Below are 101,765 nucleotides of genomic sequence, written 5' to 3'. Positions count from 1 at the left end.
TTTTGTGGGATAGGGATCTATCTCTTCAAGTTCCAGGGCTGCTGCTGGGCTCTGGGCCAAGCTATTACTGGTACCTTTCCTGCTACCTGCTCAGGTAGGGTTTCTGGGAGTGGTATGGTGGGAATCTTGATGGCTGGAGGAGAGCCTGCTGGCCCCCACGAACAACGAACAATGAACATGTTCGTGACAGGATCATGTTCGTCAATGTTCGTTGTTCGTTGATGGCAACGAACAACGAACACCATCTTATTTTTTCTGTTCGTGCCCATGTCTAGTAATGACTCAGTGCTTGCACAGGGGACTACCTTTACCTTTTAAATAAATAAATAAATCTGATATGAATGACTTCACATTACCCCAGCATCACTGCTGGAGAAGCAAGTTAATTCAACTGTGAAAATGCTTTCTTCCATTTAAATTTTGCCCTGAGCATGCTTCCCATGGATCAATGACACAGTAACCTTGAGGCTAGGCTATCTACGTGAGACTGGACATAACTTCGAAACTTCCATATGCTCAAGTCTCGTAATCATTTTAGTCATCATATTCAGTAGCAGCTGTTTGATACCAATTTTGAAATGTTGTTACCAAGAGTATACAACAGTAATGAGGCTAAAGTTTGCAACTGGAGTGCTTAGAGTATAAACATTCTTAATTTGGAACATCCATGCTAATTATGAACCAAGGCCAAACTTCATGGAGGTTGGGCTCAGATTCTAATTAGCTAAGCTACAGCTCAGTGTTCATGCCCACCACTGTTCTTTCCCTCTGAAAGTGCTTCCAGTTTCCCAGTATAATAACAAAGACTATTGCTGAAGCCTTTATTTGAAAGCAGTAGCACTGAGGTCTTCCACAGCTTCTAGTTAGTCAGTAGAGATTCAGAAATTCTGAGAAACTACAGTGTTGCGAATGAGGTCACCCCCACACTACAGGGTCCCTTATATTTGCTCACCCCCAAAGTCTGACTTCTTAAAATATGTTGTTTAATATTTATTTATTTACAATATAAAACAGAAACAAACATAGAAATAGATCAAAAATTCAGTTAAAAAAACAGTACTTTAAAACAAACTGATGTTCTTTGTATGATGGGACAATCAGGAGGGTCTATCCCTGTGATTTTAACTCCCAGGCAGGAATGTATGGGTGAAGATGGTCCTTCAGATACCCTGGTCCCAAGCTATGTAGGACTTGAAAGGATAGAACTAACACTTTAACTGGTAGCCAGTGTAATTGCTGTAATATCCCGATATGTTCCTGATAGGTGGCCCTGACCAGCAGCCTAGCCACAGCCAAGCCTCAACTACAGCACATTGTAATAGTCCAGTCAAGATGCAACTAAGGCATGGATCACTGTGAAATAATATGAACTAGCAGGAATATCCCTGGATGCTCTCACATAGAAGTAACCCATCTCCTGAGATTCTCCTAAAAGCTCATTGATGAAAGGCCTTTCATGTACAGCCTCCAGAAGTCCTTTGGTACAATTTATGCAATTCAATAAATTGAACACACACATTACCAGCCTCACGGTTGAGGCAAGAGATCCTCCACTCCCAGCATCCTCCCTTCTCCACCTCTCACTTGTCTGACAGAGGGGAAGGAGTAGGAACAGGCCAAGAAACCCCCAGAACATGCTCCCATGAGCACTGAAATGCTTCCACGTCACACTGAGAAAGACGTAATTTCCAGGGTGACATAGAAGTGTAAGCAGTCGGCCCTGGCCTTTGCCATATTTGATATACCTTTAATACAGGCCTGTGATATAAAGGTCACAGGGTCCCTGAATTAATGCAGCGTGGTCTGCATCAGGGGGAAATTCCAAGCTGGCTAGGCAGAATGTTGCTGGACCCAGCCCAAGAGATTCAGGTATGCCTGGAATGTGCATGTGAATGCAAAGGACTAGGGTGATTGGATTTATCATCTTCCCAGCAACTGGCTTGAGATCACGACAATAGCAGGCTGCACTGTGTCACCCCATTAGCACATTCCAATGCCCTCTTCCATGATTACATTTCCCACCCCAAGCTTGGGAACAATCAATCAGAAACCATAAGTTAATTTCTTTCTCTGAGAACCTATATTTTCTCATATTTAAATTCATCAACTCAGCTCCGGTAGATTCATTAACAAACTGCCCTTTTTGTGCAGTTCCAGGTAAGATTTTGCATTTCCTTTTACACACCCCAGCAGCAAGTAATCAAAGTAATCAAACTTTGTAGAGACGGACCTTTACAGTCTTTATCCCAATGGCTGAAGGGACTCCTACCACCTCAGGGCATGTTTTGCCCTATAAGAGCCGGTGCTCTAGCCCCATTCAAACTGTGCATGGTGCACCTCCAGATCCGAGTGTCATTGCCTTGAGGATACTTCCCTGAGCCTCTCTCTCTTTTCTGGAAGAGAACACTGGACTTTGAAGCTCTCTTCCTCCACAGACTACTCTCCTCTCCAGGATCGGTAAATCTACTTCCCCTCCCTCACTCTATTCCACCTTCTGCCTAGCTTCATAGGACTCTGTGAGCGTGCAGCCATTTTATTATTTACTCCTGTGTGCATGTGTTTTCCTCTTTTAATAAAAGATTGCTCTTTGAACCCAAAAGCACCAGTCTCGTTTGCTATCTTGGGGAAAGGACCTCGTAAACACTGGTGGAGATTTCCCACCGTTACCCCTCTCATATAGCCATTTTCCTTGCCCTTAATTCCACCACATTCTCTTGCTTGCAAGGAGACCAATTCAGGTAACAGAAGCACTGGGGTCAATTTGATAAAAATTGGCCCTGAACACTAAATCGAGGGATGATTTTTACCAAATTGGCCCCTGCTGTCATCCATCACTTCCATGTCACACTGGGAATGATATCATTCCCAGTGTGATGCAGAGGCATTCCAGGGCACACACGGAGTGTGTAAGGTTGATGCCCCTATCACCCCCACCACAAACCCTCGCTTTGAATTCTGCAGGACCTGACAACCCTCTCACACACACACTAAATTATATAAAAAAACATGAAAGAAGAAATCTGAGCTGACTTGTTAATGACAATACATTTTAATCTTCATTCTAACTGGCTGAGAAGATGTATTTTCTCATGTCAAAATTGCACCAGAATAGCAGCTTCTAGCAAACTAACAGCATTTCACCAAATAATAGCATCTGGTATGTTGTAGCAGAGCTTAGCATTAGCATGCTCAAAACAATTCATCACAATTAATATGCATGACTAATATACTGCTCACCAGGGAATGATTTGATGCTACAATTCAACTTGGCATTGAACAGATATGTTCCATGAAAATCTTTTTTTGCATAAATCCCCCCACCATGCAGAACTTAATTAACATCTGTGTAGGAAACTGCACAAAATCAGCACACAGAAGCTGTATGTTAGCAGTATTCCATTGATATTAAGCTATACTTTGCTGTCCTGTCATTGAAAAGCTATTGCAACCATTACATGAGACAGAAGCATTCCAAATCTGTCCATTTGCAGAGAATCCAAGTGCTAGAGTCTGAAGTTCTACTTAATTTTTTGGGGGGGGGGGGGTTACCTTTCAACAAGACTGAAGCTGAAAATCTGCTTCTTACAGAAACTCACAATATTGCTTGTAATGTCAGTTTTATTGTTTTTCTATTGTATTCTATGCATATTTTGTGTTTTTGTATATACAATAACAGCACATGCCTTTGTATTATATTAGAGCCTCAAAAAGTCTCTGGCTCATGCAGTAGAGTAAGAGCAAGGGACAGAATCTTTTACATTTAATTCAGTTTATATCAGAGAAAATAATACACACGGTCTCTCAGTAAAGTTTGTATTTCGGTTTCAACACTGAAAAAAAGAGTTGAACGTAAACAAAAAAACTGCTATATTTGCATTAAGAACTGGAATGTTGAAATTGGACTCAGAAATAGACACTGGCATTTTGAAGGAGAGAAAAATTGGACATTGAGATGCAGTTATTTTTGCTTTTTAAGAGTCCAGTGAAATCAGTATCAAATGTACCGAATAATGCCTGTCACATAGGATCATACACTGACTGCTAGTGCATGTTAGCTATGAGATGCTTCCACATCTTGGCTGCTGCTGCATATAATATAGTCATATATAGTCAGATATTCATTATTTCATGGCAGCAGTGGATACTGTTAAATGACTGCTATAGCAAGCCAGACACCATCATATGTTGCCACTGCTTTAAATATGTATAATATCCACTAACCCAGAGAATATTCACCATCAACATTTGCAAATGATTCACCCGCTTTTGTGCAATGCTTTAGTGAGAGTGGTACTGTTAAGTTTCTAATGTCTTTACTTAATTTTGAAAATAATAACCAGCATTTATAGTGTTCAAAGTGCTTCACATATGTTATTACAGTAACAGTAGCCATCTAAGGCAGATCAGGGTTACTATCCCCATACACAGATAGGAGGGCTGAGAAAGACCAGGTTGTCTAAGGCCATCAGAGTTTGTGGCAGAGGTAAGATCTGAAGGAGCCTCCATCCAGATGACAGCTCATCCTCTTAGTTGCTATACTATACCAGCTCTCATTGTTTCTATTATTACCTGCCCTTCAATTTGACTGTCTTTCCAAAGCCTAACTATGGTAATAAAGCTCACACTCTTAAGCAGTGCCATCTAAACTTAACTTACCATAACAAAACAGAACTGCCTGTTGCATTCTGATAACATTGTTGCTGGTTTCTCAACGTTCTGGAAGGGAGCAATGATTGAACAATGTTTAATACTTGCAAAGAGAAACACTACAATCCACGACAACAGGATAATATAGCATAAATAAAAATAACTGAGGAAAGAATAATGATTTTTGGAAACTTTGAGTTCAGGAATTTATCGAAACAGAGTTGCAATATTTCCTTCTGGAGCATATTGAGATAACAAATAAATAGCAGCAAATGCCAAATTTGCTACAGTGTATGGTCTGAGAGGTTTTTTAGAAGTGCTGCTTATACAGGGTGTACTAACACGTGATGGGTACACAGCATCTTTAGAATCTGATGACGAATTTTAGATCGCTGAGGCTCAGATCTTGCAGCTCCTGTCATTTGTGGCCAAGGTCTTCTGACAACTTGCTTTATAGGTTGAAGCCAGAACACTGAGCACAGAGTAGTAAAACATAATTCTAAAGATACATATTTCAATACTTATAAAGCATCTTTTATGTTCAGTCAGGATCTGGTATAAGCAAGTAGTTCAATAAACTGCAATGAGTATGCCATCCCAGACATTAGATTTATAGTTTGGCATGGGCCAAAATCAGAATGGAACTGTGCAGTCTTCAATATAAAATATCATGGTTTTGAAGCAGCTTCCCATTTTAACCACACTGTGAATCCCTTCATTTTTGTATGCTTAACAGTAGGATTTGAGTCCAGTAGCACCTTAGAGACCAACAAGATTTTCAGAATGTAAGCTTTCAAGAGTCAGCATTCCCTTCTTCAGATATGAGTAGGAATGGAAATTCCTGAGCCTTTATATCCCAACCAAAGATGGGTTGGGTGTTACACGAGAGGGCATCAAAATGCAAAGGTACACTGAGGTGATTAGAACATAAATTAGCATCTGTAGTAAGATAAGAATCCTAAGGGCCAAGCTACACATGACGAATGACACTTGAACGGCAAGTGGATTGAGTGGAGGGCAAGTGAACAGGGAGAAATACACTTGCTGTTCAAGTGTCATTCGTCACTTGTAGCTTGGCCCTGAGTCTCTGTTCAGCCCCAGAGGGTCCATCATTCTGAATTTGTGAATAAACGCCATTTCTGCAATCTCATGTAATCCCTCCTTGAAGTTTCTCTGTTTGAGGATAGCCACTTTTCAGTCAGCAATGGAATAGCCTAGAAGATTGAAATGTTCTCTCACAGGTTTTTGAGTGTTGTGATTTCTAATATCAGATTTATATCCATTTATTCTTTTGAGTAGGGACTGATCTGTTTGTCCAATGTAGAGAGTAGAAGGGCATTTCTGTCACTTGATAGTATATATAATGTTGGAAGATGAACAAGTTAATGAACCTGAGATGGTATAGCTGGTGCTGTTAGGTCCAGTGATTGTGCTGTCAGAGTAAATATGGGGACAGAATTGACATCTTGATTTATTGCAGGCTCTGGTCCCCGAGTCCATGTCAATGTTGAGAAGTACATTATTATGAGTGAGAAGTTAACGTTAGAGGTTGTCTGTGTGCAAGAAAGCGTTTGCCTCCCTATGCATGCGAGAGAAGTGTGTCATTGTCCAGCATAGTCATCAGTGATGCATTGAACTGGTTTGAGCTGAGTTGTGACCACCAGTTGTGTTCGTTTGGGCCTGTCTTATAGCAGGTAATCCTTTGGTACCATTCCGGCTGCCAATCTGTTTCCTTACTATGTCAGGTGGATACTGTAGTTCCAAAAAGTTTTGTATGCTTAAAATCACCACGCCCTGATAAGGAGCCATTTCACACCATTGGTTTCCCATATGAAAAGAAGTGTGTGTGAAGCATAGTCAAGTCACAGGTGACTTATTGCTACCCCCACTGGGGTTTTCAAGGTAAGAGACTAAGGGCCACACTACGACGGGTTCTCTAGTTTTAAACCTGTGTCTGTTGACTTCATTTTGAGAGCTGCAAACTGACAGCCAGTTTGGTGTAGTGGTTAAGAGCAGCAGGACTCTAATCTGGAGAACCGGGTTTGATTCCCCACTCCTCTGCTTGAAGCCAGCTGGGTGACCTTGAGTCAATCACAGCTCTCTGGAGCTCTCTCATCCCCACCCACCTCACAGGTGATTGTTGTGGGGATAATAACAACATAATTTGTACAGCACTCTAAGTGAGTATTAAGTTGTCCTGAAGGGTGGTATATAAATCAAATGTTATTATTACTATTATTAATTTATAGTTTTTTGACACAGAGCGACAAGGCCCCCTCCAGAACAGGCGTGCAGCAGGGCAGCCCTAGTTGAGTGCGCTTTCTGACCAGCCAGCTCACCTAAGGAAGATGTCGGAGGAAGACTGCAACCCAACTGGCTGCCCCTTTCCATGCCTCTCTGATCATAAGGCTGACGAGTGCTTGCTGTCTGCCTCCCCTTGTTCAGCCTAGCATTGAATCCACATGCAGAGAGGGGATGGCTTGGACTCTGCTTCAGTGGCGCTTATTCGCAAAGGGGCCAGGGAGAGGGAGAGCAGGACAGGTGTGCTGGGTTTCTATGGGCACAAAGAAACTGGAGCTCTTTCCAGTTTGGAAAGTTCCTTGAATACATTGTTGTTAACATTCACAGGACCCTGCGCAGGGTCTGTAAGGTGGGTAGAATCTGTGCTTTCATTTGGGCACTTTCTCAATGCACTCCCTGCTTCCAGGACGGTTAAGTGCTCATGATGAATCACTCTGCACTATTCCAGAGGAACACTTTGACCTTGCTTTACAGAAGAAAAGCAGCTCATAGTAAAAAATCTGTCCATTTTTATACACAATGAGGATTGCCAAGTGACACCTCCAGGCATCATGAAGAGCTTAGTAGTCTCTTGTGTATATTGTCGAAGGCTTTCACAGCCAGAGAACAATGGTTGCTGTGGATTTTCTGGGCTGTATCGCCGTGGTCTTGGCAGTGTAGTTCCTGACGTTTTGCCAGCAGCTGTGACTGGCATCTTCAGAGGTGTAGCACCAAAAGACAGAGATCTCTCAGTGTCAAACTGTGGAGATGTTAGCAGGTAATTTATATCTACTCAGGAAGGTGGGTTTGGTTTGTGTCATCCTGTACGAGTTTCCCAGGGTGTGGAATGCTAATGCAGGGAGGCTTCACTGTATTCTGAGGTTCTTTTGAATATGGACTGCTGCTTGATATGCTAATCTTATCTGCAGGGCTATTGTAAGATGTAGAGTATTTTGTTAGCCTGGTGTTTTTCAAGACTGGAAACCATGCTCTATGCAGAGATGCTTTAGGCTGATCCTGCACTGGGCAGGGGGTTGGACTAGATGGTCTGTATGGCCCCTTCCAACTCTATGTTTCTATGATTCATTCTTAACCTCCTGCTCTATTTATTCTTAACCTCCTGCAAGAAAGCCTGCAAGACCAGGGCTGCCCTGCTGCACTCCAGTTCTGGAGGGGGGCTTGCAGCTCTGTCTTAAACTACAAATCAATTAAAAATGGAGTCAGCAGACATGGGTTTAAAACTAGGCAACCCGTCACTTGTAGGTTGGCCCTACCTGGTTTGCAATTTCTAGGCTCTGCATAGCAACTCATTGTCTTCCTTGGCGGTCTCCCTTCCAATCAGTTCCAATCCTATGTAGCTTCCAAGTTTTGATGAGATCAAGCTAGCCTGTGCCATCCAGGTCAGGTTCCTGGTTTTTAACCATTACCATGCCATAAATATATCTAACACAGGCTTAGAGTTAATGTGAGGTTGAGGTTACATAGTTCCTGTACCACATTTTTACACAGGTATTAATCAATTTGAAAGCAACATGTGAAATATGGCTTTTAAATTTTTTGCTTAATGAGAATGTTTTCCACATGGGGCACTTATATATGGATTACTCCCTGCATGAAAACAAAATTGAAGTCTCAGATTTACTCTTGAAATAAAATGCAAAAATTACATTCATGTTCCATGTTAGAATACAGGAACGGAGAACCATCCATATTGCACCCATACCATAAAAACGATAGAGTTCATTTGCTTTAATGTCAGAAAGATTAGGTTTGTGGACAGTAAAATGAAACTCCCTTAGTTATCTATTACTTCAAGATTGTTTCGTTGTTATGGCCCATATGCCTTCTGGACTGCTGCCCCTACTTTTAAAAGAAAGGCTGGGTTTCTTAAGCATTTTTCAAGGCTCAATTAGAAGATTCCCTGAATGGTAGCTCCTCCATTGCTACTGATGTTTTCCTTTGTAATGCATACCTTCAATGTAACATTAGGCAACGCAGAGACCTAAGTCACGGTTAATGATTTGTTTTCAGAAACAGTGTCAGCAGCACTACCAATACCAAGTGTTTATGTCTGTTTGTTTGTGTTTCTAATTGTGCCCTGCTGTTATATAAGGCAATCCAGACTACAATGTCTTGGAAGAATTATCATGGTTGCTGATCTCCTGGCCTTTAGCATTGGCATCCATCCACTCTACCTCTCTGTCTACTGCCTTTTCTACTACACATCCTCTGCTGGGGTCAGTGACACAAAGCCATATCAGGGCCTCTTATTGTTCCAGTCCCTGCAATCACTTCAGTGACGTGAGGGCAGCGTCTCAAGAGCTGTGATTTCGTCTGGACAAAATTCCTTATGGAATTCCATATCTACCACAGAATCTAGATTCCCAGAATCCAACTTTCAGCATTAAGCACATTAATATTGGCAGCCATGGAGCGTAACTGAAAATATTAGTAGCAACCTGATTCCATTTAGCCATGCATGCTTCATGGTACAAGCTATGGTTTGCACTGCCATAGCTTTCCATACCTGCCATCACAACATCTGGGGTTACCAGCCTCAAGGTGATAGCTGGAGATCTCCCGGAATTGCAACTGATCTCCAGGCCACAGAGATCAGTTCACCTGGAGAAAATGGCTGCTTTGATGGGTGAACTCTATGGAATTATGCCATGCCAAGGTCCTTTCCCTCCACAAACCCTGCCTTCTCCTGGTTTCATCCCCCAAATCTCCAGGAATTTTCCAACTTGGAGCTGGCAACCCTAACAACATCCCACATTCAATCATCTCTCATCATCTATCAATGATTTAATTTTTTCAAAAAATAGTTTCATCAGCATTGGTTAAATTCTTCCCCCCCACGCAGAGCATTTTCTAAAGAAAGACTTACTATTGTAGAATTCTTATCCTACCAATTCACCCTAATGCTTCTCTGAAGTGATCCAGAGACATCTTGTGGTAGAACTATATAACAGATGCTATTTAGCATTATACAGAACCTTTTGAGATTCTGCAGCTGGGACAGTTGATCACAAGAAGCTAAGATTCAGTTAAGACTCAGTTCATAAATAGTATTATCTTTGCGTTCTTTGACTGTGTGACACCATACAGGGGGATCCAATTGTAATCCTGTAGGCAAAAGCTACTGAAGATTTATGGCTGTTGTATGTGACAGATACCAAAAGGAGAAAAGATTCCACTGCAGTATTGAAAAGATAGCTGAAAAGTCCCATTTCCACCAATCCCTCCCTTAGCTTACCTTCTTGGGAAGATTACTTTTGAGACAGGATTTTAAACACTTTTTTTTTTGCCGAAGAGTCATGTCAGTCACAGCAGAGATGTGTACAAGATCAGTGTTGTATAAGCCTCTTTCCAAATAGCTTCTACAGGAATGTTATGAGTAGCTTTTAGTTACATTAATTTATTCCACAGAAATCTACTGAAAACAAAATCTAAATCCTTGAACCTTTCATCATATAACTAGCTACCGGTTTTGCAGCTAGTACCGCCTAATTCAACAAAGCCTGCAGCTCAACCCATATTCTATCTTAAGTGCCTCGAAGCAGCAGACTTGTGGCCCTGCCGCAATGCCCTGAAAGATCATTCTCCCCTCCCCCACTCTGCCCCTGTTTGTTTGTTTTTTTAACTGAAGATCCTATCTGATGAAGAGTTCTGGAGAATTTGAGGTATTCCGGTTGGTTCTAATAATACTGTTACTCCTGGCATTTTTTCTGCGGCCTGACACAATTGCCTATTCATTTGGCCAGCATGGTGTCTTATTGTGCATTATAGCAAATGGCTTCCTTCATCTCTCAAACTGAAAAGCACTGCTAATATTTTTGTTTTGCATGAATAGCATCTGGGAGAGAGAACCACCCTGCTCCACACTGTCCTATGAGTGAAGCCTTGCACATCATCCGGAGAATTCTGAAGTCTTTGATTTTAGTAAAATCCTGCAAGTGACTGTAAAAAGCAAACAACTGGGAGTAGCTGTGCTGGTTGGCAGCCGAATGCAATCCTTGTGTCACATGACTGAGCAGCAGCACTTTCCTGGGTAGTCTTTGGCATATACTTTCTTCTCATTGCCAAGCACATAGAAGGAACGGAGCTTCCCTTTCCATTCATATTCCACCTTTGTAACAGGCACCATCTCAACTGTTTGTTTCTGAAAAATGAAAAAAAAGCCACTCTAAAATATAATCTGATTCCTTCACCAATGGTAGGGGGTGTGGTAGGGAATTTGTTTTGCATGCAGGAGGGTCTCTGGTTCAATTTCTGGCATGTTCAGTTAAAAGGATTGGGTAGTGGGTGACATGAGAGACCATTACCTGAGATTTTGGACAGCTGTGACCCGTCAGACAAACCTTGACAGACCAATGGTCTGACTTAATGTAAGAACAAAATCTAGTATGTTCATTCATGTTGTGAACCTGTTGCTTCTCTAGTAGTTCCATTCTTTTTCTTGTTCTGATAGAGTCAATATCTGCCATGTCAACTTCCTGGTGGTTCATCTGATTGTCTAGGTGCATCTTGTAGCTCAGTACTGCTGTCAAATTTAGTGTGTGGCTTACCAAAGTAATTGCAGGCACTGACTACATCTTGTGGCCTGTCGTCACTGTTTGTGCAATGGCAGGCAGGCAGCAGACATTGCAGGTTTATCAAGCTCACAGCAGGCTGCCTTGACTGAGTTGTGGGCTGTGGTCAGCTTGCTGAGTTAGAAGATGAATCAGTGACAGAACTATGGAGCAGCTACGGGAGGATCTATCCCTATTGTTCAACCTCTTGGCTGGCCATCAATCATAACTCCTAAGAATGTCAGAAGGATGAAGTTGCATTCCTGTCCTGACCTGCCTGGTGTGCACTTGTTAATGGGTATAACCTCTACCAACTTTGCATTATCATTTGTTGGTTTTTAACCTCTAAAAAAACATATCACATAGCATTAAATCTAAACAAGTACATCATTTGAAAAACTACTTGCTCTTATTTCAGAACATGTTTATTAATACTTACAGGTCCACCCCTTTCCATTTCTCCCCAGTTCTTTTCTTGCTTGAAACAGGCAGAGTAAATCTGTTTCTGTTATCTACCTATAAATTACAGTTCCGGTAAACTTTGAAAACATTTATTTTCTGAAGGGTCTTTCAAATTAACTGGTGGTTTATTAAACTGGAATCTTTAGAAATTTCAGATGACTGCTACCATTTGTATTAGATTATTGTTAAACTCTTTAATCTGGTCCCATGGAATATTTTCATCTGCTATTTTTGAGCTCCTAGTGTTTTTATTATAGATCTACTCCCTGTCATATTTATTTTAAAAATGTATTTATTTGAGTTATTGTATGTTATACAAATCGCCTTATTATTATTAACAGCAACAAATTCTCTAACAGATCCCCTAAGAATCTTGCAGAGTCAAGCTCTATTCAGAACCATACTGAAGTCTACTCAGTGGAGTTTACTTCTAATAAATTGTTCTTGGGATTGCACTGTACAAAAGGGAACACACGTGCTTGAATATTTTTGAGCATTTACCTCTTTCAGGTGTTCCATAATTCTTTAAACTCCTCAAAAATCCCAAACTCCAGGCATTTCATGTGACTTTTGTTAAGGTGGAGGGCCAAAATAAAAAACAGCATATGCATGCATATCAGTATAATTATTCTTTTAAGAAGCTCTTCTATAAAGTAATGAATTTTAACAGTTTGAGCTTCTGTGATGTGGAATAGTTGACAGAGCTGCAAGAAGAATTCCATGTGAACTGTGTGGTTGGAAACCATGGGCCCTTCCCTGAGTTCCCTGAAGTTCTTAAAGACAAGACAAAATCAAAATGTCATAGTGATAACCAATAAATAAATTACACAAATGGATTCTTGCCTTTATGCTTCTTGTCTAATGAAAAATCGAAATTGAAAACAAAATAGAAGTTTTAAATCAGGAAGCTGGCTATAATTTACAGCATCCAATAATTTGAAAGGTTTTGAAGCAGGAACTTGTCTTAAAAAATTCAACTCAATAAAAACTAATAGTTAATTCAAACGTTCAGACCTTGATGAGGTACTGGCCCTATCTATCACACTATATAAAGAGGTCATTTGTTAGAAAGTTCACTCCCTCAAAGACATGTTGCATATCTACAGAGAGAACTATTTAGAGAGAACAGTAGATTAAAACATCTTGGCTCTTCTGTAGCACACATTTTTACCACTGCCAGTTTCATATGTCATGATGAGTATGTGTGAGCACTGGCATTATCCCTAAAAATGATCTGACTGCAACATAGTCTGCATAAGCCAGAGATATGTGGAAGACTGGTAGATTGGGCATATTTTTAGTTTTCTTTTATTCAAACCATGAAACCTAGACTAGTGTGCAAGAACAGTTTTGCATGAAATATTCCCAGCCAAGTTCTTTATTTTATTTTTGTGCTCAGTTCTTTATTTTTGTTCTGCTCACCTGTCTTAAGATGCGACTTTCTGATTCACATTGTATTCTGTGTTGTTCAATGCATGCTCGTGAACCCTCATCAATCGATGGCTCAGGGAAATTGACTATAGGGTATACCTGGAGAACAAAGAGACTGTTTCAAATCCTTTTGCAATATGTCTTTACACATCTTAGAGTAATCAAAGTGTGACGGTAACATTCTTTTGTTTTAAGTGACTGATAGCAACAGGTGACAGAAGGAATGAATGTCTCAATAAGGATTAGTTTTCTCTCACATTACAGGAGCTGAGAATCATATTATTTTTGCAATCTTGACTTCCCCTTGCATAAATCTTAGTGACATGAGTGGATTCTTGGAAGAGGTAAAATCCTTTTCTCTCTTAACCTGCCACCCCCTTTCCTGAGCTGGCTCTATTCCTTGCCTTTTCTGTCTCATGCTTTCCCCCATCCTCACACTTGCCAGCCCCAAGTCCACCCCCCCACAGCACTGCTGCTGTCTCTACCTCCCTTCCTTCACCACTTCCTTCCTCTACCACCCCCCAATCACTGCTTGCTGCTTTTTCTTTCCCCTCCCTCCTCCCCACATCTTGCACCCTCAGTGGTGGTCTATCCCATCTTCTCCTTGCTTCAGATCTTCCAACACTCACTTCCTTCTGGTAGGAGCCATTGTTTTGACTTGCTACAATATAAAATGCTACCTGAAGTCCCCCCCACCCAATATCTGCACATGCATATGTCAATGTTTCCATCTCCTGTACGTGTGTGTGTGTATATATAAAAACTGACACACATAGACCTGAATCACTAACAGTGCAGAGTTTATGCCCTTATGAATTGATTGAGATCATTTGGTTTACAAGCATGTAACTTTCTTCAGGGTTGTACTGTAAATCTAATTTGAGTCGGTAATAATAATGAGTATGGCTGCTGTGCTGTATATAAACTGTTTTAAAAAAAAAAACTTTTGAGTTCCCCTGGATTTGTAGAAAACTATATCATAATGATGTGAGTCCCTTTCTGACATGCACGGGGTCCACACCTGGTTGGTTAATGTTCCTTTAAGAATTCTTGCACATGGAGATTTTAGGTGAGATCCAGCCTAACATTATGTACCCAGGTACCCCAGGTTGATCGTGCTACGTATTTAAAATGGGCAACATTATGCGAAGACAAGGCAACCATTGATTGAGAGATCTAATTATTAATCCTGCAGCCAGAATAAAATTGGTAAAATTGTGAAAGGATACAGTTTCTCCATAAATGCAGAAGAGGAAATAGTACCTAACAATATAGGAAGAGACTGTTATGAGAAGGAATGCAGGATGTCTTGATTCATACACAAGAGGCACTGGCCTCAGATAGGTCACCCTCTTTCTGAGGAATGAAGACAAGCTCCTTGGATCTCAAGCTGAGAGGAGATGGTTTCTTTTTATGGACACAAATGGGCAGAGTAGAGATGACCATTTGCTCACTTGCCAGGAAGAAGCACAATATGTTGCTGTTTTGGACATCCTGAGTTAGGGCCACAAAAGTTGAGGATGTGTGCCTTAGTTATGACTTGGGGAAAGTGCAGGGCACTACAAGTGGGAGCTCAACCATCAAGGATAGAAAGAAACCCTCCTGGTGGGAAGATAAAGAATTAAAAGGTTTAGCACACTTTGTGAAAGGCATACAAGCCAAGGACTGGGGGAAGAGGAAAGATGGAGTGAAGTTTGCCTAGACCAACCTCTGTCTCAAAGTCCTGGCTTTTTGTGTGTTCATTTCTGGGAACAGAATGCCAAGGTAAATCTAGTGACTTGTACAATTAGTTAGCCTCACTTTGTTTCTTTTTATTAGCTCTGCAACACATCTGTAATGTTCTGATCCAGTTTTCCAGTGTTTGTGTGCTCTTAGTGAATAGGATGTACAAGTGGGGAATGAGAAAGGCCCTCCAGGGAACATTTCATTTCCCCCTCCCTCTTTCTCTTCCATGCCTCCCATAGCCTCTCTGCCATTTCCTGCTTCCTTCTTTCTTTCCCGCCCAACCTTTTCCTGCCCCCTGCCTCCACCATCCCCCACAGCAGCCTGTCCCCTGTGGCCTAGTTGTATAGTGGGAAACCTGCAAGGACTTGTGGAAAGGTATTTTACTTTTCCCTGTATCGTCTTCCCCACACTATTTCCTCCTTCCCTTCTCTTGACAACTTCTATATGCTCATCTTTCCCTATGTCCTTCTTTCCTTCAAAACCACTAGCCTTTTATCTGCCCCCTGTCCTCTATATTATCCTCTATATTTCTTCATTTACTTCATTTAATGAGTGCCTTTCTCCATGATGGGAACCCAAAGCAGCTTACAGCATTCTCCTGGCCTCCATTTTATCCCCACAGCAACCCTGAGAGGTAGATTAGGCTGTGAGTGTGTAACTGTATCAAAGTCAGCCAGTGAGTTTCCACAACAGAGTAGGAATTTGAACCTGGGTCTCTCAGATCCTACTCTGAAACTCTAACCACTACACTACACTGGCTTTTATGTATTGGGGTGGTGGTGGCTGCCATTGAACAATAGCAAGCAGCCAGGCCTGCAAGTCTTGTGGTATCAAGTTACCTGGTGGTGGCTTCTTGGCTTGGCTCCAATAAGTCCTCTCTCAAAAGCCAAAACAGCCTTGGAAAGGGCCCTGCCCCTGCCCCCTACCTTTTACTGACAGGAATGGGCAGGTAGAGGCACTGTGATGCTTCCTGGGGCCTTTGTGGGTTCTACTCCACTCCCCATCTTGGTACTGCTGTGGCTGCTTTCCCACTGGCCCAGTCTGACCTGAGCTGTGCTGCTGTGGAGGCTGTGGTGTCTCAGCTGCTTCCCCCCAACAGCCACTTTTATCTAAAGTGCCCTTCACACCACGATTTTTCCCTTTGCCTCCTTGACACTTCCCACCAATGATAAAGACAACAAAAGGGGAGTGTAGTGTATCTCTGCCATATGCACAGAAAATGCTGTCCATTTATGTGTGTGTACACACACACACGGTTTTACTGTGTTTAATTTTTTGTGCAACCCTGGGAAGTGCTCCAAAGTTGCACAAACAGCTGTTGTGTTTCAAAGTGTCCTTGATTGGTGGGTTTAAGTATCTGTAGATTGGGGCCACTTGACTATTACTATATAGGATACCAGTGAATAAAGGTTTTTTTCCCCTTCTAATTATCTCAGACTGTGTTCAGAAGACCTCACTCAAGGCACCAGATTGTTTTCCACACAAAGACCAAAATTCTTGACTGGGCTAAAGTCAGTTAGTAAGCAGGGGATGAGGATGTATATAGTAGCTCACATGCACCCACACAGAGAGATGGGGAAGGGGGCCTCTTGGGAAAAGAGAGGTGGAGAAGGGGGCATAGCAGAAACAACCATGGAAAAGCTCACTGTCTAGATCCCTTATCAAAAGGAAGTATAAAACCAAATACATATGTATATTCCCCAATAACCTCTGATAGGTACTGAAACCTATATTGTTATAACATTGTAAGCTTCTGTATGAACATGGTTTTATCCCCTGCCCTCACTGTTTGTGGTCCATATTCCTCTGATCTCATTATATATTGGAAACAACTATTCCAATATAAAACTAAACTTAAAAACTTGTGTAGAAGAGGCTGATTCATCTGCCATAGTATGTTGAGGATGAGGAAATGCTGCTGCTAAAATAAATGTTGCCGATGTCTGTATGAGAATGGTGAAGTGCACCAGACAACTTGTGATTTTTTTTGTCCTATTCATTTGAAAAGGCAGCATACAACTTATACCTATACCACCAGCGATTTTTAACACCTCCCCATGTTATTTTAATGTGTTACCAATGAGTGCTCATCCATAAATATTTCTTTCCCAGTCACTTTCTGTAAATGGTAAATGGGAAAGCCTGAGTTCCTGTCTACGACATGTTCTGATACGTTGTTCTTCCTGTAGAGAAAAGAGGAGAAATAAAATACGGTTTTCTTGTTATGATATATATTTGAGAATGAGCAAATTTGTTCAGTGCTGACTCAAAGTCAGCCCCTACCATCCCTCTACCAACTGCATTAAAAAAATTATAATAAATCTTGGCTCAGGTTGTATCTAGTTTCCAGCTATCAGTTGGATGACTTATAGTGCCATCCTAAACAGAGTTACACTCTTCTAAGTTCACTGACTTAATTGGAATTAGGCAGGCGTAACTCTGTTTAGGACTCCAATGTTAGCAGAAGCATTCTATTCATATTCTGGATCCAAATATCTGAGGTTAGCCAGTTACTTCTAGTCAGATTAGCCCGTTACTGAGGAGGCTCCTAAGCCACAAAGATTTGCTTGCCAAAATTGAAATACGGAGGAATCTACTTTGTAACATCACATCAGATTCTTCATTGATGGATGGTACACTGGCTTAGGTGTTCCCAGATCAACATTTAATGTATGGGCAAACATGAGCAAGATAATGCTTTGTACTGATCTGTACTGGTACTATGCCAGAATATCATTTCATAATGTTTAAGAGTTATATCAAAACCTATTAAAATATTCTTCTTTACCGATTTTGACTTACCACGTTATTGTTAGTTCCGTATGAAATAGCAAGACTCCACTCCCATTGCAACGATAACACTTCAGCCATCCATTGCTATGACACTTGAAACAACTGTGGAGGGAAAAAAATATTTAATACTTGTATCTTGTGATTCCCTGCTGCTAAGTTGGTTCCCATAATTCTCTTTTGCTAAGACATCCTTCAAAGGAGAAAGACTTCCTCCAATGCAGAATAATGTTTTCTCATGGGTTAAAGCCTGATGAAGAAAAAAACCTTCCTTTGTTGAAGGAAGTCTTTCTGTAGGATGACGTCTTGATGGATCCAGCTCCAAAACTTTCATGTAAACACTGCCCCTCTATGTCAATATATTTTAAAACTTTATGGCACTAGAATTTTCTTTTAATAATTTATTTGATAAAATACAACAATCTAAGATCTTCCATATAATTCCTCAGTCTCAATGTCACTTTTGTAAAATAGGAATATTGAAACAGAAATCTACTTTTACAGGGGGCGAATAAGGTAAATAGTGCAGAGGATTTTAAACTATATGCTAGAGGATTCTAAATTATTACATAGATGTCTTAACAAATGACAGCAACAAATTCTCCTTGTTGAAATAACCAAAGATGCAAACAAGTGATAACCTCCTGTTGTGCAGGTTGCTACAGACAGAAAGTATCAGGGGGTATAACTTACCACTTACTCACTTACCGAACCATTCCTGAACCTGCACAGGATGAGCAGATATTGCTGTCTTCCTGAAAGTTGAATCCACTCCCATTACAAAAACAGCATGTTTTCTAATGTGAAGAAGACAGCAAAACAGAACAATTTCTCCCTGAAAATTCATTCTTTAAATTCAGTAAGATGGATACAAATGTTTCATTCTGTAACATTCAGTGAAGGAACAGATAGAACCAGCGTTAGCTCTGCCACTTTCAAGTGCTTAGCATACTTACAGCTCTGGACACACTCTGTAGAGCAAGACATTACACTGCAATTGCAGGCATTTTAATGACAACATTACAAGGATAATTTTAGGGATAACAGTGTTCATTTTGCATAAATAAATTAAGGGACTAGATAGACGAGCAAATCTTTCTATACGTTGCACAACAATTTATCATGCAAAATACTAGGGAAGGGGGGATGCAGGGGGGGAAAAAAAGAGGCTCTGGACATCTATCAGCTGAATGGGTGGTAGCAACGGCAATGTAAAGAGGTTGGGGTGCTTGCCACTATGGAAGGGGGTAGGAGGTGAATGCCCATAAATCATGAACAAAAATCTCTAGGATAAAAAGTGAGCAGAGAACTCAGCAATAAAGAAAATGTAGAGGAAACATGCATCGTTGGTATTAAAAGCGATCTATGACTGAGCAGTCACCTCTACCTTGGCATATTTTCCTCCAAATATATTTTTGTTCCCTCCAAAAATCAGCCCTTTCTGGTTGGAGCCTGGAGGTTACTCTGAATTAATCACTGGCCACTCTGGAACTCAGCTCCCAGAACATTTAAATTATTCCCCCTCCGTTTTCAGAATGACTGTTCACTGACATCTCCTTCCTGACTTTGTCTTATGCAGTGAGAGATCATTTGCCAAGGTAGCAGCAACTGCAGAGTGGTTATTCAGATTTAATACCAGAGGTGCACGTGCTTCCTCTGTACTTCCTTCATGGCTGACTTACCTGCTCACTTCATCTGCGTGGAAGAATACTAAAGGACGCAGCCAACTGGATTCATCTCCTGAGCATGAGAACGATTCTCACGTGATTTTTTTTCCAGTTGCTTGCTTATAATGGAAGGGGAATGGCCGTGCCATTTTTGTCTATTTTTCAACCCATCGTTCTTCTCATCATGTGTTACAAGGCTTTTAAAACCACGTATCTCACCAAATGAATCTTAGGTAGAATGAATCCTAAGAAAAAGAACAAATTGGCACTGAGAACAGTTACAGACAATTGAGGTTTATAGGTGAGTTTACTACGTAATTTCTAATTGGGAACAAACAAATTTTGACTCTCCAAAACTCATATCCTGAAAATATAATTGGTGTTTAAGGTGCTGGACTCAAACCTTACTTTTCTACTACAGACCAACATGGCTACCCACCTATAACATTTATATTGTAACTCACCACAGCTATCATGTATTAAACTGTTCTTTGGAACTAGGTTATTCTAAAGCTACTGTCTCACCCTGCTGATTAAACTATCCTACTATATAAAAGGCAAACCATATTGGCAATGACTCATTTTTTTATCCTGGCGCCATCACACTCCTCCCAGCACCTCCCCTCAGCGCCCTCCTGCTCTCACTTTTAATTCTGGCGCAAGTGCACTCTGCTTCGTGCCTCCCCTCAGTACCCTCTCACTCTGGCCTCCAGACTGCTGCAAAGCACCTGCTTGCCACTGGGAGGCTCAGGCTGTCAATTCTTCAGGCCTCCTTGCAGCGGCAAGCAGGTGCTTCACAGCAGCCCCCGTGCCAGAGTGTGAGGACACTAAGGGGAAGAAGAGCAGGCCACTGCTCCTGGGAGGGGCGCAGGGGCCCGCCAAATCAGTTTTCTAGAGCCTGTTGTATTTTTCACACAACGGGCATTGTTACTAGTTGGTGAAATAATTTACTGCTGGTTATCTTCTTCACAATCTGACTTGCATTTTAAACTTATCTTACCTTGTGGGCAAATTATTCTGTCTTCTAATTTCTGTCTAAAGTTCAAATGATTGCATTCACTTTATGAAATGCTGGTCCCCCAAAAGGGTATCACCTACCAGGTTCCCCCCACCCCCAATTTACAATTTCTCAAAAACAAAACAATGCAAAAACCTCTATATAGACACATATACAAGCAACCTATTTTACTCTCACCTGTTACCAATAATCAAGTATGTCCATTTAAGCTATTCATCTAGTATCAATCCAGTTTCTGTTTCTTTATAAACAATGGGCAGGATCCTATGACTCCCTTTAACTTAGTAGTGCCCATCGTACAGCATAATTCCTGAATTGGCAGAAGGCAGTCATACAGCCCAGTCCATTGTGCTTCGTGATTTCCAGCTGATGGGCAGATTTCCAGTTTTGCATTCTCTTGTTAATTCTTCCATCAAATTTTCTATTAGATTTACATGATTAGTTCTTACATTGCCTCTCATCAACCATAATAAACATAACACTATTATTTGCAGGGAACTGTATCCTATTAACAGGGCCGGCGTGCCCATTGAGGCCAGGTAGGTGGTGGCCTCAGGCATGGGGTGCCGGAGGGAGTGCTGGAGGAGGTGCAGGGGGTAGGAGTGCACGCCACAGAGCTCTCCTATCCCCCCCGCCCCACGCCGTCCCCTTCCAACTCCGTCTCTCTTTTTTCCAACCGTGGTGGAGGTGGACGGAGCCCCGCTGAGGCTGCAGCTCTGCGACACCGCGGGGCAGGTAAAGGGGGGATATGTGTGTGTTGGGGGGACCGGGGGGGCCGTCGGCTGCCCTTGCCCTTTGCTTCGCCTGCAGGAGGAGTTAGATGGGCTGCGCTGGCTGTGCTACCCGCGCGCCATCAGAGCTGCCCACCGCAGCGATCGGGCTGGCGGCGGCGTGCGTGCTTCCGTGATGACGTCACACGTGACATCATCATGCAGGGTGGAGTGCGCGCACAAGCGCGCACGGGGGGGGGGGGTGCCTGGCCAGCCGGCTGCAAGCGCCAAAAAACCTTGCGCCGCACCTGCCTATTAACTTCACCATACTCTCTATGACAGCTTTCTGCTAGCTTTTATCATCCTGCAGTTTCACCTAACATATATCATGCTTGGTTTTGCCTAGCCAAATTTCAAAGTAATGAATTAAAATTGTATTGTACTTTTTAAAAATAATTGTCCAGTTTATCAAGCCATCTACACAGAATTGTACAGACATTTATTTAAAACTTATTGGATTTCATGAAGACATTTCAATTGCCCTTCTAAATGCACATTTAGTTTTTATTCTATGGAAATGAGATCACTCTGTCAAGCAGTTTATTTTATAAACCACTAGAGATTTGCACAGAGAGAAGGGATTTCCATCTGCACAGCAGGATTTCCCCACTTCCTACTCCAAAACAGTTTCTGCAGGAAAGGGGAACAGCATGAAGAAGTTGGAAGTCCCCAGTGGGATAGGGGAAATCTGCAGACGTCCTACACATAGGATCCAAGCCATTATGTGCCAATTTTCTATAGATTAAAATTATGCACAGAAAACGACAGATATGTGACAGGAATTTTGTAATGTTTTCATCATACAATACCTTGCCAGTTCCTCCACAAGATAAGCATACAGTTGCACCACGTCCTTTGCAGTTCGGACAGCTCTAAAATCAGAGCAAAGAATGCAGCATAACTGAACCATAGAATCAGAAATACTAGACTTCCCTTTCCTGGCTTCCAGTTTGATTTAGGAAATCTGCCTGCTGGGTGTGGCTGGCCCTGTTTCAAGCAGCAAAGGGGGCAGCACAAGTGGGTGATGGCTGCAATTGGAGATTGACATGACTGGTGGTGCATGATGTAATCTTGGCAGTATAATGGTACTGCCATGCATTATTGATACCATGCCTATGTAAGACACAATTCATACACTTAATTTCCAGGGAAATCAATGGAAAAGAAGCATTTCAGTGTGCTTTAAGATCCATTGATTTCAATGGGACTTAAGTATGTTTAATTTCTCTTACCAGAAGTTTCTTCAGATACTCTATTAGCATATAAGGCCATTTAAGTTAGCTTTTGTTAAAAACAAAACAAAGGAATATCTTGCATAAAAATCATCCCAGCTTCCCCCCGCCCCATGTATCCTGCCTATATGAAATGCAAACACCACACTTTGCAAAGCAGTAAAACAACTCCTTGCTAAAACCCCATATGAATGAATTGTAGCTCTTTAAGAAAATACTATTTCATAAACCATGGAAACAATATTCTCCGCCAGGATTAGAAACTGAACAATGAAATAATTGATACAGAACAGGTAGGGATTGTGAGCTGGTTTGGAAAAAATTTAAATGAACTAGTTTCCAAACTAGTATAATATATGTTAATATGTCATTTATCTTTAATGTATAATCCATCTTAATGTCTTATGACAGGATGTTAGATGAAAAAAAAGGTTTCCTTTCACTAGATGAAGGATTGTTCTCTAGATTAGGCATCATAAAAGTCCCTTTGAGTTGTTACATTTCCATCAGTACTCTCACACATACTGGCAGAGCATGCTATATGCAATCATCTCAGTATGTACCATCATCATTTTGTGTAAACTGAGTGAGCAAGGCATATATATTCCAGCTTTCATAAGGGCATATATTTACATGTGATCACATGTACCAAAGCCAGAATATACACCTGTTGCCCAATTCAGGCAAAATAACAGCTGTGAGTACTGAAACAATCTTGTCTACACACAGTAGGAGTGCTGGCATATAATGAATGAAAGAGGTTATTATATACTCAAAAAGTTTATGTGTCATTCCCAATTCAACTACTGCACTGATGTGATACATATCTTTGATTTCTAAAATCTTGTAAGGTAGAAAGGTGATGTGTACCTGTTCTAAACATAATAAATACGTAAACCCATCAGGGAAAAATCACTTAAACCTGCATCTGCACAGGAATATCAATGCTAAAATCCTATATACAGAAGGTGATGTTTAATGATTTTACCTCCACTGAATATGTATGGGGTACTGGGATATGCATTTCACAGTCTGTGAACAAAGGAGGAGGATCCACTACTATTTCCCAAGGAGCAGGAGGGGGTGCAACAGCGCGAGAGTCTATGAATCCACCTGGAACAATTTTTTTAAAAGATTACTTAAAAAATTATGCACATTAAGATAAATGGCAACCATATCCCCAGATATCCTGCCTTCTACCTTGCTACCGCACCCATACATCTGGCATTCTTCAATCAGAATCTTAGCTGTCCCTAACAGTGCAATCCTAAGCAGTTACTCCAGTCTAAGTCCATTGAAGTCAATGAGCTTAGACCAGAGTAACTCTGCTTAGGATTGTACTGCAAATCACAGGTGTCACACAAATTGCTTAGGTCCTATTTTCCCCTTTTCATGACCACTGCTTGTACAACAAGCTATTTATAAAAGCATTTAATGATTCTGTCACAGTTTAAGGGAGAAAGTGTCAAGCATCTGGCCAACTTTACCTGAACCTCTGAAACAATTTCTTCCATTGATTCACTGAATTGCTAAGAGATTTTACAAGTTTTCAAGATTGGATCTCCTTTACTGATGAATATTCTCAGAAGTAGATTTATATAGGATATTTGCTTGTACAATTTGGCACTCTTCAGCTATCATCGAAAGAGGAAGGTCTCTATATACTTTCAGTAGCAAAAGTACAAAGGGATCAAGAATGATCATGGGAAGGCATCTGCAGCACATGACTTCCTTTGAAGGCAGTTAATACATATTTAATTTATTCGGTGTTATAGAAAACCATTTGCTCTCAACCCCCTGGCTCCTCTCTTTCCTGAAAGGAAGGATATCCAAAATCCCATGCTCTGAGCACAGAGTAAACTTTCATTGTACAGGAACTGATAGGAAATGAGTTGTATATGAGGAAACAGAACTCCACAGCCATTCATGAGGTCACATCTGCTACTGGAAAGACAAGACAATGTTGCTTTCTGAACTGGAAGATGCTTAAGAAATACATTAGCTCCATTGGTAGACTGAAGACCTGAAAGCTGGAACCCCTCCTCAGAAAACAAGGCTTGACCTGGCTTCCTTCTTTCTCCTGTGTAACTCACCATCATAAAGCTCGCTGGCCAAGTACGTTTCTCGAGTTTCCGTGAAGGATTCCAGACGATACTGTGAACGCAAAAGAGCAAATATGTACATAACCTATAGTGGAAGTGATTTAATGCAAAACAAAAAATGGAAATGACTGCCTTGAGGGGCAAAGACAGAGTGGTGTGCAAAACTGTTTCTCTCAGTGTGCTCTTAACTGGAGCCAAAGTCCAACTGAATTCAGGTTTTTAAATTCACCTTTGGAACACATGAAGCTAAGATGAGCAGAGTTTTTTGAGCTTGTACAAACTGCTTTCCCTCATTAATAAATATATCTAAAGGCCCAACTAAGCATGATGGTGTCCTTGTGGTTGCCACAAGGACACCATTGCCATTTTAAAAATGCTGTAGGTGCTCTTGTTCCCCCTGCCCCCGGCATGGCCTTTCAAATGCAGCCATTTTGGCATTGATAAGGGGGTGGGCAAAAGTGCTTCAGCTGGCTGCACTGTGCGCCTAATCAGGATCAGACCCTCATCACATTTTTAAATGGCTTTAAAACTGAGGCAGTATCCTCATGGCAGACACAACAAAGCTGTAACATCTAGTTTGGCCCTAACACAATACTTAATAGAGAACTGTGGCCATTTTATCAATTATAATAATATAACATAATAATAACCTTTGATTTATAAATCACCCTTTAGGACAACTTAACGCCAACTCAGAGCAGTTTACAAAGTATATTATTATTATCCCCACAACAATCACCTTGTGAAGTGAGTGGGGCCGAGAGAGCTCTGAGAGAGCTGTGATTGAGCCAAGGTCACCCAGCTGGCTTCAAGTGGAGAGTGGGGAATCAAACCCAGCTCTCCGGATTAGAGACCCACCACTCTTAATCACTACACCAAAGTGGCTTTCAATTAAATAACCAATTAATGGATTCATCTGTATGTCTCAGCATCTCAGCCAGAAACTGGTTGTCAAGCTGTCTTACAAATAAATGAAAACTCACAATAACAATCACTTTAATCATCACTGTCTGGAATAACAGCAAATATATAAAAGGGCATTGGGTATAAAATGACCAATTTCTTTAAATAAAGTCAATGACAAAATCAAATTAGCAAAATGCCTGTGAAAATAAATGGGTCTTATACAGCACTGAAATCTTAAAAGGTCCAGCACCAGGTTAGCAGTTAAAGGGAGAGTGGTCAACAATCATTGCCATAGCCAAAAGGGCCCTGTTTTTGTCACTCCCGCCTCCCTTCTGAAAGAATAAAGAGACGAAGCAGGATCTCCAAAGAGACCCTAAACTGACAGGTAGCTTTGTATTTTGGCTGAGTCTCCAGAACAAGGCTTGAGTACAGTCAAGATAAACTGCAGTGCAAAACTTGATAGAGTTTGGAGTTTTTAAAGAAAACATCCGTTAACTTTATGCAGCCGTGATACATACTCGGTATGTGTTGAGAGATTTGATATTCTGGACTTTCATATGCTTTGCAGGGGCAGTCCTATAGAAATGCTTGCTGGATACATACTGCAGAAGTGCTTCTTTAACATCCTGTTCAGAAACAGAGAGGGTGCTGGGAAATGAAACAAAGAGATTGGTAGCTGCTGGATAATTTTATATTCCTCATTTTTAACATCTGTGTGGGACAGTATATAATGTAACACACATTACACATTTCCTCTCATGAAACTCTCATGCACACTGGCACATTTAAAGATCTCGCTTATGCCCATGTAAAGGCATACAGGGTTGACATACCCTGGGCAGCTTCAACAGATGCAGGGACACATCAGGCCTCTTCAGACAACTTACCCAAAAAGACAAGCTGTGATGACAGGGAGCTGGAATGAGCATACTAGCCCCACACCAACTCTTGATGGAACATGCTGATCCCATCTAGACATGGGCACAAACTACGAAAAACCAAACTGTGCGGTTCGTGGTTCATGGCGTTTTCACGAACCAGGAACCAGGAACTCCCATGAACTGGGGCAAGTTCATGAACCAGTTGGATATCCCCGACCAGCAGCTTGTCAGAGATCCCTGACAAGCAGCTGATCATTTAAACAGCAGGGCTGTTTAAATGGCCTCTCCCAGCAGCAGGGAAATGGCCATTTAAACTGCAGGTGGGGCTTGGCTGGTCAGACAGGAACTCCTGGCTGGCCAGCCAAGCCCCACTGTTTAAATGATCAGCTGCTTGTCAGGGATATCCGCAACAAGCAGCTGACCTGTGGATTTAAATGCCCCTTTCCCTGCCACTTTGCAGTGGCAGGGAAAGGGCCATTGCTGTTTATAATGAACCAAACAAACCAGTAGACTAGTTTGTGGAAGTTTGTGGAAACGAGCTTCCATGAACCACTGGTTCGCAAACCACAAACTGGGCTGGTTCGTGGGGTTTTTTTGGTTTGTATTCCGGTTCGTGCCCATCTCTAATCCCATCTCCACCTATGCACAATTACTGGAGCACAAGGATGGTGCCTACAGCTTGTCAAACTGTGCATGGTTAGGCTCCATTCCTATGATCAGGAACTTTCAAAAACTGAGTGTGTAGATGGAGGGTGTCTCCAACGTGCTCATTCTTGCTCCACATTTATGCACACTGTCTTGCTATGCCCTCTAAGGAGGGCTAGTATTATAGATGCATACACAGTTATCACATGGGATGAACCATGCTTGGGATTTATTTTCTTTAGATATTTATATCACATTCTCCTCCCCAATGGGGATCCAAGATGGCTTACAACAGCAGTTCCCAAACAAGGCTTTCCAGTTTTTGTTTTAAATTGGCTACTGGGTATCATTCTAATGTTATAACAATGTGTCTATCAGGTTCTCTGAATTCCCAGCTTTCATCTTAAAAAATTAAATGTCTAGTCCCTTTTGTTGTGGAGATATAACAGAAAAGGCATCACAGCAAAGCAAGCTTGGGAAAGATCACGGGAAAGATAGGAAAATCTCAGAAGGTACATGGAAACACCACAATGTTGTGGAGAAGCAGGGGGGAAATATACTTCTTAACAGCATCCAAGCCATGGCAAATAATCCATATGCAAATGACCAAGATTATGTTCCATGGTTGTAAATATGATAAAAGTTTAATCCTGTCAGCACTAATTAAAACCAGAAGCAGGTAAGAGAATTCTTACTGCAGATCTCTGTGGTGGGGACCAAATTCTTCATGTTCCTCATGGGTCAACTGAACAGCTGGGCCAGGTTTGTCTCCTGCAATAGTATTGATAAAACATAATAAGACAGATAGGTTAATAATTCCTTTTATTTCTAGTTTAAAGACAGAGGAGATGCAGACATTAGTGATCAGCAATGAACAATATGAAGGCTGTGATCCCATATAAGAATAACTGGTTTTCCATTTTCCCTCTTTTCTTGAGCATCCAACCGGAAGAGGAGTTCTCTGTGACTGAAAAAATTGCATCCTGCTTTTTAAATACTAATTGGACCGCATAAAGGCAGTTTCTTCCTAGCCACTGATAGGAAAATCTGTCCTGTATGCCTAGCCAGTCTGTTGCCAACTGGCTGGCTGGGTGTTTTTACAGAAGATCATCACACTACCCCATCTAGAGGCTGCTGGGAGTTGCCGGGACCTGGCAATGGAGGCCACCCTGCCATATACCCCTCTACCCCCTGCGGGCTGCGAACTGTGGCTACAGGTGAGTCTTGGTCCAAGGCTTATTTTGAGAAACATAGAGTTCAAAATATACCATAAACTACCCTTCCCTAATCCTATCAATAACACCTCCCTTTCCTAACTGCCTCATTTTATTAAAACCCTCCCTACCTAACATAGCCCTCCCTGAAAAGATCTAAAACCAACTGTCCTTATTTCTTAACACCCATCCCCTCTCTGTCACATCCTCTCATCTAGTCTTTTCACTCCCAGCTCTTTATCTCATTAGTTCTTCCTCTCTGTCTCATTCTGTCACTCAACAGTGCTCCTCCCCACCACCCAGTCAACACTCTTACCTTTTGAACTTATATACACAATTACAGCATTTTATGGCATTATATCAGCTCCCATCCCCAGCGGTTTGGGAGCTACTTTTGCCTCATCTCTTTTCCAAATAAGGAAGACACTCAGCTTGATTGAGGAAGCACACTGGGAGGCTGGGCTCCCTGCCAATCAAGGGCAAAGAGCAAGCAAACCTTACAAACAGGCTTCTCCCCTGTAACAGCACTTGCCATTCCACACTGCCCGCCTGTTCAGCCTGGTATTTTGGCAAAGTGGAAGTAGCTGGTCAAGCAATTTTTTTTTTAGGTTCTTTCAGATTGGCTGAGAAAGGGTTCTTTTTCACTGACTTTGCTTTGCCACTTTGCTGGGGGTGCAGTGTTTCCAATTAGACCTGGTTAAGAGTTATTAGGCCTTACTGGAACTGGCTAAAATAGTGCAAGCTTTTGTTTAAGTAAAGGGACTATGGCGAGCACCCTAAGGCATCTTATGATGGGGAGTGGGTGGGAACGCTTCCCAAGCTAGCCTGTCATGGTTTACCAATCAGGATTGTTGGGATGAGCTCACCTCAGGGCTGAGGTTCACCTATTCAGGTGAACAAAGCTCAGGTGAACAAAGTTTCAAGCTTCTGAAGGTGGAAGGAAATTTTAAATCAATGTGGTTTGAAGTCAGATATTGTAATATGTTTCCAGATTTCTTGATTCAGGATTTATTTGTGTGCATTTTCAGCCAGTTTTACACACAGAGAGTTGACAATGACAGGGCTTTAGCAGCTGTTCATCAACAATCACCTACATCCATCCAATTTATGAACTCTGACAGTCCATGTATGGATAGCTAAAGAGTAAAACTGCAGGGTCAGGCAAGGCTAGGTTTGCCAGGTGCCTGGTTTCCCCCAAACAGTCCAGGTTTTTTGGGTCTGTCCAGGGGAAAGAGTTAAAATACCAGACACCTGGACACTGGACACCCACCTGGCCTCCTGGGCACTGAGGAAGCAGCCACCCATCCCAGCCTCTTGTGTACCAGGGAAGTGGCCGGCCTGCTCACCCAGCCTCCTGCATACCAGGGAAGTGGCTGACTCGCCCACCCAACTGGCCTCCTAGGTGCCGGGTAAGCAGCTGGCTCACCCACTCACCTGGCCTCCTGCATGCCAGTGATGACATCTCTTCTGGAAGTGATGTCATCATGATGGGGCCAGGTGAGCTTGAGTGCAAAGACATTAAAAAAAATACATTGCAGGACCTCCTGTCCAGTTTTTTTGGAGGAAGCCATCTGGCAGCCCTAGGCAGGGCAAGAGGGCTCTCTACTGAAGGCAATTATATTGCTAAAGGGCTAAATTGAAACTCTACTTAATGTCATTGATTTCAGCAAAAAGTGGACTCGGATATTTTAAAAATGTATGACTTCTAAATAAACAGCTACAGTTTCTATGAAATTATAGACAGCTTCAAAATTCAGATCAATTTCCAAAACCATTTTGTTTTTACTCTGTTTAGGATTGCATGCTCACAGACGGAGATTATACCTACCAGTATCATTCAATCTTTTCTTTTCATCGGTAGAACTATTGTCCAACATCTCAAAGGGAGGGGCAGAGGCTCCTTCATAGGCAGAACATGGATCTGATGCACCTATAACACAGAAAGTTTAAGTGTTGCAGAAAGAAACAATTCACAAACTCCAGGGACTGCTCTTCCCCTTGCTGGGCTGCTCCCCTTGTTGAGAGGGCACAGTAGAATCATCCACTTCCTAGTTCACTGTAAGTGTATCTTACCAACATGCTATTCTTATAACTTTGAACTTGCTAGATCTATGACTCATACAGAGATCAAGCATGGCCCAGAGGATGGAGCATTAAATGTGAAGTGGTAAAGACAAGTGGTCAGATACCACAGCAACAAGGAAATCACTTCCTTTCAGCCACACGCACTCATTTATAAAAGAAAGAAACATCATTACCTAAACTCACAGCTGAAAGAGATTAGGAAATTTGTTTCCAAATTCAAAGTCAAAGAGATTATCCAAGCTCATAAGTATTGTTGTAATGATAAATGGTAATAGGTCAGATTACACTGATCTGTCGAATAACTGTTGTTTTTATACGTGATGAAACTTCTCGGGATCATTTCCTACTTTGAGCAGACAACAGAGCCCTGAACTGGTTCTGACCAGGAAAGTTACTCTGAAACAGTTTTTAAATTATTTCCTGAATGATGCCTCTGGAAGAATTAAGATATGGAGGGGATAAAAATCAATTTAGCTCATCATATGCTTAATTCACCCTGATTTCAGGGTTTAATTCAATCCAGGACTCATCATGAAACCTCTCTAAAAATGAAGAAGCTGAGCCCTGGACTATCTTGAGCATTTGCCGAGTACCTTCTATTCACTACTGAAGAAAAGAAGTAGGACCTGTGGATTTCACATTTCCTGGGCTTTCTCTGCAGTCTTAGTTGGCATCTTCTTCATCAGAGATCAAGAACATAATGTGAGGGTTTCTCATGCCAGCACTTCCAGCTAAAGGTTTGGAATTAGAAGGATTCCACTCTAGACTATAATGAAAGGGGGCAGCATAGCATAGCAATAGAGCACGTATGCAAAAAGTCCCAGGTTCAGTCCCTGCAATCTCCAGCTAAATAGATTAGGTAGTAGATGATATGAAAGATCTCAGCCTGAGACCCTGGAAAGCCTCTTCCCATCAGAGTAGACTATATTGACCTTGGCAGTCTAGTGGTCTCGCTCAAGTCAGTATATGTGATGAAGTTGAATCAGAATCCCCTGTTTTTTTATGAACATTCAATTGCGAATCCCAGAAAGTAGGGGGGGGGCAGGGAGAAGACTTAAAATTAAAACACTTGCAGTGGAACATTACTCTGTCTTAATTACATCATCTCCTATTCTCCGGAGCCTCTTGTATGACACCGAGCCAGCAAATAATCATAAAGCCATTTTTTTAAAACTTTGAACCGATTGTTGTTGTTCAAAGATGACCTATGAGGATGTTAGCACTTAGCAGCTCCTTTTGAATTTTTATTCCCAGTGGAAGATTTAAATTTCATCTGTTCTGCAGCTCTCCTCCTTGTGAGGAGAATTTGCAAGCAGCACTTCCAAACAGTCCTGGCACACTAAGTGCCGCTGCTGAACTTAGCTCTACAAATGAACAAAGTAAGTAAGAAGACTGTGTTCAAGCTTCCATTTCACATACCTGGCATGCCCATTAGGTCACCGCTGTCTCATATAGAAGAATTTGAAAATATTCTTGTTTCTAGAGCAGCCCAGAAAATCTCAGTACCTGATCTTGTTACTGTAGCCAAACTGATTTTCACTGGGTCTGAGTATGTGTAAATATTTAAGCATAACTCCACCCCCCTTTATGTGCTTGGATTGGGGAAGGTATGCAAGGAACTTTCTAAACAGGAACCAATCTTAAGTATGTGGAATTTCACAACTCATGTCATAACTGCAGTGAAGGATGTGTTTGAGCAAGAGGAAGGCATCCAGTGCTTTAAGGAGGAGCTGTTTGGTGCACACGTGATGTGGATTTGACACTGCTGCAACAATAGGGGTCTTCTGAACTGGGAGGCCAAGAAGTTTGCCTCAGTAAATCAATAAAGGCAGACTTTTGCAACATCCCACAAATTTCATTTTGAAGGAATTAAGATTCTTTGGGAATGCAGAATTCCAAAATGTCCTTAAATTCTGCTGGATTTTTACAAGTATACAGTAACACTGCAGCACTGCAATAAACAAGTAAATCCAATATACCCGTTACAATACTAGAATAGAGGACAAAATGCATAGAGCAGGATATATCCAGAACAAATTTTCTAATATTTTGGATTTTTCTTAGGAAGAAAACATTGAGCTTTTATTTAAAATATGATACATATTTTTAAAAAGGCAGCATTTTTACATTTATCATAGTGTTAGAGCAAGGAGTTAATGCGTTTCTTTTCTAGTAAGATTACAGTCAAAACTAAAAATTGAGATTACTGTGACTGCCTGGAATCTCTTTTTCTAATTGATAGTATTTGATGGCTGAGACAAAATGAGGGAACCGAAATCAAACAAGAGTCATTAACTGTAACCTATTCCTTAAAAGAAAGGCCATGCAATCAAAGCAGGGTTACAACCCCTCTAAACTCATTAGGTTAGATCCAGGCAGTTTTTTTATTGTCTCACCTAATTCTCTCTTTATGGAAGCACCAGTACCACATGACCTTTGTCCGTGCAGGTTCCATGATATCATGGCAGCTTTCCTTGTCAGTGGTGAACCCCTTATTCCTTTCTCACCAAAGGAAAAGCCAACAGAATCAAAAATATTCACTTCAATGGACTAAGAATGGTGTAGCTTCGCTTAGGATTTCACTGCAGGGTTTTTCCACTGTTGAAGTCAGCGTATGCCAGAATAATGATGAATCTTTTCTCTCTCCCCATCTCCAGTCTTCCTTCCGTCCCCATCTCTACTGGCTGACAACAAACCAACTGGCTGACCAACATCGAGACTGCGAATTCTCTAACCATCTGGCCAACCTTGCTTGAAAACAGCTTTCAGATCTTATCATAGCCTAAGGCTTGGCTGACTGCCATACCTTGTGCAATCCTTGTGGAGAGGTGATCACTTCCATACCTTACACAGCTTTTGTCTCTGTTGAGAAGAATGCAAACAAAGAGTGTCATGGACCATCTGGATTAAGATGTGGATAAGCATGATTCACTGTGTCAGTGGAAGACCTTGACTTAATGATCTCTGAGGTCAAAAGGTGGGACATTTGAATGTTCAAAGGATATTTCTGTCCTGTAACTGTCTGGGTTGTACTTCTTGAATGCGCAGATAATGAATGTTGGCTTTTTCCACGGTAAAAACAATGTTTTTCACATTGTACAGTTGCATATTTCCGGAATCCTTTGCTGACAAAGTGGATGGAAATCTACATGTGGTGGTAGAGGAGGGGACTGGTATTTTACCTGCTTGAATTGCCTTGACCCCATACATTGACCGCAGCCTGTACAGGGCCTAGGTTGTACGTCCAATTGTCCAGGGTCCGAGGCTCAGCCCCCAGACTTGCCAGGAGAAGAGGATGGGAGGCAGCCGGGAGACAGCTACCCAGCCACCCTAAACGGACACCCAGGTCCAGAACCCGCCGGCAACAGAGGGAGGGAAAAAGGCACCCAAGCCTCAGAGGGTCAGGCAGGGCAGGTGGAAGCCAGCTAGCCCCACCTTCCAGTGGGAGCCTTGGAGCCCAGACAGGGAGAGTGAGGACGACCAGGAGAGGACCCAAACAGAGGGAGAGGCCACAAGAAGCAGGGACGGCAAGCCAGCCGGCAACCTTACCAGCAGTGGAGGAAAGGCAGCACAGGGCCGTGCCCCAACCTGCAGGTAGGCTAGAATTAGCAAGGACCAGATTAGGCTGGGAGCAAAGCAACCACAGGTGGGGCTTCCTGAGGCAATTAGCAGAGAAAGCCTGACAGCCAGCAAAGCAACCACAGGTGTGGCTGCCTAGGACAACCAGGGGCATGGCTAGAGGGCTGGGGGCGTGGTTGAGAGGTGGAGCCGGGAATGGGTGAAGGGAAATAAAGGAAGTTCACCCACAAGGTGGGGGTGGTGAGTTAGGAGCAGGAAGTGGGTTGTGTAGGAGTGAGGAGAGTGAGAGCAAGGATGGGAGGGAGAAGAACTAGAGAGAGGAGGGAGAGAAGGAAGAGCCAGCAAGGAGGAGGTGAGGAGGGTGGAAGCTGTGGAAGGCTGGAAGTAGGAGGAGGCCACAGGGACTCTGACAGGTTGAGCAGGCCTACGAGTGGTAGAGAGGGAGCAAGGGTGATGTATACCTCCCCTTCTTCCACAGAGCAGAACCTGTGCAGTCCCTGTCCGCGGCCAAGTGTTGCAGTTCAGGCATGCCAGTGCTGCCATGTCAGGCCAAAGGCTGACACCAATACACATGTTCTAAATGCATGATCTGTATCTTGCAACACTGACCATGATTTCATGGCCTTGTGCACTGAGGTAAATGTTTACAGGCTTTGTAGCTCAGTGGTTAAGTGCACATCATGATGAATGTTAGTAGTAGAGAAGGTTCAAAAAAGAATTCAGCGCAGAAGTTTGAAATATTTATCAAGAACAGCCTAAATGAGAAGGCAGACCAATGGTCATAGGGAACTTTATTCCTCAAACGTGGCACAGATCTCACCTACTAATTCAGATAATTAACAAAAGGACAAATTGGCTGCACAACTCTATAACTAGCTTGGATGACAACCATGGTGTTACCCAAATGAGGCGGTGGCTTTGTGAGTTGGGGGAATTAGCATTCATGAAGATGCAGCAAGAGGGGGGTAACTAGGATCTCCACCAGTGTATACTAGGATTTTTCCCTTAGAGAACTCTCAAATAAACAGGAAGATATTCTAAAGGAAAAGTTTCTTTATTAGAAGAGCAATAAACAGGCAAACACACAGCATACACACAGAGCTAGTTAAGAAAACAGGGAGGAAAATGGGAGAGAGTAATTGGGATCAGGTGATATTTACCAGTCTTAGGGAGAAGAAGAAGGTCTGTCGGAGAAGCAGCAAAATGACCAGTGTTTCACAGAGAGAAGGAGGCTCAAGCAAACTTGAGGGCTTGTGGATGGGTACCAAGGCACATATACACCAAGCACATGTCTGGATAGCCCAGTTATAGTGCAAAATGTACCTTGGAGCAAAGCTGACGTCTTTACCCCAAAACAATGGTTTAATGGCTTGTCCAGAGATAGGATAATAAGTTGGGAAAGGTGTGATATGACTATCTGGGCTGGAGTATAAGTAAAAATATAGCTTGATGACCTGGTAAGTGTTGGACAGGAAAGCTATCAGATGCACTGAATAGCCCAGTTTAGGTAAGTGGGAGAGGAAAGACGTTGATGAGATTATGCAGGGAAGTGTTTCTTAGGAAGGCTTGTTACCTCTGCTGCTCTCCAGGGCATGGGGACCATTCAGTCAGACATTCCCCTATGACTCATGTCTTGGTAACATTCCATTGTTCTGGTTACTTGGTATCTGTGCTGTCCTGATAGGCAGTATCTGGGACTGCTGGCCAGGGGTTTATGATATTTCATATCCATAACTTTCCCTTTTAGTATGAGAGAGGGGTCTGACTGCTAACAATGGAAGTTGTCATGGTATTCTCTAACATATATCACGGCACAGTTAAATCAGGTTTCTGGGATATGCCTTAATTTCTCTGTGAATGTCTTATAGTTCTTAGCTTCTCACAGCAGAGACAGGTGCATTCAAAATAGGGTTACCTGGGGCCCCAAGAACCAAAGAGGGTGTGCTGGGGGTGGGGGATGGGGGAGCTACAGGTAACATAGAAGCTCAGTTCATTAAATATCACCTAAATTGGCAATTTTTAATAAAATATAGCTCCCTTATCATGTTGGAAAATGACATCTTTTCCGCTCATAACACGGGAGTGCGGAAGCACATGAACATGCTTCGCCTCCCTCCTGTGCCTTTCCTTCCCTGCTGGCTAGATAAGCAGGACTGGGGGTGGCAGGTGAGGTGGAGATTCCCCCGCCCCAGTTGGGAGTGGTGATGGCAAGCCTAATTCAAAACAACATCCATTTATTAGTAAGAAGATAACAGGGATTGAAGTGACTGGTTTCAGGCCAAGGGAGCTCACACAGTCTGCAATTCAACCCAATAAACAGGAGCAAGGACTATGAGACTAAACTGAGAGCCACTTTGGTGTAGTGGTTAAGAGTGGTGGGACTCTAATCTGGAGAACTGGGTTTGATTCTCCACTCCTCCAGTTGAAGCCAGCTGGGTGACTTTGCGTCAGTCACAGCTCTCTAGAGCTCTCTTGGCCCCACCCACCTCACAGGATGATTGTTGTGGGGATAATAATAACATAATTTTAAACCGCTCTGAGTGGATGTTAAGTTGTCCTGAAGGGTGGTATATATATCAAATGTTGTTGTTGTTGTTGTTGTTAAACTAACACATGCAAATATCAGTGGGGGGAACAGACTATTCCATTGTAATGCGCACAAATGCACCACAATCCCAAAGCAGCTTACCTAATTGTCTTACAGTTCCTAGTCTTACATTCCAGCCACTATGCCAAACTGGCTATCTGTCATAAGCTGGCAAATGTAGGAGCATGGATGTTTGTTATATCCTTTTATATTCATCTTATACATGACAGTAAAGGTTTGTGATCTCCAGACCTAGCTGTCCAGTTCCAACTGGGAAGCTTACTCTTGCCTTTTAGAAGATCATCTATAGAAAGCATTCCTTAGGAAGTATATTTCTTTTTCTTTTTTTTACTCTTTTAAGATAAGCTCACCATGGGCTTAGGGTGGGGTATCTCTGCTTAGGATTTCACTGTTAGTTGTAAAATGCCATGCCTTTCCTAAGGCCCACTCCTTTGTGAGAGTACACAAGGTAGAAATGCACATATGGCTTTTGGTTCACTGTCATAGAATTATATTTTTAACCAGAAATGATCCAGAAGTTCCATAAGCCTTCATTAATCCATCCTTCATTGAGCCTTCTTTTAAAAAATATATATGAATGGAGCTATCTGTCCCTGTGCACCACATTTGTTACATAGTGTGTGGAAGTGTTACCCAAATGGGGTACATATATAGAGCCCTTGACATTTGAAACACCCCCTTATTTGTCAGGTCCAACATGTGCACTTCTGGGCAACCTTTGTTTAGGGTCACTGTCTGGTATATACCAGGTTCCCAATGTGGGTAGTGCTTCATATACAAGTAGAGGAGAATTAACGAGAACCAGGCAGAAAAACGGTACAACTCACCTTCATTGGAAAAACAGAAAAATTATAAGACACTTAGAGAATATTAAATGCAATGTACACACACACAGCTGATACATATTACCTAAGCTAAGATACCTGAGTTCTAGAAGAAAATTGCAAAGGGGTAAAAAGGGATAAAGAAATTATATGATCCTGATGGGAGGAAGAGTCTGGGAAGTCCAATGGAGGAAGATGAAGGACATGCAGCAATGTGAAGTGTTAGTGATCCCGGGAAGTGACTGGAGGTTCAAAGGCTGAAGAAAGGAAAGTATTAATGAGGAGACCAAGGTGTGTTCAAAGTCTCTTTGAGGATTCTGAGCAGTATCACAATGGTAGACGGTAGGATGATCCTGCTACAAGATTATTGGAGGGATCAGAACTATATTTTTGGACAGATAATCCTATTATCTGGGGGGTTTCAGCCCCCTTGGATCATGATTGGACAAGGAGAAAAACTCTGAATCTTATAGATAGTGCAAAATTAACTGCTTTCAAATTCAGGTAGGAAAGTCTGAGGAATATTTCAGGAATCTGGGTGATCTCGCTGAGTCAGAAGAGATTGCACTGGCTATGTCAGTGGGCAAAGGACTAGGTGGAATGAGTGAGTTGATTCAGAATGGTTGAAAAGATTATGTTCTAGGTAAGAGGTTATTTATTTCAGGATTAAAATTAAATATTATATAATATTAAATATTAAAATTAAATATATGTAATAGTACATTATTATATATACACTTTACCCAGATGTGGAGCAAATCAAAGCTACAATGATATTTTCATATTTTGAAAGTATGTAATTAAAAGGAAAGTTGAAGAATATCTTTAATAAACAGATCTATCTATTCATAAAACTGGCATAGGTGGATTCTAAGGACACCATAACATCTATTAAAACCATAACAAGTTTTTGCCTTATTAACTAGAACTCCATAACAGACACTTACTCAGATGGTCCATGTTGCAATGGATCCTGTCTTGGCAGAATGGTTGAGCTGGATGAGACAGAGAGTTGTCTCTCTCTCTTCCACAGCAGTTTTTTTCTTAAAGAAAAAGCAGCCTTGAATGCTGCAACTAAGAGAAGGAAAATGGTGGTGGAAGAGGATGCATAATCATTTCCTCTCATGACTTTTGTGAGATTAAAATTGTTACTTTTGTCTTATGGTAGCAAAGATATTTTGCTTATAACAACTCATAGCATGGAGAGAGTTTGGACACACAGCAAAGTGGTTCTGTGATTGTTTTGTTCAATCTCCATTTCACTCTGCTACCACTGATACAGGTATTGGAGGAGCCTGTCCTTGAGGGAAACAAGTGAGCAGTCAGGAGGACAATGGTAACTGTTCCTAGCTGACAACACTGCTCCACCATCTGCTTCACCACCCAGGTGAAGAAGCAAGCTACAGTGGCATCTAGAAGTAGCCGTTACCACCACACACTCACCTGTCCATTCAGAGTGAGAGCAGCAGTAGTGGCTCCTACCTGCCACTTTGACTTCAATGGCGCCAAGAGCCAGTCACTTTCTCCCTCTGTCCTATAGCAGAGGGAGGAATAGGGTGGGCATGTGTCACTGCTGCCAGTGTACACAAACAAACATGCCGTACACAGAGAGTGTACACGCACACACACAAAAGGGAGATCCCATCACTTCAGGGACACTGCCATAGCATTGGCTGGATTTGACTTTCCTCCTGTCTAAGAGCCAAGTACAAGTGATGAATGACACTTGCCTGGAAAACGAACAGACTCACGTGTATTCCTCCCTGTTCACTTGCCATTCTCTTGCGCTCCACTTGATCAAGTGGAGAGCAAGTGAATGGCAAGTGAACAGGGAGGATGTGCATATGCTGTCAAGTTGCAACCAACTTATGACAACCCCAGCAAGGGGCTTTCGAAGCAAGTGAGAAGAAGAAGTGGTTTGCCATTCCCTTCCTCTGCAGAATCTTCCTTGGTGGTTGCCCATCCAAGTACTGATCCTGCTTCTCTTCCAAGATCTGCCAAGACTGGGCTATACCATGCTGTCTTCTCTCTGGGGAGCATGTGTGCATGCACATTATGGCAGCAGTGATATGTGCTCCACTTGAGTATTCCTTGCCACTGCTGGAGGGCTGTTGGTGGTGAGCCAGAAGTCAGCAGCAGGGTTAGGCCCCATCAGTTGTGCAATGAGGCTGCCCATTAATGCCAGCAACTGACTTCTGCAGTGGAATAGCATGACATCAGGGTATGGCTAAAAACTTGAACTGGTAGTGAAGGAATTACAGACCAGCCTTCTGATGTGCAACCAAGCTAAGCCACATTTCAGGGCATATGAATCAAAGATTACATTTACAACTGTTAAACTCCTGGAACTGAGAACTTTTTTCTCAGATGAGAATATATGACATAACTGTGTAGTTTAGTTTTATTTGCAACCCCCCCTACTTTAAAAAACTTCCTCTCTGCCCTTTTGAAAAGCATTCCAATTTTAAAATCCTTTAAAATGTTTTTAAATGTTTTTTTTAATCCTGCTTTTCCACTAGCATTTGGAAAAAAAGAGTGCTATTACTTTGGCCAAATATCCTTTAAGGTCCAGCCAGAATGCTTTAGAGGCAGATGGTGAAAATCCTAGCATTTGTCCAGGTGGATGCTGATGTACCCAATCCTGCCAAAAATGCTGAGCCTTGTTAATATCAGTAAAGGAATGCATATATAATTTCAGCATGGAACGTTCCTAGGCTGTGAAAGACAGCTCTGAATACTCAAACTGTTCAAGTAAGCCAATGACAGAAGAAACAACTCTGCATTCATTATTCTGTGTTAAAATTCCAGTAATATAAATTACACAAAGGCTGGACATTGTATTGCACCTTTTTGGAAGTCAGTTATACTAAAAGCAGTGGAAATTGATCAAAGTGGGCGAATTTAGTATTTGGGGCATCACACAAACTGCGAATGAGAAGCTAGACCTGTTTTTAAACTTGACCATTTCCTTTAAAAATAATACTGGAAAGAATATAGGCATACTTGACCCTGAAACTTTCTGAATACAGTGCTCTACTATTGATCCATGGGTATTCCCCCTGCCAGGAGTGGACTTTGAAGTCCTCTCTCTCTTTGAAGACCAGAACACCCAAGGAATAGCAAAGAGGTGCCTTGAGTCTGGTGTCTTAGACGATTCTGACACATGAAGACACAAGAAAATTCCCTAGAATAGGCCATTTCCCTTTCAAACTGCAACGTACATTTGTCCTGCCTACCCAAGCAGTAGGAAATTTTTAGGAGATAGAGTAGGAAAGTATGATGCAAATAGACATAGCAGAAAACATGCGCATTGTTATATTGAGAAGAAAAGATTCTCTTGCACCGCTATACTCAGCATATCACTCAGTCACTAATAAGCACTGGAAATCTCTGAGATTCCCTCACAGGCAGCTTTATATGGTTAAATGAAATCATTGTTTTTAAATAACACTCACCCAAGAAGCGATTCTTTCTCCATTGCTGTTTTGGCTTGAGGGAGGCAGTGGAAAGAAAGAGAAAGGAGGTTCCTGCTTCCCAGAAGGCCTTGGTATGTTTGGGGGAAGTGTACGCATAAACCCTGGAGAATTGCCGCGTGCTGTTCAGCTGGTAGATTAGTAATCAGGATGGCCCCATAAGGCTCAGAAAGTTTTCTTAGCTTGTGAGTGGAAGCAGGAAGTTGAGTACGTAATGACAATTCCTCATTGCACAAGGTCATTAGTAACATAGCAACGCTGGAAACTTCAGTCTGAAGTAAGTTAACCAGCATGTACGCATGCTATTGTTTGTTCTGGGGAAAAAATCTTTCTGTGTGCATTCCCCCCCCCCCCCACATAGCTTCTCCCCTCCAACTGTTAAGTCACTGGTGGTCAAATGTTTTTAGGAAGGACATAAGTATCTGATTGGGAGATGGATGGAATTTTCCCCATATGTTCAATACACATCCCTTAAACCTCAATATTGTAATTTTTACATACTCTGGATTAAAACTAGGGAAACCTGGGTTCAAAAGTGCCTTCTGCCATGAAGCTCATTGGGGCTGTTTCCACACTACGGTTTCCAGGTCCCCCTGCCCTCCCGGTGGGAGGTGAGGAACCCGGCATCTACCTGCTCTGTTGTCCATCGCATGCACATGTGAAGCACATAGACGGTCCGGGCCCACATGATGATGTCACTTCCAGAAAGTGATGGCATCGTGCAGGGCCGCAAGTGCCCTGGGAGCACTCCCGTGTTCCACAGGGGGACCAAATCAGCCCGAATTAGATCACTGAGGAGTGGCAGAGCACTCCTGTGCTCCACAGCGACCCAATCCTGCCAGATTTGGGCTCAGATTGGACTGGATTGGGCCCGTGGGAGCACGCCACATCAACCGGAGTGCGCCTCCAGGAGGCCTGTGCCTCCCTCACTGGCCACATAAGTGGGGGCGAGGGGTGGAGGATGGGAGTAGGAGATCCCCTCCCCCCAGTGGGGGACTGGCAACCCTATTCCACACAGGATTTTTTGCTTGCATTGTATCCAGAAATTCCCCAGATTAAATGAGGAATAAATAAACATCCACATGATGTGCTCAGAATTCCCCCAAGACGTTCCCCTTTAACCTGGTGAAAAACAAAACCTGTCTTTCTTTGGTTTAGCATTTCTCTGGGAACAATGTGAAGAGCTACTATGGGGAAGAGGGAACACTATGCTCCTCTTATATAACGGTGCACAGTTCCCATTTTAAGTTATTTTCACCTTCCCTGATAAGTCATGCTGTAGCGCAGGGATTCCCAATGTGGTGCCAGTTGACACCATGGTGCCCATCAAGTGTTTTTAGAAAATGGGTTGGGCCAGATGGAGCTTTTGAACATCAGGGCTTCAGATTAGCTGTGCAGATTTTAAAAAATGTTGTTTTGGCAGCAGCTACTGCCACAGCACAAGGATCTTAACTGAGTGACTGAAAGTAAGCTGTGTATATGCAAAAACATATTTTAAAAGAATACGTTAATTTTAAAAGACATCCTGTTAAAAAGAGCTTGCATCTGAAATGTTGAAGATAAACTATTAGAGCTGTATATAACCTAATTCCTTGACATTTTGTGTTTGGCTGTGAATCTTTTGGCCGCCATTATGTGATTGTGCTCAGCACCATGTGTCAAAATTCCAAAGGTTCCAAAAACCTGTGGACCCCTGCTGTAGTTTCATGCTGCAGCTCAGTAAGAAAAGTTAAGATAAAAGATGAAGTTCTGGGCTGTTGGAGGCCTCAGCAAAATTACCACCTTTGCCTAGGAACAATGTGGAAAAGGGAGAGGTGTGCAATGGGGGTTTCCAGGTCCCTGTTATCTTCCAGCGGGAGGTGGGCCTCTGGAAGTCTTGTTGTATGTACACGTTGTGTACTCCTGGAGCTGTGTGATGATGTCACTTCCACTTGGGGCCAAAATTGGCCCCAGTGTAGCAGGGGAGCATGCCTGCGGCTAGTGTGATAACATCACTTCCGGAAGTGACAGTGTTGTGCTTCGCCGGGAGGACACACAGTGCATGCTTTCCTGGGTTTCCTGCCAGTGGTGGGTGATCACCAGGGGGTTTAACACCTCCCACCAATTGTCAGCAATCATTGGGCAACCGGGCAAACCCCTGAGAGGTTGCCTGCCACTGATGGGCGACTGGTAAGCCTAGGTAGGGGTGATGGCAGCAACAAGCAGAGTGAGAGTGGTGTGTACGTGTAAGCTGTTTCTATCTACTCCCATGTTACTTGCTGCTGCTGCCATTGCAGGGACATGTTTTTGTGCATCTGTCTGGAAGCACCCAGGGGTGACATTCAGACTAGACTAGCTGCCTGGGTTGTTGTGAGAATAAAAAAGCTGGGGACAACTATGTATGTTGAGGAACTCTGAGGAATTGTGGGACAAATTCGCTCACAACAATGGACTTCACAATATGGACTAAACTTCTGGGACCAGGGCCTGCAATAAATAAATATTCCTACTGTCAGGAATGGGGGGGGGCTTCTTTCTTCTTCTCTTAGTCCCCAGTTTCTGCCAGTAGTGCCACCACTGCCCTAACTAAACAGACCTTTGGATAAACGTAAGGTAGGCAGATGACTAGTTATGTTAGAATATGGATAGAGAGTTTTCAAATGTCCATCTCTGAAAAGCAAATTTGAAAAAATGGATCCCAAGGGATGAATCGGGACTAGGATTTTTCTCACATTCACGATGCTAATTTTCTGCACTTCGCACCTCTATCAAGCTAATTATGAGACTTGTATTCTAGCTCGCTTCCCGACACTCAATACCCTTCCCAACCTTTGCCTCGATTATAAAGACTCCTTTTTCCACGCCTCATATCCGATGAAGAAACATAGTATTTCATTGTAATAATAAATCTTTTGCAGCATTATGTTAAATATTTATGACAATTTTTATTTAATAAATAGAATGAAACCTATGTAGCATCAAATCTAACATCCCTATGAATTTAAGGAGCATATAATTGAACTCTTTGACCCCATAAACATATATTTAACCACTAGAATGACATCATAAATCTTCCAGGAATTGAAATAGTTAAAATTTGAGGGCAGACATTTTGAAAAATGGCATCTAGAAAATCTGCTCCAGGTTATGGTGATGTCTACTCATTTTTGTCTACTAATTCTGCTCCAGGCTATGGTAAAGTCTAATACTTCTAGTTCCTTACTTCTTTTGCATCTTTTTAAACTATCGTGCTACCCCAGGTTGGTTGTGCATGATAAAAACTGTGTGTGTGAGAGAGAATAGCAACAAGATTCTTTTTGTGCAGTATTTTGACTCCACGCATACCTGTACATCACGTAAGTCCTGTATCTCACATTAGTGAGAACAAAACATTGATACATACAGTCACACCAACTTGGCTTCTTTGCAGTGTTTCGTAAGTGCATTGGTGACATGGAGGGGGAGAAGATATGTAGCGAAGATAGAGAGAGCTACAGTAAACTGTCCATGGTCAGTATTCCAAACATTGGAGAGTTCCTAGTGCATTGGTTCCACCTCATAATGAAGGCAATTAAATCTTTAGGGGAACAAAATCAGATGATGTGAATTTCATGTTTTAAGAGCAGTGGTTTTTTCATCATTTATCCCTCCTTGTCACTACTGCTTTTTGCTTTCTACTCTCTTCTCTCCCATTCTCTCTACCTTTCCTTCAGGAACTAGGAACTAGAGAAAATATTATATTGTGGACAGTCACTAGGTGGCAATATAGGACTGATAAAAGGCACAAAACGGGACTGTGTTGAAACATACTTTGGTTAATTGTAGGATGTTCACCCATAGCCACAGGCCAGCCAGAAGCATTAGGTATAATTCCTGCTGTATACCTGCCTCGGTGAAAACTCCCAGTCATCTTTCTAGGATTTGTGTGATTTGTTTCTAATCAATCTTATTTGTATCGGGGATGCCAGGTGAGCATAAGATGTCAGAATCTGTGATCACTCATGAACTGAACCTTGGCTGTTTTTTCTTCACTACTGTCGAACTCAAACAGCTGCTAACTATCTTTATGGTTGGACAGAAACTGTAGTGGTGGAGCTTCATTTCCTTCTGCACTGAAGTTGTTGTTACTTTTGCAACTGTGCCATAGGTGAAACGAATTCCCCTCCAGGGTCATGGCTTTTTTCTTAGCGGGGAGGTACTGATTCCCATACAGTAGTGAGAAAATTTGCATTAAAAAAATAACAGACTTAAATGGACAACAAAACAATGATTTTTTAAAAAGTATTTCATATTCACTGGAAAAATTATTCATCTGCTCCCTGTTCATTTATATGAACCTGGGCTCAGTTCAAGGTTTTGGCTTTCACATACAAAGCCCTTCATGGCCTTGGCCCCTCATATCTACAGGAGTGCCTCTCCCCTTAAGCTTGGCCACAGCAGTTTCACTCATCTGAACAGTGTCTTCTGCAGGTGCCACCCTGCAAATGGGAAAAATCAACAGCTGTGAGCACACACACAGTATCCTTAGTGCCCCCCCCCACACACACCTTTTGAAACAGCCTCCCTGAGGATGTCAAGAAAGCTCTCACTCTTCTGGCTTTCTGCAAACTGTGCAAAACAGTTATTCAGGAAGGCTTTCTTACACAGATAATGACTGTATACTACACTATTGAACACTGTCTATTACTGCCATTTATTATGTCACGTCAAATTGCTTATATTTTGTTTCAACATTGTTTCAGCTCTCTATCAAATTTCTACTTGTTTTCAAAATTCTGCAATCTATACTTATTGTATTATTTAGTGAACACCTCAGCTGTTGATCACATTGACTTAAACTTGAGTCTCGGTGAGAAAGGGGGACTACAGTTGACAACTGTGCTGCATAATACTAATTGCTAGATATAAAATTATATAAACGTGTGATTTAATTTAATTGAAAGTGTATTTGAGTCATTTTGATACTCTGTGTGATCTGTATAGGTGCACAAAAAAGTTGTGCATCATAGAAGTGATGCAAATAATTCTGAATAAAAGTTGACTTGCTAACTCGAATGCCAGTTTGCTATTTGGGCAACTGTTAGCAAAGTGTCCCAGACTAGCAGTGCAATCCTATGCAAAGTTATTCCAATCTAAATGCATTGGTGCAAATGTAACTTTTCATGGGATTAAACTATAAATTTCATTAAAAGCAGTGGGACAAAGGGACAAAGTGCATCAAAGGTATTCCCTTGGTTTCAGATCCAGAGGAGTTAGCCATGTTAGTCTGTAGTAGCAAAATCAAAAAGAGTCCAGTAGCACCTTTAAGACTAACCAATTTTATTGTAGCATAAGCTTTCGAGAATCAAGTTCTCTTGGTTTCAATAAGACATGTAGCCACATTGTAATTCCTTTTGGGCACTAGATGGCAATATACTACCATGAGTACTCTTTAAAATCCCTAAAAAGGAATTATTAAATGAGCTTGTCAGATCCAGCCATTATTTTAAAACCAAGCAATTGACAAAGCAATGAATGATAGAAGCAAACCTATAAATTTTGAATTGTGAAAGTTTCTTGAAATGGGTCACACAATTACTACTATAATTCCTCATAGAGATTTTGCATATCCCTATCTGAACCTTTTTAAAGACAGTGAAATATGTGAAGCTTTCCCTCTTGTATAGATAGGGCTGCCTTCTCTAGCACTGAGAACTCTTTAATCAAAATTAAGTGTCTCTGAATTACTTCCCTATCTCTCTAAAATGCTCCTCTGCCACTCTGGCTCTCCTGCACTGGTTCTCTGCCAGCGACTTTGCTCCCATTGTGTATTATATAACAACTTTAGATATTTTTTCTTCACTTTTTTAGCATCTTTTTACCTTCGAAATTAATTTGCCATCCATCTCTATCCAAACCATACTGTGAATGATCTGAAGCCCTGATAGAAATGCCCCATCTCTATATAGGAATGTCTAGTTGTATAAACAGACCACTATTCTGTTCATAGAAAACTGGAAAGCTTCTACATATAGGGAGCTCCACACACAAATTAGGAAATCAGTAGGTTGGATGTAGTGGAAAATTTACACTAATGGAATGGGGACATTTTTCTCCAATTACCCCTGGAGAATAAAAGGACACTGAGAACCTGGTAAGAAATTGTGAAGTCATAAATTAAGACTATTATTGCAGAAATCATTATTCAGGTTTTATAATTTGAGACACAAACAAATTACCTGCACAAATTACAGTCCCCAAAAACTGCATATAGTGCTGCACAAATTCTTGTCTCCATCTATGGTTTTAGAACCACAGTCATTTATATGTCAGTATCTCACACGAATTATCATTTATTTTCAAATCACACCTAGGCTCTCTATTCTCACTGCTGAGCAGCTCACAGGTTTCTTGGAAGATTCCTCTGTCCTGGATCCATTTCTGCCCTGGCCATGAGAAGGAGATGGCATTGGTTGTCCTCACGGATGATCTTCATCAACATCTGGATCAATGGTGGGTCCGTCTCCTGCTACTTTCAATCTTGGGGGAATCTCTGCCCATCCGTGACTCTGCATTGCTTTGAATGCTCTATTCAATCTGTATGTCAGATGCCATATCTTGGACTACTACTGTTTAACTGTATTTTATATTGTATATTTATTAGCTTTGATTTTATATAGGTTTATTTTATTTTTGTATGTGACTATTGCGAGGAGGGTAGGCTAAAAACTGAATAAATCAAATCAAATCAATCATGCCACAGGACAGAAAGAACACAAAGTTACCATTAAAAAACCTGTAAAATGCATAATATTCCAAAACTGTGATAATAAAAAAATAGTTTCAGCAATAGGTATGTAATATTTGTGCTATTACACAAAACATTTGAAAAACAAATTCCCTATGGGGGGACCTTATGTGTACTGATGGGTTAGAGGGCATGTTTTCCTAGATTCCTGTGGCGTTTCAGGTTGGGAGAAGGAAAGCTTAAGCCTCTCTGCCTGTGAACCACAGTCCCATTTAGAGGTGGGCATGAACTGAATTGTGAACCAAAGTTCGACATGAACCGGGCCAGTTCGACATTTGCAAACCAGCAGTTCGTGGGACACCTTTTTCACAAACCGCCACAACTTTTTAGGCCAGTTCATTTGGTTCATAATTGGTTCATGAAGCCAGACAGCCTGGCTTCATCAATTTCCTAGGCAATGGAGAGGGTGTATGTCTGCAGCCCTTCTGCAGCTGTGGAAACACCAATCTTAGCCCTCAAAACCTTGATATGCAGCTCTCCCTCCCAAACAGAGAGCTCATATTCTGCTCTATGGCGAGCAAGAAGTATACAGAACGGTTCTCAGCCTCATGGTTCCACTTTCCAACGGGCAGAGAGACAGGGAAGAGATGCTGTTGGGAGTTGGAGAGAGAGAGGAGGGATTTTGGAGCATTTTGGTGGAGTTGATGGCTTGCTGCTTAAAAAGAGACTGATAAACAGTCTCTTTCTTATTTAAAGCACCTTTCCCAGCTGGGGAGGTATTTTGTGTGGTGGGTGAGGGCCCCTTTCCCCCACACTAGTCCCAGGACTATTGCTAGGCTCTGAGGCCAAGTTTAGTGACTTCTTTGGCCGAGGGCTCACAGGACTCTTTTTATTTTTTCTCTTATCAATTTTTCTTACTTTGAGCACCTTTCCAGGCTGGGAAGGTGTTTTGTGTGGTGGGTGAGGGGTCCTTTCCTCCACTCCAGTCCCAGGATTACTGCTAAGCTCTGGGGCCAAGCTTAGTGGTTTCCTTGGCTGAGAGTTCTTATTATGTCCATGAGGGTTAGATTGAAGGGCAAGGGTGGTCATGGGAGGAAGAAGTCCCAAGCTTGTCCATTCTCAGTGGAAGATTCTCTAACTCCATCCCATAACTTTTTGGTGCTGCCTGCAATGTATTCCAACGGAGCCTATGTAAGTCAATTGCCGTTCGTGGCTCCCATTATATCTAATGGGACTTTCCTGGGGGCATTTGCTTTTGGGGGTCTGTAACTCGGGATATGAAATGCAATCTTCACCAAACTTGGAGGGGGGGGGGTTGGAGGAGAGCCTACTGAAGAGTCCCTGAGAGTTTGGCATCTATGAGTGTGAAGGGAGCCGTTCTAGGGCCTGGGGAATTGACGAACCACAAATTGAATGAAACGGCTTGTGAACTGGGGCAAGTTCGTGAAAGTTCATGGTTCGTGAAACGCGGTGAACCATGAATTACATGGTTAGGGGTTTTTCCCGGTTCGTGCTCACCTCTGGTCCCAATACAAACTGTACCTGGACACAGCTTGATAATTTGGTTTTGAACATGGAGATCATAGCACATATCTTGTTGATAGGAGGCTTAACAATGTAACAATGTTTAAGAAAAAATCTTAACCATAAATAAGATGTGCAAGACCTAAAGAGGAACAGAAAGAAGCCGTGAACTCTATAGTGAACAAAAACTGCAAGTATTAATAATAATAAAGTCAGCATTTATACAGCACTCTTTACCACAAGCCTGTGGGATCAGCAAATAGGCCTTCTATTGTACCCACAAGGCCAACTTAAAATCTCCTTCCTCACAGTCTACCAATGGCAGCTGTCCCCGGCTGCATCCCAATAGTGGGGGTTGGTTGTCCAGAGCTGGGCTCTGACTTCACCCCTGAAGTGCGAGGCAGAAGCTCATTTAAGGTTATGACAGACATAAGCTTGGATCTGCCGAAGGATTTCCACAAATAGAAAGCAAATGATTATCAACAATTCCCCCAGGTCACTGTGGGCCTCTTACTGTGCTTCTCTTGCTGTTTCAAAGAGGTCCCCCAACCTCAGAAGTAGATCAAGACAGGCAGCCATGTTAGTCTATCTGTAGCTGTAGAAAAGAGCAAGAGTCTAGAAGCACCCATAAAACTAACAAAATTTGTGGTATGGTATGCGCTTACTAATCAGGACCAACCCTGCTTAGTTTGAGCAAGCCAATTTAATATTTCTCATACACAATTCTATAGATGCTCTACCAAAATCTCAAAGAACTGAAGTTGATGCTAGGTATCTGCAGCTGCAAACTCTGCTATTGCTTTTTTAGCCTATGTAGTAGATCCAGATACTAGATTCACCTACTCTACCACCGGCCTCTATTCTGCCACGTCTGCCCCACCCAGAGGTTTACTTTAAGCTGTGCATCCAAGTATGCAGTGTCAGCTTTTTCAAGCTTATTGTAACATTCCAGCCTAAAGACAAACCACTTTCTGACTTACCATTGGTAATAGGCATGAGAAGTTGGCAAGACACTCTTAACTCCTTTCTTTAGAAACATTTTATTATGAAGAAAAACATATAGAATATTGAAACTTGTCTTACTAATAAAATCAGTTTCATCACCCTAATCAAGTGGATTGATTCAGACATTAACACACATGCTACATATATATGGTAAATCAACCTTGGTAACTTAAAAACATCTCAGTATTCCACCATTCTCAACAGATCCCTTTCTGTTTAGTACTATGTTTTAACTTCTCCGTCTAGCTCCCTGCACTTCATTGTTCTGTCTTTTCAGCCTTGGTCAGTGTGTCATTTCCCCAATTTACTTTTCTCTGCAGTCCTCCTTTAAGTATTACTCTTCAACTCTCCACTTCAGCTTTGCATCCCCAAGATTCTAAACAGTGGCACAGCTGCGCATTTTATAAACCATATGTCATTTCTTATCTAACACTGGACTATATCATAAAAGAACAAAGTATTCATTCTAAATATACATGTGGTGGAGACTGCCCTTAAATCAAAGGTGACTTATGGTGACCCCTGGTGGGGTTTTAATGGCAACTGACTAAAAGATATGGTTTGCCATTGCCTGCCTCTGCAACCCTGGTCTTCATTTGAGGTCTCCCATCCAATCACTAACCAAGGCTGACCATGCTTAGCTTCTGAGATCTGATGAAATCAGGCTTGCCTGGGGTATCCACGTCAGGGCCTAGATATCCATATTAAACACTAAAATATGTATTTTAAAACCTCTAAAACATATCAAACTGATGAATCTATTTTATCATATGGATAAGATACAACCTTTTATGAGGCTATAAAAATAGCTTTTGCCATAAGATTAAGTTTCTCTTTTGCACATTAACACCGAAAAAGGTCATGAAAATATTACAGCACAGTGGGCACTCTTAGAATTACATGATGTTGGACAGATTTTATAGACCTTGATGTTCTTTTTTAAAAGGACATTATCATTTGTAACACTTACAACACAGATCAGTGACCATTTAAAAAAAAACACCAGAAAATCAAAACAAAGACAGAAGCACTAATGAGCACCCCTTCTAATACAGTGGCTGCAGTGATCCATAAATCATATGATAGTGCAGCAACACGTTTGAGGATAATCTTCTGTATATACCTTGTGCTCATTTCCATAGACATAAAAAGAGTGGGACTTGTCATGCCATGTGTATTCTACTCTTGTAAGAAGTATCTGCTCAATTGTTTGCTTCTGTAAAAAGACAAAAAACAAAGATATTTTTAGAATCCAAACTGTAAGGTATTCTTTGGAACTAGGGGCATCTTTGCTGAGCATCATGGTTACCCAAGGAATAAAAAGAATATCCAGGCGCCCTCCATTTTCTAGTGCCCATTACCCCTAGTCATGTTGCTGATTTATGTTCAGTCTAACTTCAACTTCGGCTCAAAGCTGTATTACATGACAAATCTGAGTAACCCCAAAAGGCTGGGAAAGAAACTTCCCAAACATCAACCAAGGATGATGTCACAGGTCTACTCCACATACTTCTTGCTTTGATACAGTAGTTATAAGAGTGGAAGTGATGCCACCCTCAGCTTGACTTCAATGTGTTCAGCTGGGGCAGATTCTGCCTAGATACACTTTAAAACGGTATGGCTTTTCAGCAAAATTTAATTGAAATGTAATGGCTGTGAGATGGCATGGTGACAGGTGATTATTATAATGACTCAGCTCTTTACCACCTCCCACCAATTGTGAGAATTTGTCCCAGCATTGAATATTCCCATTTTCTGAAGGGCTCCCTGTATGACCTTGTTGTCCTTGACACATAACAAAATAAGAACACAATTGTATTGAGAACACAATAAAGTATTTTGAAGTTATAAATTATGGTTATTATTGCAGAAATAATTATTCTGGTTTTATAATTTGAGAAACAAGCATGTACAACTGCAGAAATTAAAGTCCAAAAAACCCTGCACATAGTGCTGCACGAATTATAATCTCCATCTTTAACACTAGACTCACAATCACTCACATGCCGATATCTCACACAAGTCACTATTATTCTTGGATAACGCAAAGAATCTCTATCATCACTGATTATAAACCATCTCAAATTGGATTCTGCTTAAATTTTCACATCTGAAATGTTTTAAGCAATCTTATCCTTTTCATTTTATGTTAACCATGTGTTTGGGGTTTTGCGAAATGAACAGATTAAGAACGTTTACACCCTTATAGGAATTCTCACCAGAACATGTCATTCTGATCAGAAATTTTCATGTCATGTTCACTTCTGTTTTCCACTGGTGCATCCTATATTTTTTTACGTAGGGGTGCACAACATTTGTGTGTGTATTCTCATTACAGACATATCAACAAAGCATAGATACTGCATCTATTAAAAACGTGTAACACCCCCATAACATACATATAGCAATGTGCATCATGTGAGCATCCACACAAAGTTCACAGGGGATCATCATAACAAAACTGCAAATGAAACCGAGTGGAAAGAGTGACATCTGTCTGACGGTAGGACACTTTCCAAAACATGCTCTCATCTCAGCAGGAGTTACTCCCTTTAGTACAGTCCAAGTATTTGTGTAGTTAAGCAGATGGGTGGGAGAGTGCAGGAAAAATGTAACCTCAATAAATTTCTAAATTGCTTGGAATGAGAAGGTTTGAAGCAAGAATCTTGTCCCTGCCACTTTCTGTGTTTGCACGCAGCTGCCTCTGTTTTGCCACTTGATACAGGGTGCCCCTTCCCAATTATCCACATCCAGAAACTGCACCTTGATGGTTTCTGCTTACTTTAAAGACTTCTATGGAAGCTGCCAGGTGTTCCATAAACAACAGGTAATTACTAAGTTGTGCCCATACACTCTTTTCTTTCTCCATTCCTCTTTGACCCTGTGGGCCTCTTCTTCCACTTTTGTCAACTTCTGACCTTTTGCCTCTAGAATCTGCATCTGGTCCTTCCATCAACACCCTGACCTCATAGGTAGGATTCCTCCAAAATATCCCTGCTTGCCTTAGACGGTGGCTGCTGTTCTTTCTCTATTAAAACTTGAACAGTCGCCATCTAAAACTCACCACTGCACTAGCACACACTTAAGGGACTGAATACATACAGGGGCAAAGTATCAGAAGCTTGTGTTGCACAAACGGGCATCAGAACAGGCAGAAGTTTCACCAGAACCTCCTGTGAATCAGAAAAGCCCACAGGTGCCTAACATTTCATTTCTCAAAGGAAAAAGAAAAAAGAACTCTCTGGGGACTCAGCACTGTGAATCATCAGATTTCTTCCGAGTGTTTTGTTTAGGGTACTGCTACACTCACCTGCCTTATTATCCGTGATGTAGAAACAAACTGAGCTCGGTGTTTCTCAATAGCATTTCTTGAGGAGTTATTTATGCTACTATCAGGGAAATTTATAATTGGGTATACCTGCGAGAAAAAAGACAAATTTTCAGAACATATTAGAGGAAAGAGAAGTGCAGACCATCCGATCAAGGGTGGGTTGGCCTTGACAACCACTACGAAATCAATCACAAAACAAGCCAAGTGTTTCTACTGCGCTTACATGATTCAGGGTGAATGTGTGCACACACAAAAACACGATGAAAGGCTTTTTGTAGCTGCTATTTCTTGGCAAATAAAATGAAGGATGAGATTACTTTATTTAAAATCTTTTAAAAGGGCAAGGTAGCCTACAAAAATAGATTTCAAGGGGAAATTGTCAGAATTTTTGGCTGAACATACGGGTTCTGTTTTAATGCTTTTTGTCCCAAAGGAAGGATGCAACTTCTGAAATATTAATGGTAGTGGTTCAGTGGCTGGGCAGAGAATCAGCCCTCTGCTAGTTCAACTCCCATTACTGCCATGAGCTGAACAGGTGGCCATGGGTAAGCCCCTCCTCTCAGCCCCAGCTCCTCAGCTGTATTGTGGGGATAACAACAACACAGACTTTGATCACCATGCTGAGCATAGCACTTATCTGTCATATTCAAAAGCCCTCAAGTACTCTGGTCATTTGGAGGAAAATATATTTATCATTATGCATGTTGGCTCTTTTTAAAATCTTGCCCCTCTAGGTTATTTAGTTTTCTTTGTAGTGTTTCGTTAGTTACCATGTCCTGTTCATCAACAAACAACTTCTGTCCAGTAACTTCTTGGAAGCGTTTAGCAGGGAAGTCCTTTCTTTGATATGACACATGTTCAGAAATGTTATTTTCCCTATGAAGGCAAAAGACATGCAATTACCATGTGCTACTTGTTTTATTTCTGTAGCAAATCAATAATTATCTCACTGGTGCTTTCTAACCGTTTTATGGAGAACAATACATTACAGTACAGTACAATCTTTATTGTGGGCTCGAAGCAACAATTACTAACCCACACAAATCTCAGTTACAACATTCGTCCAAAACCATAACCACATTATAAAAATTAAAAGCTGTGTTAGAAAGCAGGATCCCATTGCCCCCCTAGTCAGGAATAAAGAGGCAGACACCATGCTTAGGTATTAAAGGGCCACTTTTATTTAAAATACAACATAACTGTCAATATGGCAAGGGATCTAACTGCGGTACAGGTCAAGCCCTGGTGTCCGTGCCAGGACTGCCACCTTGACCTGTCTGGGCGAGCCTCACTGCCCCAGGTGTGAGCCATCCATGCACATGGTTGGAACCCAGCCAGCCAGGCAAATACTTCTCCCCTTAAAGCGCCAACCACTCCGCCTTGAAGACCAAGGGAAGGTCTTGTGCAAGGGGTCCCAGCAGCAGACTGCCCTCTTAACTGGTCACCATGAAGCCCACCAGTCAATCCTGACAGACCCCAATTCTCCACCCATATAGATGTGCCAACGGTGCTCACCGGCCTGCTCCCTTTTCCCAGCTCTATCCTGCCAATGACTAACCTATTTACAGCCCCACCACAGTCAATTACCACAACCCATGTACACAGTGCAAGGTAGGCAAAAAAACCCCACCTCTCACCATCAGCCAATAAGAGGAAAGGAGAAAAAATTCCTACCTGGCCCTGACAACCAGAGACCGGATAACCTGCACTATTATAGGGCAGGTGGATGGGCTGAGCACGAGATGACTGAAAGGACTTGGAGGCAGAGCCACCTCATAAAGGCTTGGCTCCACCCTCTAGCTGTTATTCGTATGCCTGAGAAGGAGAGTAATGCCATTTTCTCCTTTCCTGGGCAGCAAAAGCAGCCCCTGACCGCAGTAGCTTTTGTCTGCCGGTTGGAAGGACTGGATTATCTCTGATATGTAACCGTTTAACATGCTGTTCTAACCTTTGTCACCCTCTTCCCAGGCCCTGAGGAGAAACAGTCACACAAGAGGCCTACACCATACCTGAGGATGACTGTACTTTTATAAAGTAACAAAATGGGTACAATTTCTGAAGGATTTAATGTCAGAAATCACAATATTTTCATACAAGAGACAAACTAGGCAAACTCTGGAAGATTCTTATGTTAGAGCCATAAGAGCAAGAGGGAACTGGGTGAGGGCCATTTGAGGATGAGAAAATGGCACAAGGGGAAAAGTTTTGCAACAGTGATGCAAACTGGGGTAGAGGCATGTCTGCCATTTAGCAATCAAACGTATGCTGAGGAGCCATGCACAGGTTTTACGTGTCTTGTACTGTCTGATCTTAAGACACATTCTGAGATAATCATCAGTGGTGATACTAGAAAAGAGCAAGAGTCCAGTAGCACCTATAAGACTAACAAAATTTGTGGAAGAGTATGAGCTTTCGTGAGCTACAGCTCACGTCTTAATCTATCTGTTTTTCATGTGATAAAGCAACTGATCCCAGTCAGAGTGACATCTAGTCTTGTACGATGAACCTGACTAGCAACAGATCTCAATTTCAATAAGCATCCCACTCCTTGCTCCAAAAACTTATGGTCTCTTTTGCTGCTATGCTCAAGATCAAACTCAGGCCACTTTACTCACTAGGAAACAAAGCCTACGGGACCATCAGTTTTCTTATGTTCAGAAGTGGCCCCTTTCTTGTCCAATAATGTTTTTTTTTAATGGGACTTGCCATTTAACTACCAGTGCGTTGTACATCAGCAAAAGTCCATGCCCACTACATCTGTTGCAATTTATTTTTCCATGTCCGGAACAAGCTCTACACCTGTGAAGAAAGATAAAATAAAGGAATTTTCCATGAAAACAAATCATCAGCATGAAACCTATTATCCCTGGGTATATAAATTTTGTGACATTTCATTTAAGAAGAAATCTATTAAATGTTCATTAGTAGGCACAAACTCTCTTATCCTCACTTGCCGCTTTTGAAGGAATTAAACACATGCTTTACTTTACACAGTTTTATATTGATTTCTCCATCCTTACACCAAAAGAGAAAAAACATCTTATAGTTTTTTATAGTTTTAGATTACAGCTAAGCTTTTGACTGTGTGGATCATGAAAAGGAATGGATAGTGTTAAAAGAAATAGAGGTGCCACAACATCTGATTAATTTGATGCACAACCTGTACTCTGGACAAGAGGCTACTGTCAGGACAGAATATGGGGAAACAGAATGGTTCCCAATTGATAAAGGTATCAGACAAGTATCTTCCTACCTGTTCAACCTCTATGCAGATCATAACATAAGAAAACTGGATTAGATTTAGAAGACGGTGGAGTAAAAATTGAAAGAAGGAACATTAACAATTTGGGATATGCAGATGACACCATGTTACTAGCAGAAAATAGCAAAGACTTGAAACACCTACTGAGGAAGGTTAAAGGAGAAAGTGCCAAAGCAGGATTACAACTGAACCTCAAGAAGAAAAAAGTAATGATTACTGAGGAATTACACAACCATCAACCAAAAAGGAGACTGCAACCAAGAAATCAGAAGAAGACTTAAACTTAGAAGAGCAGCTGTCAGGGAACTAGAAAAGATCTTGTTTTGTATATTGTCTTACGTGGTGGCAGATAACCCAGTTCCAGAACAGTGTCTGCATGTGTCATGAATGAACAATCCTGTTCCGTTACACCAATGGCATTGTTCCTATTGGGATTTAATTTTAAATGGAAGAAAATTAATTTGCTGGGTTGGATCGTACTACTTTTCTTCCTGATTAGCCCCTCATGAAGCATATACCAACATCCTATTTTGCAAAATTGGAAATAAGGATCTGAATGGAGGGGTATAGTAACAGCCTACCCTATGAGTTAAGGGACCGGAAAACTGGTTGGCACTACATCAACTAGAATGGGAGACAGCTGTGCATTCTTGATAGTGAATCTCAAAACACAAGGAGTTCAGATCTCATATTCACAGGAAACAAAGAGTGGCTGATTGTCTGGACTCCCTTGCTCTCCTGATGGATGTTTACAATGCCAGATGGAGAATTTATGTCACCACTGCTCCTCTGGGTCTAAGGCTTGGAACAAAGAAAACGAGGAGGAATATTTCCTGCAAATTAGGAAATGTGCTGTTGATTTGTATTACAGAAGTAAAGGTCTTCCTCTTCCTGACAAGGCAACCAACTTTCTCACCTGCCTTGCACAGGTGATGGTAACCAGGAAATGTATCATCTAGAGAAGATCATGGGGAGGAACAGAATATAGAGCTTCAATGCTGCCTTAGTAAAAACCAAGGAAGGCCTTCCAGAGAAAAAAAATTTGCAGGAAGGCACTGAAGCCCCAAGTTGCCTTCCAGGCTTCTTACAGTCTCTTTGAGCCTTGGAAACGCATTGAGCTCTACTTGTAAGAAAATCAGCATAGCCACAATGAACTCAAAAGCAGGTGGAATGATGGCAAATCCTGCATCAGCTGTGGAAAACCTTTCGAGGGCCTTCTGGATCTTATCCATCTAACTACCCATTAGAAAAACGACGGTATCAATTACCTCCAGTGTGGAGCTCTTTGCAATAATTGATGCAGCTCAGTTTCCATGAATCAGCTGTAGCCATTCTACATATAGATGGATTACTTGGAGGTAATCCAAATTAGAGAATCAGCAGGGGTTGCTGGACTTGGATTTATTCCCTCTCTTGCACTCATCCTCCTACCCTGCCTTCCCATGACAGTGTCCAAGTGCCTACCTACTACAGACAAAGAAAAATTCCTCCAGGAGATATTGTACCTTGTGGAGACCAGATGTATTGCTCTTTCTTACAGGGAGAGCGGAAAGCAAAAACTGAGATTTGGTGCCACAACAGTTGGCTATTCCTTGTGGGGTGGAGGGAAGAGACCCATGCTAACTTACATGGGCTTATGTTTGGTCCTGCCAAGGGAGAAAACTTTAGCAATGAGCGTGCTTGAGACCTTCTCTCCCCGCTTCTGAGTAGGGAAGAAGAAAGGCAGGAATAAGGGAAGGTGAGCCTGTCAGCCAAAAGCTTGACACAGTATGGTCAGACTATTTCTCTCATCTCTTCAACAGGATATTGGGGGTCATGCAGGAAGGTTTTTTGCTTCTTTTTGTTGGTTGGAAGGAGTTCCAAGTCTCCAGGAGGTAAAAACAAATGGCTGTTCTTGCTAAGTAGACAGAACCAAGGGGATCACATCTCCCTGCTGGTCAGAATTGTGTTTGGTTGGCCACCAGCACTGAAATAAAGACTTTCCTTGATGATTTTATACTACTGAATGGAAACAGTGTGTTATCATACATATCAGACCCATTAACTTGTCTGTTTAGCTTAGCACATCATGTTATTTTAACTGTAATCTGCCAGGAGTTTCCAATAGTAGAAGAAAAAAACGTATTAGGAATGAGAGAGCGTTACGGTCAAGAACTATGTTTAATTGATTTTCTGGTTTGTGACTCTAGGTCACAACAATTGTTGGAATGGACAACAGTGCAAGAAAAAATATCACAGCAATCCTCTCTTTTGTTCCTCCCCAAGATGATCTGCCTATTATTTCTTGAGAATAAATTTGACAGTCCCTAGGACTGCACACCTTATAGGTCTAAATCTAAGAATACAAAAAAGACAGCTTACCCTCAGACGTCCATCACAACTTTCACAGGCAATTTTACCTGAAGATTTGCACACTGAGCATTCCTTGAAATAGGAAGGGAGGGGAAGGAGGGGAGAGATGTTAGAGCAGTTGTTATTAATCTTTAATCAAGAACTGCCAATCAAATTCACAACATCATTGAATGTCCCCAAACCACAAAAAAAAACCCAATTAGGACATAAAAATGCCACTCCATTTCCATTCATCCTAGCCCAATGTTACCTCAAAATGCTAATATCAGAGAGGAGCGATTTTCAAAAAGCGATACTAAATGGAGAAGAAAGGGTTAAACCCACTCTTCCTTCCCTGCACAGCTCCAAGGCAAATTGAAGCTTCACAAGCCGTAAGTTGGCGTTGTATTTATTTAGAAGTTTTACATCCCATAGCCTCCAGCTGATAACTCCATAAACAATAATTCAGTTCTTTCCAGAGCTAACCACTCACAGCAGTTTTTATAACTAGCCTGTCAAAACCCATCACAGACCTCTCTGTATCATGTCTGCTTTGTTTTTTATGCATACATTCACTCTGTACCTTTACTGAAGATGTGCTGGGTATCATAATTTCTTTGGTGTCATTTATGAACATCTTAGGAATGGTCACTGGAATATCCCAAGGCAAGAGGGCTGTGACATCTGTAACGGGAACTGAAAAAGTACCTGTAGCAAAAGAAATCTCTGTTGGATTATTTTTAGCCAACTGCACTTATGTAATGCTATCATCTGGGCTGGTCAAAGGCAAGGAATCTTCATAAAATAACAGCAGGAACAAAAATGTTCTAAATAGATAAATCCATTTTTTTTATTCCTGCTGTTATTTTATGAAGATTCCTTGCCTTTGACCAGCCCATATATATTTAGAACGTAAAAATGCAGCAGGAATAAAAATGTTCTAAATAGATAAATCCATTTTTTTTATTCCTGCTGCATTTTTACGTTCTAAATATATTTTAACATGTTTTTGAACATGAACATTGTTATGTTCAGACTCTCATTTTTATGTTCTAAATATATTTTATAAATATATTTTATTTCATGTTCATGTTTCTGAACATGAACATTTTATGTTCAGACTCTCCAGGAATCTGCCTGAGGTCACTTACAAATGAAAAAAACCACAAAAAAACCCCACTAAAATATATTAAGTCAAATCCAGCATTACAAAATCCCACCCCAGCACAAAACTAGATTTTAAAAAACCCTACAGGCTGCTTAAAATGAGTTTCCAGACTAAAACAGTGTTCTTTTTAAAAAAATCAAGCCCTTACTTCAAAGCCAGGGTGAACAGAAACATTTTAACCTGGCATCTAAAAGAAAGCCACCAGGAAAGCCTCAAGTGGAAGGGCATTCCATAAATGATGTGTGACTACTGAAAACTCCTGCCTCTGGTTGCCCCCGCCTCACCTCTGAAGATGGGGACACAGAGAGTGAGATTGTGAGGCAGATCTTAACTGGCAGGATGGATGATGTGGGAGGAGGTAGGACTTTGGAAACCCATGATTGGGAGCCAGCCTCATAAATATGAGGTTTCTCCCTATCTTTCTCCAGAGGGATGTTTTCCCCCTGACCTCTGTGTGTTAACTTCAGTTCCACATATTATGTGCACCACCACAGACCACGTTAATGGCATGGCTTGCCATTTTCGAGCAATGTCTTGCAGAGTGACTCTGTGGTCACTGCTCTGTACACGTATTTTGTATAACTATATATACTTATATAGTATGTATATACTATATAAATCTGAATTCGATTTAATCACAGTGGGTTGAATGTCTCATCCTGTTAACTGTATTGACAACACTCTGTGATGTACCTTGAGTCTTAGTGACAAAGGTAGACTATAAATAAAATAAATAAATAAACAAACCCTACAACCCTACATTTATACCCTGCCTTTCCTCTTGGCTCAAAGCAGCTTCAAAGCACAAGGTTTAGGGCCATTTTACAAAACATTTCCAAACCAGGTCTCACTACAAGGAGTTGCAGTTGAACATAACTACGTGTATAGTACACAAGTCTACAAAACCGCATGTGTTACATTGACACTTCAGGTATATATTTAACACACTTCAGCCACACAACTTCAGAATGTAATGTATTAACATGCCCTTAAAAACAAAGCAATGGAGAATGGCTTTACTTTCTGGCTTCTTCAGAGCCAATCGTACACACAGTCCAACCAATTTTGATGCCCAGAGTGAGATTTTACAGTCTAAATGCACCAGATAGCTGGGCTATCTCAAATCAGCAACTTGCCGCTCTGTGGCTTCTGGCTTGATCCAGTTAATGGTTGGCTTAACCACACTTATGCAGTCAAGAGTTCTGTCTACGTTCTCCCCCCTCCCTTTCAAATCACATTGAACTGTACGGAATTCTGAGAAATGTCACATATACATGTATCATTATAGAAATCACCTCTCCCAAATGGAAAAGACCATTTGGGTAATAGATTTTTTAACTCATAATCACATTTTGCTCAGTCAGGGCACCACAATTCCTGTCACCATGGCCAAGATCAAACTTGATTCCAAAGTACCTTCTCCTGCTCCTTGTTCAGTTGTTGCAGAAATACTTATGATTAGAGGTGTATACTTCAGAGGTGTATCTGATTTGGGGAAAATGCCCAAATCAGACCCAATCTGTAAAGATTTGGGGGTTCATGAATCGGGGCCAGCATTCGGAAATCCTGAATCAAAGGTTCCCGAAGCGATTTAGGTTTAAAAGGCTCCCTTCAACTGCCCCACTTACCTGTGCCTTCTCAGCGGCGACAGAGGTGGCGGCTGTGGCCTTCCCCGCTGCCCAGCTGGCCACTGTGGCAGTGGAGGAAACAGCGCAGGCAGCAGAGGCTGTGGCTGCAGCCTTCCCCGCTGCTCAGCTGGCCACTGTAGTAGCAGTGGCAGAGGAGGTGGCACAGATGGCAGAGGCACCAGCTCCGGCCTTCCCTGCTGCCCAGCTGGCTGCTGTGGAGACGGAGGAGACGGCGCAGGTGGCGGAGGCACCGGCTCTGGCCACTGTGGGAGCAAAAGAGGCAGTGCGGGCAGCCGAAGCACCATCTCCAGCCTTCCCCACCACCCAGCTGGTCTTCTTCATGGGCTCCACAGCCAGGTAAGTGGGGTGGGGGTAGGGTGGGGATGGGGAGGACGGGGAGACTAAATGGGGGGAGGATGGGAGAACTAAGTGGGGGCTGGGGGCTGGGAGACTGTTTCCCCTCCTCAGTTCGGTAAACCTGAAGCGGGAAAACTAAATTTTTCCCCTGTGCATACCCCTACTTATATCACAGCTGCCATTGTATATGCTCTCTTTTGCTTCCGTGCACAACTAATATTCAAGTCAAGATATAGGTCCTGCATGTAAAAGGTTCTTCTGAAGTTGTTGCATAGTTTCAGCACCTCAGTGGTAATAAGTAAGATGTTACAAATAAGGGACTTTGAAACACCTAGGAAGACTGTCTCCTCATCTCCAATGTTCAGTAGGCATCATAAATCAGAGCTTCTGAACCTCTATGCTTTGTATTAAGTATGGCTATACCCAATCCAAATAAAGTAAAAGTGTTCAATGGGAGAGGCACATAAGTGTCCATATTAATTAGTCTCATTTACATGCACATTAACTGTAAAGGTATAAAAGAATTTTCCTAAAAGAATTTTCCTTTGTGGATTTTGTCCTTTGGATCATATCCTTCCTTGACTAACGTTTTCTTCGTCGGGTCTCTTTGGGGTCCACCTGCCTTCTGCTTCTCTGTCCCTTGGGACGAAGTCTTTTCGGCTCTGAAGTCCTTGTTGCTCTTTGTCTTCTGTATTCAAGCCCCTCTAATCCCATCTACCTTTACTTCTTTTTCACAGTCTCTCTCTGTTGAGCCCCTTCACACTCTCTCTCCATCCTTCTCTTCTAGAAAGTACTCTTATCCTTTTTCTGAACTTACCTCCCTATCTTTGCTCTTGATCTATTTTCTATTCTAAGTGTGTATACAACTTTTGGCTGCTTTTAGTAGCTTTGTATGCTTTGATCTTTCTCTGTGTGTTTTGAAATGTCCAGTGCTAGCCTTTCCTACCCAGCATCTGTGATGCTAACTTTTCCTTTTCTTTATGCAACACCATTTAAAATATTACCAGCAAAACAGTGAAGACCTAATTGTCATCTCCCCAGGACACACAGTGTGGTCTTATTTTGCATCCACATCTACACATTAGAAAAATCACACCGTAAGTTCCTAATGTTACTCTAGGTTCATTTGTTTAGTACATGGTGGAAAAAATCTGCTCTAGCTTCTGGAATGTGTGTAGATCAACAGTCCTATCTTTGCTTATATTTTCATTGTGGTGTTTTTATTAATATTTGCCTTACTAACCATTTGTCTGATGTTGTATCTTATTTTGAACAAGCCTCATGTTAGATCCTAGAGATTGAGAGTGGCCTTGTCAATGGGAAATTATATTATAGGCTGGACTTGTTGTTTATCCTTTTTTTTGTAGTGTCATTTTTATTATTGCCTTTGTTATTATTGCTGGGTAGGTCTATCTTGAGTTAGTAAACATTTTTACACCAGAAGTACATGACTTGTCTAAATGGTTTTTTTTAAACTGTTCAGATGATGTTAGTTCCCCAACAGTAAAGTTGTAACTCAATAGTTTTTTGTAATCTTTATTTCCCTTGTAAGTGGTGCCCACACAACCAAGGACAATTCTGCCACTGGACTCCAGTATACACAGGAAAAGATCCAGGTATAAAAGTTTATCCAGTGATGTTGTGTTTATTTACACTTTGGATGTGCTCAGAGAGATGCCTCTAGAGACCAGAAGACAAACTTGGGTAGCCATTTGGGTAACACCACCTTCCAGATGTTTACAGATTAGTTGCTGGTTGAATTTAAACCCAAACTTGTTCTATGTTCTACATACACTTAGCATCCTATTAGCAGCATATATGGGAATACCTCTTTCTCCAGGACAGTTGCTAAGAATCTAAATATCATCTATTTCACACACTTCCTCCAATCTTTACAAATGGGTGAAGGCTGCAGTCCAGTCATTGAAAAAATATATCCTTGAAAAGAACGTCATTAACTCATCTATTTTTTAGAGTAGCTAACTTATTCTTATCCACAGACTAAATAAACTCTGGACTATATCATGGCAGCAATTAAAATGGATTATAAGTTCCTCAAACTCATTGATTTTATATTAGCACTCAGTGCTTAGTGATCAATATATATAAAACATTCAGCCAGAATTCCATAATACTTTCTACACACTCTGAATCTGAATAATTGGCAACTGGATTTTCCTATTTCAGAAGGAAAATCCAGTTGCAAACTACTGCTAAAGAGCACTGAATGTGCATTTTCCAACAAGTGTGAAAATACCCAGTATCTGTGCATTTGTGGTCAACTTTACTATTGGAAAGTAGAATAACTGGAGCCTGGTGGTCTGGGAAAAATTATTCCCAGATACCCTCAGATACAAACATCATAACAGCAATTTACATGAAGAATACAAATTCTTAGGTAAAATAAATCATTATTACCTTTAAAAGGTTTACTCTTCCATTCAAAAAACCTTGATTCAGTGAAGGTCTCCAAGCGATACTAGAAAATTAAACAGGAAATAGCACAGAAAATCAGAAAAATGTCAGCCAGTCCCTGAAATCACTGGCAAAAAATACAACTTCTATCGGACAATCTAATTTTTTTATTAAAACAAACAATATTTGACCATGCCGTAAGAGAGAATGTCCACAAAGTTACTGTCAAAAAATACAAGACATAAACAGTACATCATACATAATAATTCAAAATTGCGATTAATACTAAAAGTTGGTAGTAGCAATAGACAAATATTGAAAAATACTGAAAAGTATTGTAAAATATATGTGCAAGGTTGGATTCTGTAATCTGTCACACAACGCAAAGATGGCTGGCAATCTTCCTGTTTTTCAAACATGTTTGTCCCATTGGGGAAACTTATGCATACTAATAGGTTAGATGGGTATGTTTTCCCAGATCCCTGCAGCATTTCATGTTGGGAGGAGGAAATCTTAAACTCCTCTGCCTCTGCACCACAATCCCAATCCAAACTGAACCCACATACGCCTGGGAATTTGTTTTTGTACATGGAGATCTTAACACATGTCTAGCTGACAGAAGCGGGTTGAACCATGTAACATATGCAAAGGCCCCAACGAAAGAGTTTATGTCTCTCCCACTCCTTCCTTTAGTGTGGTAGATGGGGAGAAAAATCAAAACCAAAAATGGAAAGGAGCAAGAGCTAAAGAGGAACAGAAAGAAACCATGAACAGTACAGTGAACAAAATATGCAAGTATTAATAATAAAGGTAGCATTTATATAGCACTTCTAAGATGCTGGAAGCAGTTGTCAGTATCTCAGGGGTCTTTACCACAGGCCTGTGTGATCAGCAAATCACCAGGGGGCCAATGAGAGGCAGAAGCTCACTTAAGGTTTGTGACAGACATACGCTTGGACTTCCATAAACAGAATTCCATAAACAGAAGGGGAATGATTGTTAATGTTTCCCCATGTCACTGCGGATCTCAAACTGCCTTCCCCATGCTGTTCTGGGGAGGGGATGTTTTGGTGCATAAGAGCAGGGGGAGGCTAATGATGGAAGCTACTGGTGGTTATAGTGGAAACTACTGGTAGATTCAAGCTGTGGAATTTCTTTCATGGCCTTCCCATTATAGCCTCTGTGATGCCACAATGGACTAAAAAGCCAGTGCCAACAGACAATCTGTTCATTATCATGGGAATGGCTGGAGACTGGAATAACCTCCATGAAGTTGTTAGGAAGGCTTGCACATTGCTAAGATTCTGGAATTCTGCCTTACATTATTCAAGAGGGCTACTGACGCTGATACCCAAGTGCTTTAGAGACAGCTGGATTTGTTTGTTAGTTCTTAGAGATTTTACTTATATTTTTTTATTATTGTTGAATCCATCTTGAGTCCAGTTCCAAATAAAGGCAATAAAAATACCTCCAAAGCAAATAAATTATACCTACATATTTATTTTATTTTATTTATGTCATTTATAGTCTGCCTTTCTCACTGAGACTCAAGGTGGATTACATAGTATGAGATTAGTACAATCAGTATCAAGTACATTTCAATACAGTATCAAGGACATTTCTATAAACAATGCCATAGATACAAGTTTTAAAGACATATTATTAGCAAGAATCCAATACAGAGTAGAAAAAATACTGTCTTCTATGAAATGTCTTCTATGATGTATGCAAATGTACTTAGTCAACACATTATGGAGTTAGAGGAGAATGAACTACTTACTCGATAAGTATTGAATGACTGTATATCTTCAAACATCATCTCTTTGGGAGGGTTGCTGCTGTAGCAGCAGTTACTAGAAGCATACTCAAGAAAAGCTTCCCGGGCTTCACCTTCTGAAATGGTAGAAATGCTGTGGAAAAGGATAGGAGAGAAAAAATAAGCAGACAAGATTGCACATCATTCCATTTTTTTAAGTCATACACCAATTGCCAAATTACATTAGCCAGTTGGCATCACTCAGATGGTGAACTGATTCTGGACATGTTTACCCAAGAACACAATCTATGGCTTACTCTACATACACACTACATTTGCTCAGCAGTTCTGTGATAACAGTATTTAAGAGCTCTCAATTCCACTCTGCTGATGTTTTGTGTCTCTGGTCGTCGGGAGAGGCTCTATCCCCTTTTTAAAAAGAGCCAAATAATCCTCGGATCAGTCCGGTGCCGCATGCTGTGTGTCTCTCAACAGATAAGAGACGAGCTTCAGGTTGTTTTTTAACCCTGCCTGGCTTAAAAAAGCCCCCAAAAGCAGAATGAGCATGAGAGCCCACGGAAATGAGTCCCTCAGTCAGCCACCATGTTGGGAGGCTCTTTCCAGAATGCATTCTTTTGAAACAAAAGGATTGCTTCTCTACCATTATCACTGGCACTCATTCTTTCCATTGCTGCATGTTGGGAACAGCCTGATGCTACAATATTTAGTTTTGTTTCTTTAGGGGGGGGGAACCCTCAGTGGCTGGCAGAAGCAATTCATACAATGAAATTAAAACCATAAAACCACAACATTAAACAAAAGACAAATGCTCTAGCAGCTGCAGACAAATTATCGCAAAATGGTGTTCAAACAAATTTGGAAAGGCAAATGAAAAAGTTTAAGGCAACATAAAAAGACATAAGAAACACCCCAAGATAGAATGGGATAAAAATATACTAAGTGTACAAAACCGATTAGCAACAGTATAAAATCACTTGAAATCACCAAACTATAAGTGTGGGAAAGAACAGTTCCTATTACAAAGAGGATAAAATCAATCCAGTGACACAGATAAATACAAAAGCGTCTCCAAACTGTACCTATTCTTTCAGAGCCAGACTAGTCATGTTCAGAACAGGGCTGTATTCCTTAGCTAACTTTATTCCCGTTCTACAACGCTTTTGACTTGTCTGAATTATATTTTAGTCCATTCTTTCATGCCCTGCTTTTCTGCTCTTCCCTTTACCAAAATTTATTCTTCTTCTTCCCCAGAAGGGGCCACACTACATTTCACATGACTGAAACGCAAATCGACAGCTGACTACACCCAGTACTTCTAAAAAAGCAGAATCCATCTTACTTCCAGTTTTGCTGCACTGGCCGTGACTGACCTCCATGATCAGAAACGGTATAAGGTGGAGGGGGGAGATAGTTACTTCCTGCAAAGGAACAGAAGGGTAAAAATATCATATTAAGAATATCAGTTGTAAGAATTCTGTAAATAGGGAAGTCACATACTCGGAAGCCCTCCTTCAACAATTATGCAGCAGTACTTCACAGGTTCCTTCACAGGATATTTGCTCTATCCTAGCTCTTAAATGGAGGGGAAGGGGTGTTTAGAGCAGCCATATATGACAACAACAACAGCAATAGAGATACACTGCAATACCGTCATTCTGTGAAAGGAACCATTGTCCCCCATTCATTGACTTTCTGGGATTTCCCTTGCTTTGCTGTAATGCTGCCAAAGCTTGCTTTGGTACGTTTTCCTGAAAGACCACAGTCTGAGTAAATGTCCACATTGCATGGATGTGAAGGTGCTGATTTTTTAACCTCTCGGCCACAAAAGCACCAGTGTGTTGCCATCGCCCCTTACAACTACCACCCCTCCCCCCAATCATCAGAGGGCTTTTTGCCAATTACCTTTTTAATTGACAGTTGTTATATTGCAATACAGCAATATAACAACTGTTATATTGCAATACAGCAACTACAGACTTTTTAAAAAGGGGGCAAGAAGCCCTCTCGTCACACAAAGGGTGGGGGAGAAGTAGCAAAGAAAGTACATCAAATTCTCCCATCTGGATGCTCACAGCATCAGTGACTGCATAATGGGGGTATGGTCATCATGCGGAGGCAATCACAGGGCAACCAATCTGTATTATACATTTTACTTTACAGAAAATTACAAGAGAGAGTTTAGGGAATGGCTGGTTTTGTAAATTGGATGGGACACCCATATATCCTATACAGAGTTTCTTGGAGGGGAGAAAAATGGAGCAAACAAACATGAGTTAGTTACATGAATGCTTTAATCAATTTATCACACAATCTTTTCTTCTACCATTTATGAATGGTATGAATGAAGAAGTGGGAAATCTAATCTGCTTTAGAGAGCACAAACACCAGGGTATGATGATAACTCTATATTAATTAACACAAACATTTGGTCTTTTTTATATAGTTTCTTACAAGCCACGACAATTAGTTAAATTGAAAACAACCCATAGATTTAACTGGGAAACTTCAAACTGGATGAACTTTTGAAGCTGTACTAAATTTTGCCTGAAGGATCATTTAGTACAACTACGTTTATCATTTCCAATGTTTACAGTAATTATAGTCAATGATGATTATTTTCATACCAGATGTCCCTTGTGTTGGCATCGTATTGAAAGTCCCAAAATTCTGGTGAGAGGATACTCTAGTAGGAAAAATTGAAAAAGAAAAAAGATAAGTATCTTGCAAGATATCTTAAACTGGATGGCCTAGACTAGCCAGGTCCTGCCAGGCCTTGGAAGCTAAGCAGGGCCAGCCCTAGTTAGTTATAATAATATTTGATTTATATACCGTCCTTCAGGACAATTTAATGCCCACTCAGAGCAGTTTACAATGTATGTTATTATTATCCCCACAACAATCACCCTGTGAGGTGGGTGGGGCTGAGAGAGCTCTAAGAAAGCTGTGACTGACCCAAGGTCACCCAGCTGGCTTCAAGTGAAGGAGTCGGGAATCAAATCCAGTTCTCCAGATTAGAATCCCACTGCTCTTAACCACTACACCAAACTGGAGGGGAAACCATCAAGGAAGTCCAGGGTCACTATGCAGAGGCAGATGTTGGCAAACCACCTCTTTCTTGCCTTGAAAAACCTTTGAAGTTGCCCTAAGTCAGCTGCAACTTGACAGCACTTTACGTACACACATCTTGAAAGATGACATCTATATACAAATAAATTAGCTGAAATACGTGGAAAGGCAGGTATGATGTATTTACAAAATATCACCATGGAGAAATTGCGCATAAGATTCCATCATTCACAGAGATTTCTTGTACATCTAATACTAAAGAAAATATGACCATTTAAAATTTTACATGTCGCTAAGCCTAGATTTATACATTAACTTTTTTTTTCTGTTACAAACTGATTCTTTTCAGACACTTCATGATGGACCTCCAGATCTTGAGAGCACGGATTTGGCTGCCTTTCCCATTCGTTTGCCAAAAGTCAGACTTTACATGGGGACTTACTTGGACTGTGATGAAAGTAGCTGATGTTTACATGCTGAACTCTTTTATAATGTTGGTGTCTACGGAAGTATTTTACACTAGGCCAGGTTCTGCTTTGAATGCAGTATGGATGCACTAAGCAATACAAAACAGGAAACAGCAGAAATATTGGATTGGCCTTGTCTGAGTAGCCATTGTCTCTATGGCCTTAAATGACTGTCACACCAGACATAGAAAAGAACTTCCATGTACAATACTGCATATACCCTACATCTTGTTTAAGTTGGTGTCCTTGTACCTGGCCATGAAAGTAATATAGCAGAGAGTCATTAATTGCATGCATAGTAAGCGGGCCCAAATAAAAGCAATCCGAGTGTTTTGCAAATTAGCGACCCAGGCCCTACAAAGCTGCCAAAAGGGGAAGGACAAGTCGGGCTGGCACTGAGGAAGTCAGGTTGGTCTTCCTCGTCGTGCCATTCCCCAACTGAAAAACAGCCCGTCCCCAGCTAGCTTTCAGTCTCAGCACAGGAATAAAAAGACAAATTAATGTGGTTGCTTCCACATTGCAGGGTTTCCTCCCCCACCTCCACCTTTGAGCGTTTTGCTTCCGCGTGACATCGTCCTGCATTTTCCCCTTCTTAGTTGTTTTTTCCTCAAACCATTTTTGGCCGGGGGGGGGGGGGTAACATGTGGAGTCTTCCACCGAGGCAGGTTGAAGCAATGCCAGTTCCGTTCAGAATGTAATCCTTTCGCCCACGTAAGACACAAGGGAGTCAAAGTCCAATTTCCACCCAGCAAATGTCCCTCGTGCGCCCGTCCTGTCCAAAAGCAATTATTACGACCTGGCCGTTTGCACCTAACGTCCGCGCGCCGCTGGCCTGCTCACTCCGAAAAGAAAGTCCCTCTCCACAGCGAGAGAGCCGCCTGGCTGAGGGAAGGAGACGGCTCGGGACGCGGCTCTCCTCGTCCACCCGCTCCTCCCTCAGCTCAGCTTCAAGAAGACAGCGAGGTCCCAGGCCGGCACGAAAACAGACGAGCCTTTCTTACCTAAGCGCCATGCTGTCCTCTTTCACTACACAACGGTTAGCAAAGTCCACGAAAAGTGTCAGTGTCAGTGTCAGCTGGGTTTTCCGCCTCCCCTCCTTAATTTCCCATCATTCATTAGACATTGGCGGCCTGCCCTGGTGGCTGCGTGCCAAAACGTCCGAGGATGTGGAACTCCTTTGCCAATTTTGCAACGAAACACACGCACGCACGCACGCACACACACACACACCCGCTAGGTCCACATGAACCATACCACAAAAAAAAAAGATCCAGCGCTTACTAGTGCACCAATAGTGCAAAATAGGGTTGCCAGCTTCAAGGTGGGAAATTCCTGGAGATCTGGGGGGTGAAACCTGGAGAAAGTGGGGTTTGGGGAGGGAAAGGACCTTGGCATGGCACAGTTCCATAGAGTCCACCCCAAAAAGTAGCCATTTTCTCTGGGTGAACTGATCTCTGTGGCCTGGAGACCAGTTGTAATTCTGGGGGATCCAGCCACTATCTGAAGGCTATTGCAAAAACATGGATCACCCCAACTCACAAAGCCCTGAACTCCAGAGACTATCCCCCACAACAGGACATGAGCCGGTTCTGATCCAGTCTCTAGTTCTGGACCTAAGGCCTCCTATGTGACCTGCCAGCAAGAACTTTGTATTAGACATGGCTGTGAATAAGGAACTGGGGAAAATATAAGCTCTCTGTGCCCCAAAGCTTTCTTTGGATCAGCCCAACTCACACAACCCTGAACTCCAGAGACTGTCCCCTATAAGAGGAAATGTGCTGGTTCTGATCCAGTCTCTGGTTCCGGAGCTAAGGCCTCCTATTTGGCCTGCATCCAAGAACCTTGCATTAGACACTGCTGTGAACAAGGAAGTGGGGAAAACATAAGCCATCTGCACCCCAAAACAATCTTTGGATCACTCCAAATCACACAGCCCTGAACTCCAGAGACTGTCCCCTACAGGCAGACATGTGCTGGTGCTGATCCAGTCTCTGGTTCCGGAGCTGAGACCTCCTAATTCACCGTTCTCCCAGAACCTTGGATTAGACATTGCTGTCAATAAGGAACTGGGAAACATAAGAGGCCTCTGCGCCCCCAAATAATCTTTGGATCACCCCAAATCACACAGCCCTGCAGAGACTGTCTCCTACAAGAGGACATGTGCTGGTTTTGATCCAGTCTCTGGTTCCAGAGTTGAGACCTACTATTTCATCTTTCTCCTACAGCCTTGCACTTTACATTGCTGTGAATAAGGAACTCAGAAATATAAGAGCCCTCTGCACCCCCAAATAATCTTTGGATCACCACAAATCAAACAGACCTGAGTTCCAGAGACTGTCCCTCACAACAGGATTTGTGCTGGTGCTGATCCAATCTCTGCTTCCAGAGCTGAGACCTCCTATTTGGCCTGCTTCCCCGAACCTTATATGAGACATTGCTGTGAATAAGGAACTGTGGGAAATAAAAGCCCTCTATGCCCCAACTCACACAGACCCGAACTCCAGAGACTGCCCTCTGCAAGAGGACATGTGCTGGTTCTGATCCAGTCTCTAGTTCTGGACTTAATGCCTCCTATGTGACCTGCCGGTAAGAACCTTGTATTAGACATGGCTGTGAATAATGAACTGGGGAAAATATAAGCACTCTGCACCCCAAAGCTTTCTTTGGATCACTCCAACTCAAACACCCCTGAACTCCAGAGACTATCCCCTACAAAAGGACATGTGCTGGTTCTGATCCAGTCTCTGGTTCTGGAGCTAAGGCCTCCTATTTGGCCTGCATCCAAGAACTTTGTATTAGACATTGCTGTGAATAAGGAAGTGGAGAAAATATCAATCCTCTGAACCCCAAAATAATATTTGGATCACCTCAAATCACACAGCCCTGAACTCCAGAGACTGTCTCCTACAGGAGGACATGTGCTGGTTGTGATCCAGTCTCTACTTCTGGAGGTGAGGCCTACTATTTAACCTTTCTCCAAGAATCTTGTATTAGACATTGCTGTGAATAAGGAACTGCGAAATAAAAGAGGCTTCTGCACCCCCAAATAATCTTTGGATCACCCGAAATCACACAGCCCTGAACTCCAGCGACTGTCCCCTACAGGAGGACATGTGCTGGTTCTGATCCAATCTCTACTTCTGGAGCTGAGGCCTCCTATTTTACCATTCTCCCAGAACCTTGCATTAGACATTGCTGTGAATAAGGAACTCGGAAATATAAGAAGCGTCTGCACCCCCAAATAATCTCTGGATCACCAGAAATAAAACAGACCGAGTTCCAGAGATTGTCCCCCACAACAGGACGTGTGCTGGTGCTGATCCAGTCTCTGGTTCCGGAGCTATTTGGCCTGCCTCCCAGAACCTTCTATCAGACATTGGCATGAATAAGGAACTGGAGAAAATAAAGGCCCTCTGTGCCAAAATACAATCTTTGGATCACCTCAAATCACAGAGCTCTGAACTCCAGAGACTCTGCCCTACAAGATGGCATGTGGTGTTGCTGATCTAAACATTGGTTCTGGTGCTATGATGTCCTATTTGGGCTGCATCCCTGTAGTTCGTATTGAGAACAGCTTCTGTCTCCAAACAGTCCTGGTCTTGGACCTCCTCAGATTTGGAGCCTGGACTAGAGTGTTAACTTATCCATTTGAGTGCCTGATTATAAGTGGTCATGTTTGCCCTCACGATGTTAAGAAGGCTTATGAATATGGCAATATCATAAGCCCCTCTTATATGTTTAAAACACAGACTAGCTGCTATGCTAGACACGAGATGTTAGCAGAGAGGTCAGACTAACTGAGCCCTACACTGCGCACTTATGCATAACCATAGAACAATGGAGGCCTCCAGAAGAACTTGAACGAATTCATTCACATACCTTTCGAAATCTATCTTTACCCCCTTTCCTACTATAGCCTCACCCATCCAGACAACATTGGTCATCAGATAATCTTTTTACATCTGTAGTTCCTCACAGGAGGGCACAATCACACATTCCTACATCATTGTTCCACCTCAAAAACAGTTTGACTTTCCACCAGAGACAACCTGTTTAGGAGCAGAAGGTGCAGTTCTGCCTCAGTGCATGTTTTGGGGCTCAGAGGGGCTTTTATTTTCCCCAGTTCCTAATGCACAGCAATGTCTAATAGAATGTTTTGGGAGGCAGTCCAAATAGGAGACCTTAGCTCCAGAACCAGAGAGTGGACCCGTACCAGCACATGTCTCCAGTCTCTGGAGTTCAGGGCTGTGTGATTTGGGGTGATTCAAAGATTATTTGGGGGTGCAGAGAATGTTCTGGGAGAAAGGTGAAATGTTCTGGGAGAAAGGTGAAATAGGAGGCCTCAGCTCCAGAAGCAGAGACTGGATCAGAACCAGCACATGCCCTCTTGTAGGGGACAGTCTCTGGAGTTTAGGGCTGTGTGAGATGGGGTGATCCAAAGATTATTTGGGGGTGCAGAGGCCTCTTATGTTTCCCAGTTCCTCATTCACACCAATGTCTAATGCAAGGTTATGGGAGAAAGGTGAAATAGAAGGCCTCTGCTCCAGAAGTAGAATCTGGATCAGAACCAGCACATGTCCTGTTGTGGCGGACAGTTCAGGGCTGTGTGATTTGGAGTGATCCAAAGATTATTTGGGGGTGCAGAAGCCTCTTATGTTTCCCAGTTTCTCATTCACAGCAATGTCTAATACAACGTTCTGGGAGAAGGATGAAATAGTAGGCCTCACCTCCAGGAGAGACTGGATCAGAACCAGCACATGTCCTCTTGCAGAGGGCAGTCTCTGGAGTTCAGGTCTGTGTGAGTTGGGGTGATCCAAAGATTGTTTTCAGGCCTAGAGGGCTTTTATTTTCCTATTTCCTTATTCACAGCAATGTCTGATAGATTCTGGGAGAAAGGTTGAAATAGTAGGCCTCAGCCCCAGAAATAGAGACTGGATCAGAACCAGCACATGTCCTCTTGTAGGGGACAGTCTCTGGAGTTCAGGGCTGTGTGATTTGGAGTGATCCAACGTTTTTTTTCTGCTGCAGCTACTGCCCCTTTCTTCTTACTGTATTGTTCTGCAGGCACCCTATTTTGAAGCTGTTAACTCAAGAACTGGTTTTTGTAGGATGACCCAGTATAGGTCCCCTTAGAGGGCCGAGTCTGCTGAATCTGGAGGTGTATAATATGTGCCCCTCCAATCTTCATTGTTGGGTTCAGAGCTTTTCAATTTCCCCACAATATTTTTCTTTGGCTTTGCGAATAAGGAACTAGGAACTGCGAATAAGAAACTGGGAACCAACTTCATCTTCACTGTGATGAGTGATGTAGTTGCACCCAGAAGTAGGCATGTAGCCACTTTTCACAGGGGGCATCTCGGGCCCCTGTGAAGGCCAGGAGCATGCCCTCTGCTAGGCATGATGATGTCATTTCTGGAACAGACATTGTAGTGCTTGGCAAGAGTGTGCCTGCTGCTCACTGGCCTGGGAAGTTTTTTGTCTCTGGGGCCCATTCCCTGGGCCTTTCCCCCCCACCGGCCAGGTGACTGGTGGCAGGGGGCAGAGGCTTGGAGTGAGAGATCCCCCACCTCCACTAGGGGACTGGCAGCCCTAGTTTTACTATGTAAAAATTCTGAGGATCCATGAAGATCAGTGCGTTGGAGCCATGCTTTTGCATTGAGATGGTGCCATGAAGCGATGGATGCATTACTTTTGTGGTGCAGTCTGTGGCAATGGGCATGATAGGTGAGTTGATGGTGAGTTTTAGTTGACCACACACCAGAATCATAAGGATCCATGAGGATCTGTGCTTCAGAAGCATGTTTTTGAGCCATGGCAGTACCACAAAGCAGTGGATTCTTGATTGTTATGGTACTGCCTGTAGACTACGATATGATGTAGATTATAACTATGGCTTTAATTTGTTTCAATGAAAAAATAATATGAATTCATGAGAATTCATTTAAATAATCTAGATCTGAGATTCTCTGAGGAATGAGAATGTCTCCTGTTTTTGATAAAGTTGTGCTCCCCCTAATGCAAGTTCATAGCATGGGAGTATGGTTGCCAACCTCCGGGCACAACCTGAAAATCTCCCAGAATTAGAGTAGATCTCTAGACTACAGAGATCAGTTCCCCTGCAGATAGTGGCTGCTTTGAAGGGTGCTCCCTATGGAATTATACCCTAAATCCCATCTTTTCCAGGCTCTACCCCAAAACTCTAGGAATGTCCTGACCTGGAGTTGGCAACACAGTTGGACTCAGGCTTTCGTAGGAATAAAATTACAGTTCTTTCTTGATCTTCATTTTTTTTTTACTTCAGACATGTGGTGCATATGCACTTTTTAAAAAGACAGGGAAAAGCTTTCCTGGGAAACAGCCAGGAAAACAATACTTAGAATAGTTCATTTTTAGAGGAAGTTACTGCCTTGCAGATCAGGGGAATGCTGTAGACATGGTTTATCTCAGTTTCAGTAAGGCTTTTGATAAGGTTCCGCATAATATTCTTGTTTACAAGTTGGTAAAATGTGGTTTGGATCCTATTACTGTTAGGTGGATCTTTAACTGGTTGCCAGATTGCACCCAAAGAGTGCTTGTTAATGGTTCCTCATCCTCTTGGAGAAGAGTGACAAGTGGAGTGCCACAGGGATCAGTCCTGGGACCTGTTTTGTTCAACATTTCTATAAATGATTTGAATGAAGGAATAGAGGGAATGCTTCCTAACTTTACAGATGATGCTAAATTGAGAGGGGTAGCAAATACAGTAGAAGACAGTCAGGATACAGGATGATATTGGCAGGCTGGAATACTGGATTAAAACAAATAAAATGAATTTCAACAGAGATAAATGCAAAGTTCTGCATTTAGCAGGAAGAAAGAAATGCATAATTATAGGATGGGAGAGACTGGTCTTGGCAGTAGTATGTGTGAAAAGGATCTAGGGGTCTTACAGTACAATCCTATGATGAGTTACTGATCTCAATGGGCTTAGACTGGAGTAACACTGCATGGGATTGTGTTGTTAGTAGACCATACACTGAACGTGAGTCAGCAGTGTGATGTGAGCTAAAAAAGCAAATACAATTTTGAGCTGTATCAACGAAATATACTGACCAGATCATGCAAAGTGATGGTATCGCACTACTCTGCTCTGATTAGACCTCACCTAGAGTATTGTGTTCAGTTTTGGTCACCACAAGCTGGAACGTGTCCAGAGGCGGGCAATGAAGATGGTGAAGGGGTCTGGAGATCCCTACAAGGACTGCAATTATCTAAGTCTGTCCTGATCGGCTAACTGCTCTTGAAAAGATGGCTGCTCACAGCAGTGTGGATCCTCTCTATTCAGAATCATTCTACCAGCTTGTGAGAGAGACTTTTGCTCCATGCCAGATACCAAGATCTCCAGAGCTGCCTGGCATGATTTTGGATTTTCCTTTCTAAGTTTGTATGAACAGCCCGCCTGGAAGCTACTTCAGAGATGCAAGACAGCAAGCTTTTTAATGTCTAGTTAAATAGAGTCAGCCAACATAGACAAGCTGTTATTATTTTGTTTGCCTATTGCTCTGTGCTTTGATAGAGTGGTTCCTGCCTTGCATACACTCTTCCTAATTTGAACTACTTAATAAACAAAATATATTTTACTTCTGCGAGTTACTGGCTGAATATGCCTATAGTCTCAGAAACAAACCCAGGGACTGAGGAGTCTCAAAGTAAGGGCCAGAGTCCCATAAGGCTGCTCGCAGTTTCAAGTGACTGTCGGTTCAGCACTTGGAAACAGTATCAAGGGCTCTCTAAGTCTAGAAAATTGTTCATCCGGGATACAACAAATCAAAAACCTCAGTTAAAAAATTAACATAGGTTTTAACAGACTGACTTTTGTAAATTGTTTACTGAACACAGAAAAGTAAAAGGCAATGTGTAAACATGCAGCCTGCCAATGGCTGCCAAAATCTTTTCCTTGAATGGCTTCATGACCATTGACTTAGCACCACCAAGTGGTAAAGGAGTGTAAGTGTCTGAAAATATAGCTCTCTTTTTGATTAAATGATTTTCAGCTAGCTGACTTCTCGGTGTGTGATAAAAGATTATTTTATAACTAGATGTTGAGCTCCATTATTCATTTCATTATAACTGGCTAAATATAGTCTGTCACTATTTGCTTTAATAGAATAAACAACTAGCAAATCAGCTACTCTCTGCGCAAACAAATAAGCCACCTGTAGTTAATTGTTCCCTTTAAATGCATTGCTAACTTCAACAAGGATGCAGACAATGGAATATTTTCTAGGACAGAACAGGATTCTAAGAACATGCACTGATTGTATTCTTTGCAAGAATACAGATGCATGAAGAAAGATGTACAATTAAAATGTTAGTATCGATATTTTTGTTTGTGTGTATATTGAACTATAAAGACTCAGCCATATTTATTAGGAACGAAGCCCTGCTGAATGCAGTGAGGTAAGCTTCCAAGCAGATATATTTATAATCAGCTTGTGAGAATGTAGCAGTATGTGACTGTTGGAATGTTGTGCCAGCACACTCCATAATAGCCTATCAAATGAATTTCATTTATTTATTAGATTTTTATCCCAACCTTTCCCTAAGATACTCAAGGTGGCATGCATGGTTCCCATCTCCATTTTACCCACTCAACAACCTTGTGAGGGAAAGTTATGCTGAGAAGGATTGATGGACCAAAGTCACACAGTGACTGGCATGACAGGAGAAACTTGAACCCATGTCTCTGTGAGCCCACATTCCAACCAGTGCAAACCAGTTTTCTAAAGGTGAGTTTTGTCTGAATTTTATATTCCTATATGGGAAAATGGGACTTGCAAGACTTTGTTTCACCCTGAGGAGTGAGAAAGCCACTTAACTGTCCTAGTTTTCTTGCCCAGCCAGATCTCTCTCTCTCTCTCTCTACTCCCAAAATCTATAAGAGTCCAGTAGCACCTTTAAGACTAACCAATTTTATTGTAGCATAAGCTTTCGAGAATCACAGCTCTCTTCATCAGATGCATGGAGGGCAAAAAGAAACTGGTCAGATATAGAGGAGGAGAGGGGAGGGCGGAGTAGATGCAAACAGTTCCTTCTGATATGGAGATGCAAACAGCTCCTTCTGATATGGAGATTAGTTTGCTTCTGTTGAGGAAATCAGTTGCCTCTGATAATGAGATAATATATTATTATTATTTATAGACTATGAATGGTTATCTCATATACCACCAGCCTAGTCAATTTCTAGGGCACAGTCCACCTTAGGGACTAGCGCCCAGGTACCTCTACTGAGCTGCCACTTACAAGGTCCACTTTTTTCTGCATCTCCTGCTGCTAGCCCTAGCTATTTCAGGTACTACAGCACTTGCTTACACACTTGTGGGCTGAAGGAATCAGCCACTACCACTCCTCCTACTACTCCAATAAGTGTGACTGAATCAGGCTTAACATGGTTACAAAGATCAGACCTGCAGCGTTCAAATTTAAGAGGTTAAATAAGAAAATAAAAATGCACAAATAATTTGAAAACACAACAGAATGAACAAGAAACAGATGATAAAACTGCAGTCCTATGATTCTAATTCTTACATACATATGAAAAATTGGAAAAGACTATGGATTCTTAAAGGTGCAAAACATTTATAAATCAACCATTACCTTAGTCCAGTGGTATGGGATCTTTCTCTGTTCTCAGCAACGTGTGTTCAGGATGGAGTTCAGATGTACAAGGAGATGGTTTTGAGTGGCTTGAAGTCAAATTGGTTAAGAGATAAAATGGTTGTTTCTTCCTTGTGTCCAGGATTTTTCTAAACCCCCACCCCCACCCCAGTCCTCCCCCTTTCTTCTCATCTCCCAAAAGGAAGGTTTTGGCCTTCCAAGTTTTGTGGCTAAGGTTGTTCTTCTCCTGGCTGGAACTGTTTGCGTTTCTATGGCACTGGATGGCTTCATGCCTAAGAGGTAAGTTATCCTCACCCTCTTCTTCCTTCTCTCCAACTAACCAGCAAAAGACACATTGTAATGTCTGAGCCTATACAAAACATAAGCTCAGTTATGATGCTCTTTTGGGATGTGTGGATTCTAGGGTGTAAGGAATTTTGCCACAGCCTATGATAGGATCACACAAACGCACACTTCAGATAGTTTCAGGTGGGTAGCTGTGTTGGTCTGTAGTAGAAGAGCAAGATTCAGATCCAGTAGCATCTTAGAGACCAATTAGATTTCCAGGGTATGAGCTTTCAAGAGTCTGACTTTGACTCTCAAAAGCTCATGCCCTGGAAATCCAGTTGGTCTCTAAGGTGTTACTGGACCCGAATCTTATACCGCTCAGAGTTTTTCCCCAGCTGGGAAGCAATGTAGATAACATCACTGAGAAGACAACAGGTAACTTGTGATGAACAAATGAGAGATCCAATAGTTGCCTAATCAGTCCAAAATCTTTCTTATTTCCATTTCTGCATTGTGCAATATATTTTCCCCAATTCCCTTATTGTAATGGCCTTACACTGCTCATAATATCAAGCCAGTGCACATAGTGACCTCACAATGGTATTAGGTTCATCACTCCTTGTAGTACAGAAAAAGCGAGCGCTTCTAGCAGCTGCTGCAACTGCCTTTGCCAAAGCCCAGTTATGTTATTCCCATGGGAGGTTCTACTGGTTGGACATCGTCTTGGCTTAGTGTAGTGTTTTATGCCACAGCAAGTGCCATGGCTGCTAGTACACACCTGAGCTAGATTGGGCTGTTAGTGGCTTTTTTTTGTACGTATTGCTGTATGTATTGCTGTTCGTGCCGATCTCTACTCCAGAACCGCTGATTTCAGAAGGAGTATTGAAAGACCTGAGTCAGATTGAGGTGACGAAAGAGGAGGTCCTACAATTGATAGACAATTTAAAAACTAACAAATCACCGGGCCTGGATGGCATACATCCAAGAGTTCTGAAAGAACTCAAATGTGAACTTGTGGATCTCCTGACAAAGATATGTAACCTTTCATTAACATCTGCCTCCGTTTCTGAGAACTGGAAGGTAGCTAATGTCACCCCATCTTTAAAAAGGGTTCCAGAGGAGATCCAGGAAATTACAGGCCTGTCAGTCTAACATCAATACCAGGTAATTTAATTTAATTTAATTTATTATATTTATATTCCGCCCTCCCCGCTTTCACAGGCTCAGGGCGGATAACAAATACAAACATCATTAAAAACATTTAAAAACATTAAATAATACATTTAAAAACATTAAAAAACATTAAATATTACAATTCATGTTGCATAGTGGTTCATACATGCCTCTGTGTTCGCATAGGGGCGATGGTTTAGCCCCCACTTCATGGGGGGGCGGGCACTGCCTGGCGTCAGCCATATGCCTGGCGGAATAGCTCTGTCTTACAGGCCTGGCGAAATGCAAGCAAATCTTGCCAGGCCCTTGTCTCGCAAGACAGAGCATTCCACCAGGTCGGGGCCAGGACCGAAAAGGCCCTGGCCCTGGTCGATGCCAGGCGGGCCTCCCTAGGGCCAGGGACACTTAAAAGATGTTTTCCACCAGAGCGGAGAGTCCTCCGGGGCTCATATGGTGAGAGACGGCCCCTCAGATACGTCAGTCCCAGTCCCCGTAGGGCTTTGTAGGTTAACACCAAAACCTTGAACCTGATTCGGTACTCCACTGGCAGCCAATGCACCTGGCGTAGCACCGGTGTAATATGCTCCCACACCACTGGCAACTGTTGTTAAAGAAAGAATTAGTAGGCATATTGATGAACAAAATCTATTGAGGAAAACTCAGCATGGGTTCTGTAAGGGAAGATCTTGTCTCACAAACCTGTTAGAGTTCTTTGAGGGAGTGAACAAACATGTGGACAAGGGGGAACCAATAGATGTTGTCTACCTGGACTTCCAGAAAGCTTTTGATAAAGTTCCTCATCAAAGGCTGCTAAGTAAGCTCAATAGTCATGGGTAAAAGGACACATCCTCTTGTGGATCAAAAACTGGCTAATGAATAATAAACAGAGTGTGAGTATAAATGGGCAATATTCACAATGGAGGGTGGTAAGCAGTGGGGTACCGCAGGGCTCAGTATTGGGTCCGGTGCTTTTTAACTTGTTCATTAATGATTTGGAGTTGGGAGTAAGCTGTGAAGTGGCTAAGTTTGCGGATGACACTAAATTGTTCAGTGTGGTGAGAACCAGGGAGGATTGTGAGGCACTCCAAAGGGATATGTCGAGGCTGGGCGAGTGGACATCAATGAGGCAAATGAGGTTCAATGTGGCCAAGTGCAAAATAATGCACAGTGGGGCCAAAAATCCCAAATATAAATACACAATGATGGGGTCCAAACTGGCGGAGACTGACCAAGAGAGAGATCTTGTAGTTGTGGTAGATAACTCAGTGAAAATGTCAATACAGTGTGCGATAGCAATAAAAAAGGCCAAAGCTACGCTGGGGATTATTAGGAAGGGAATTAAAAACAAATCATCTAGTATCATAATGCCCCTGTATAAATCAATGGTACAGCCTCATTTGGAATACTGTGTACAATTCTGGTCCACACCTCAAAAATGGTATTATAGCACTGGAAAAAGTGCAGAAAAGGGCAACTAGAATGATTAAAGGGATGGAACACTTCCCCTATGAAGAAAGGTTAAAGCTCTTGGGGCTCTTTAGCTTGGAGAAATGATGACTGAGGGGTGACATGATAGAGGTTTACAAGATTATGCATGGGATAGAGATGGTAGAGAAAAGTATTTTACTTCCTTTCTCACAATACAAGAACTCATGGACACTCAATGAAATTGCTGAGCAGTCGGGTTAGAACGGATAAAAGGAAGTACTTCTTCACCCAAAGAGTGATTAACACATGGAATTCACTGCCTCAGGAGGTGGTGTCAGCTTCAAGCATAGACAGCTTCAAGAGGGGATTGGATAAACATATGGAGCAGAGGTCCATCAGTGGCTATTAGCCATAAATTATAGATGGAACTCTCTGTCTAGGGCAGTGATGCTCTGTATTCTTGGTGTTTGGGGGGGGCAATCAGTGGGAGGGCTTCTAGTGTCCCTTCCCCACTGGCAGACCTCCTGAGGACACCTGGTTTTTAGCCACTCTGTGAGACAGAGTGTTGGACAGGATGGGCCATTGGCCTGATCCAACATGGCTTCTCTTATGTTCTTACGTTCTTAAAGGTTGCTTGACATAAAGAAAAATTGTAACCTCCTCCCCACCGCATGGGATCCTGAACCACTGGGGCCCAGCAGTCCTTCTCAACTACTGAACTGATCAAAGCATCTGGACAGCCAGTGGGTCAGTGTAGTTCAGATATTAGTGTCTCTGCTTTCTGAAAGTCAGACATACCTTTAAACATAGCAGAAGCCTCCGGTAGATTGTTCCATTGGATCATGAAACTTTAGCTAGAATTGTTGGTCTTTAAACCACCATCCCTGCCAACCTGTCCCTTTCAGCATCATATACTGAAATCCTAGGAACACTGTCTTGAGAGTACACCCCCTTGCACTGAATGAGGTGTTCTTCTGGGTAGATTTGCCTGGAGTTGCCCCCATATGTACTTGGTTGTAGCTTGGTTGTGGGCATCCGCATTGTTGAGCACTCAGCAGGGGAGCAACGGGACAGGAGTCCACCAATTCCACATCCCTGCTTACCTGTCTAGAGTGCAGTTCCCTGCTCCCCATTGGGTGGTGTCACCCCTTTGGTTCTCCACCCAGATTTCTCCAAACACCCCTTTGGTATGTGTTTTCATCTATGAAGTACCCATAAGGGTTCTGAGCAGAGATGTGTTAGAAACACTGCAGCAATAGTGTTTGTTCTCTGACTTGGGTGTTAATGCTAACTGCCCCCCCCCCAAGGTGCTAAGTGCACTTCCCACCTCCAATGTGCAACACTGTGTGCTTTAAGCGTGCATGGCAGGGACCTGAAAGGTATAGCCCTCTGCCAGCCACCTGATCATCTGGGCATCCCAGCTGGGGTTTATGTAGTTACTTCCTTAATGATACTGTTCATTTGATCAACTGACCTTGAGCAATGCCGCACTAAGACTACACCAAATAATAGTTTTTAAATGACCTAAAATTGCCTCACTTAAAATCCTTTATATTTAATTACATAGGCTCCAAAATAGGCAACAGCCAGTATAACTCCTAAGTCCACACCTTCCAAAAGTTTTTTCTTACTTTATCTGGTATTGCCAACCCTTCATTATCATAAAAAATAGGGGTAATCCACACATTCCTAATACCACAAAAATATGGCATTCCAGTAAACAATGCCCCAAAGTTTCTATCTGGCCAGTAGCACAGGGAGTTTATGTAATGCTGGGGGATGTGATTGGGTGTGGAAAGAGATACCAAGCTACTGGGGAAGGGAATGATTGACAGCAGCTTGTAGTTGGAATTGTGAGGTACTCCAGGTCTTGAGGGGCTGGGACTGGGAGAGTATAAGAAGCACTCGGACTTTCCCATTGCATGGGAACCTAGGGCCCACACCACAGTTTTTGCTAGCATAACTTGGGGGGCATCACCAAGGCTGGAGTGGCTTAGTATACCAACAAAGACCAGTTTTGCCCATGACATGTCCACTCTCTGCCTGTTTCTATGATGGCATGACAGTTACACTGGCATATCTTTAGTGCCTCACCCTAGTGGCTGACAACCATCATATATTTGAGATAAACTAGTGTAACTCCAAGATACTCTAGCACAATGATTAGTCAGCTTCCTAATCACTTTCATCTCAGGATTATGCTGTGTATGAGTGTGTTTTTCCCTTATCACTTCTACTTTGGCGTTTGGTTCCATTGATAACTCACATGTTTCATTTTCTGTGGGCGTGATTAATTTTTATCTAAATATTCTATTCACAGGATGTCGTAAAGGAATTTCTTTCTGCTGGTTGTCAAAATAATCCAGATTTAATCCTGCATGTAAGCAACCTCTGGGATGTTTTAGGAGCTAATACTATAACTAGTTTACATATGGATTTATAGTTGTCTTGGTTTAAATTTAATTATGAAGTCAGGAACTCTTATTTGCCTGACAATGCTCATTTTTTTCATCCAAAAGTTTTACTTTCTCAGATCACATTCTGTCCCATCAGGCACAAAGGTTTAATAACTCTCAGAAAATTAAACCAAATTAATCTATATTTTAAATTAGTTTATATATGTTAATTATTTTGAAGTGATATTGAAGGGTTTTTTTTGTAACAAAACAAATTGAAAAGACGAGATGGCCACTGTGTAATAAAATACATCTTGCTAAACATCTGAATGTACAAAAAGTTGTATTCACAATGTGATTGTGGGTAAATCCTAGTATAGTTAGACTGCTTGAGGCTGCATGTTAGGCAACCTAAATATCCCTGGAAGCTGCAAAAAGCAGCACAATGGGCCTTTTCTCTTCTTCTTTGACCACTATCATTGTTTCATCCTATCTATACATCCTATTTCCCTTTCTCCAGTGACTTTGGGGCAGCATACATTGTTCTCCCTTCACTATTTTATCTTTACAATTCCTATAAGCAGGGCTTTTTTTCACCTGGAATGTGGTGGAACAAAGTTTGAGCACTTCTTGAAAATGGTCACATGGCTGGTGGCCCCACTCCCTGATCTCCAGACAGAGGGGAGTTTAGATTGCCCTCTGCGCTGCTGCGTGGAGGGCTATCTAAACTCCCCTCTGTCTGGAGATCAAGGGGAGGGGCCACTGGCCATGTGACCATTTTTGCCGAGGGCAATTTAAACTTTAGAAAACTCCCCCCTTGTTCCAGCTGACCCAAAGTGCAGTCCTGAGTTCCACCACCTTTTTTCCCAGAAAAAAAGCCCTGCCTGTAAAGTAGTTTAGACTGAGAAATAATGACTGGACTAATGGCACCCAGCTGGCTCCATGCTGTCTGAATAGGAATTTGATGCACTAAACACAACACTGGCTGTATTTGAAGCTTTCACATAGTGCAGACACAAAAAGAGAGATGAAGGAAGGGTATGTGGGGGTACAATGTATTGTGAGTGTCAGTTTTGGTCTGGTATTGTTTCTCTACAGTTTGTGAACTGCGTTTTCCACACAACACACAGACCAACAGTATAAAAACTTAATAGGCGTCTCAAAATGGCATCCACACAGGAGACAACCTTAAATTTGATGTACATTTAGCCTCATAACTGAGAGCCTGTTCATTGGGCTTCATTTCCCCTCTCCATTCATCCAAAGTAATCTAATTTGTGAACTGCTAACCCTGGGATTTTGGCTGCCGCAGCTTTGCAATGTCAGTTGTACATTTCATAGCCCTGAAGATCTCTGGGGTTCTCCCTGCCTCTGAGCAGGTCTCACACATTAGATTGCTCATTCACTGGGAGGGTCACTTTAGTAAAAACAAAACGCAAATAAGAGTCTCGACACAGCATGTGGATCAGCTTCCAACAACTGTTTATCACTCTTTACCTTCTAAACTGCAGTTACATCAAAAGTTACCACATCGTTGATCACCTTAAAATTTTGTTTAGCATCTCAGTTTAATGACAAGGAAATCTGGGCCAGAGAGAGGAATGAAACTTCTGTTTGTGCCAAGCATCGTATAAGCTGCTAAAAGAAATATCCCAAATACCCAGATGTAATCTCCCCAAGCTGCTAATCTTTTTATCCAGACTTTTAATTGAGGAGATTAAATGCTTTAAAAATCTTTTTAGCTGTTCTATGGCCTGCTTCTGGAAAAGAAGCCATCTTAACTTTAAGCGGGGGGAAAACCCTATTTGAATATGTGACGAGAGAGGAGAGCCACAGAAAAGTCAGGAGGAAGTCAGTTCTGCAGCAGATGCAGCCTTGCTCCGTGCAGAAGGTACAAAAGTCTGAGAAGCTTTTTGGAGACTAAATCAAGATATTTTGACCATGCATGCAAAACTCAGAGGTCACATGGAAGCTGTATGGGACCAGCCTTGAGCGGAAAAGACCTGGGTCTGCTCAGTTCATAATGAACTACTTGACTGCCTGCTAAACAGGTTTGCATTGAGTTTTTTTCCAAACTGTGCCAGCACCAAGTCACTACTGATCAAACAAACCGATAGTCATATTGCTAATGACAACAGGTGAACCCTGAATGGTAGCGTTTTTTTTAAAAAAACAGTGTTTATTTATTAATGATTAATATGATTTGTGGCCATTTATCTTTCTATGGCTGCACTGGAGGGCTTTTTTCAGGCTTTTAAAAAAATTAGAAATGACAATCGTGCTAACACTGTTGCGCTTTGGACCCTTTTCAGTCTACTCTGAGGCAGGGCTATGGAATGGAGACTGGCTGAAAGTGAACAAATTGAAACTGAACCCAGACAAGATTGAAGTGATGCTGGTTGGGAAGGCATCACTTGAAGGACATGGTGCTTGCCACTTTTGGTGGAGTTCAGTTGACACTTGCAGACTAAAAGTTGTACTGGATTCAGTGCTACTGCTAGAGAAGCAAGTAAACACAGCTGTAAGAAATGCCTTCTTCCAACTCAGTCTAGCCCCGAAGATGGCCTCCTACCTTGACAAAGGCAATCTGACTACTTGGATCCATACCACAATAACATTGCGACTAGATTACTGTAATACTCTCTACATAGGTCTCCCCTCAAAGTCAACTTGGAGACTCCAGCTGGTGCAGAATACCACAGCTTGATTATTGTCAGGAGCTAGGCTGACCATGCATATTACTCCCATGTGCAGTCACTCCATTGGTTATCTATCAATTACTGGGCTCAATTTAAGTTTTGGCTACTACATACAAAGCCCTTCATGACCTTGGTCCCTCATATCTACCTCTCTCCCTATGCTTTGTTCATCTGACCAGGGCCTTCTGCAGGAACTACCCTGCAAATGGGCAAAATAAGCAGCTGCCCATTCATGCAATTTCTCTGTGCTGGTCCTCCCCACCTTATGGAATGGTCTCCCTGAAGAGGTTAGGAAAGCTCCCACTCTCCCGGCTTTCCTTAAATGATGCAAAACTGAATTCCTCAGGAGGGCTTTTTTACACAGGTAACAGGGCTATGCTATAAGAAAATGGTTCAGAGAAACACTTTGGTGAAGGTATAGGGAGCTGTAGACTATACTACTTATTCCTGCAAGTATGGTCCTGCTGGGAAGTTTCTGCATTGTTTGATATGTCATGTTAAATTGTTTATATTTTTTCACTATTGTTTCAGTTCTGTATTGGATTTTTGCTTGTTTGCACATTTCTGCAGCATATTCCAGCCATTGATCTTATTGATTTCCACTGTGTAATCCACCTTGAATCTCAGTGACAAAGAGAACAATAAAAGATCTTCTTACAAAAGAAACAGACGTGATAAACAGAGACCAAAAGCACATCAGTAAAGATGTTGTTAAGGGAGGTTTTCAATGTTACTTACACAGTATATTAATAATAGAGTTTTCTGTTCTCATAGCTAATGGAAAGAAATCCCTTTGGAATTCAGTGTAAATATATATTTGATTAACTTGGAGGTATACATAATTTCTCTATATTCCAGAAGGATGGCTGTGTTAGATTATTGCCGCACAAATAGTTAATTAGTTATTTATTCGTTGTTAACCTTTATGGTGTTTTCTGTTTTATTATGTTTTACTTTGTAAGCCACCTTGAGCAGATTCTCTTCAGAGGCGTCATGGAAATCTTCTGAATAAATAAATAATAAACTAAAAAGTCTTGTAGCATCTTGAAGAAGAACATGTTGTCAAGTTGCAACTGACTCATGGCAACCTTTTGAGCTGCCATGAGCTATGTGGAAAGGTAGAGTATAAATGCTTAACTAGATAAATGACTAGCCATATCTACAGGGTGTTCCATGCAAGAGACGAGCAGAGATGGTTTGCCATTGCATGTTTCTGCATAGCAACATCCTTGGTGGTCTGTCATCCAAATACTAACAATGGTCAACCTTGCTTAGCTTCCAATTTTTGAAAGTTCAGACTAAGCTAGGGGTATTCAGGCTGCTCAGTAGCACTTTAAAGACTAATAAATCATTTGAGTCAAGCTTTCATGTGGTACAGCTGACTGAACTGATGAAGTGAAGCTTATACTTCAATAAATCTGTTAGTCAGTAATCTGTTTCTTGTGGCAACCTACTACAGATATATATAATTATAACAGATGTATAGATGTATTATGGTAAATGTTTGGTATGGGAGATGCAGATAAACCGGGTTATACCATGGAACATTTTAAAGATATTGTTCCCTTTTTCCTATATTCTGCTTCAGTTAACAGTGTATAGTATTTAGACCTTGGAAATAGTGGTATGTAGCAAAATCTCACAGTTGAAATCACACAGAGAATTACAGACAACCACTCAGTATAAAGAGAAAGAAACCCTCACAGGAGTTGTGACATGGTTCTGCCATCTCAGATATCCCCAGTTAATTGTCTGAAAGCATTTTTTCCTATATCTTGGGCTGCAACCTACACATTTACAGTTTTGTCCTTGGCATACGCTTTGGGAATAAGTACTCTAAATAAAAAACATTCACTTCAGTTAGTGAAAATGAAGAAAGAAAAGAGCAACGATGGAAGGGGAAGGAGGAGCAATGGATTTTGTATCACCATCTTTCTGAGCTGAGAACTACACTTACCAGCAGATAGCAAAAGTTGAAGAAAACAGTCTGTTGCACTTGGACATTATTCTCATGAATTGTTATAAAATTTGAGATATACTGGGGAGAACAGTGAGATGAAAGTGTGGAGGTCTGAGAAGTATAGATGCAGAGGATGATGAAAGATATGTGAGGGCAATGAGAAAGAGAAATAAATAAAATCTAAAAGCAGGAAGTTACCTAAAACCTTCTTCTCCTTCTTCAGTATTTCTGTAGGCACTGTTCCCATTTGTCTCTTTAACATGTAACATAGAAACTTCTTGTGTTTCAAAATGAAAACCGAGATTTTGGGATGTTCTGCCACTTCTGCCAGGAACATGTACAGCAAAGTTAGACTCTGTGTGAAAGAAAAACGCATGCAGGTAAAACTCTAGATTTCTGGTTTAGCATTGCCCTTTGACATGCATGAAAATGAAAGGCACCATTACAAATGTAAATTCTAAGCAAAACTTTTAAGCTCACTGATTTAAATGGACTTAAAAGACTAACAGTCTGTTTAGGAATGTACTGCCAAGCATAAGTTTACTAGTACCAGCAGAGTGCTACACATAATGAGAAATGTGGCTCAAGGATGAGTTCAGAATCAAGAACTGCAAGGCAATTTAAGGTTTTCAGACAAATAGCATTTCAAGATTTTTCTGTTGAGTCTTAAGAGGGAGGGTGTCTCTTGCAAACAGAATGAGGAAAAGACAGTTACACTTTCACCAGAATGAGGATACTGGAAACTATCTTTAGCCTAATTCAAGAGTGCCTGACTGGAAGCCTGGACATTCAGTCCATAACCACGTAAAATGGAACCCTTCTGATTTACACCAGTTTTAATCTAAGTTACTTTCATTATCTGGGCTATAATGTACCTATAAGTCAGCAGCAGTCCAGCCATTGACACCACAGCGCTCTCCATAAACAGGCAATAAAACCAACAGAGCAGCTTTGAAGTTCAGGACCATTTCTAGGTTAAGTGATTCTGTTGATGACTGCAGCCTATGAAAAGTGCATTGACTGAACTAATTCTTAGGAGGACCTTTTGAAACTGCTTTTCTTTAACCTTGAGATATTGATCACTGGCTATTTCTTCGGGGTAACTTCTGTCTCCTTTCCAAAGTTACACAAAAATAATTCAGATCTTATATGTAACTTCAGGCTAAAGTTATGTTTGGTCATAAATGTATTGAGCCTCCCACTGAGCCATGAACAAATTTGTGATGCTTGGGGCCGTGGCACGCCCTGTTGCAATGCCCTTGACCTGGTAAAAAATGTATTCACAAACCTAAAATAATTCTTTTCTAAAACCAGATCAAGGAGTTGGAGCAAAAAGGAAGTGGGAGTACAATCTCCCCCACGGGCCAGCAATGTCGATTCCACTACTTGCCTCGCCATCTCATGGGGGATAGACGCGTATAGTGAATTGATATCCATTGTGGGGAGTACTTGGTCTGTGTCTATGGGGCTGCCCTCTATTAGTTCTATAAATGCACCTGTATCTTTAATGTATGATGGCACCTTAGACACCTCTGGTTTGAGGAACATGTTGAGATAAAGGGCCAGTGGGCCAGTGGCTCCACTACCAGACACAATGGGTCTCTTGGGCGGTGGATACTAGTTCTTATGCACCTTTGGCAGAATGTAAAATACTTGTACCCTCAATGTTTCATTAATCAAAGCCCAGTACACAGTGAATCCTTTTTTCTGAAAATATCTGCCTGTTCAGACGATGTATTGATGATTTTTCATTTTTAAAGACCCCCACTTGGTTGATGATTTTTGTGAATGGCTGAATACGTTTGATAGTAATATTCAGTTTACCTGGCAGTCGGACCTAGACAAGATCAGCTTTTCAGACATAGTGGTATTCAGAGGGGAAGGGCATATATTACAGATCCGTCCATATAGGAAGTACATGGATAGGAATTCTTCCATGGATTATGAATCCTTCCATTCTAGGCACTTATGGCAGAACATCCCTTATGGGCAATTTTTGAGGTTAAGGATTTCCCCCAGAATGGAAGACTTCAAGAAGGAGAGTACAGTGATGGCAAGAGCATTTAGGGAGTAGGGTTACCGTCCAGACATTCTGAGATCTTCGCAACAGAGCGCAATGTTATTTGTTCCCAAGTCAAGAGGAGATAGAATTAGATGGGCTTTAGACTTTACTCCTTTGTCTAATAGTATTAAGAAAATACTCTCTTCTCACAGAGAGGAAAATACCACCTCTCACAGAGATTAAAGGCTGTGAGAATCTACCTACTGTGGGTCTCAGAAAGACTAGGGGTATAAAGGACATCATTGTGCACTCCGGTATGAAGGGAAACCTAGAAGTCTCAACTAGCCCTAAGAGTCACCATAGGTGCGGCGATTGCTGTGTTTGTTCATTTTCTCAGGACGGGTACCAAATAATGTTTCAAGACCAACGTAGGATCATTGCTCTTAAACATTTTTTCCACTTGTCAGACAGCAGGGGTGGTGTATTTATTGATATGCCACTGCTAGAAGATATATGTGGGCAGCACTACCCGCCTCCTGAGGATACGCATTCCGGAGCACATGTCTAGAATATGGAATAGGGTTATGGAAGCCCCATTAGTGGAGCATTTTGTTAGCAAACATCAGAGGGAAGATGAATTTTTATTCACAGTGCTGTATGTGGCTAAGAAAGGTGCAGCACGGGCAATACAGAGAAATCTACTACACAGGGAAGCAGAATGGATTCATTCATTAGGCAGCTTGAAGCCTAATGAATAAAATAATGAGTTGATTTTGACATGCTTTTTGAGTTGATTTTGACATGATTTTGACATGCTTGTATTCCCACACATATAGGTGGGAACAGATCCTATGCTGGGTTTGCTTTTACAAAGTAGTTGGAGGAGATGAGGTGAGGTACACGCAATCCATGGGTGGAAGTAATAATTGATATGCATGGATTCCCTTTCTTTCCACTAGTGGGCAGCTGTGCTTCATTTTGATTCATTCAGGATAAGAAGTGGAGCTTTGAGCAGTTTAGCACTGGTTTGTGGCTATTCAATAAATGCCAATGGCTTAGAAGGGTATAACTCAGTTTAGGATTGCCCTGTATATAATGAAGGTTTTTTAAAAGATGGAGAAGTAATGGCCTCCAGACTTACCTGGATGGACTGATTTGCAGCCTGTGAGGGCAGCGGCAGGGACACACCTCCATCATGTTCGGGCTTTCCAGGGCCCCCTTGGGAAGCCCAGCAGCCAATCGATTTGAATTTATTGGTCAACCAATCAGAGCTGACTGAGAAAGGGGGCGGGGTGAGTGCTGGACTCAGGTCCGGCAGACTGGCATAAGGGAGGAGCATCCCCCCAAGGCCTGTCAGCCAATCATTTTGAATTTCTTGGCTGGCCAATCACAGCTGGCTAGGAAGGGGTGGGGGCAGGGTGAGTGCTGGACCTGAAGCATGCAGTTTTCACTCAGGTCCAGTAGGGCTGGCATAAAAAGAGGAACCCTGCTTCTTACAGTCTTATTCAGCTCAAACTGCAAAACTCCAAGCCTTCCAGACCCTTCCTTCCTTGTTGGGTTTTTGTGGTATTTTCTATCACAATTGTTGGGCATTTTACATTGGGATTGGATCCTTGTTGGGAGGCAATGGGGTCTGCGGGCTCTATAGTTAAGGGGATTCTCATAAGGAATCTTGGGGTGCATCGTGGTGCATGTCCAGCTCAGGCAGGCTCACTCCCAGGTGGCAGAGGTTTTCACACAGAGGTATATACCCATATGATAACCCATGGCCTGCCACTCCTTGGTTTCCCCCCCTCAGCTGGGGGTCTGAGGGGGCTGGTGGATCATTGGCTGGCAGGCAGGCCAGCTGATGCTTGGGATGCAACCCCTATATGTTGCCAGTGCTCATTTAGCTGTAATTTCAATAAAGTCATGGCCTGTTTTACACCAGTCAATTGTGTTGGGTATTTTGTCGCTGGATCCTCCCCTCCACTGCCCTCTCAATGCTGAGCTGCAAGGAAAAGTGCAGCAAGAACCGAAAGCCTATCTTAGAACAAGGCTGTTTCATACATATTTTTGTAGATGTATACTTAAAGTATTTAGGTATGTTTTATGTGTTGATTTTCTTGTTCTCTAGCATGAACCATTGCTTCCACAATTCAAGAGATGGAGAAAGAAATTGGCAATGCTCAAAGAAACTCTTATTCTCCCATCAACAGATCTTATGATTTTTTCTGGCAAGTGGACTTTAGCTTCCCCCCTTTATTGTATTTAGTTTTCCAGTTCTCCTTAATTCTCCCACTCCAGCAGTTCATTCAAGGTGATCACTTTCCAGAAAAACCTGCTTTTTAGCCCTTAAAATGAGAAACTGGTGGGTTTCAGAAGATATATTAATGGACTGCATTTTGAAGATTTGCTCTTTCTAAATAAATTCATTATAAAAAGTGTTTGGGGATTCCCTCCACTCCTGCATTTTAGTAAAAAATTATAATGGAATGTGTTATGAAGATGCTTATGCAAATCAAAAAGGTATCTAACAGTGAAATCCTAAGCAGAGTTACTCCAGTCTAAGCCCACTGATTCCAATTGGCTTAGACTTGAGGAACTCTATTTAGGATTTCACTGTATGTTTTTGCCTGTCCTGAGGTATTTCAGTGGCTCACTGTACTTTATCTGCATATGTGCTCCTTTGTAAGTGTATTGTAGAAAGTGATTTTGCTAATTATCTCTTGTGCATGGTGTATACTTTTCCTTCACTTCTCCACAATTTTGTAATGCTAACTCTTTAAGAAAAAAGTTTGCAAAGTATAGCTCACCGAGGCCTTGCAGTTCTCACTATCTAATCTTATGGACCTATTGGGTGTGTTATTTTTAATTTTAACTTTTAGTTTTTGAATTGATTTAATTAAACAGGATTGGATCCTATACAATGTAAGCAGAGCTGAGCTACCTAGATGGCAAATTTTCCACCTTTAAGTGCAATCGTCTATGAACCCTGAAATTGTTTCTCCATGATTCAATGGACCTCAAAGAACACAAAAAACAGCTTTCCAGTAGTTGTTACCAAACTACAAACTTTTAAGACCATAAACAGGTGGTATTTGATGCCTTAAAAACTATCACAAATTTACTCCTCTTTATCCCCTCAGTGTTGGAAAGGCTGTGGGGAGGTTGGAACTAGGAGTGTGCATTTTGGTAATCAGGTTACCAAAAAAAACCTGAAACAAACCTGCTTCGGTTTGTTTCGGTATTACCAAAATGTTTCATGATTACCGAAATGTTTCGGTAAAACCAAAACAGCGATTACCGAAACGTTTTGGTATGTTTCGGTAATCATTTCGGTAACCGCAACAGAGAATCACCTTTTTTTTTTGCTAGGCGTTTGCGTTTGCAAGCGTCTAGCAAAATCCTGCTGGAAGCTACAGCTTTCTGCAAGCTCTTAGAAGAGGGGGGGGGAGAAGGAGTGAGTGACTCACTCCTTCTTTCACCCCTCACCCCTCTTGCAAAGAAGGGAATCCTCTTTGCTTTGCAAATGCAAGGTGCATTGCTAGCATTGCACTTTGCATTTGCAAAGCAATGAGCAAGCAGAGATTCCCCCCAAAATTACCAGGTAGGGGAGGGGAAGCAGGAAGGAGGGAAACTGTAGGAGTGTGGTGGGGGTAAGGCAAGGGAGGGGGGACTTAGGAGTCACCAATCCCACTGCTGCATCCTTCTTCCAGCCAATAGATTCAAATCTTTGGCAGAACCTGCAGCAGGGGATTTAAATTTGTGGCAGGGACTGGGTCAGCCTCTGTTGCTGCTGACTGAGAGAGGAGAGAGACTGCCTTCGTGGACTTCTTCTGGACTGCACCTGGTGGACATCTGCCATCTATGCTTGAGAAACAGGTTTGTTTGCTTGATTTGATGTTTCCTGCCTTTAAAACCCGTGGGCCTGCCTCTGGCCTGTGCTTCCTTGGCCCTGCAGGCCCACTCTGCAGGGTGGGCTATTGTTTTTCCCATGGCTGGGCCTACCATCTATGCTTGAGAAACAGGTTTGTTTGCTTCATTTAATGTTTCCTGCCTTTAAAAACTGTGAGCCTGGCTCTAGCCTCTGCTTCCTTGGGCCTACAGGCCCGCTCTGCAGGGAGGGCTTTTGTTTTTCCCGTGGCTGGGCCTACCATTTCTGCTGGAGAAACAGGTTTGTTTGCTTGAATTAATGTTTCCTGCCTTTAAAACGTGTGGCCTGGCTCCGCACAGTGGGTTTTGCCCTGTGGGCCTGGCTAGGCCGAATCCAGTTCAGGCTCGCTCAGCACTGCAGGGTAGGCCTTGCTTTTCTTGGGGCTTGGATTAATGCTCCCTGTTTCATCTTCCAGGAAAAGCAGTGGAACGAAACTGTCCGGGATTTTTTTTACTGGGGGGGGTGGGCAACTGCTTGCATATCACCTGACTTTTAACTCTCTGGCCTGGCTTCCCACAGTGACTTTACGCCTGTCCAGGCCCAAAGCAGATCTGGGCCTTGACTTTTAGGGGTTGTGCAGCATGTGTGACTCTCTGTTAACATTCCACCTTTCTTAACAGCATCGAGGAGGAGAGGAGGACCAGCTGCACGACTGCCTGAACATCACTGGACTGCAGGACTGGTGAGTGAGTCTGTGGATTTACATTTGGGTGGGCTTAGGGGTGGATTTTTGCTAGCTTGGGAGGGGGGAAGCACATTTTCAGAACACCGCATCCACACCCCACACAGACACACCACAGAAACATTTTTCCTGGTAAATAGTGTCTTAGATAGGTAGGCCAATTTGTAGGCGTTCAGTGGCTAATTGCCCTCAACTTAATCGATAGGGAACCAAGCGTAGCTTGTTTAAAACAGTAAATAGGGATTCAGCAGGGCAAGTATTAGTGAGAGTTAGGGTATATTTGATTTCTAATTATATATATATAAATATATATATTGGTATAGCTATTAATAGGCTTCCCGTTAGTGTCCCCATATAACTAGGGTTCCACTGCCCATCTCTGGCACCCGTGGTGGAGCCAGGCCGGCCCGGGCATACTAGTGTGAGTGTATAAGTGTTTCACCTGTTATTGGGGTGTAGAGCCAGCTCAACTCCGGAGGAATTCAGCTGTTTGGCAGGCTCAGGATCCCTGACATAAATAGGGTCACTTAAAAAGACATTTGATTGTCCATCTCCCAGTTACAGAGCCACAAGAAGAACAGATTTAGAAGCAGGTAGATAGGTCTTGAAAACAAAGTCAACCTTGTTTTCCCAAGGTTTTCTGATTAGTTAGTGTAGATTTCGTGAGGGGAAAGTATGTCAGAGAGGAAAGCAGAGAGGGGCCCCGGGGGAAAGGTCAGGGAGAAATCTAGAAGGGAAGAGGGGAGAGAGAGGGGGACTGCTGTGGCAGCCCCCCCCCATCTGAGCAGAGGAGGCCCCCCCCCTGCGCTGCTGCTGTTCACCAGCCTGGCTTCTGGTGACAGGAAGAGGGTTCACAAGGCTCTCTTTCCTGAGGCAGCTGCTGGAGGGCCACCCCCAACCCAGGTGTCTCAGGCAGGGGCTGGCACTGGGCAGGGGCCTGCTGTTGAGGCTCCTCCTCCTCCAGTGGTTGCAAGCCAGCTGCTGGAGGAGGGGCAGCATGTGGTGTCTCCTGGGATGGACGTGGGGCATGTGACTTTTCCATCCCTCATGATCACCCCAGAAACCCGGAGGATGTTGGAGGAACTGCTCGTGAGACCCCCTGTGGGGCGGTCCACCCCAGTTTTCTCTGAGGCCAGCAGCAGGCCTCTCACGGCTGTGCAGGAGGGTGCAGGAGGAAGAGGAAGAGACTGTGGTGGAAGAGCCCACATCTCTGCCCCTTCAGCCTTGTCCATCCCCACCTGCCCGGCCGAGAGTGGGACACAGTGTGTCCGGCCAGAGCACCTCGCAGGAGGTGTCTCAGGGTGGGCCCGTGAGTGCTTCTCCTGTGAAGCGTGGGCAGCCCTTCACCTCCGAACTCTGGAAGCACTTCCAGAGAACGGAGGACCCCCGAGTTGTCCAGTGCCTGCATTGTAGGCATCGCGTCAGCCGTGGCAGAGATGTGAACCATCTCTCCACGTCTGGGATGAAGACCCACATGAAGAGGCACCACCAGGCGGTGCTTCTTCGGGGGGAGAGTTCGAGTGGCACCACACGGCTGCCAGCTAGCCAGAAGGAGGCAGGCTCCTCTGGTGCTCTCCCCCCAAGGGTTCCTGTAGGGCAGGGATGCCAAGCCTCTCTGCCGGATGTTTGATGTTTGAATGTTTAAAATGTTTTTTCAAAGTTGAAATGTTTAAAAACAAAAACAAAAGTTGAAACGTTACTGTTGGGTTTGCTTGGGGGGGGGTTGGGGGACAGTTGGGGATGGGCACCAGCTGATGATGATGTCTCACAGATGTTTCTAGGAAGATGCTGAGGCTGGTGTGTGTGTGTGGGGGGGGGGAAACCTCTGCAACACTGCTCCAGAAATACCACTGTGTTAGTGCCCATGGCAGTGCCCGGTCCAGCTTTGTGTGGCTGAACTGAAAGCATAGCCGCAGGAAATGACATTAGTTCTGCTGGACCTTGTTGCAATGGTTTCCCCCTATTAAGTTTGGTTATGGAGGGATGGGAGATGGGCTCACATGCAAAGAAATAAAGAGATTTTGAAAGGAAAAATGTCTCTGTGTGGTTTTTGTTATTCTGGAGGAGGTGTACAGGGGTTAAGTGAATAAGTTGTTTTTCTCAGGATTTGTGTAGTGCCACTTGATGTGAAGTGAGTTTTGTTATTTTCTGACTAAGATAATGCTGTCATGCCTGTTGGTGTGCCCTGCTACTGTGTGACCCAAATCTGTTCAAGAAATAAAGTGCTTTTGACAGGAATTGTGTTTATGGAGATTCTCATATCTGAAATGAGTTGTGTTACTTTTGTCTGGTGAAATGCTTTCCTGCCCTTTTGTGCCCTCACACTATGTAACCCACATCTTTTCCATAAGTAAACTGTTTATAGCTGTTATTGTGTTTTGGGTGATTGTATGATATTGAGTTGTGTTATTTTTGTGTAATGAGCTGCTATCATGCCCTTTTGTGCCCTACAGCAGTGTAAATCTAATCTGTGCAAGAAATAAAGTGTTTTTGAAAGGTCTTATGGTTTTGGTGATGCTCTGATTTGAAGTTAGTAGTTTGAAATCTGTGTAGAAATCTTTGTCTAAGGCTTTTTAATGCCCCTTTGTGCCCTCCTACTGTGTAACCTAAAGCAGCTTCAGAAATTAAGTGTTTACAACAGTGTATTTTTTGGATGTGAAGTGAATTTGATTATATTGGATGTGAAGTGATTTGTGTTATCTGTTTGGGTGGGGCAGGGGCACTGCTAATGTGATGTGCAATGATGCTTTGACTAATTGTATTTTGAAAGTGAAAAAATATTTTTTTAAAACTTGATTAATTGTGTACTCATTTTTCATTCTTTGATGTGAGGTTGGTTGGTTGGTTCCCAGCATGGGGAACAATGGGGCAGGCTGGCCAGCTATTTCTGTATGAGGTGGGGGTGTCAGGGGGAGGGTGTCTGTGTGTCAGGTGCTCTTTCATAGGGACAAGCTGGCACTCAGAAGTGTGCCCACCGTTGTGGCACCCCTGGGCTGTGCAGAATTGCCCTGTGAAAGAGAGTTTAAAAGTTCCCAGCATAGAGAACAAAGGGGGAGGGCTGGCCAGCCTGTTCCTGGGGTTATGGGCATGGGGCTGCTGGGGGTGGATTTGGGTTTGTATGGGGCTAATGTGGGGATTTGGGTCTGTGTGTGGCTGCTGGGGGGTAATTGGGTATGTGTGGGGCTGTAGGGGGTGGACTTTGTGGGCTGAGAGCACCTACTTGGGGAGGCCATGAAATGCCCCCCCCCAAGTGGGAGCAGGCTGAGCCTTGGTGGGGGATGGGAGGAAAGGTGGGAGAAGGGACCCTGAGGTTTGGGGGCATTTTGCATGCAAAATGCCACCCCTGGCAAGACAAGCCTCCCAGCTGGAAATAGTGGAGAAAGGGGGGGGAAGAGCACCTACTTGGGGAGGCCATGAAATGCCCCCCCCAAGTGGGAGCAGGCTGAGCCTTGGTGGGGGGTGGGAGAGAAGGTAGGAGAAGGGCCCCTGAGGGTTGGGGGCATTTTGCATGCAAAATGCCACCCCTAGCAAGACAAGCCTGCCTCTTCATTTTTTCCCCATAGGAAATAATGGAGATCAGCAGCAGCAAGCACAAAATAGGGGATTAGCAGCAGCAAGCAAAAACCATTCCCTTTTTAGGTGAGGATAGGGTTACCTGGTTTAGGGGGCCATAACATGGCCCCCCAAAGTTCAATCAGTCTGAAACTTGGGGGGTTGTTAGAGAAGAGTTAGAGGAAGGTCCCCACCAATTTTGGCTTGATTCAGTGGGAAAATGCCTCCCCCAGGCTTCCGGGAAGCCTGGGGAGGCTTTTTCCCATTGAAAAGCATTACCGAAACAAGCCGAAATATCGAAACGATTACCGAAACGGTGTGCCTTTGCACACTCCTAGTTGGAACATGCTCTCACTGTTGGTGGGAATGCCAACATGTCGTTAATTTTTGGAAGAGTAGGTCAATGGGATGACCTACTCACTCCAAAAATAAGAAAGGACCTTATAACAAGCCTGCTAACAGCTGCAAAGAGCGTTATTGCAACTTATTGAAAAGTAATAGTGTTCCAACATTATCTGTCTGGCATAACAAGATCTAGGATCATTTCATTAGGGAAAAATTGAGTGACAAAGTTTATCAAGCCGAGCGCTTTCCCAAAAGCACTAATTTTCAGGAGAAATGGTTTCCATTCTATGAATATCTGGAAAACAATAATATCTGGGCTGTATGAAAGTTTCACAAATCTGTTTTTGAATTGCTATAATGTAATTCTTAGAATTTAAGCCTTGTATATAGTATTGTTATTTGGTTATTGGTTGTGTTTTAGTTACCCATTGTTACTTATTAATCTATGCTATCTTGTAATTTATTGTATGCTTTTTAATAATAAAATTTTGTTTGATTAAAAAAAAAGAACACCATGGGGCAGAAGGGGAGGCTTTATTGAGGGGCAGATCAGTAAAAATTGTCCCCCTCTTAGTACCAACACTAAGGAGGTCATAATGCAAGTTGTAGTTTGGGGGAAATGATTTAAAGTACTTTTCTACATCTGATGTTTTTAACCTATTAAACTATTTCTGAACATTGACTTGGATCTGGACAAGATCCATGCAAGGGTCTCCAATATTCCTCACTCTCCCCTCTTTCTGCTTTTTTGGTCAGTGGAGCTCCAGTGATAAAAGAGAGAGGAGAGAGCAATTCCTCCACTTGCCCTTCTCACTGCAGCTTCCTAAGCCTGAGAATAAACTTTCTCAGGGTCAAAAATGGTTGTTCAAGGAGGCCAAAGCTTCCACTGATGGATCATGGATCCAGCCCAGTGTACTTCCCCTTTTAACAAACTTCTAAACAGAAGGGTGCTAAATCACATGACTCTCTGGGCTTACAAGAGAGTATTGGAATCAGACCGCATTGTAAATCTCAGTTCACACCAATTGTTCACCTATGAGTCATCAAGTGATGAGAAATCAAGCAACTTGCATGGATATGAACCATCCTATAGTATTAGTTTCACATTTTCTTAGGCTGTGGGTGTTATGAAAGTCATCTATTTGTTTGAGGGATGATGCAATATCATTGTGGGCCACCCAACACGGTACATCACAGTACAGTTTGGTGCAGTGGTTAAGAGTGGCAGGACTCTAATCTGGAGAAACGGGGTGATTCCTCACTCCTCCACTTGAAGCCAGTTGACCTTGGGCTAGTCATAGTTCTCTCAGCCCCACCCATCTCACAGGGTGATTGTTGTAAGGGTAATAATAACACACTTTGTAAACCATTCTGAGTGTGGCATTAAGTTGTCCTGAAGGGCGGTATATAAATCAAATATTGTTATTGTTGTCATTGTCATTATTTTGATTATTTGTCCCTGTAAAAAAGTGAAGCCAGAAATGACCAAAAAGATTCATGGATGGAAACAGAGGGCAGAAAACAAACGCTCAACAAATCACATTACAAATGCCACTCTCACAACATGACTTCCCAACCTACCCTCTTCTGCTGCTGCCCAATGCACCCTCAAGGTTCAAGGGACATCTAGGACCAATGTTTGTTATGAAATAGAAGGGAAAATTGTCAAAAAGCACTTCTTCCTCTGGATGTGCTCTTTTGCTGGTAGAAACAAGTGTTTTTGTTGGCTTACCATTTGAAA

The 101,765-nt window shown here is 42.3% G+C and overlaps 1 protein-coding gene across 1 annotated transcript; it reads right to left on the bottom strand.

The window, feature by feature from the left end:
- Positions 1 to 9,772: 9,772 nt before the first annotated feature.
- On the bottom strand, positions 9,773 to 71,071 carry LOC129327648 (uncharacterized). Its single transcript, XM_054976401.1, has 25 exons — positions 70,949 to 71,071; positions 69,039 to 69,097; positions 67,754 to 67,832; positions 66,418 to 66,547; positions 64,641 to 64,701; positions 59,653 to 59,795; positions 59,100 to 59,162; positions 57,078 to 57,163; positions 56,183 to 56,275; positions 54,247 to 54,352; positions 53,456 to 53,563; positions 51,235 to 51,361; positions 40,893 to 41,175; positions 33,233 to 33,288; positions 30,170 to 30,271; positions 27,823 to 27,898; positions 26,120 to 26,249; positions 24,687 to 24,747; positions 23,582 to 23,706; positions 22,171 to 22,233; positions 18,615 to 18,703; positions 17,919 to 18,011; positions 17,194 to 17,299; positions 13,383 to 13,490; positions 9,773 to 11,089 (listed from the first exon to the last, which is right to left on the bottom strand). The coding sequence occupies exons 1-25, from the start codon at positions 70,957 to 70,959 to the stop codon at positions 10,949 to 10,951; spliced, it is 2,499 nt and encodes an 832-aa protein (XP_054832376.1). The 5' UTR covers positions 70,960 to 71,071; the 3' UTR covers positions 9,773 to 10,948.
- Between the last annotated feature and the right edge of the window lie 30,694 nt (positions 71,072 to 101,765).

Source organism: Eublepharis macularius, chromosome 4 (genome assembly GCF_028583425.1).
Source record: "Eublepharis macularius isolate TG4126 chromosome 4, MPM_Emac_v1.0, whole genome shotgun sequence".
Taxonomy (NCBI): domain Eukaryota; kingdom Metazoa; phylum Chordata; class Lepidosauria; order Squamata; family Eublepharidae; genus Eublepharis; species Eublepharis macularius.
This window is presented reverse-complemented; position numbering and strand designations above follow the sequence as displayed.

Excerpts from the sequence above, each read along its gene's own strand:
- LOC129327648 (XM_054976401.1), bottom strand. Across the intron at positions 51,362-53,455 it reads CATCACGGATAATAAGGCAG|AAGCAAACAATTGAGCAGAT; the intron begins GTGAGTGTAGCA and ends GTCTTTTTACAG. Across the intron at positions 18,012-18,614 it reads GCAGGTTCAGGAATGGTTCG|TTGTTTCAAGTGTCATAGCA; the intron begins GTAAGTGAGTAA and ends TTCCCTCCACAG.